This window comes from Miniopterus schreibersii, assembly GCF_964146895.1.
Source record: "Miniopterus schreibersii genome assembly, chromosome: 7".
Classification (NCBI taxonomy): Eukaryota; Metazoa; Chordata; class Mammalia; order Chiroptera; family Miniopteridae; genus Miniopterus; species Miniopterus schreibersii.
Window position 1 is genome coordinate 76208660 of NC_138108.1, and position 140953 is coordinate 76349612.

The 140953-nt window shown below is 47.1% G+C and overlaps 2 protein-coding genes across 4 annotated transcripts; both read left to right on the top strand.

Annotated features, from left to right (window-relative positions):
• The first annotated feature begins 13956 nt into the window (after nt 1-13956).
• Nucleotides 13957-102364, top strand: CFAP221 (cilia and flagella associated protein 221). 3 transcript variants are annotated; one of them, XM_081142297.1, is made up of 25 exons: nt 13957-14034; nt 15896-16080; nt 18268-18368; nt 26492-26578; nt 26736-26834; nt 28232-28332; nt 48398-48501; nt 60198-60357; nt 62547-62667; nt 62750-62861; nt 63058-63166; nt 68428-68515; nt 72420-72509; nt 73797-73895; nt 78716-78821; nt 79904-80037; nt 82314-82394; nt 83055-83162; nt 83252-83386; nt 86933-87091; nt 88447-88538; nt 91140-91232; nt 93637-93732; nt 98204-98321; nt 101955-102363. In XM_081142297.1, the coding sequence occupies exons 2-24, from the start codon at nt 15942-15944 to the stop codon at nt 98310-98312; spliced, it is 2523 nt and encodes an 840-aa protein (XP_080998423.1). In that variant the 5' UTR covers nt 13957-14034; nt 15896-15941; the 3' UTR covers nt 98313-98321; nt 101955-102363. The 3 variants fall into 3 exon arrangements, with proteins under 3 accessions (XP_080998423.1, XP_080998422.1, XP_080998424.1); XM_081142296.1 differs by having other exon boundaries at nt 14027-14149; nt 101955-102364; XM_081142298.1 differs by lacking the exons at nt 13957-14034; nt 18268-18368 and adding an exon at nt 14048-14149.
• A 14509-nt stretch (nt 102365-116873) lies between these two features.
• On the top strand, nt 116874-120087 carry TMEM177 (transmembrane protein 177). The gene is made up of 2 exons (XM_081142193.1): nt 116874-116911; nt 118665-120087. Exon 2 carries the CDS (start codon nt 118687-118689, stop codon nt 119620-119622), a length of 936 nt encoding a protein of 311 aa, XP_080998319.1. The 5' UTR covers nt 116874-116911; nt 118665-118686; the 3' UTR covers nt 119623-120087.
• The last annotated feature ends 20866 nt before the right edge of the window (nt 120088-140953 follow it).

Here is a 140953-nt window from a genome sequence, read left to right on the forward strand (position 1 = left end):
AACCCACACTACTTCCTCAGAAAGTCAGTGATTTTTCAGGTATACAAAAACCCCAGTGGCCCTGCCTGAAGAGTTATCAATAGCCGGCTCTCAGGTGGCCTTTAGGCCTCCCTAAAATGCTGCTCACAGAGCCCCACAGACCTGCCAGCCTCCGGGTCCAGGTGCACCTCAGGCAGGGGCAGGGACCACCATGCACTGGACGCTTCTGTGTGCCAGACCCCAGCCTTGGAGTTTCTATGTTTCTGAGCCATCAGCTGAGGAGGGGTAGATAGAGTTGGAGGAAAGTGGGAAGGGAAGGTGTAAAAAAATCAAAGAAGCCTTTTTACCTGGTTTGGAAATGGATTTCATCAGATTCTCCTGCTTCAGTCCCTGTCACCAACCCCATTGCCCGAGTCCAACATTCAATTAACACCTATTATTAGCCCTGTAAATGCATCTCCCCTGAAACCTGACAACCTTTAAGGAAGTGATTCTCAGCCAGGGGCAGTTTTGCCCTCCCTGTCTCCAGGGGACATTAGGAAATGTCTGAAGACATTTCTGTTGTCACAACTTGGAGAGATGTTTTCAGTGGGTAGAGGCCAGGGATGCTGCTAGACAGACACCACACAATGCACAGGACACACAACAAAGCATTATCCAACACCCTTCCCTGTACCCTGTCCCCACCCCATTATTTCCGCCCATGCCAAGGGAGGGCATAGCTCTGTTCCTGGCATCCCTTGCTGAAAGCCCAGATTTAAGATCCAAGATTACAGTGCCGAAGTTAAGGAACTGTGATTGAAGGAAAAGGAGCCCCACACACCCACTTAACTCACTAAGATTATCACCTTGGCAGTTTGTCAGATGCCCTGGATAAAAACTCTACCTTGAATGACTAATTCTCCTTCACTTGACACATTATGCACAATTTTGGAAGCAGTGGTTGCCTTCAAGATGTCATTCTTCATTATTTGTTGGTATACAAAACTGCCACAGCTTAAGACAGTCCCTATGGATGTCATCATCATTTCCTTCCCTCCCCCACTCATTCATTCAATACATGATCGCTGATCTCCCTCTTACACTGTGGCAGGGCCTAGGGATAAAAGACTAAGAAAAGCAAGTCTCAGCGCTCAAGTTCAAAGTGTGTGTACTGGGGACGAGGGGAAGACAGATGTGCCAGTGAAGAAGTACAACACTGTCCCAGGAGGAAGTCCTCATGAGAGAGATCCACCGGAGTGGGGACAGCGAAGGGAGGTGTGGTCAGGGTTCCCTAAGGCAATCTCAGAAAAGTGCCCCCATGCTCCCTCTTTGGTTTCCGCTTCCAAGGCTCCTTCCTGGCACCTCCCTGTCTGGAAAGGCAAGGGGGGGGGGCTTAGTAACAAGCAATTTGGCCTTAATGACTTCCCATTAGGAAGGTGCCTATGCTCTTATTTAAGGGAGAGACCCAAATGAAAAAATAATTGTTTGAATACTCTTAAATTTCTAAATCAAGTGTCTCACTGCTCAGCCATACAGAAGAAAAACAGGATTTCATAGGCTGGGAAATAAGCCAGTCAATGTAGGTGGATTCCACACCTATTTATTAAAGGAGTTCTTCACCAAGAAGTGTGAGACCTTAGATCTGATTAAGCCAATAAGATAACCAGAGGACCAAGACTTACAGGACACTATCGGTAATAATACAAGGCAGTGCTGGTGAGTGTAGGAAAGTGACATGTAAGGACAAGGGATGTAATTGGCAGAGCCCTGGGTGGTTGGAAATCAAGAGATCTGGGTTCTAGTCCCAGCTCTACCACTAACTTGCAGATTTGGGCAGGTCTCTTCTCTCTGTGGCCTCAGTTTGCTCATCTGTAAAATGAGGGAACTGGGCCAGGGCATAATGAAGCATCCTTCCAAGGCACGCGGGGTACTAGAACCAAGTGAAAGCTCTCATTCCCCCCGCCCCCTGCTTATTCTTGAGATAACATGGGGTCCCCTTGAGATTAAAATGTAGACTGAACCTCAGACCTGTTGGTTTTTATGGACAACCTCAACGTCCCTGCAAATACTTAAGAAAGCGGCTGGGAGGGTCACAAAAGGGAAACTAGAGGCCTCTCCCAGCCCAGGGCACTGAAGAACAACTCACCTCTAGGCTGTATTTGGTGCTGAATTGTCCTCAGTAACCCAAGTGACTTTTCCCCAAATTCAGAGTTCAGAGTAATGAGCGGGTGCTGTTGCACTAGCGCCTCCCAGCACCAGCAGTGAGGAGAAGAGGCTCCAAGGTTGCCCGGGAGGTGGGGACAAGATCCCCAAATTCTACTCTTCCAAACTGCCACTGCTGGGGTGTCATGGACCTGCCAGAAAGGTGGGCATCTACTGTTTGTCAACACTCCCGTCAGCTCAGGGAGCTGAGGCTTTTCTTAGGATCAAGCAGGAGAGGACTGCAGGAGGGTAAGATCGTTGGACACCAGGAAGGACTTGCCAGGACAGAGCCTGCAGACTCAACACTGGGTCCCCAAGTGCTTTCCCTGGGGAAGCTGTTGGGACAGAGGCCTTGGAGGCCAGTGTGGAATGTTGGAAAGAAATAGTTTGAAACCTGCATCCCTCACCCCACCCGCCGGCTTCCCCATTCCTTCCACTCAGCCAGCCTGGGTGCAGCCACTGGCTCAGTCACAAGTCCCAGGGGAGAGGCCTGCGATTCCCAGGAGTTGCTGTGGGAAAGAAAAACCAGCTACCCACTCTGCTGCTTTCTCTTTTCCCTTCCAGCTCCTCCCAGGACCTGGTTTGTGCAGACCAGCTGCTCCCACGAGCCCCCCAGGCGCCCAGACATTAGGGAGCCGAACCCCACAGGAGAGGGAGGTCAGGGAGCTGTGGACGCCCCATCGCACCCCGAAAGCTGCGGGCTGGGCTCCCCGAGGTTTTCCCATCTGCAGCCCGGTGTGTGTGGAAATGTCAAGGCTTTGGGCTGACGGATGTGGGTTCCAGTTGTCTTCTCTTGGGGCAATATTTTTGGTCCTTCCAAGTCTCCGTTCCTTGTCTGTAAAGTGAGGCTGATAATATCAACCTCGCAAGGAGGTTATGAGATTCCAATAAAATAATGGGAGCCGAGCGCCCAGCACACTACAGGCACCGCCAGGGACAGCTTCAGAATCTCCGTCTAGGGGGGCCTGAGGCGCAGTCCAGGGGGTCTGGGGGGCTGGTGAGGAGCGGGGCGGGGGTTCCTCTGAGAGGGGCCTTCTCCTGGCGAACGCATTTTTATTTTGAGGGGAGGGGGCCCTCCGGGGGGAAGCTGGTCGAGATTATTGACGCGGAGAACGGGGGAAGGGTTTCTGCACCTCAGTGGAAGATATGGGGGTCCCCGCTACCCCCCCCCCCCAGCCCGCGGAGGGGCGCGGTACTCACGGTGTGCGCGGCGCCCGCGAGCAGCAGCAGCAGCAGCCGCAGCGACGGCGGCCGCGCGCGGGGGTGCATGGCGCTCCGAGCGCTCCCCACGAGCGCCCCGACGGCCGCCCGCCCGAGCTCGCCGCGCGCTCCGGGGCTCAGCGACCCCCGCGGGGTCCCGGGTCCGGGCCGGCCGCTGCGCCCGGGGGAGCCATGGCGGGGCCCCGCAACCCTCCGAGGCCCCAGGGCTGCGCCTTCTCGGACGAGGCGGCCGCGCGCTCAGCCTCCGGCCCGTCGACAGGACGCGCGCCGCCTGCGCTCCTGCTCCCAGCCCGGCTGGCGGGGCCGGCGCGCGGGCGGGGCGGAGGCGGCGGGAGCGCGCGGGGGCCCGCAGCCGGCTCCCGCAGGCTCGGCCGGGGGCCGCAGGGGCCGGGGAGCGCGCCGGCCCAGCCACCCCCCAACTCCCGAGGGCGCGCTCAGCCCAGCCAGCCTGCTGCGCCAGAACCCGCCGCCTGCGCCGCCCGCTTCGACCTGGTGCTCTCACCCCCGCGACACATCCAACCACGCCCGCCCTGGGGATGGAAGGAGGTGCGCTAGCGCCCTGGGGCCAGTGCCTGCCGCATCTAGTCCGTGGGGCAGGGGCCTTGCAATTAGCTTCTGGTTCTCACTTTATTTTTCTTCACTATTAAAGTTGGACTGGCTCATTTTGGGAAGTTTCACCACCATGAACACCATCACCCGAAGAAGCCTCTGATGATCGGGTGGACCACGGAGGTCCGTCTGTCCACCTGGGCGTTGGGGGCTGCGCTGAAGATGAAGCGCGGGAGCCGGGTGCGTCCTGGCCTCGCTGAGGCTGTTTAAACGTCAGGCAGGTATTCCCAGCGGCCGGCCCAGCCTGGGTCTGAGCGCGCAGAGCCTTCAGAGGGTGGGGTGGCGTGTGGCCTCTCAGTACAAGGTGCCCTCAAATGGCTCTTGGACACCCAGCTTTTACTTCCTCTGCACAGTGTCCACTCCCTTTCCTCTTGTGTCTCTTTCTATCTTGACCTTTCCCCAGGTCAAGATAGAATACTTGAGTTCATTGAATTCCCCCCAAAACCCTTAGGTGACATTATGGTACTGGTTTGACAGAGGAGGGCACAGAAGGTGGAGTGTCAGGTCCAGGTACATGCAGCTCGGAAGGTCAGGTGCGAGAGCCTGGACCTGCTGACCGGATTCTCTGTGACTGACCTCTGGTCAGATTGCTAAACCGCTGCTAAAGTAAGATGCTGTCCATGAAGATGCTACGTGAAGAGATGGCTGATGAGGGGGGTTGGTAATCCACAGCGGAAATAAAGGGGGGGAAAATGCTTTCCGCTCCCAGGTCCACAGTCAGTGCTCAGTACGAGCCAATGTAAAGTTTACATAACTCACTTTGAGGAACTTTCACTGTAGAAATGCTCACCCAAGGCCCCGGTGAGAGCTGTGCGAGGATGTTTGTGGAAGCAGCAGCGCAGGAGCAGAAAACGGGAGGCAGGGCATGTGGAGGGGACACTCAGCCCCACCCTTGGTGTTTCCTCCCTCCTGGAGAGCCGTGAGTATAATCCTCCTGGCATCTCTCTACCCATCCCATTAATCGCCCATCCCAGTGTGCACGTGAGCACACACACGCGCACACATGCACACATGCACACACGCGGGTGCGGTCCCCTTTACCTGATTGATACATCTGGGATAAGGATTGGCATGAGGTTCTGCCCACCCCCCCCAACTCTCCACCTCCTTTGACAGCACTCCCACCTGCAGAGAGCCTGTGACTGGGTTGCCCGGGCCAGGCTGTCACTGGTGGCCGAGGCTCTGACTGTGTTGATCCAGTAACACCAGTGACAGGGTGGTGATCTATCTGATCCTGGGTTCACTGCTAGAAAAGTCACTTGCCCACAAGTATAAACTACATTCTTCAAGACCAATGTTATCACTAATAAAAGTGACATTTGGCCCCGTCTGTCTTCATCTTATTTCTCCACTGGTTCGAGATTTAGACTGGAAAGAAAAATGTTACTCCAACACCCTACACGTGCATCAGAAAGTGCATGAGGTAAGGACCTGCAATTTTTACTCTATAAAATTTTTACTCTATAAAAGACTTCTCTGTTGCTTGAGTATTTCCTGTAACCACTGCATGTATTGTTTTGTGTGTTTTTCTAATGGAAGGAAATAAAAAGAAAACAATACAAAAATGCAATTTGTGTTCTATACCAGAACTTCATGACCTTCACAGAAAGAGCAAAACAACATTTGTTCTGGACAATTCAATAAATCCTGGCCTGTGGCAAGCCACTCATTCTTCATACGGGAGGCTGTCTCTCAGAGCCCTGGGAAAGGGGTCGGAAGTGCTCTGTGAGGAGCCCTTTTAGAAGCCTTGGGTGCATCCATGGCTTTGTAAATCCCACCTGAGAAAACAACTGGACAGTAGGGGTGGGGAGAAGAGGTAGGGAGCTAACAAGATATTTAATGCCTGTCATGTGTGAAGGACGCTTGTAGGAATTTAGGGTGTGTTGTCATGTCGGATCCTCCAAGACTACAATAGAGAGAAGTCCTTTCCTTGACTAGCAGGGTGAAAACTTAAGGCTTGGGGGAGATAAGCACTCGCCTCCAACAGCACAGCTAAGAAGGGGCGAGGCCAGGATGGGCCCCCAGGACGGAGCCCAAAGCCCATGTCCTGTGGGCTGTACTAGGATTCCTCTCAACCACGAAGATGACCTCCTTAAGCCTGGGCTTCCGTGGCTTTTGCACACGTCACCTCATTGATCCTGAGAACAAGTCTGTGGGTTAGGGAGGACCAGCAGTCAGCGGCTGGCAGGAGCGGGAGCAACCGTTGCTCGCAGGGTTTCATTGAAGGGAGCTGGGCAGTAGGACCATGTGCAGGGGAGCGGGCAGGGCCGCGAGAACCAACAAGGGGGAGTGAGGAGCCGGGGGTTAGCAACAATGGGCCGGAAGGGTGACAAAGACCCTCTCCTGACCAGACTTCGCGCAGGCTCCTCGGAGTCCTCTCCTGACTGGGTCTCCACCTCGGCCCGTCTGTCTCTCGCCCGCCTAGCGCAGCCTCAGTGAGAGCCCTGCCAGCGGTTTCGTGAGGATCCTCCCACCCCTGATGTCTGGTCACCCTTCACATCTGGTCAAGTTCCTCGCCGCTCGCCTTTGAGGTCTAAATCCCTCCAGCTTAGTAAGAACCCCCTGCCCTTGGTGTCTCCCCTTGGCCGCCCCCCACCCACCGACCCCCCACCTGCTTCTTGTCTGTACATCCCCCCTGGTCCTTCCCTGTATTCCAAGTTGAGCTCAGGCCTTCACCCCCACTGCAGCAGTATTGAATAAAGTCTTTCTCTTTAAAATTAAATAAAATCTTACGTTTTAACAAGTGTCAGAATAATTTTTTCTTTAATAAAGGGCAGGGCCATATGAACTTACCCAGGGAGGAATGTAGCCACTGTCAAAGCTGTGACCTGGCAAGGGCATCAGGCGGTGGGATAAATACCTTGGCCTCTCCCTTCTCCTGTCCGCTGGTCTCCCGGCAGTGTCTTCCTTTGGCTGAGCCAACCCAAAGCCAGAGACAAGGCAGGCAGGCGGGCAGCGAGGCGGCAGGAAGAAACTGGCCCTAGAGTTGAATCTCCCATGTGGAGAAGATTGAAAATGGACTGGGGAGGGATGAGGCAGAAGGGTAATAAGCCAACTTGGAAATATTGTGCCCATTTAATAGATGAAGAAACTGAGATCTGATGAAACTGTAACTCAAGATTACACAGCCGAGAGGTCGAGTTGCTGGTACTGAAACTCTGGTCTTTTGATTCCCAGCCCTAAGTTGTTTCCATCACTCTGACACCCATTTACCCGAAATCTAGCAATGAAAAAGCAGCAATTCTTATTATCATTTCACAGTTCTGGGGATTGACTGCGCTCGGTCAGGTAGTTCCCATTTGGGGTCTCTCACACGGTTGAGTAGACAGTGGCTGGGACTGGAGTCACCCCGAGATGCGGTTGCTCAAATGTCTGGAACTGGGCAGAAAGACACATGTCTGGGGCTGGAGCAGCTGGGGGCTCCTCAGCCCCCCTTCCCCCTCCCACCATTGAGCTGAGGAGGGCAGGGGCGGGGGAGATTTTCCCTTCTCTGTGATACAAATCCCCTCAAAAATTAAGTTTAACATTTTCCTTGGTGCCAAAAGGGGAAGAGATCGTTTTTCCTCTCCCTTTTCTTTCAGCATTTCCTTTAGAAAACTGACCATCAGAAATCCTTTAGTTTTCTGTTTTAGATTCATGTGTCTTTTTAAAATCTAATTAAGCCTCTTGCCAGTTTTGCATCCCAGGAAGGTCTTTCTTGAGGGCCTTGTCACCTCTTTGAAATGTGAACATCAGGGAAGATGGTGCTCTGTCCCCGTGGCTCCAAGCTGTAATTTCCCGCTTGTGGAAAAGCTACGAGATGTACTTTTTTCCTTTACACAGACGATTAGCGTCATGTGTCATGGATTGCATCTGCCCGGCGTATAAAAGGGTAAGGTTTTTATTGTCTTTGCAGCCTCTCTTTGATTGCTGTTGATGTGCATCACAGCCTAGCTTAATGCTTATTTAATAATAAAACTAGTTCATTCTTTTCTTTATTTTTGTGGAGAGGATTCATCTGGTTGGCAGGAGATTTTATTTTTAATTATTTTTCCAACAAGAAATCATGTCATTTTTATTTTTCCTTTCTTTGCATATTTCCAACAGTAATAAGCAGTGTTAGAAAACCAATTAAGCAATTCATTCAATGAATATTTATGGAGTGCCTACTCGGATCCAGGTGCCAGGATGTTTAGAGGCCTGGGGAAGTTGCCCTTGGTAACCTCAGCCTCATGCACAAGGCTGGAGGTGCTATGATTGCTTCGCCTCCCGGGAGCAATGACAGGCTGGCAGTCGAAACTTCGGAGGCTTCCATGGCCATGCATTTAACAAATCTATTGGCTGGGTGGAGTAAGCAACTGCAGAGTGTATGGTGGCGATACTGCAAACTGATAAATTCCCTGCGAGCATGTACTGAGCATATACCAGACCAAGCCCTGTGGGCTAATGTCTTAGGTTGGGTCATATCAGTCACCATTTTTATAGGTTAAAATACATTTGAATATTAACAATTTTATAAGGTTCAACCTGATAGACGTCTGTGGGTTGTGTCAGGCCAGACCTGATTCCCTTTCCTTCTGATACAAGGCCCCTCTCCCCGCCCCCACTCTCAGGCCATGGAAGCCTGGGTGGGTCTGGCACCAACAGCAGCCCAGGGGTCAGCAGGGACCCAGGCTTGGAGGCAAAGAGTCACCCAGCAACTAACCGCAGTGACTGGTTCGGGAATGGGCACATGACTCCAGCTGAGCAACAGGAATGGCACCACAAAAAACCCTATGTGGTGGCACTACCTCAAGTTAGGAGCAAGTTGGCAGCCTTTCCACAGCATGGAGAGACTCTGGCCGAGAATGAAGCCAACACGGAGTGGAGGGAACCAGGGAACAAAGACAAAATCTTGACCTCCTCACCTGTCGCCTAGATGCAGCTGTGACTGAAGCCCCTCTCCATAGATGATAGATGGACAGATGAGAGATAATTTTTAAACTTTTTCTTCACTTTTGAATCTATTCTGTCACTGGTAACAGAAAGAGCCCCGACATACACTTAGGAAGGCTTCCAGGGAAAGAGATATTTGAGCTGAAAGGGTTGGTTTCGAGGTGCGAGGTGAGGAGAGCGCTGGGGAAGGAGTGAGGAGTTGGCGATCCTTGGGTGCCCTGGTTTCAGGCCTTTGCCAAATGACTCTACCAATGAAATGAACTTTCTCTGCCCCTTCAGTTGCTTAATAAACCAAACAAAAAGGTCTGTCCTCTCCCGAATGTGAGCTTTACTGGGAGCTGAGCTAATGTATTATTGATGAGCCATAAATAATGGGGCAAGCATGATTTCCTATTCAGTGCTAAGTACAAAGATGTAACACTGACATTTTAATGAGATTTTTATGGTGCAGGTTCACTGTTTACACTTTGGAAATGTGGGCTGGCTTTCTCTGGAAAGCAGTTTTTCCTTTACTTTTATTATTTACCTCCTCCATTTGTCTGCATCTTTTTCAATATTTATATGAAATATCATGGTTAAAACTGACCAAAAGAGAGCAAATAAAACCATACATGAAAGACAATGTTGCTATTGCTCCCAAGGCCTTACCTCCCGGCCTTCCAGGGGCTCCCCACACTTCTGCTGGGTAAGGCAGTTTGGCTTGGCATACAGAAAAGAGTATTCACAACAGACACAAGTGGGCTCAAATCCTGACCTAGTCATTGATTAGCTATGTGGCCTTGGACAAATTACTTTGGCCCTCTAAGCCTCAATTTCTTCATCTGTATAATGGGGAAAGTAATACCCATATTTCAGCATTGCCATGAGGTTGAAAATAATTCAGTGCAATTAAATTGTTTAGATATGTAAATTAAGATGCACCTGGCTGCAGAAAATAGACAAGGCAACTCACACTGGCTGAAACAGCAATAAGGACAAGTGCCAGCTCACATAACAGAGCCAGAGGTAGAGCAGGCTTCAGCGGGGGTCTAGCGCAAGGCTCAGGCTCTGTTGGCTGTGCTTCTCTTGGCTCTGCCCTCCTCTCAGTGGGATAACCTCAGGCTAATCTTGCTATAGGCAAAATGTCTACAAATGACAATTTAGGGGAAAATTTTATGACACATCACAAACAAAACACTAATGATCCTAATATATAAAGAGCTCCAACAACTCAATAAGAAAAAGACCAGAACCTCAATGGAAAAATGAGTAGGGGACACGGATTTACAGAAAAAGAAACACAAATGTCCCCTAAACATATAAAAACATGCTTACCTTTACTTACCATTAGAGAAATAAAAAATAAAAGCATATTGAAGTACTATTTTTTACCCATCAGATCGGTAAAAATGTAAAAGTTTTATAATATATTCTGTTAGTGAGGCTGTAAGGAAACAAGTGCTCTCATGCATTACTAGCAGGAGTAAATAATTAACACAAAGCCCATGAAGGGAAACTTGACAATAGTTATCAGTATTACAAATGCACAGATCCTCTGACCTAGCACACTTCGGGGACTTTTCTTACAGATACACTCAGGTGTATATGGATGGATGGATGTACATGTTTGTAGAAAAGATGTATTCTTTTTTTAAAAAATCATTACAACATAGTTTATCAGAGCAAAAGATCAGGAACAACCTATATATCTAACAATAGGGGCCTGATTACATAAATCGTGGAGTACGTATAGCCCTAAGAGAATGAGGGCCTACTTCATGTATGGAATGATGATATGGTGATATGGAATGATCACCCACATTTATTTTTAAGTAAGAAAAGCAGAGTCAGGAGAGTAAGCTACTTGGGCTTTTAAAAGGGGTGAACTGTCCACACATGCAAGCATACATGTTTCTGGTTATTTATTGCTGCAAGTACATCTATCCTCAAACTTACAGGATTAAAACAACCATTTTATTCTCACTAATTTGGGGGTCAGAAATCCAGGCAGGACTGGACTTGGAAGTTAAAGCAATCATAGACCCACCTAGGTTCTAGGAGAGGGCACAAGGACCCACCTGTCCATGGGAGGAGTGTCAAGGAATGTTCATCCAGCTTTAACCCCCCACACCAGGCAATGGGGGTGTCAGAGGAGCACAGTGGAGTGGGGTGAGGAGAAGGTGGAAAGGGGGGCCAGCAGTCAGGTCCCGCAGAGCCCTAAAACTTGTGTCGAGAATTTAGAATTTTATTTTCTGTACAATGTGAAGCCACTGAGGGGTTTTAAGCAAGATTAATTGCTCCCCCCATGCTACTGAAATGTATAGCTTGCAGCTCCTGTGCCTGTTACCACACTCATCTCATTGCTTTAGTTTGCAGGAGGCCTGGATACCTTTGTATTCTGTTCACTGCAAACACTAAGCAAAATAAATGTGAAATACATAAATGAATTGATTAAATAATTTATTATCTAAAACAGCTGTAATTGTAGGGCATCAACGATTCTCAAACTTCAATGTGTCCACGAATCTCCTGGGGGAGATCTTCTTAAGACGCAGACTCTGATTCCTTAGGTCTGGGCTGACCTGGGATTCTGCATTTCTAACAGGCTCCTGTGTTGCAGTTCACACTTTGAGCAGTGAGTGTTTAGAAATCATTGTATGTCAGAATGTTTTCAGCTGAAAGAAAGAGATACAGGATGCAGGTACCAAACATTCAAAGGTGAAATGATGTCATCCAGGCCCAGAGCCTTCTTCCTGTATCCTGCTTCACCTTAATGCTGGGTCCCCTCGTGGCCTCTGATGGCTGCTGCAATTCCAAGGAACCACTTCTGGACACTACAATGTCCAGAAAGAGAAAGATACTGTATCTATTCGTGCCTCTTTCTTAGGAGAGAGGAAGCCTTTTCCAGAGGTCTCCCAGAAGCCTTCTCCTAATGTCTCTGTGTCCAGAATTGGGTCACATACTCAATTCTAAATCAACCATGGGCAGAAGCCTCAGGAATTCAGTGATTGACCTAAAGTAATCAGGATCTACTGCTGGAATTGGGGAAGTAAGGAGAAACCTAAGCAAAGCTATTTCTGTTGGTAAGTGCAAGTAGGCAACCAGCAGTGTCCACTACACTATAATACGCAATTTAGCTAATTGATTGTACAGAGACCTACTTATTATAGCACATCTATGTATAAAACAGGGAATTTGGCAATTTTTCTAAGAAAAAAATTAAGTACAAATCAGAAAGGGTTACCCAATACCCATTAAAAAATGTATGGAAACAAGCATTTGATCATTTCAGCTGGGTGTAAAATTCTGGGACTATTGGAAACATAGTACCTGTCCTGGAATCTACAACCTTGTTGGGGCAACAAAACAGAAAGAACTAAAGTAACCTACTACATACGCAAATGAATTTTTTACCCACTTGGCCAACGGTTACTGGGTAATCACTATGAACAAAGAATTTTGTCAGGGGCTGTGGGAGAATCCAAAGATAAAGCACAGGCCCCTCCCCCTAGGAATTCTGCAGTTTCAGACAGACACATACACAAATAATGGTGGGTCCACATATAAAAAGATGTGTCAGAAAAGATGGTGGAGCCCGGCCAGCGTGGCTCAGCGGTTGAACATCAACCTACGATCCTGGAGATCGAGGTTCGATTCCAGGTCAGGGCACATGCCTGGGTTTCGGGCTCAATCCCGGGTGGGGGGCGTGCAGGAGGCAGCCGGTCAGTGACTCTCATCATTGATGTTTCTCTCTCTCTCTCTCTCTCTCTCCCCGCCTCTCTCTGAAATCAATAAAACCATATTTTTAAAAAAGAAAAAGATGGTGGAACAAAGCCTATGGAAGCCCAGAGGAGGGAAACAGCCCTTCTGACCTGTAAGGTTATGGGAAGGACAGGGGATATACCATCTCTGGTCCTAGCCTTGAAGGTGGGGAGATTTTTGATCAGTGGTGACAGGAGCCGGGAGGGGGCACTGGAGAATGGGAAGCTAGAAGAAATAAACAGTCCGGGGAGCGGGGCGTAGAAAACAAAACCACAAATAGCACAAGTGATGTGGGTGTGAGAGAGGCAGGTTCTTCATTGAATTCCTACTATAATCTCTTATCAACAAGAGGCCATAAATGACATCAAACAAGTGTCAGGTCGTAGAGGGACGGAGCAAGCCCGTGGCAGCGCCGGGACTGGGGAGGCCGGGCCCTGCGCAGGGAATGCCCTGGGGGGCAGGGCGGTGCAGCGGGGCGGGTTGGCGGGGCGGACCCAGTTTCGTGGCTTATAACCCTTAGGTACCTGCATCAAGGACAGAAACAGTTTCTTTAGTGAATGCATCGCAACAACAACGAAACGATAGGGAGGGAGAGTGCACGGATTAAAGGAGACCCACAGACATGTCAGCCTGTCGAAATGTGTGGATTTTATTGGCATTCTGATTCAAACCCGCAACCCCTAAGAAAACATGACATTTATGAGACAATTGAGTCAAGAATACTTGAAGATGTTAAAAGTGACTGTGGTGTTTTAGGTACTGCTATTGTGGTTCTGTTTTTAAAAAGAGTTCTTATCTTTCGGATTTATATTCCGAAATATTTATGGGGGAAAGATGCCTGGGATTTTCTTGAAATAATGCAGCGAGTAGAGGAAAGGTACAAGGTCGGATTGGCCCTGATTTGACCGTGGTTGCCGGCGAGCGCTGAAGGGCCCCCCACTATTCTTCCTGCCGTAGCACATACTTGAAATCTGTGATAACAGCAGACGCAGAGCCCGCGCGCGGTACTAAGGAAGAGCGCCCGGAGCGCACGGCCGTCGGGGAAGCTCCGCCCACGGCGCTCGGAGGCCCCGCCCCTCCCGCCACCTGCTCTCCGGGGGGCCCAGGCTACAGCCTGTCCGACTCTCTCATTTCCCCTCGGGAACCCCTTGGCTTCGCACCTCCTACGTCTCTGTCTCTGCCCTCCCCAGTCCCCACAGGCTGCTCAGGGTCCCCAGACGACACGCACGGCCTCCGCGCCTCTCGCGGCGACAACACGGCTCCCCCCACGTTCCTGGGGAATTTGGTCCCGCCCGCCGCCCGCCGTGGGAGCGCGTCCCGCGTCGTCATGGCGACACTGCGGCCGGCGCCTGCGCTCTGGGAACCCGACCGGGGTCCACCCGCAGTGTGAGTGGCCCTGGGACCCGGAGCGGGGGTGGCCCCTGGGCGCCGCCGAGCTGCTTGGGCCGCCTGAGCCCCGGGCGGTCCCGCCGCCGGCAGCCTGGGCTGGGTCGCAGGAGAGGTTGGACCTAAAGGAGTCATGGGAACGGGGGGCGCGCGGGTTTGGGGCCCGCCCCTCCCTACCCCTCGCCGGCTGGAGTTTAGCGGAGCTGGCACCTGAAAGGAGGGGGGCCTGCGGGTAGAGGGGGGGAGCGGGGACCCAGGATGCGGGGGTGCGGAGGGAAACAGGTCCACCCCGCGGTGAGCGAAGGGGAGAACGGTTTCGCCCTTGTACCCGCCTGAAGAGAGCCGGGAATCCGAGGGACCCCGCGGCGGGCTGGAGACTGAGCCCGCGGGAGGCGTTAGGGCAGGGCGGGGAGTGAGGCAGGCGGGGAGCGAGGCCGGCGGGGAGCAAGGCAGGCGGGGAGCGAGGCCGGCGGGGAGCGAGGCCGGCGGGGAGCGAGGCGGGCGGGGAGCGAGGCAGGGGGGGAGCGAGGCCGGCGGGGAGCGAGGCGGGCGGGGAGCGAGGCGGGCGGGGAGCGAGGCAGGGGGGGAGCGAGGCCGGCGGGGAGCGAGGCCGGCGAGGCAGGGGGGGAGCGAGGCAGGGGGGGAGCGAGGCAGGCGGGGAGCGAGGCCGGCGGGGAGCGAGGCGGGCGGGGAGCGAGGCCGGCGGGGAGCGAGGCCGGCGGGGAGCGAGGCCGGCGGGGAGCGAGGCGGGCGGGGAGCGAGGCAGGGGGGGAGCGAGGCCGGCGGGGAGCGAGGCAGGGGGGGAGCGAGGCCGGCGGGGAGGCCGCCCGAGGTGTGGGAATCCTCAGCGACGCCAGGGCGAGGGATGGGGAGTGAGGGAGAGGAGAAACTTCTTTCAGAAAGTGATTATTAAGCACCTTCAGTGCAGTCAACCACATTATGCTCAGTGCCAGAGACTTTGGGGCATCTAAAGCTGTGAACCTTCTCAACAAACAAACAACAAGAGCATAAAGATCCACACATGATTTTTCATGGCATTTCAGGGGCTTCACGGAGCAGTCCCCAGTCTGTACCAGGGCCCCACATTAAGACACTTAGCTGGGAAAATATAAAGACGTGTGGGATTTGTAAGGTGTCGTTACAGGGCAATAAACTGTTAATGCCAAATGAGTCGTAGAGCCTGTAATTGCTAAAGAATGTGAAAGTGTTGGGATCAGTGTGGCCTCTGTAAAGAGGGTGGAACTCTAAATGTGTGACAGGAAGGCAAGTCTGACAAAGGGCATGGCTTGGATCCCGACCCCAGGTCCTCAGACAGCTTCCAGGAAGGACCCAGGGGGGATGGAGGGGTCTTATGGTGTCTGCAGGGCCTCATTGTCCAGAGAGGGGCCCAGGAAGGTGGCTCATAAATGCCAGTGTCCTGGACAGTGTCTCCAAATGTTGAAGGGTTTCATGGTCACATCTAAGAATCTGATTTGGAGAAACCTCAGAAAGAAGAGGCCTGTTTAACTGTTTACTTCAACATTTTCCAAACTTACTCTACTATGAGAGCCTTTAATTTTTCCTTCACGTGGCTGTACTAATAGCTCAAGAAGCATGCCAGGACTACATTTAGGAAAAGCTCTTGAGAATTAGGACCATGAAAGGGCTTTGAGCAATGGCACGCTACTGGGTGTGATATGTGATGCAGGGAGATTAATGGGACAGCGTGTGTGGGAATGGAGTGGCCCGGGGACAGACTAGAGGCCGGGAGGGCCTGAACCCACAGTAAACCGCAGAGACCAGAGGTACATTTGTCAAGGACTGAGAAAAAAATGTGTGTGGTTTCTCATGGATGACTGTACTGCTACTGTTTTCTTCCCAGGAAATGACCTTGGCTCTAAAAAGAACACTCCACTCTTCATGATAAAATGGCAGCAGTGAAGACCCCCAGCAGAGAAGTGAAGAAAGCCCAGGAACCATTTAATAATGTATCGCCCCTCCTTTTGAAGAGCCTAGTGGAGGAGCCCAAGAAAAGAAGGGAAGTGCCCAATCACCTCCTAGAATCAAGTGAGTGGTAGGAACAGACTTGCTTTACGACTCACGACTTCGCAGAGGCTCCAAAGTCCAGAAAGCAGAGTGGAATTTTTGGCGCTGATGTGTCTATATCGTTTTATAGGCTCATAATAGCTTTTATTAAGAACAATGGTTCTATTTAGATCCACTTAACTGATAGATTTTTGAGGTGTGAATTAGTCACCAAGTTCTGCCGCTTCCACTTCCTCAAATATCTTTCCTCTCTGTCCCCACTGCATTGTTCCTCGCCCTCAGCAGGTCCCCAGGGCTATGGTAGTGCTTCCTAACCTGGCCTACTCTCTCCCAGACCCCCCTTCACACCCCAGTTAGTTTCCTTGGTAGAATCCTGGCTGGCTTCTGCCCCCCTCCTGCTGAATACTCTGAGAGGTTCCCCTGCCCACAGAATGAAGTTGCAACTCCTTCGACTGGCATTCAGCCCTCTTTGCTGTTGATCTGAACCAGCCTGCCCAGCATCATCCCTGTGCCATGCCCCTCTCATCCAGCTCCGGCCTCTTGTTACTCCTGCTCCCTCAGCACCTTACACCTTCTTGCCTTTTTCCATGCACATCCTGGGAAGCCTGGTAAATCCTATTGCTATTATGTAGAAGGCGAAGCATTTTGCCTCTATTCTTTTCACTTAATTCGCATGGCATCAACATTCTGTTTCCGCAATACCTTTGGGGAAGCCAAGACTCAGGGAGGTCAAGTGAATTCCCCAGAGCGGCACAGCTAAGTGGAGAGTTCATGTTCAGCTGTTGCAGCCCCGTGTCCAGCTCTCAACATCACTCCATGTTGCTTCCCCCTCATCTTTCAAGGCCCATTGCAAATGGAAATGTAGTATTTGGTGAGGCTTTTTTTTCATTGTGGAACTTGAGTGCAAATTAGTATACTTGACTCTTTCTGGGCAGTAAGAGAAAAATGCTCATTTACATATATTTTATGGCCCTAAAAACAAAACCTTCACCATTAAAAATATCAACTAATGTTAATTTCAATACTTAAAAAATTACCAGATGACCTGCAGAGATAGTTAGCCTCCCGGAAACACCATCCTAACTCCATCCCAGCCTTTCAGTTTGGCCCAGAGCTGACGACAGCAGCAGCTCACCTGGTGAGGAGCAGAAACACCAAATGTATCGCCACCCCCCGCAGATGCATACTGGAGTCACAGTGGGCTCCGGGATGGGTCAGGGTGTCTGTGGCTCCCAGGACAGGGATACAGCCAAAGCTGAAAGGTGATCATTATAAGAAACTGGACTATTCGTTCACATTGAGGGAGGCAGTTTCACTGGAATAACACAGACCTGGGCTTAATTTTTAACTACCAGCTGTGGGCAAGTTGCTTAGTCTTGCTGGGTCTCGCTCAGCTCTCTTATCTGCAAAATGGAGATAATGCCTGCCTCAGAGAGTTGGAGTGAGCATTACAAACTCTTGCTTGGCTTAAGGCCTGGAGGCATGGAAATGACCATGGAGTGGGGTCTCCGAGCCTTCTCCACCGTCTCAGCTTGTGCCTGCAAGAAGAGCTGGGGAAAGTTCTGTAGACCTGGGCACTTTTGTGAGCTGTTTTAACCTTGTTCTCAAAACTGAAAGAAAAAAAAAGACATTTATATTACAATAACAGTTTGAGACTTTACTGTCCAGAGTGATAATTATTCAGAGCTTTAAGATTACTCCGTATCAAATAATAGGTATTATGTAATATCCATTTTAAAAAGATTTCTCTATATCACGTGTAATTCTATTCAGAGGAAATAAATAATAACAGTTAAATATCCAGTAATACAATTAAACACTTAGTGTTTAGATTCTTTGAACTGGGCACTTGTTACGCAATACGCAGGCACAGTGTTACAGAACAAAGACAGGCTTGTGCGCTTTGTGAGCCTATGTTCTGCTGCAGAGACTGTACAAAACGTGAAGAGCAAATTACTAGGTAATGAATAGTACACGTGAGTTTGAATGTGATGATGGTGCCTCCCAAGTGATTTGTAAGATCAGAGGGAGAGGCACTGCTGCTCATTTAGAACAGATCACCCGTCTCGTTGACAGCTATGTCCTCTCTCTGAGGCTTTCACATGTTGAAATACCCTAAATTAAGAAGAGCCCAGGTTAATGGGACCTTCTTTCCTTTAATGTTTTCTGTCTCAGCTCATGATGTACTTGTCTACATTGTCTTTGCAGAGGTTTATGCAAAACTTCTGAATAATAAGGTTGTACAAGCAAAGCCTGGCATACTGCACTTTGGAGGCTATCACGTAGGAAAACAACACCAGCAGATTCTGGTAGGTGCTTTGAAAGTGGAATCATTGATCATAATAACAAAAGATGTGAATCTCCTGCATCTGTATTACTCATTCACCTAATGAGCAGCTGAAGTGCAGGTATAAACTGGGCCAGAAAGGTCATTCAAGGGTGAGAAATGTTGAAGTTGCATCAGTGTCCTTGGACAAGTTACTTCCCAGTGCCAGAGGCTCCTCCCGGCACTCTATACCTGTAGTTGTCATTGCTGAGTGACTCTTAGAGGCAGGGAGCTTGCTTTGCATCCCACATAATTCAATTCAGTCCTTATACTAGCTCTGTGGACATTGTAATGTTACTCCAATTGCACAGATGCAGAAACCGAGATTCCAAAAGCTTAAATAGTTGGCTCAAAAGCACAGAGCTACTAAGTGGTGGAGACAGACTGACTTTTAGGCTGCCTTCCTCCAAGCCAGTTCCCTCCCAATCCATGCCTACACCACCAGGGAAAGACAGGTTCCTTTCCTAAGAGGCCCCAGCAAGGGCCCATGCCTATGTCAGTCATTCTGGCCAAAGAGATTCTGGCCAGACCTGGGATGGCAGGGGCTAGCTCCATTGAACAGGCTTCAGAAGGGACAGATAAAGCCGACAGTGACTGCAGTCCACCTCAGAGCCACACTGAGGGCCAGTTCTTGCTGGGCCCCTTCCATTGAACTGGAAGTTCAGACTGGAGCGGGTTATGGGTGACTACAGCATTCCTAACTCCCATGCCCAAGAGACCTGGACATTTAAATTTGCTCTATAAACTTAAGTGACATCAACACAATACCCTAAAGTCGCACTGAGCAGGACCTCATAATTACTCCATCTGGGCCTTAGAGCTGAGCCATATGGCCTCTGAGCATGTGTTGGAGTGGGCAGAGGTGGGCTCTCCACGTAGGCCCTGAGACACTGGCTCTGTATGTGATATCACCCTCTGGACTGGTCCCCAGCCACAAGTCTCTACTTTTAAATGTAGTGCATTCTTAAAAGCCATGTCTTAAAGTGGATCATTTTAAAATAGAATTCTGACTGCTGTGTTAGATGCGCAGAGTGAGGAGAGTCACTGAGAGAAACTGGCAAATGGCAAAGCTCCTCAGGAAGTGAGGGAGGTTTTATCAAGCAGCCCCAATGAGCAGAGATGCAGTTTCGGTGAATCTTTACGCATTGAAGTGGGGAGAGAAGATAGATCAGGAGAGGAACCTGTTAGGTGCCAAGTGTCCCCTTTCAGGAAAAGGGTTAGGATTTGAAACTGTGACTAGGAGCTTCACCCATCAACCTACATGGACACATTTCTTAGAACATGGCATCAAAGACCAAGGTCAGTAATACATTCTGGAGCTTACTTTTCCTGGTTTCTAAGTTTGCTGTCTAGATTATGGTGGGATAGATCTAAAATAATTATCGTTCATAAATATTCATTGTTTATAATGAGTAAACAATTCACCACCTGTCTCTAGGCCCCTTGCTCTCCTCACACCCCCACTCCACCCCCACCCTTGGCAACTACAGTCTACTTTCTGTTGGTATAGATTTGCCTGTTGTGAATGTTTCATATAAATGGGATCATAGGACATGTGGCCTTTCGTAACTAGCTTTTTTCACTTAGTATATTTTCCAGGCTCACTCAGTTTGTAGCATATATCAATACTTCTTTTCTTTTTATGGCTGAATAATATTCCATTGTATGGATGTACAACATTGTGTTTATGCAGTCATCCATCCATTGATGAAAATTTGGGTTTGTGCTTTGGGGCCATTATGAGTAATGAATGATGTTAGGAATAATCGTGTACATGTTTTGGATGGACATATTCTCTTGGCTACATATCGAGGAGTGGAATGTTAGTTTTCTGTGGCTGCTATAACAGATTACCTCAATTTTAGGGGTTTAAAGAACAGACAATTATTCTGGATACCAGAGTCCAAAACCAAGGAGTCAGCTCTTGAGGAGAATTGTTCTTTGCTTCCAGTTTGTCTTGTGGCTGCAGAACTCTAGCCTCTATTTTTATTTCCACATGGCTTTCTCCTCGGATTCCCTGTGTCTTCTCCTCTCTTATCACTAAAAAGACTCTTTCTGTTGGACTTAGGGCCCATCTGGGTAGTGGACGATGATCTTATCTCCAGGTCCCTAAGTTAATAACATCTGCAATGAGCCTTTTCCCAAATAAGGTCACTTTCATAGGTGCCAGGTATTAGGGTGTGCACATATTTTTGGGCCACCATTCAACTCACTGTTGTTTTATTTGCACTTCCTTAATGGCTAATGATGTCGAACATCTTTTCATTACCTTACTGCCCATGATGTGGAAAAGGCTTGTAGATGAGAAGCCATTTGGGATAGTCCAAAAGCAAAGTGCGAGGGAGGGAGAAGACACTCTGGGAATGGAGGAAATCATGAGGAGGGGTTCAGGGTAAGCAAGCGTGCAGCTATTTGGAGACCAGGATGCAATCTGGTTTACCTGGGTTGTAGGGCTTTTGATGGGAGGTAAAGCTTCATTTTGCTAAGGAACAGAGGTCATTTTTGTCCTTTGTATAGCACAGTGCCTGACACACAGAAGGCACTCAATAAACACTTGTGAAGGTACTGAACTCACTTTATTGTGTCAACTAATGGTCATTGGCACCAATTCAACAGGAATCCCCAGTTTGGGGTGTGGTGAAGAAGGAAGCTTTATTCAGTGCAAACAGCTCAGTGGCAACACAGCTCAGCTGTGAGGTGGCAGGACGGCCCTAGGGTGAGGCAGCTCTGCCCTGCTCTGGTATGCTCCGCCTGCCCACACTGCCCTGCTCCTTTCCCCACCAGCCTGCACCGCCCCTCTGCTCTGCCCTGGTTCATGAGCCTTCCATTTGTCGGCTCCAGCTCAGGAAACACACTCTTCTGTCTTCCAGAGGAAGAGCAAGTGATATCTCCGAGCCCCCAGGGTGCTGACTTATATAGAGAGGAGGCCCTGACCCTCCTCCCTGATTGGTCCATACTCATGCAAATGAAGACTCCAAATCCTCACAGTTTCACTGGTCCAAAAGGCACCATCCTGATTGGTCAAAATGGAGTCACTCTGATTGGTTGGTGAAGGCGCTGATGGGGTTATAGCTGTGCAGCCCCAGGTGGAGAGGGAAAGCTTCAGTCCTGCTGGTTGAAATACAATTCCAGGAACTGCTTTGTAAAGGCTCAGATAGCAGGAACACAGTCCAGGCAGGCAGTTCAGTGCAGAGGCAGGTGGTTCAGGGCAGGCTTCTCCCTGAAGTGTGGTTTGCGTTCCTGTTTAGAAATGACTGCTATATTCTGTTTTTAAAGTTAAGTCCCATTAGCCACCAGGAGCCCTTCTTGGTAGGTATCTTCTTTCTCAGGATCCACAATTAGAAGTCACTTGGCAGGGACTCAGTAATTCCAAATAAATACAGGGTAAAATCTAAATAATCATACTGCTTCTATCAGACATTAAAACAAACAGAAATAGATAAAAGTACAAAATTATTTCATCTTAATAACATTCTGGAGCTCTTAGGAGAGCCAGCCTCCTGTTTCCATCAGCAAAGTTAAGCGGAAGCTTAAGGCAATTACCTTGAGATTCTTGCCAAACAAGGGAAAATCCAACTCTGCTTTTATCTTGGTTTTGCTACAGGAAACTATGCAAATTGCCCAAGAATGGAATGATTGAACATGGCTTTAAAACCATGATAAATTGTTCATTCACATTTGAGCTTGATCCAGATCTGGTTAAAGAAGCAATCACATTTTGCTTGGATTCATATTGAAATCGATGTTTCTATTTACTTTAAAATTTGAAATAATGATGTCTAGTTTTTGCAAAGCCAAGATCTCTCAAATTCTTTTTCCCCATGTGTTATGGTTTTGTCTGGGTAACTATATTTATTAATTAAATAATCAGTTTCCCCATGAGACAACGAGTGGTGATGTTGCCAGCCTAAAACAAAGTTGTTAGCCTCTGCCGCCTTATCTTAGTTAACTTCACAGCCCTTTGATCTTCCTGAAACAATAGTGTTAGTCTTCAGTTTCCTAGTGCAGCATTAGAGACCCCCAGCCTCTCCTGTCTGTGAGGGTGCAGAGAGGTGAAGCCCCAGTGTAAACACGGTGCATCTTCCTGATGCATCAGTTTCTCTCTTGCTTTAGAGAAATGCATTACAGAGCAAAATTTTAGAGGAAATGCATGGCCAACATGCATTTCAAGATAAAAAACACTATAAAGAACTAATAGGCTGCTTGAATTTTGTTCCAGATCCCTGGGGTCGAGTATTAACCTTCTCTGACTGAGAAGCTGTGCCACTGAGGGGAGGTGTTAAAAGACCCAACTTCGAGTCTGAAATGTAGTATTTGGGAAAACACTATGATAAGTGCCTGGGGTTAAAGGTTAGCCCCCATCTACCCCAAGCCAACACTTCACTGCGGGGTGGGCCTTGCTCTGCCCTGTGGAATCTCCTGAGCGGAGAGAGGAGGGGGCCTGTGAGGAGCAGAGATGGGAGGGGGAGTGGAGAGAGCTGTGTGCAGTACTTAGAGAACCCCTGTAAATCTGAGTAAAAGCTGTTAAACCCATAGTTTGAGTGGGGTTGGTTTGTTTGTTGTGGGAATCAGTTCTGAAAAGCTGAAGCAGAAGCTGAATTCCATGTGGTGCCCCATGGAGGCAGCCTCAAGGTCATGAGGGCCAGGAGAAGGTCAGCCCCCAGTGGACTGGAGATTCTGGAGGGTTTGGGGATATCTACTGACCCCCAAAATGGAAAGACAGGGTAGGATCTTACACGGTCCTCAAGGGTAACACTGAATTATTCATGTTTTCAAATAAACTTTCATTATTCATTTAAAATACACTTTCTAAATACTTTCTTCGCCTTCGCAAGGCCTTTTCCCCCTTGAATGATTATTATTTTTCCCCCAGTTTTACTTACAAATAGAAAGGCAGGAATGCAATTGTAGTCCTGAAAGGATATTTTTAACAATTAAAATATAAAAGTGACCTGCTGATAAAGTACAAAAAGAAATAGGAAGTGCAGTTTGGGCTCTGAGCTATGCTGAGCCAGGGGACAGTGGGATGTAGCAGAAGGAACCCTGGTCCGGAGCTGGAGACAGGGTTCTAGACCCAACTCTGCCACGGAACCCTGTGTGCTGTGGGCGGGACCCAGCCGCTGTGTCTTCACGCACTAAATGTCCTCTGGGGCTCAGACAGCAGTCCTCAGTAGCACTAAGATGTGATCGTTAGAGCGTGCAATGGGTATTTGTAACCGAAAATTGAGACTTGCAAAATTAACAGAATCTCCAGTGTTCCCAGTATATTTTGGAAGTCAGTCTGGATGTTGACTTTGTTTTCTAAAATGTAGAGAGCAAGTTGTTCATTTCTTGCTTTAATTTGTTCAGTTTTGTTATCGTTTTAAGTTTTTTTAAAAACTCATTGGCAAACATGTCCCCAGGAGTTGTGTTAGGAACACTGGTTTGAATGTCCTTGTGAGAAGGATTCAGCCCCTCCCCACCCACCCCCACCCGAGGGTCCTTGGCTGCCATCGTGGCCCCTGCTGTCTACCATGTGGGATGGGGCCCCAGCCTTCAGTCTCAGCGAGCCTCCGTTTCCCGTCAGATGTCAAGTGAAGGCTGAACATTTTCTTCCTGTTTACACCCCCTGTCTAGGTAAACCTAAATGTCTACATTTTGGTATGAGTCTGTTATTTCTTCTTTTACTGATCCAAATGCATAATTCCAGATCAACAATCTTTTGAAGGTGAACATGGGAAACGGTAGCCAAATAATAGATCTTGTGTTCTCATCACAGAGTGTTATACCACAGAGTGGGACCTGTGTTGTTTCACTCTAAGGAAGTCACTCAGCATGTTCTGAGTGCTGATTGTTCCTCCTGTGACAACACAGACGTCGTTGCCTGACTGCTACGTGCAGCTCTCACGTGCAGATGGGTAGTGGGTGTGGTGGGTTTGCCCTGCCACACTCCGGTTGGAGGAGGCGTCCTGTTTCTTTATTTTTAAAATAAAAATCCGGCTCAGCCCCTGACCCGCAGGTGCTGGCTGGATCTCCAGTCTCCGGGCTCCAGCGCCTGTCCCTTGGGACCAGTCGGGAGCCCTGGGACACCTGGGCCAGCCCCGCGGCTCTGAGGACCCGCCTCTGGTCTTAGCCTGCAGTGCTGCTGGTTGCAAACTGACTACGCCAATGAAGTTGTTTCTCACTGATCATCTGACCCTGGTGGGAGGTGGGAAGCACAGGTCCCCTCCCCACAGCCTGCTCCCAGGCAGCCTGCTACTCTGCAAACGGCTCCGAGAAGAATTCTGCCGTGCGTGGAAGCACTGATTGGCAAACGGGCAAGGGGCCGTCACACTCAGGATGTCCAAGAAGCCTGACCGCAGCGCCTCGCAGGGAGGCCTCGCAGGCAGCAGCCCTGCACGTGGGCTGGCCGACCTTCCAACAGCTGACAGAATTTTTTTTAAATTTAATTTAATGTAATTTTATTGTCGACAATATTAGAGATACCCCCAAGCTGACGCAATTTTTTGTGAAGTGAAAAACATGGGACCTGTGGGGGTCCTGGGCCTTTGAATGTCCTTCCAAAGGATAATGGGCTCTGGGCTCACCACAGTTTCACAGAAATGCCACAAGATATTTCTATACATGTGTCCTGAGCATCCCTCATGCTAACAAGGAGACTCTCTTAAGTGTCAGTGCAGGAGAGCATTGCTGCAGCCCTCCTGGTGGCCACCCCTGGGGTGTGGGCTCAAGTGGAGGGCCCCCAGCGCCCCCCAAGCTCTCCTGGAGTGCGGGTCACTGATTCCTCCGAGGTCAACCTCCCCAGGGTGCACGTTGAAACCAGTTCATGCACCCTTATTTGTTGCACTGTCCTTACTGACTTATTTTAAAGTACATGACAGACAGTGTAACCACTCTTCCCGGTTCTTCCTGAACTCCAACTCGAGGCCATCACAGTCCTCCCCCTGTGACAAATATGGGGACAGAGGTCTCTGTGAAGACTTCCAGAACCTGGAGTTGAGTGGCGACCTCTCCGTCTCCAGGCAGGTGCCACCACCCCAGACTCCAGCTCCAGGGGTCCTGGGTCCCAGCACACCTGTCCTCAGCCTCTCCTGGAAGACCGGTGTCCTGGGCGGGGCCCAGGCGCCCACACCTTCACCAAGACTGCCCCTCCGCAGTGCCCCTTGGAAGGCAAGACATGTCTTGGCAACTTTTTTTCATTTTTTAGGCTTTTAACATATTAAAGAGAAGATGTGCCAAAACATGGTCACGAAGATTGTGGGGCTTTGAGAATGTTCACAGGTGACAAATGAGAACTTTTAACAAATGCAAACACTAGTGTAACCTCGCCAAGAAATAATGTCTGAAGTCTAATTGGGGCTTTGATCAATGTGAGGCCTTGGGCAATGGACTCGGTGACAGGACCAGCCTCTGGCCTAGACTTTGGAAACCAAAGGACTCTTAACTGTCCCTTGGCCCAGGTGAAGCCCAAATCCCCAGAGACCAAAGTTCTTGCTCCCCTCTCAAGCAGAGGAAGGAAAAGACCTCTACTCAGAGGCCCAATAAATTTACCTGGCAGGTGGTCCTGTGTCACAGGGTTGGCCTCCCTTCACCATCAAAGACTCTGACCTTGAAGTCCTTTCAGTTTGCCCAGGGGTGGCTGGAGGCTGTGCCAGCCACACTGTTTTTTCTGAAATCTTGACTGCCTATATGGGGGGGAGGGGGGCGGGCGGCAGGACCAGTGGCATGAATTAGAGAAACTGTGAGAGTCGGTGGGTGGCTGGCTTCTTGGCTCAGTTGAATCACAGGGCACGTGGAGCTCAACAGGAAGACAGATACACACTGTAACCTGTCAGGACTGGGAAGGATATGTGCCTGGGGGACCCTGGGAGGGGGTGCAGCCTCTGGTCAAGTCCTTAAGCTGGGTGGCACTTGGGCGTATTTTATTATTCGTTAAATGGTGTTTGTTGTGTTTATTTTATTACTCTTTAAATAGCATATGATGGGTTTAGAAGCTTTTAAAAATTTAAAGAATACATTGTATCTTGTAGAATCCTTCTAGGAGTAAGACAAAGGGTAAGTAATTGGGGAGATGAATGTGCACATGGAGAAAGCAGTGCATTTACTCTGATTGCTTTTTCTTCCCAGCACCTGGTCAATGTCTCCGATGAGGACATACATGTTCATATTTTACCCCCGCAAACCAAATACTTTCAGATCAAGTATGTGAAAAAGGTAAGCCTGTTGGATGGCCCACTCTCTGTGGTGGCCTTTGTTGGGCTGTGGCTTTCTGTGTCACAGGTCACCTTGGGACTGTGTGTGGTGTTGTCACCAGAGTCCTGCTCTCTGAGTGCTCTGGGGCTTGTCCCAACAAGAGCCCCTTTTCTTCTAGGAGCATCGCCTTGTCCCTGGCTTGTCCCTCACAGTCACCGTCACGTTTTCTCCAGATGAGTGGCGATACTATTACGATTGCATCCGTGTTCACTGTAAGGTGAGTCTCTTGAAATCAGGCTTTTGAGGGTGGGGTGGTGCCAAAACTAACATCCTCAAGGGAAGCAGAGAGGTGGAATGGTGGGCGTGAAGTTTCCCAGCCCAGCCCCTGGGGTTCCTTGTTTCGCCAGCCTGAGTGGCATGAGGGCCCTTGTCTAGCGGGTCCCTGTTGGAAAAGCATTAGGCTGCAGAGAACTGGGTCAGAGCCACAAGACACAGTTCGATGCAGGTTTCCCACCTGCCCTGGCCTGAAAACCTCATTTATCGTGGTGCTGGGAGCTGATGAAGGCTTTTTCAAATAACTTAGCCACACTCTTTAAGTGCTAGATAAAAAAATTAGCAAGAACCTTGAGCTGTGTTTATAAACTCTGGGGACAGGATCATATCCTGTATGGGACTGTCCTCAGAGGCAGCCCTGGGGTCTGCGGAGATGTGGGAGCCTGCATGGCCCGACCTCAGGTGGCTGGCCGTGCTATGACTTCGTATGAGCCTTTTCTAAGTCCCCTAAGTCATCCTTTGGCCTCCAGCCAGAGCCAGCTCCCATGCCCTGGATCCGTATCTTAAAACGGTCATTGCACACTCGCTCTGCTCTGTTCCAGCCCTAGCTCTTGTAAGTCAAGAAGTCTTAAGGTTAAGTAAATTTAAGTTTTCAAAACTAAAATGGAAGAGTATGCTTTAGTAACAAATGAGCTTCAATTTTTTAAAAGGAAAAAAAACCTAAAACTGAAAATAGAATATTGCTTTCTGGAGGAATATTCTGTACCAAGAACACAAATCCCCACCCCGGGCATCATGAGAGCCCCAGCACGGTTCTGGCTCTCAGTGGTAATGCTAAAAATACCTCGAATTTATGCAGTACTTTCTCCCTTTTCAGGCCATTCTCAAAAATGCCTCAGGGAAAGGCAGAATATCCCCATTCTGCAAAGGAAGAAGCAAGGCCTGCAGAGGTTAAAGGTCATGCCTAAGGTCGTACTCCATGTAGGACTAGAGCAGGCCTCTGCTCGCTTCCAGTTCTGTTTCCCATCTGCTCTGGAGCAGCCGGTTCTGCTGGTTCCTCTTTCTCTCAGGCCACCGAACACTGTGCTTCCCTGTAACTTCCTGAAATAGAAACAGACAGCTACTGTCTTCATACCTATGTGAAGGCATTGTTATCATCAGCTTTCCTGCATAATAGTGAATATTATTTTAATGAAATGTATTTAAAATTATTTATACTTTGTTTATAGCTAAGAGAAACCACTATTTTAAATGTTGTATTTAAATACTCAGGTTTCTTAAAAAATACTTTTTCTAGAAATATTTCTAATGATAGAAAACAAAATAAATTAAGTATCTACAAGTTGGTCTTTAAAAAATTCTAGTCTTCTATAAACTTGACTTTTTTCCCTTTAATTTTAGGGTGATGACACGTTGCTGATCCCCATCCATGCCTATCCTGTCATGAACACACTGGACTTTCCCTCATTTATAAATCTATCCAATGTCCTACTTGGTGAGAGGTGAGTTACTGAAATGAACTACCTAATGTCACAGGGTGTGAAAAGTTAAAAGATAGTCACATACATAAAAACTTAGATTGTATTTTTCCCAGTAGAAGGTTAGTTTTCTAGCCGAGTTAGACCAGAACTGTAATTACAAAGGGAAAACAAGCAAACAAACAGTCAGAATACTATAAGGAAAGGGGATTAATTTGGTCATTTAGCTGCCGGGTGCCGGGTGAGTGTTCAGGCAGGGCGGGGCTGGGAGTTTAAGTCAGGTGGCGGGAGCCTGGTGCCCGTCATCCCTGTCGTGGTCGCTGGGCCTTCTTTCTCAGCTGGCTGCTCTGCATGGGGCAGGGCAGCTGCCAGAAGCTCCAGACACTGTTAGCAGCAAGGGTGGTGGGAGGGGCTGCAGGAGTTGGGGGTATTTAAGCAAAAGTCTCAGGACTGCGTCTTATTGGACCAACTTGGAGCTCGTGCCCATCCATTAACCAATCTTTTTAAATGAAGCGGGAAATGAATGCAGAGATAACAGAGACAAAACGTCACTATAGAAGCCAATTTTCAAATTCCTTCTTGTTGAGAGAATAGTTGATGATTCCAATTGTGATTTAAGATCTGTCTTGTGTTTTCAGTAAATATGTATTAAATATCTACTCCCAGCGATAGTGCTGTCTGTCCCTACGGATATAAAGAAGATATATATTGAGCTGTTAGATACCGAGATTTAATGGCCATGCCATTATACGAAATACTTTTCCACTGGTTGGGAAATATATGCTGTCCCGAGCCCTGCCTCCAATCCCTCCACCCCAGCTTCCTGGCCCCTGTCTCCTGCCATCCCCTCACCTCCCAGCGAGTCAGCAACTAAGTTGTTAATACCTAGCAGTTTGGGGGGTGGGGAGGCACCCGCAGGACCTGGCTCCAGCCTCAACTTTCCATTCTAATTGAGTCCTGCCTGTGAAGTCCCAATGGAATAACCAAAGGTTCTGATTCTGAACGAGTCCAGAGGGGCTAGACCCATGCCACCAGTTAATTACGCTAATTACTAAGTGCTGTAATAGAGGCACATATAGGGTCTTGTGCAGCCCAGAAGAGGGAGCACAAAACTGGAGAGATGGGGAAAGTCCTCACTCATGTGAGGGTGACATGGTTATCCTGGAAGGACACCGTGGGGTGGGGAGTGAGGATGACATTCCTGGCAGGGAAGTAGCATGTACAAAGGTGTGTAGCTGCAGAGAGCATGGCTACACCTTGTAGGTGCTGAAGGGCCACTGAAGGATTTTAACCTGCCCAATAGCTGGCAAGCACTAGATGCCTCTTGATGTAGGCCCAGATGGTGAGCAGAGATTTTGGGCCTCTGCAGGCAGAGACCAATTCAAGTCCCTGCGGGCAGCACTGAGCAGGGGAGTGGGTTACAAGTCGCTAGAGTTAGAGGCAGGGGCAGCTGAAGCCCTTTGGAGGTGGTGGGAGGACTGGTATATATGAGTTTCAGGACCTTTCCTTCTTAGTACCATCTGTTGTCCCTGAGAGAAACCCCCAAGTTTAGCTCTGGAGCAGTGGCCTTGGTTCAGCTGTTGCGTGCCCCTCTTCTCACCCCCACACCTTCCCATGAGCCTCTGACTACCATCTCTGTGTGCTCTATGCACAAAAGAATATATAATAATCTGTAGAAATTCAAGAATAATAAAAATAATATAATGAACAATAGTTTTAAGACATAAAACATTACCAGTAACTTTGCAATCACTATTCTGAATTTTGTGGTAATTATTTCTTTGATTTATTTGAAGAGTTTTGACACATACGTATGTACCTCTAAATAACACATTGTTTAGCTTTGCCAGTGTTTGATCTTTATATAAATGGAATCATACTGTATGTAAGTTCTATTGTAACTTGCTTTTTTTCATTCAGTATTATGTTTTGGTGGGTCAGCCATGTTCATCTATATAACCGTAGTTCACGGCTGTAGTGTCTTGCTGTATGGATTTACCACAGATTTTCTCTGTTCTGCTAATGGGCCTATGGGCTGTTTTCACTGTTTTTTTCTTTGCCCAACACTGCTTTTGTATATCTTTGTATATGGCCTGGGGCACATGTCCTAGAGTTTCGTGTGGCTATATGCATGCAAATGAAATTGCAGGTTCAGCACAGATCGGTTGTTACTGTCTAATGTCAAATTATTTTCCAAAATGGTTGTACATATTCACACACATACCTGCAGCATATGAAAATGTGTTTTCCTACATCATCGCCACCAGTGGGTGTTCAGACTTTTACATTTTGGGTGACGTCTATTCTTGGCTCCTCGTTCTTCCATTTTCTGTTTATTTGCCCCAAAACATTCTGCCGGAGCTCTATCCCAGCCCTTCCTTACTTCACCTGGTCCTTCTCAGTACTAAATGCTCTGTACAGGAACCCCAAGTTTCACCTAACAAAGGCCAAGCCCTCCTGGTGGGGCCCACACACTCTATGCATTTTAGGGCCAAACATAGCCATTTCCCTTAAATGGGTGAATATAGAAACTTTTACCAAAATTGAAGTGGCAGGAAACAACTTTCTAGTTCATTCTTTTCTCCTTCCTCCCCTCCCCTGCCCTCCCCTCCTCTCTCCTATACATTGCCCTCTTTCCTTTCCTTCCTTCTTTCCCTCCCCCTTCCTTCCTTCCTTCCTTCCTTCCTTCCTTCCTTCCTTCCTTCCTTCCTTCCTTCCTTCCTTCCTTCCTTCCTTCCTTCCTTCCTCCCTCCCTCCCTCCCTCCCTCCCTCCCTCCCCTCCCCTCCCCTCCCCTCCCCTCCCCTCCCCTCCCCTCCCCCTTCCCTTCCCCTTCCCTTTCCTTTCTCCTTTCCTTCTGTCTCTCTCTCTTTCTTTCCCTCCACAAATTACTTTTTGTTTGCTCCATAAACCAGGCTTATGAAAACAATGCTTTAATATGCTGGCGAAAATGATATGCCCTAAAATGCAGACATCAGTCTTGGTTCTTAAAACACAAATCTATCAACCTCCCTAGAGGCCTTTCTGGAGCTATTTTGAATAGAATTTTCTTCATTTGTAATCCAAAAGAACATTTCAGCTAAACAGTTTATTAAACTGAGTTATTGTGTATAATGATATAATATATATTTTTAAATCTTTCAAACAGTAAGCATGCTACTTTTTCCCTGCCGACCTTCTGGCAGCAAGCAGTGCCTTCCCAAGACTTTATGCACTTTACATAATGGGTTTTTACCAACTTGTAACTACCCCAGCCATCTTAGGCTGCATTCAATCCAGAATGCCTGGTAGCCCGGTGAATACATGAATGAGTTTCACATGAAACGTTCCCTCCTGATCCTAGGCTGCCTTGGGGATTGAATGTATCATTTGGGTAGATTCTTTATTCAGCATTTACTCACTCAAGAAATCTTTATTGAATGCCTACTATGTGTCAGACACAATGTTAGGTACTGAGGTTTCGGAGATGATTAAGACCTGATATCATGATTAAACGGACCATTGTGATTTCTAATTCAGTGTATTCTGAGGAAGGACACCTAACCCAGCTCAGTGTGAGGGGAGTTAGGGGTAGGTGGGCTGAGGCAGCTCAGACAAGACCTGGGCTCAGACAATTGGGCGGGATATCTTGGCTTCTAGAGGAGAACCTATCTGAGTGAGTTGTGAAGGATGACTAGAAATCAGTCAGCAGAAGGAAGTGAGGTCGGGGAGAACAAGGGTATCTCAGGTAGTGCTGTCGCTTGGACAGTCAGAGGTGCAAAAAGGCACAGGTGTTTGGGCCTGTCTAGAATATTTGTGTGACTGGACATGGGGCAGGGGAAATAGAAAAACAGCTGAGCAAGATAGGCTTTGCTGGGATGTGTAGATTTTACTGAGGCTATCACTGAAAGATTTAAGCAGAGAAATGGCACAGTCATGTCTGCCTTTTAGAAAGAAACCTCACTGTGGTGCCCCAGGCAGAGAAGTGGAGGGTGATGGGCAGGACTGCTGTGGTGAGCCAGGCACAGGACAGCAGAGCACTTGGAGCACCTGGACACTTCAAAAATAAGCAGTGAGGAGGGTTCTGGTCAAGATGATGGTGTAAGTAATGCGGTACTCAAATCCTCCCACAACCACATCAAAATTACAACTAAACTACGGAACAACCCTCATTCAGAACTGCCTAAAATCTAGATGAACAGAAGTCCTACAACTAAAGATATACAGAAGAAGCCACATTGAGACTAGTTGGAAGGGCAGAGATGGGCAGGTCCCACACCCACATGTGGCGGATAAAAATTGGGAGGGATATCTTGGCTGCAGAGATCCCCTCTGAGGAGTAAAGGATACCAGCCCCACATCAGGTCCCCTAGCCCAGGGTTCTAGTGCCAGGAAAAGAAGTCCCCATAACATCTGGCTGTGAAAACCAGCAGGGATTGAGGCTAAGTGAGGCTGAGACTTCTGAAGTCCCAGGCAGTTCCTCTTAAACGGCCAACACATGGACTTAGACTCACTGGCTCTGAACTCCAGGTCTAGGTCAGCAGCTCAAAGGCACCAGGGATATACAGGGAGGAATTGAATTGTCTGGCATCAGGGTAAAGGCCAAAGGGGCAGCTTTCTCCCAGCCATAAGTCCTGGCAGAGGCCATTGTTCCTTTGATGAGCCCTCCCCGCACAGAGCCAGCAGATAGGCACCGTGTCTGAATCTCCATCAACCTAACATTGTTTGCCTTTCCCTGGTGATTCCCTGAGACCCTGCCCCTCCTAGCCTGTGGAGCCACTTCAAGCTGTTTCCAGTGGCTTTTCCATACAAATGGCCTGTCTTGGCTCAAGCTTCAGACTTTCCTAAAATCTCTCAAACAAGTAACATCTGGCCTCAGCATGCCCCATAACTCTCGATAAGTGGCCTCGGGACCAGCACTAGGGGCAGCCAGCCTTGGTTCATAGCTTGGCCTCTCCTGGGCACCTCCAAGCGCAGCACAAGCAGCCATCTGTGGATAGCTCTGTATCTCATACCAGGTGGCCATGGGCAAGGCACAGGTGGCAGCTAACCTGGCCTGCACCTCCTAGGAGGCCTCAGAGCCAGCACACCTGGTGTACAGCTTTAAACCACATCAAAGCACCACCCAAACACTTCCACTGAGGGACACACTCGGGGATGGACTCAGCAGGCACCCGAGCCCTGTTGAAAAGTCCTGCTTTATGGGGTTGGCCCCTGGACAGCTGATCCTCAAAGATGATCACAGCCAGTCTTTGCAGCCAGTCTGCCTGGGGGTAAAACCCTCCCATTGAGGTGCCAACAGCAATCAAGGCTCAACTACAATAAGAGGGTATACACAGCTCACATGGAGGGCACACCTGGAGTGACCAGGGAGGCTGTACCACTGGGCCCTACAGGATACCTACTACATAAGGCCAATCTACCAAGCCCAGGAGGCATAGCAGCTCTACCTAATATATAGAAACAAACACAGGGAGGCAGCCAAAATGAGGAGACAAAGAAACATGTCCCAAAAGAAAAAAGAGAATAAAACTCCAGAAAAAAATAAAATGGAGACAAGCCATCTACTAGATGCAGAGTTCAAAACACTGGTTATAAGGATGTTCAATGAATTTAATGAGAACTTCAACATTGATATAAGAAACATAAAAATGGAGATAGAAAATAAAAAAAGAATCAGTTAGAAATGAAGAACACACTAACTGAAATGAAGAATACATCACAGGGAATCAGCAGTGGAATAGATGAAGCAGAGGATCAAATAAGAGATTTGGAAAATAGGAAGCAGAAATACCCAATCAGAACAGTAAAAATAATGAAGAATTTTTAAAAATGAAAATAGTATAAGGAGTCTCTGGGACAACTTTAAGTGTACCAATATTCACCTCATGAGGGTAACAGAAGGAGAAGAGACAGAGCAAGAAATCAAAAACCTATGTGAAAAACAATGATGGAAAACTTCAGTAACCTGGTGAAGGAAATAGACATACAAGTCCAGGAAGCACAGAGAATCCCAAACAAGATGAACCCAAAGAGGCCCACACCAAGACACATCATAATTAAAATGCCAAAGGTTAAAGACAAAGAGAGAATCTGAAATCAGCAAGAAAAAAGCAAGTTAGTTAACCTACAAGGGAGCTCCCATAAGACTGTCAGCTGATTTCTCAACAGAAACATTTCAGGCCAGAAGGGACTGGCAAGAAATATTCAAAGTGATGAAAAGCAAGGACCTACAACCAAGATTACTTTACCCAGCAATGCTATTATTTAGAATTGAAGAGCTTCCCAGACAAGAAAAAGCTAAACGAGTTCATCACCACCAAACCAGTATTATAAGAAATGTTAAAGGGACTTCTTTAAGAAGAAGGAAAAAAAGATTAAAAATATGAATACATATGATACATATCTATCAACAATTACTTTAAATGCAAATGATTTAAATGCTCCAATCAAAAGATATATGGTGGCTGAATGGATAACAAAGTAAGATCCTTACATATGCTGTTTACAAAAGACTCCCTTCAGATTGAAAGACACACACAGAATGAAAGTAAAGGGATGGAAAAATATATTTCATGAAAATGGAAGCAAACAAACAAAAAAGCCTGGGATAGCAATACTTATACCAGACAAAATAGATTTAAAAAAAACAAGCAGAACAGAAACAGACTCATAGATACAGAGAACATTTTGATGGTTGCCGGATAGGAGAGGCATCAGCGGGGGTGGGTAAATAAGGTGAAGGGATTAAGAAGTATAAATCTATAGTTACAGAATAGTCACAGGGATGAAGTATAGCATAAGGAATATAGTCAATGATATTGTAATAAATATAACTATGTATGGTGTCAGATGGGTACTAGATTTATTGCGGTGATAACTTAGTAAGTTATATAATGTCTAATGACTAGGTTGTACACATGAAACTAGTATAATATTGTATGTCAACTGTAATTGAAAATAAAATTATTATTTAGAAAATTTTTTAAAAGCAGTGATTACAAATATTTAAATGTAGTCATAGGGCCTTAGGTCAGGTTTCTTAGAAGCAGAAACAATGTTCATTGCACATGATTTATTAGGACATAACCCATAAAGCAGTGAAGGATAGGGATGGGGTGACCAGCCTCCATCCAAGGGCACTTCTTTGGAGAAGGTCAAGGTGAGAGTCATCAGCCATAACACTCCTAGACCTGCTGATGGGTGCACCAGCTGGTGAAGGAGAGTGCCAACAGCATTCACTACAAATCTACAGCAAGAAACCTGGTCTTGGATTTACACACCCACTTGTCAGCACTCCATCAGGCTTTATCTGGCTCTGGAATTGTACTTACATGGAGTGATGGTATGGTTTCCATGAATAGTTGAGCTGATATAAGCTGTCACCTGGCAGAGATGATAATTTCCTGGTGGGTTTTATCAGGATTGGGTAGTTCAGGGCTGATATACAGTAGGTGAACCATCACCAGGATGCCTTCCCTCACCAGGACAGGAAAGGAGGCCTGGGCAGCCTCCAGGATTCCTATTGGGTCACACCAAGAAGTGGGTGGTGGGAGTGGTCCTGCCCACATGAGAGCAATAATGAGAGTTCATTGTCTGTAGAAAAAATTTAAAAGACAACAAAACCTACTAGAAGTCATTCTGCTTTTGAATATTGCCATGCACCAACAATTCTAAATATTATCAGTGATAAAATACGTCTCCCTACAAGCCACTGCTCAGCAGCATAAGAAGGCGCGACCACCTGGTTTGTGATACCCGTGTCTCACTGTGGTCTCCAAGCTTGCTGCTCTCATGTTCATTCCTACCAGCATTTTGTCACCCGCATGGCCCATTGGGCCTTCTTCCTTGGTGCTGATGTGCAGTCAGCTCCTGCTCTTTCTCTGCCTCAGCGCGAGGCCCCTACCCCCATATGCACAGGAATGCCTTCTTCAGAGGCTGCTTGGGAGTTCAGGCTGTGGGACCAGAGCCAGATGTGCCTCTGAACACTGCTTCTCTAAGGTTGTCCCAGCTTCTTGGCAGCTTCTGAGCCCAACCTCACCCATTTCTCCTACCCGCCCCACCAGACAAGAGGGCAGCTCCAGTCAGCACCTCCTCAGCTCCACCATCCACCTGTCATTGTCTTCAATAGATGGGACGCCTGGCTGCTTCCAGCTTTGCCCCGGGCTGGTTCTACTCCCCTCTTAGCCCCGCAACCTCAGTCTTTCCCTTTGTACCTCCTCAACGGAAAGCTGAATGCCTGGGATGATTTCCTAAGGAATTTTTAGATTGTTGGAAGGGAACCAAGATGTGGTCCCTCAATCCTCATTCTTGTCTGTTGAAAGCTACTTTATAATTCTCACTTGTCATTGCTCCATGATTCACTCACTCACTCACTCACTCATTCAATCATCCATCCATTCTGATTTTGGCCTGTTGGCTTCCAATTTATGGCTTCTGATTTAATTAAACTATGACCTACTTGATTTGATCCACATGGATGTGGCCCCTACATTTCATTTTTTAAAAAACATTTGAATTAGCCGCCAACATTTAAAAATCAAAAGATTTCACATAAAAATTTCAGTTTTCTGTATACAAAAGAGGAAAATCCAGCAGTACTGGACCCACATTCTTGGATGATCACAGTGAGTTCAGCTGGGATGGAATAGAAGCATCTCTTTAGGGGGAAATGCCTTGGCCAGCTCACCACAGTCCCCACCACTCCCTATCACCTCATGCTAAGCCCTCTTCACTCATTTTTGTTACCTGCCTGGCCCTTAAGGACTTTCAATAAAGAAACTGAAAAGGAGACAAGGAAATATAATGTTGTGTTTAACAGCACAGACCACTGAGGCTCTGGAGCCATTCTGCCTGGATTCCAGTTGAGGCTCCACTTCATGATGGCTGTGTGACCCTGCAACATGACGACTTCTTTGTGCCTCTCAGAATCCTCACCTGTAAAATGAAGTTCATAAGCTTACCTACCTTGTAGAATTGTTCTGAGAATTAAATGAGTTAAAATGGAACTTATTGTTAGCAATAATAGTTAAAAGTTTTTAATATTTAGTAGTAAAAACAGTGCTTAGCATATAGTTAGTGATTTATATTAGCTATCATCACTGTCGTCATCATTGTCATCATCACCACCAAAGAGACTTTTGCCTAAAGAATGCACAAATGAGACCCAGCCAGTTTGGTTCACGCATTAACAAAGGTCGACAACATATAGACTAGCTGCAATGAGAGGCTTGGTGTGGGAAGACTAGCAGCCAAGTTGAAGGTGGTCTTCCAACACTGAGTGACTGGGCTGATGGCAGAGGGGGACGTGAGGCCCCCGAAACAGCCTGCCAGAAACTGCACAAGCTTATGGCCCAGTGGCAGTTCCACAGAGGAACAGAGCAGGGATTGAGAGGGGTATTGCCTGTGGCTGCAGGTCTAGGATGAAGAGCTGCTTTGTCCCGCTATTTACATTTTTAAAAAAGTTTTGAGATATCCACATCTTATCACAAAATTTACTAATTTAAAATGTACAATACTAGTTTTAGTATATGCAACAGTCACCATCATCAATTTTAGAACCTTTTATCACCCTCGAGAGAAACCCCACACCCACTCCTTATTTTCCCTCCAAATTTCTCAGCCTCAGGCAAATTCTAATTTACTTTCTATCTCTTTAAGTTTGTCTACTCTGGACATTTCATCACGTGGTCTTTTGTGACTGACTTCTTTCACTTAGCATAATGTTTTCAAGGTTTATCCCACTTATAATGTGTATTGGTGCTTCATTCCTTTTTATTGCTGAGTAATATCCCATTGTGTGGGTGGACCACATTTTACTTTTCCACGCATCAGTGGATGGACATTGGGTTGTTACTGCTTTGGGCTATTTTAAATAATGCTGTTATGAACATTTATGTATATATTTTTTCAATTACAGTTTACATTAAATACTATTTTGTATTAGTTTCAGCTGTACAGCATAGTGTTTAGACAATCATGTGCTTTACAAAGTGTTCCTCTCAATGTTTCCAGTACCCGCCTGGCATCGTACCTAGTTATTAAAATATTATTGACTATATTTCCTGTGCTGTATTTTACACCCCCATGACTATTCTATAGCTACCAATCTATACTTCTCAATCCCTTCCCCTTTTCACCCAGTCTCCCAAACACCCTTCCCTCTGGCAGCCATCAGCCTGTTCTCTGTATCTATGAGTGTGTTTTGTTTAATTTGTATTATTCTTCAAATTCTACAAGTATGTGAAATCATATGGCATATGCCTTTCTCTGACTGACTTACTTCACTTATCATAATACCCTCTAGGTCCACCCATGCTGTCACAAATGGTAAGATTTCATTATTTTTTCTGGCCAAGGAATAGTCCATTGTAGTATATGTATACCACTATGTTTTTATACAATCATTTATTGTTGGAAACTTGGGTTGCTTCCATATCTTGGCTATTGTAAATAACACTGCAGTGAACACAGGGGTGCATATAATTCTTTCAAATTATTGTTTTGGGTATATATTTATATATATATATGCATATGGTCTCTAAAAGTAGAATCGTTAGGTCATAAGGCAGCTCCATTTTTAATTTTTTGAGGAACCTCCGTACCGTTTTCCACAGTGGCTGCACCAGTCTGCATTCCCACCAGCAGTGCACAAGGGCTCCCTTTTCTCCACACCCTCACAGCGTGTGGTGTTTGTTGATTTATTGATGGTGTGCTATAGACGAGCTGGCATGAAAGTCACCTGGGTCCTCCGCTGAGTTCCCCTTCCCTTCCCCTCCCCGTTTCTACTTTGCACCTGATCCCATGGGCAGGGCAGCCACGTTGCTCTCACTGCAAATGGAACCATGTGCTCATCTCAGGGCTGCAGATGCCTGGTAGACCACAGGCCACAGTAACAATGCTAACAGGAAAGGTCCCGGTGACTCCATTGAAAGCCAGAGTATTTTAGTCTCTGGAACTTCAGCATCATTAGTTTAAGAATTTACCAAAGGATGCTTTTCCTTAAGCAGTGAACCTCGTGGCTGATTTTAGAGAGAGTGGGAATACCCAAGGTTAGAATGGGACGTCCAAGTGAAGCCAGATTCCCTCACTGCCCCTGGAGTTAAAAGCATCCAGGCCATGGGAGAATGGAAACTCTTACACTTGCCCCAAGAGGGGAGATTGGTGGTAACTCTTGGCCCAGCATGAACAGCCAGGTCCTGTCTGTATTGTGCCAGCATGGAGCCTCTGTGTGAGGGGCCCAAGAGTCAGCTGTGACTGGCTTAGAATGGGGGGGTCAGGATAAGACTGAAATTGATCTTCAGAAGGATATTTCAAAGCCCTCGCAGAGAATAAATTCACATTTTTCAGCTCATCGAGGGAAACACGCTCCTTACTCATACTAGGGCCTCATTTTATGTGTCCCAAGCTCAAAGTCTGTTTGAAGGAACAGCAGCATTTCATAAGAACATTCTGACAAGGGCGACTTGAACTTGTCAAAAAACTTGTTTTTTACTTCAGCCCCTCCTTGAGTTATCAAGCAGTAGTGAACTTGTATTTTAAAACTGCTTTGAAATTTATATTCAAATAAAACATTACTGTTGCCTGGCTGGTGTGGCTTAGCGGTTGAGCATCAACCTATGATCCGAGAGATCGAGGTTCGATTCCCTGTTGAGGCACATGCTCAGGTTGTGGGCTTGATCCCCAGCAGGGGATGTGCAGGAGGCAGCCGATCAGTGACTCTTTCATCATTGATGTTTCTCTCTCTCTCTCCCTCTCCCTTCCTCGCTCTGAAATCAATAAAGCTATATACATATATTTTAAATCACTGTCAATTAACAATAGCCTGAATTTTTACTGCATTTAAAATTCTCCCACATTTTGTAGTTAAAATGTCTTTGATTTAACATCCCTTTGTTGACCTACTATTGATCTAGCTGCTCCTCTGGATGCCGTCTCTTTTTATAAATTTTGGCAGGAAAAGAAAATCATCCGACCCCTAAACCGCAGGGATGGAACTCAGTAGTAACGAAAGGGCTTCTGCGCGTCCCTCTTCATTCAGTAGAGGTGGCTACTGGCTTGAGACGGTCAGCAAAGGGACTCTCAGCAGAAGACCTAAGTTAGTTTTTGTTTTCTTTTTAAATTTTTTTCTCACAAAATGTTGAATTCTAAACTTTCAACTTTGGGAGAAAGAAATCGAAACGCTAAAACACCTAAAACCAGAACAGCCAATATTGACCTTGATAACTGTCATACTCTGCTCTCCTTCATTAAACACCGTGCAAGTGTGACTGGAAAATCGCGCAGTTGGTTGGATGGGGCTAAGGGGTGAGAAACTCAGATTCACGACCAGCATCTAGAGCAAATGAAAGTGTGTCCGGGTAGTAATTACATGTGGGGTGTTTTTCTTGTCTTGGGCATTCTAGTCTTTTGTATAAATTCTTGGAATGATTCATTAAATTCAAAAGCATATACATTTTGTGGCTTCTATGAAACTAAGTATTATGGACTAAGCAGTAAGAAACTTTAAAATACTGTTATGAGTAGTAGCTGTGGATTAATTCTCAATTCTAATATTTAAGACTATAACAAGGAATTTCAGTGTTTACCCAAAGCACACGCCTAGAAGCAAAAGCAGAAATTGTGGGTGTGTTCGGTCTCGGAGAGAGACTCTAAACTGACAGTGTTTTCTGGGCACACCTGCTCCTTGCTTGGTTTATATGCTCTTGGATCTTCTGCCAAGTACTGTACAGGCGGCCACATCTGGTCACTGCTGCTGCTGCTCTGATGCCCAGTATCACAGGCTTGTGATGCCTACACACACACACTCACACACACTCACACACATACCACACATTCACAAACGCTCACACACACACACACACACACGCTCACACCACACACACACCACACACACACTCACACCACACACACACGCACACATACACTCACACACACATATACACACATACACACACTCATACCACACACATACACACATACACACACATGCTCACATACACACACACATACTCATACCACAAACACACATACACACACATATACACATACACACTCATACATATATACACACCCACTCAGACAGACACACAGACACACACATATACACTCACACACACACATACACACAGACACACGCTCACATACATACACACACACATACACACTCACACACATACACATACATTCTCACACCACGCACACATACACACACACACCTACACTCACACACACACATATACACACACACACAAACATTCACACACATACACACACACACACATACTCACATGCACTGCTAATATGATTTCTGGAATGTGATTATTTAATGCTTATCAAAATATTTAAAATAGAGTAGCAACCATTCAACTGCATGGTGAGTTTTTTATTAAATAGTTGCCCTTTTTTGCATATCCCCCAAATTTCTCACTAAAAAGTCTTATATATTACAATTTTAAGCCCCAAGTATTTGAATTTAAGTTGCTTTGCTTTAAAAATGTGTTTCTTATTCCACTGCCAAGCGACCTTTTAGTTCTAGTAACTGCTGGTGGGTGAGCCAGGAGGCCTTGGAGGCTGGCAGCTGGTGCCCTGCTGGCTGTTTCAGGCCAAACATCATTACAGGGCATTTAGCTCCAAGGAAGTCTGAGTGAATGCAGTTAGCATGTGGGTCCTTCTACCATCTGTTTTAAAAGAGGCAAAAGCCATCGGCAGTTTTAGTGTATTCTTATCTTCTCTGAATAAATGCTGTCTTTTCCTCACCAAAATGAAATCAGCTGCAGGAGGCCCTTCCATCTCCTTTCCCTCTAATGGGCCTCCTTCCTGATGCCAGACCTCGCTGCTCTCTGGTCCCTACCCGCGGGCCCTGCTTTGTTTCCCCTGGGCCTCCCCTGAATTTCATTCCTTACCCCGTAGTATCTGCAACTCCGGTGAGTTGTAAGGTGTTATTTTCCATTAAATGTATTATTTATATTAATACTTTTTAAGTGAAGCTAAGTTTAAAAGGTACTTTATACCGTATAATTCCACTTATGTGAGCTACCTAGAGTAGTCGGATTGGAGACAGAAGTGGAGGGGTGGCTGCCAGGGCCTGGGGGGAGGGGATGGAAAGTTACTGTTTAATGGGGACGGAGTTTCCGTTTCACAAGGTGAAAAAGTCCTGTGCGTAGATGGTGCTGATGGTTGCAGAACAGTGTGAATATACTTAATGCCACTAAAGTTACACTTAAAAATGGTTAAAATGATAAGCTTTGTTATGTACATTTTACCACAATTTTAAAGCATGTTTTTGAAATATAAATAGGGTACATATTATCTATGCGAGTGACAGAGTGTGTCACCTGGTCACTTGTAACTTTTCCTGAGTTCAGTTCCTTTCCAGTCCCCGGAGAAATGCCTTCACTTCTTTCACCAAGCAGGCAGGGGTGACCTCCTTTAATCCCGCTGGTTCCCAGGTGTGTTCACCAGAATCCCGCCTTTCCTAAGCTGCTGGGGCGTGGCGAGGGTGGGAGGGGTGGTTTTACCAATGGGGAGGACCGGTAAGGTTTGGGAAGGAAATAACCAAGGGCAAGAAAGGAGTCAGGGGCCAGGCTCTCTCTCTCTCTCTAAAATAAAATAAAAAAATTTAGAGAAGCAGCAAATGAAAATTCATAAGAACATAAATGATCTTAGATGAAAGGGCACACATTGAATTTTGAAACATAATTTATCCTCAGTTCTATATCTTTTCAAATTGTTTCTCGTTTGTTTGGGGTTTGGGGTCTGGCTTATCAGGTAACTAATCATTATGTCTGAATTCTTTCTGGATTTTTTGGTCACATCTTGAATACAGCAATTTACACCTAAAGCTTAAGGGAAAGTAACTGGCCAGGCCCAGGTTTCCTCCTTTCCCGGTGCAGGTCAGCACTGCAGGGAGCTTGGGAACATTTGAGGAAAGGTCTTGAGATTTTATAGACCTTTCTTGCTGATGGCCTAATTAAAGGAAATATCTTCTAGAAGCTCGACAAATAAAGCACAGAGGGATGGGTTTCACAGAGGATGTCCACAGAGACAAAGACTGCAGTGCAAGCACTGAAGTGTCATGAGCTAGTCCCCAATATTAGAGACCTGGGAGAGCCGATATTACAGCAGTGAAAAGTTCAGATTCTGGAGCCCGGGCTTTAATTTTTTTTTTTTTTAAATATATCTTTATTGATTTCAGAGAGAGGAAAGGAGAGGGAGAGAGAGACAAAAACATCAATGATGAGAGAGCCATTGATCGAGCCCACAACCTGGGCATGTACCCTGACCAGGAATCGAACCCCGATCACCTGGATCCTAGGGCGACGCTCAACCGCTGAGCCACGCCCGGCCGGGCTGGAGCCCGGGCTTTAACTTCCACCTCACCTCTGATCAACTGTGTGGCCTTGGACCTCCCCATAGGTCAGGTTATTTATCCATAAAATAGGCATAGCACTAGTCCTCTTAACCCCTAGTGTTGTTAAGAGGGTTAACTGACATACAAGCACATTAACAGGTATATGTTAAAGGCTAGAAGAACAACAAAAGACTTAAAAATTGCCAAATCAAGATTACAACCAGAAATGAGGTAAGGTAATCACTCATTAAAACAGAAATGAGGTGAGAAAGAGAATGCTGTTTGAGGTTTTGATTTTGTTTCTGTTCTTGTATTGCTGTGTAACAAGACACCCTAGAAATAGTGGCTTAAAATAACAGCAACCATTTCTTTTGCTGGTGGGTCCACAGCTTGGCCGTGGCCCCACGGAGGAGACCCGGCTTCGCTCCGCGTGCAGCCAGCGGGCTCTGCTCCCGAGACGGCCGTTGGCCTGCTGCGCTGAGGGCCGGGCTCTCTCCGCGCGCCCTCCCAGGCGCCTGGGCTTTCTTACAGCCCCGCGACTCAGCTCCAGAGGGGGCTCCCCAGGGGAAGTGGGGGATGACCGTTTCCCAGTCTTGCCTTAGGAACAGTGCGGCATCGCGTCCACTGATTCTAGTTAAGGGGTCAGAGGGCCGCGTTCCGCAGGCGGAGACAGGCTTCTTCTCTCCATGGGAGGAGTGTCCAAGGGTTTATGGGCTGGTTTCAAAACGGCCGCAGTGTGCAGTCGCCACGCTTTCCCAGGCTGATTCTTCTCATGAGTCCTGTGTGCATTTGGGAGGGAAAGAATGGCACACAGATGCCTCACTGCCGTCCACTCTTTCCATCTGTCAGTGATTCCTCTGCCAGTGAGCAGTTGACTAAAGAGAACTCCTACTCCACTGACGTGGTATAGTCTGTGTCATAGTTTAAATTATCAGGCGTCTCTGTGGGGAGGCTTCCCTTTATCTGCATGGTGTTTCCCTCTCATTTTACACACTCATAACAGCTAATGGCTAATTTATTGTACTGTCTGAATCCAGCATCTTGTCATAAATTAAAATTTGTCATACTCACTGTCAGTTAACCTGCATTCTCCAAAAAGGACTTAGACCCGACTCATGATAAGATGTCCTGCTCATTTACCCTCTAGACATTGAGATCTTTTAATCGGGGAGGAAATGTAAGGTTTATCATCTACAGTAATTCACGAGATCACTCAGCCTCTCAAAAAATCCTTAATTACTCCTCTGACAAACACAATGTTAAATTTTAGGGTAAATGAGAAAATAATATCAGAGTAAGGTAAAAACAAGTGCTACATAATTAACAAGGAACTAAAGTGATGTCTGGCCTCAGCTAGCATTTATTTGGAGAAGGGACAAGAAAGATATTTTAATTTATATTAAATTATTTTATAATATTTACTTACTGTAAGGCAAATATATGCTCTCTTCTAATAGGCACAAAATTTGTACATGATTGTAATATAAGTCTAGGTGTTTTTTTGTTGTTTTTTAAAATCCTCACCTGAGGATATGTTTACTGATTTTAGAGAGAGAGAGAGAGAAACATTGATCAGTTACCCGCCCCCCCCCCCGTATGTGCCTTGACCGGGGGCCGAACCCACAACCTTTTGGTGTGTGGGACGACACTCCAACTGACTGAGCCACTGGGCAAGGGCTATAAGCCTAGTATTTTAAAAGTTGGGTTGGGTTTTATTCAAAATAGGGAATCATTCTGTTAAAGTACTTAATATATGTTTACACGTAGCCTCAGCCTAATTGATAGGATGTTTAATCAGTAACGCAGCAAGGTCAAAGCGGGGTTGCCTCCGAAGCACTAACTCCGTGGGCTTCAGGGTTTAGTGGCGCTTTCTGTACATTAGAGATGAACTCTGCCCGAGGCTCCCGCTTGCTTCTGAGGGGAACAGGCATCAGGCGAGGATTTTTATCCCACCTTCTTCCTTGGAGATCGGTTTTAATGGTATTTCACAATGGGAATTTAGATTAGAATTTTTTAAAATCCTACCTGAGGATATATTTTTTTCCTTGGTTTTCAGAGAGAGTGGAAGGGAGGAGGGAGGGGGAGAGAGAGAGAAACGTCCATGTGAGAGAGACACATCGACTGGTTGCCTCCTGCAGGAGCCACGACCGGGCCGGGGATCAAACCTGCAGCCCAGGTACATGCCCTTCACTGGGAAATGAACCTGCGACCCTTCAGTGCGCGGCCGACGCTCCAGCCACGGAGCACGCTGGCCAGAGCAGTGACCTTGAAAATGTGATGACAGGTACCCAGTGTTTCAGAATTAGGAAGCATCTCAGAGCGTTAAGACGGACTGGATCCTTGTGGTAGAGCCCGAGTTAGGACAGGGTTTATGAGTTTGCTTAAAAGCTGGTGGAGTGTTCATCTCACTGTTGGCTGAAGAGAATACTCTAGAATTTATATCAGTGGATATAATTGACCAAGTTAATACCCAGAATTTACAAATTAATAAGAGAACAAAACAACCGAATAGAAAAATGGGCAAAGGGTATGCACAGGCAATTCAGAGATGAGGAAATATAAATGGGTACATACGCGTAGAAGCTCAACCTCAAGGAAATGAAGTGAAAATAAAATGAGATGCCATTTCACCCCATCAGGCCGGGAGAGGTTAAAACGCCGGAAGATCCTGTGTGGTAAGAACAGGAGCTCTTGGGTGCTGGTGGAAGCACAAACTGGTAGAAGGGCTTGGAGAGCGTTCTGGCCACATCTAGTTTGGTTGACAGTTTTACCTGACGGCTGACCATCAATTCCACTTCTCAGTGTTCCCCAGAGTGGCTCTGGGACGGGTGCGTAAGGAGTCACGCACAAGGCTTGTCGCTGCCATGTTGCAGTAGTGAGAGGGCGCAGACCTAAGCGCCACGCTCCCCTGCTGTGGCCACAGCCTAAACGCCCCGTAGCGGGGCGTAGATAGGTACGTGTGAGATGGGACCCTCGTCACTGGTTAAAACGAACGAGCAGAGCCTCGCGCACCATCATGGGCGAATGTCAAAAGCCAAGTGTCATGCAAAATTAGCACGTTTTTGAACAATTTTGTTGAAAACAAACAATATAATACATATTTCATGGGTACATACATGTGTTGTGATATTATAAAAATGCATGAGCATGGTAGTGAATACAGGGTGGGTTCCCCTGGGGAGGGGGGACCCAGGAGAGGACAGGGGAGGGGTCTATAGGGGTACAACTGTCCTGCAGATGGTTTCTATGAACATAAAACACTGATTCCCAAAGTGAAGGTTTGCTAGAGCCTGGTCGTGGAATAAGGTGTCTTTATTTTGTTATTCTCTGTATTTGGAATATTTCAGAAATGTTTAAAAAGTAATCAATTTAAAGCCAAATGAAAATGCTCATGCATAATCTTCAAAATCACATTTGGACTGTACTGTGCCCCCAAAATTGCTCCCAAAAGAGTGATTTCACTTTGCTCAGCAGGCAGTAGTTGAATGCTTAGACTCTGGGACTTTGCCCATGTTACCCCGAAGCAGCAAGTGGACTCAGCTCTGCCTTCATAAGACTCGTCTCCCACATAGGCTGGCGCTGGGCAGGCAAGGAAGCGGGCCACGTGGGAGAATCCCCACGCACACAGCCTGGATGGGCACCCCCGGAAGGCAGTGTGGGACCTGGCCCTGCAGCTCGGCCAGGCTGATGGGGTCCGGCCTCCCAGGAGTAGGAACTGGGAGGTGTGAGGGGCGGGCAGCTGGCTGGGGGCCTCAGCCAGCAGGCTACGGGGTAGGGGCCAGCACTGGGCAGGGGGCGCGATGGGCCGCGAGCACAGGAGTTCTGAGGTGGAGAAGGCAGGAGCTGCAAGGAAGCCAGGGCGGAGGGCCTTGCTGGGTCACCCAAAGGAGGAGCTCAGCAGGCTGCTGCTTAAGGTGCCGGATAACCTGCGCCAGCTCCGAGCAGGATGCAGTGCCCTGCAGCACTCCAGGCCGCGCTCCAGGCCGTGCTCCTTCCCCAGACCCGCGCCCCCCTGGCAGGGGCCCACCAGGAGGGGACTGGGGAAGCTCAGGGCTCTCTGAGAAAGGCCTGCCCTGCGGCAGCTCCCTGGTGCTGTGAGCGACAGCCCCAGGCGTCCCCAGCAGCTGACCTCGTCTTGTGTGAGAGAGCGGTTCTGAATGCACGGACCCTCCCCAGGTCCTACCCTGTACTATCCTGGTTGCTGGCCCTCTAACCGAACAGAGCCTCCAGCATGTGTCCACAAACAACCCCCCGTGTTGTTTCTTCCACGCGGCCTAGGTCCAAGCTGTGTAAGGCGGGGGCTTCCCAGCTTCTGTGAGGCCTGATTGCTCAGTGGCTCCCAGGTTCCCCGGGGCCTGGTGTGTGGCAGAGACGCCCCTCCCCTGTGACTGTACCAGATAAACCTGCAGTACTTGAGGCCACAAGGACACTGGTATTTGAAGTGTGGGCACTTGGGACAGTTGGCAACCATTCGGTTCCAGTTCTGCCACTAACTAGCCATGTCACCATGGCAGGACACTTACTCTCTCTTGTGCCTCAGTTTCCTCTTCTGTAAGTGGGGAGATCATAGTGCTACCACATAGGGTTAGAATCGTTACTATCTGGGGGGTGTAGGAGAGCTGGCACCCAGGAATTATTGTGTTGGTGTTGACGGTTGTTATTGTTGTAATTGTTTATTACATAGCTGGAGTCTCTAATCTTTAATAGCAAAAGAGCTAGTTATAAAGAAAAATGATATTTTCTATTTTTCTTTCTTGCAGCAAAAAATACGTTATTCCTTTGCAGTGCAGCTGCCCTGTAGATTTCGAGTTCCATATTGCTCTGATCCAGCCTCACCAAGCCTTTACCATCAAGCCACTATCAGGTAAGGAGAGTCAAGATTCCAAGTTTCCAGTTTCCTTAGAGCTCTTAGATCAAAGAGGATTTGGAGGGGTAGCTCTCAAGTTACAAAAGAGAATAAATTAACCACATTTGAATGTTATTTTCAGATGTGTAGCAGTAACAGATTTTACGTATGTGGCATAGTGTAAAATTGGAATCGGACATTTGGGGAAAAGGACACTTGGGGTCATTTGTGTCATGCAGATCATTTCTATTAATGTCCAGGTAAATTCTTCCAAGATCAGACCTTGAAATCAGAAGTTAATTTACTCTAATTTTGGCTCTTGGAACCTCCTTGGTTTGTATTCACATTTTAATTAAGGTCAAATAAAAGGGGGTATTTTGTTTCCCAAGCTTTCAGAATCCTAGTGAGGTTTCTCGTGAATTGCTGGCAGCCTGTTTTTCATGCCTCGGAGGACATGAGTCCCAGTGCTGCTCAGGCCTTTGGATGGGAAACCTCCACCTGAAGTGATGTCTGCTCCCAGCTTCTGTCTCCTGATGTTTAGGTTTGGGATTTAAATGTCTGCCCACAGTGGTCTGCTGTGAGCATTAACGTTTTGTTTTTAAGTGTCGGGAGTTAGCCACTTATTTCCTGATCTTTCATCATTGCTAGTGCATATTTGGTCCACAGTGAGGGTTCAGAGCATGAACTTGAATCACTTGTAAATTATAAAATGTACATAATTTCCTAGAGAAGCAGGAGCCATTCTGAGATTTTTGAAATACAATGTAGCTACTATTTATATTGCAAAAAACAGAACTTGCTTCTCTTTCCAGAGAGAAGAATTTTATTATTTTTAGGCTTTAAAAAGGAGAAAAATAAATGGTTACCAAAATTATGCTAAATATGATATTTCTGCTTTCAGTAGAGTTGATCTTCTCAAAATAGGCCTTTTGGTAGAATATAATAGTAACACTTAGCAAGGCACTATTCTATTCTGAGCTATATATATATATATATATACACACACACACACACACACACACACACACACATATGTTTAATCTGCACCATGACGTATTATATACATATATATATTTACACACATATATATGTTTAATCTGCACCACAACCATGCAAGACCTACGATATCATTTCTATTTTATAGACATAGAAATGAGGCACAGAGGGGGTAAATAACTTGTCCAAGGACACTCAGTAGTAAGTGGCAGAGGTGAGATTTGGACCTCTCAGCCTGGGTACAAGTCTGTGTATTCACTGCCTCATAATGGCAAATTGCTTTCACCTTAACTCTGGAGAGCTAATAAAAATTTGACCTACACAGTGTGTGGGTAAAATAAGCTGGCTCCTGTGATCTTAGTGTGGACTCATTAGAGAAGTAGAGTTTGTAGCAAGGAGGAAGGAGTAGGGGATCCTGCCCACCGTAGGCCATCGGACCACACTGGACCTCTGGGGCTGTCCCTGGGAGCCACATTCTAGGGCAGATCAGGTAAGTCCCTTATCTGTTGGGGTCAATGAAGGAATGGGGGTAGCAGGCCTCAAAAAGAGAGAAAGGCGCTGGAGGCGGGTTAGCTGCGTCAATAGTGAGAGTCACTGTGGAGTGGAAAGGAACGGGCTTGTACCCTGTGCCTCCAAAGGGCAGAACCAGAACCCGTGCATCACAGAGACACCCGAAGATGGTTTCACTGCTTATCACGTCACTAGTTCACCATCACTGGGACTGGTGGGAATGTTACAGAGGGCAGTCAAACATCAGCGCCCCAAAATGTTGGACACTGCAATGCCCAGGGATCCATCCCTGGTGGTTTGTGTTTAGCAGCTCTGGGAAGGGTCTGCTTTCCTATACTTGTAGCAAGCACCTCGAGATCATTCTGATACAGGCACTCCTCAGAGTGGAGTGTGGAGACCGCTGGACCAGCCTACCCCACCTGATGGTCTGTAATTCTATTAAGTCCCACAGGCAGGAGGGAACCACTAAGATTTCTGAGCAGCTGTGATGGGAACCATTGTGAGGAAGGTCAGTGTAGCTGCAGTGTGTAGGCGTGACCAAAGTGGGGACAGGCAGGAGAGCAGGAAGTCACTGTGCTGGGAATGAAATACTTTAGGCCTTGAGAGCTCTAACTAAGCTGGTGTCAGCGGCAGCGAAGAGGAAGGTAGGATTTGGGAGAAAGCTAGAGATGATTATGGCCAAGCTTCTTCTCTGTAAAAAGCTATATCCCAAGACACAGAATGTTAACTTACCAAAAGGGTTTTGAAACACAGCCTATTAAAAACCTGGGGACCACGTCCATAAACAGATACAGTGTTGAGCATATATGAATGGCAACTATACGTGAAGCACTTTAAAAAATCATGCAGATCTTTCCATGAGCGCTCAGGTTGTGAATTGCACAGCCACACAATTCAGACAAGTGGGTGATCCCTGAGCACGTTTTCTGCTCAAGTCTGATGTGCTTTTCTGATTGTTCTGGTGCTTTGTCTATTGCTTGTCTTTTAAATTCCTCCTTTAAGTGAAATCAAATTGCATATACCAGTTTGGAGTCAAGAGAGAGGTAAGAGATAGGGACATAAATTTAGGCATCACCTCAATATTGATGGACCATAGAGCCGTGGGACTGGCAAACAGGTCACCCAGGGATTGAGTGCAGTCGGAGAAAACAGTGGACTGAGGACCGAGCCCTGGACACAGGCACTCAGAGGACAGCAAGGGGAAGTGGGTCCAGGACAGAGACCAAGGAGGAAAATCAGGAGAGTGGGGAGCAGGAGAAGACGTGAGTGAATGAACGGGTGGATGAAGGAACAGGGCAAGCCAGGGCCCTTGGACTCTGGGAACCCCACCTCCGTGATTTTGAATGATCTGCGTCATGTGGACGGTGTAGCTGGGCTGGCTTCCCAACTGGCTCCCTGGGCCGACCGCTCAGCCTCCTCAGTAGCTATTTGATGAGGCTTCATCCATCCCCTGCTCCCCTGGTTTCTCGGGCATTTCCTTGCTTTGGTTTCCCGCCGTGTTGAGATAGCAGTACACCTTGGCTGCTGTTCTTCTGAGGCCATGGAACTTAGTGATGACTTTCATTCACCTGCAGTAAAACCCCTTGGCTGCGTGGGCAGTGAATGCAGTTTGGGTGGCATGTAGCCCAGGCGAGCTTTGGGCTTTCCTGGCTTGTCAGGCATCTAGCTTGACTCAGAGACCTTACAGTTGGACAGTCATGGGTCACTTATTTGGCCAGTAAGTCATTTTGCCTCCATTTCACAGGTAGGCTAAGCACCATAGGCTACTTTTACAGTTGGCACGTGTATTTTGTAGATGCCGTTTCGGACGCATCTTCAGTAACTGTCTAAAGTCTAGTGGAACTACTCATTGGTCCATTAGGTTATGAAGCAACATTTTCTCTAGGAACTGGAAGCAGCATTCATCCGTGCCTTCTGGGCATTTTCTGCTCAGGATTGCCAAGTAACAACATTTGAAAAAAACTATTTCCATTTACAAGGTATGAACCCGACACAGAGCCCTCAACTTCAACCCAACTGGCCATGTGGCCACTGGGCATCCTCAAGATGCAAGATGACTGTAGCTGTCAGGAGCTGGGTCTAATGATGGCGCTGAGATTTCCCTGAGATGGGGGGAAAGGAGTAAAGGACTTGTGACCTGCCTGGTACTGTTGACAAGAAATCATACACAGTTAAAACATCAGGACACTGTTGATAATTTTGGAAGAGCCAGCAATACATGATTTTGGCCAGATCTTATTAGTGTTGGAGACCAGACAAATTCCACAAAAAATTGTTGCACTTGTTTACGTTTGTCTACTCTGAGATCCTGGGCATTCGCTTGATGTCACACACTCAGGAAGAATGCATCCAATTCATGTAAATGGTAACCTGTAGCATAAAATGGCTGGTTAAGCAAGAGTTCCTTTTCTTTTTGAACTATGGTGAATATATCAGACATTTACAAATAATTTTTATTTTCTTCCAAAATGTACATTTTTACAACTTTATATTGATTCAGGCGCCTCCGCCCTTGCTTTGACCTCAGGCTACCTTTTGGTTATAGGCGTTACCCATAAGCCCAGGGCCTCCAACCCAGCAGGCAGCACATCCCACAAAGAGCAGATTCCCTGCCCTGGGATGAGCACTCGGACGCATGAATACTGCACCGTGCTGTAGAGATCCCAGGTCCCCCGTGGGCCACCTGACCTGGGTGGCCTGTCCAGACTCAGCCCCTAGTCCAGTCACGTCCTCTCTGTCGAACTCATTCTTGCTCCTACAACATCTGCCGTTGTAGGGCCCACACCGCAGCATTTAGATTTCAAAAGGAAGGAGTGTTAAGCCCTATATGCCTCTTTTTTTTCTCCAAAGATCCCTTGACTAAGGTATTTTTTCGCATAACAAGCCTCACCTGCAGGGTCCAGAGCTGTTGGGAGTCCACGGGCAGAGCGGTTCCTTCCAGACAGGAATGTGAGCAGGAAGGTCAGCCCTGCATCTCCTCCCTGCCTCCCCATACACCTGCGATGGCTGACCCCAGCCTCCTGTACGAACTGCAGGGGACAGATCAGGATTGTCAAGGGGATGGTAAGACCTGTGGATCGCCAGCACACAAAAGGAGGCCCCCTAAAGTGTTTCTGTGAGGCCCCGTGAAGTGGTTAGGACGATCGTGAATAGACTCATCCCAAGAAACATGCCGATTCTACGGCAGTACAGAGACAGAGACATACAGGCCTGTCTTTGGCAAGTGACAGAAATGAGTGAGATACACCAGCACAGCGCTTCTGACATCTTCCAGTCCAGCAAATGAAAGACTAGCCAGCGGCCACGCGAGGTTGGGACAGAATGCTCAGGAGAAGTAGAATCAAGAGACCAGACTTTCTCGGGACTTTCTAGAGCACCAAGCCTAATGGTGAGGGGACACTTAGGGACAGTCAATGTGTCAAATGCAAATGAGCTCCCCAGGTCCCTAATTGATGGTGGCATCCTGGAGAGAGCAGAAAAAGCCAGATAAGCAAGTGGTACTTCAGGCATGGACCCTGGAGCAGCTCTGTCCCGTGAGTGGTGATGCCACATTTCACTGGCACGCGATATATCCTCAGTGGGTGGCAGTGCCTGCACGCCGCTGATTGGCATGATGCTAACAGTAGCTCCCACTCACTAACTGCTAACCGCATGCCAGGTACCATGCCAAGCACACAACATGCACGGCCCCATTTCATCCCACAGCCCTGGGAGGAGGGACTGTTATCACTTTCAGGCCTAGGAAAGGGAGGCTCAGGGAGGCCAGCTGGCTTAACTCCAGACTCAAGCCTTCGGCGACCACCCCGAGCTGGAAGAGTAATGACACCAGGATGCCCTGGAGTAGGAGAGGGGGCAAATAGAATTGCATCACAGACTAGAGTTTAGGAAAATTCTATTTTGTAAGAAAAAAGTTAGGGAAATTAATAATAGCTCTCAACCAAGTCTTATATATTCTGCTTGCCTTCAAGGGCCCATGGTGTCACCTGTTCAAGATGACATGTCAGTTTGGGCTGGGTGCGCTCAGTTCACCACAGCAGCGCTCAGTGAACTTCACCCAGACAGCAGTGCCTGTGCCCTGACCAAACTCTGTGCTTCTCCTCGCCATTCAGAAGGGCCGGTGCCACTGAGGCTCGGGAGGAGGCTCGGCTTGGCTTGGCCCAGCCCCGTGTCCTGCCAGGAGAGCCTGTCCTCCACCAGGGAGCAGCTCTTCTGTGGGTCCCTCAGGGCTGCGCTGGAGAAGGTGCTTGGCCAAGCACAGGCCACAGTAACAGCAGAGGAAAGAAGAAAAGCTCTGGGTGTAAATGAGTGTGGGGGATGTTGCTTAAACAGACATGAATATGTTTCCGTCCAAAGTGGCCTTATAAAAATGAAATACGTTTGTTATAAAAAATTCCAACACTGCAAAAGTTCAAAATCTAATTTGAAAAATATTACCCAGAATATTGCCACCCCAGAAAAAGCCATCATCACCATTGTTGAGCATTGTCACAGACACCTCCCCATGCTCATGTAGAGAGAAGGGGTGAGGGGAGCTGGGTACACACAGTGATACGGAGACGGGAAAATATCTGGGAAATGGGAGCTATCGTACATAAAAATACTGGCTTTATGATTTGATAGTGATTAAAGAAAAACAGATGAAGCTAAAGGAATTGGTGAACTTCCCTGGTATAAGTGATTCCTAAAATTTATGACTAAAATTAAGAAAGATTATAAAATATTAAGAGGTCAGAGCCACTTTCTTTTTCAGCTGCCGGCTTCAGCTTCAGCCAGTACCTCGGCTGTGGAAGAAGGGGGAGTTAGCACACGTACTTCCCCTCCCTCCTCACAACTCCCAGTTCTATCATTTTATGTCATCGGATTTATAGCATTTATATTTGGTCTTATGAACATAAATGCCACAGTTGTTTAGTTTCTGTTTAAATAGAACTAGGAGCCCTGGCTGAGTGGCTCAGTTGGTTGGAGTGTCTTCCACACACCAAAAGGCCGCAGGTTGAATCCCAGGGCACGTATGGGAGTCAACCGATCAATGTTTCTCTCATATCGATGTTTCTCGCTTTCTCTCTCTCCCTCTCTCCCTTCCTCTGTCTAAAAATCCATAGAAATATATTGATCCTCTGGTGGGGATAAAATAAATGGAACTAGGGTTTCACCTCCATTCCTTGCTCCATGTTTTCTCCATCTCTGTATTTCAGTTCTTTTTCTGGCACCTGGATTGTGTCGTCTAGTGGCTGTTAACATAGGTTCCTGGGGTCAGCATACCTGGAGTGTTTGCATGTTTAAGAAAGTCTCTCTGCTGCCTGACATCTTGAAGGACAACTTTACTGGGTATAAAAGTCAGAGGAATAACGTGGGAGAAGGGATGATGCTGATAATAACAGTAATAATAACAGTAGCAATAGTTAATGTCTGCATCGTGCTTACCATGTGGCAGACACCTTCTGGAGTGGGCCCTGGGTCTAAGACCCATGGAAATAACATGGCAGCAAGTGGCTCCATCGGCTCCCCTCCCGGCTGTTCTGTGATGTTGGGGTTGGGTCTCTTTGTCACAATCCCCACTTTTCCAGGGCCCAGCCACACTCCCGCATTTCATCACGTTAATCAAAGGGTAGTTGGGTGTGTTTTCAGGGCTGTGACTCTTACCTGAGGGGAAATCTGCTGCCCCCAGGTATCAGATGCCACATGCCTCGGGCACGCTGCTCATCTGTGCTTTGCGGTTGTAGTCATTCCCTCTTCCATTGGGCATGGTCTTTCCCGCTTATTTTGGTGAGTTTTGCAGGAGGGTAGTCAGGTTAAAAATAGCTTTATTTCAACCTCTTTCGCCAGAAACGCTGCCGGGGTTGCTTGTGCAGGGTTTGTGTCCTCCCACTTCCACCCAGGCATTCGCTCTAGAACTAAGTGCTCAGCACCTAAGTGCCTGTCCCAGGCACTGAGTTAGGGACCGAGGTGCCAAGGGAACAAGACAGACACACTCCTGCTCCGCTGGGGCTGACACGCTGCTGGGGGAGAGACAAGCACACCAAGAAGGCCATTGCCCAGGGTAGAAATGGTAGTGAAGAAAAATAAAGCTGGGTGATGTGGCAGCTCACGGCTCCAGCTAGGTGGTCGGGAAAGGTGTCCCTGAGGAGAAGCGCTGGCAGCTCAGACCTGATGGATAGAGGTCCAGGTCTGGTCAGAGCCGGGAAAGGGACTTCCAGCGGAGGGAGCCATCGGCGCAGAGCCGTAAGCTTGGAAGAGGCTTGGCCTGGTCGTGTGTGAGGAAGTAAGGAAGCCCAGCGTGTCTGGAGGGCGTGGGCAAGGGGAGCAGGTTGCAAGGCCCAACGGGGGACTCGAGTGGATGGGAGTGAGGGTTTGGTTATGAGCTGGATGTGAGTCCATTGGAGGTTTCTAAGCAGGGTGGCGGCTTGACCTCATTTAGGTTTTCAAAGGTCTCTTAGGCTCCGAGGGGAGAGAATATTGGAGTAGCACCGGAGGGGAGCAGTCAGCCCCTGAGGAACAGAGCTGAGGTTGGCCTGGATGCTGCCGTGGGGATGGTCAGGGGTGGGTGGTGAGTGGACAGGCCTTGCTGAAGGGTAGGCGAGGCTGGGGTCAGGAGGTGGCTCCTGATTTTAGTTGAGCCGTGGGCGGATGGGGGCTCTACACTACACTGCCGGCAGCTCCCAGAGCTCAGCAGTAAGCCCTCCTGCACGGTCACTGTGCCCTCCCAGGATCTGGTGGTGCTGGGCACAGTGCCCGGTACTGTGGGCAGGCAGGACCCGTGCGCTGCACGCCCTGCTCCCAGCCCGCGGTCGTAGGCCTGGCAGACAGTGAGCTTCTTGACCTGCCTGTTTTCCCGGCACCCTTCTCAGACTGCTTCTCGGCCTTCCACCCACACAGGCAGAGCCCCGGGGTGCTCTCAGCCTGCTCCCACATCTGCATTTTGGGAGTTTGATGGGCAGGAAGGAAAAGGAAGATTCCAATACTACTTATTTCTGGTTCCAGTGGCAAACGCTTGCTGGAGGGAGAAGGGGTTAAAGATTAAAATAAAGACCAAGGACTATTAAGAACTCAAAATGGGTCAAGTATAAGTTTTTCCAAGAAACATTTCCTCCTCTTGACATTAAAATGATAATTTCATAACAAGAAAATGTAACTTGCTTATTTGCCTCGGACTTTGGGAAGGACACATTTACAGGACACACACTACGGGCCAGGTGTTACTCCAGACCCTGGACGTTACTCTCTCCTCGCCCCATTTTACCGATGAGGAAATGAGGCTCAGGTAGAGTAACCAGGCCACAGAGCTCGTGGGAGGCCAAAGGGCGTGAGTCGGGGTCTGTGTGGCCTCTGGGGCCCTTCCTTGTCCACGTGCAGTGACAGCCTGGGATTGTCCCTGTGGGTGGCATGTGACTCGCGTGGTGAGTCAGATGGAAGGAGCACCTTGAAGCCCTCCCTTCTGTAATCCAGTGAGTCAGAGAACTGTTGGAGTCTGTCAACAGCTTGTTCATGGACAACTTTTAAACTACGTAACTATTAAAGTCTCAACTGAGGCGTGGAGAGATTAAGGAGTTTACCCAAAAATCACAGCTAGAGAAACCCTAAATTTGGAAGATCAAGGTCAATACTTACTAACACTTCAAGCCTGTGGGAGAATGGTCTGTACTGTCTGAGATTCTTAAAGAAAAAGCTACTTAAAAATTATAACAACATTGTAATAACACTGTATGCACATGTAAGAAGAGAAATCTTTAAAAATTATCCCCATCCTGGGCCTTATGCCCTAACAAATAATGTACTTTTTAATTTTCTTCTTTCAGTAACTGCCATATTTGTGCACATTTTACGAGATTGTAATCTAGGCAGAGTATCGTGGTATTTTCTGGTGATTTCATTTACAATTATAGCAGTTCTAAGTGTTGTTACATTTTCTTCCTAATACTCATTTTATTGATAAACTGGGGTTTCTTCACCTTTAGTTTATTTGTTTGGTCCTTGCTTCCCCCTCTCTCTCCCTCCTCACCCTCCCCGCCCTGTGATTTAACATTACCCCTGGTTGTGTTACGGGTAATAATCTGAAATTGAATTGAAGCCATAAAACCATAGTTTGGGTTTTCTTAATGAAGTAGTAAATTTGGGTGTGCTCTTCTCACTTCTGAAACATGAAACATGCTCTCATTCACCCCACCGTTAATATTTGCCAAGCAATAAGCTATGACTGTAACTTTCGAGAATCGTCTGCGGCCAAGTTCTGTTAACAGAGCTGTGTTAACCGGTCCCTGTTAATGGAAAAGGCGACGTGCTCCGGTTGCCTCGGCCACAGCTCCAGTGTGCTTTATGTATTGGAGCTGGGCTGGGAGCACTTAAAAATAAATCAGCCAGGTCAAGGCAAACATTAATCCTTGCTCCAGAGCTTGTTCTTATTTTTTAAGTTAATGAGCTGAAGCAGAAGCACTAGAATGTTCTTAGTCTAAAGCCCCCAGTGATTTGCAGGTCAAACGGGGGTATTTTCTGATCAAGCGGGTGGTCGAGGTACTGAACTGCAGGGCATCAGGGCGTTTCTGTTCTGCTGAGTGGAGGGCACCTGCTGGTTACCCCTTCCCTGCAGCAGTCTCTTGAATCACTGGCGGGTGTTATTTAAAGATTTTCATTCTGCTCTCAGGAAATTGACAAATAGCTATTTCTGAAGCACTGGGCTGGGGATCCACGAAGATGAAAGAGCTTCGGGCCTGCTGTCTCGCTGAGGGGCTTGCAATCTAGTTAGGAGCTTGTTAACGTTGAAAGGCAACAATTCAGGCAGTGCCTGAGTCCTGCAGGGCTGACGAGTTTAGAGGGGTTTCCGTCCCTATGGATGGAGAGTCAGGAGGAGTTTCATGTAATGCGTAGCATGACATAGGCTTAAAGTTTAGATTCATTCACTCATTCAACAAGTATTTATTGGGGTGGGAACACAATTATGAGGAGGCTCCTGCTTCTGTAAAATTTATATTCAAATCCAGGAACAGGCAGACGGTAAATAGGTAATTTCAGAGAGTAGGATGAAAAACCAAAAGATCTAGAGAAAGGGCTTCCCAGGCTAAGGAAACAGCAAGAGCCAAGGCCCTGAGGCAGCAGGAGCCCGACCTCCGGGGGTTAGAGCAGAGGCCCTCCCCTCCTTCCCGTCTCAGGGGCAGCCTCTCCTCCCCGAGAGGCCTGTCTGCGCGTCCTGTCTCAGAGAGCACGTCGCCCTTTGCCTGTTGGTACTCATGACTTTATATTTTACATTCGTATATTTATTTCTGTTTGCTATCCCCAGTTAGAATGTAAACTCTGAGATCCGTGACTGTTTTGTTTATTGCTGTTTCTCAAGTGCCTACAGCAGTGCCTGGCACCCAGCTAGGGCCCCATGAAAGCCTAGCTGGCTGAGGGCGCGTCCGCGTGGCGAGCGCAGAGCGTGGCCGTACACGGTTCAGAGGAGGGTTAATCGGGATGGTGTGTGAGGACTTTAGGAGGGCGTGTGCAAGGCCTCCGCAGGGACGGGAGAGAGCAAATGCACAGGGGCACAGGGAGCCATTTAGGAAGCAAGCCCGAGGGCCTTCAGCGGCGCCAGCACAGCAGCCCTTCTCACACTTGGCCCCTTGGCCTGCCTCCTCTCCCCTCTCCCTTCCTCCCTCTTTCTTTTCTTTCCACGTGTATTGGGCACCTACTGTGTTCCAGCCCTGATGGCAACAGAGGTACAAGGGAGGATTGGGACATGGTGGGGTATTTGACTTTGAAGAGAACAGTTGTCCATCCTGAAAATGTTAGAGCAAAGAATCAAATTATACAAAAATATAGGGAACTGCATTATTTGGACAAAAACTTTAATGTATGTTCCTAGCTTTACCTGGTTGCTCACAGCATTGACACTGACATCTGGTAATTAGTTTAAAGATCACAGTTCTGGGAGTTCATCTGTGACTTACTAATACTGATTGATATGTATGTATTTAGGCAACTGACACAATCCAATAATTATTATAAAGGATTATTGTAGTAATTGGTAAATAAAAATCAATGTAAACCCCAGAAGGTGTTTCATGTGTATTTAATGAAAAGGCTACATAAAGAGGATAGAAATGCTTGTGCTTATCCTGGGAAGAATGTGTGTGCATGTGTGTGCATGCATGTGTGTGTGCACACATGTACACGTGCCTCTTTGGCTGGACTTTGCGGAAGAGAAAGTACCATTTTTTTCTCATTTCTCTCCTCAGGGATAATCCCAGCTAACGGGAAGATGAACGTGACTGTCAAGTTCACGCCCTGTCAGTACGGGACGGCCCAAGTAAGAATGCAGCTGTGGATTTCCCAGTTCAACTCTCAGCCCTACGAGTGCGCCTTCACCGGCACGTGCTGCCCCAACATGGCGTTAAGGTACGGCGGCTTTGCAGTGCTTTTGTTTGTTCCTAAAATCTTTTCAAGAATCCAAGTCTTCCTTCTATTCTGGTTTTCTGTCTTGTAACAGAATGTCATAAAAAACTGACTTTAAATGCACTTTAAAATATAAGGTAATGCACGGAATACCTCTGCTTGTAGCAGCCGTTGCTTCTGCCAGGAGGGGAAGTGCTGACTGAGGAAAAGGGGTTTTCAAGGGATACATTCTCTCACTGATGATTACTGGTGAGCTGTTTGAATTTTTGACCGTATGTATGTATGACTGTTTACTCAAAAATTTAAATCATAAGGCCAGAGCAACATAACTTTTCAAAGTTTCAATATAATATTATAATTTATTGAGTATCTGCTCTGGGTAGTGTCCACTGCAAAGCCCCACACCCTGAAGATACCCACAGCAGAGGAGCCGAAACGCGTCGCGTATAACAAGTGACTTCGACATAAGGCAGAAAGGGAAATGGCCACACAGGAGGGGTTTTTAAAAATACTATCAGCGTTCAAGTCAGTGTAAAGATGTGAAATGGGGTTGTTTTACTTCATAACAACTTTTCTTCTGAAGTTCTATTTTCATTTGAATGTGAGCTTGTATTTTTATATCCCAATCTAGCTAGTTAATATTATGTTTTATTTTAATATGCATGATTTTTATAAAAGTTAAAAGGAAAATTTGTCACAGTATAAATATTAATTTTGGAAAATCCTTATAAATATTTTGAAAATGATAAAGAAATAGCTTGATTTTCTTCCTTTTGTGATGCATAGAAATGTTTTACATATTTACATCATAAGGCATATTAAAAGTGTGATTTCATGATTTATTATATATTTATATCATGATTTTCTTCCTAAAGACATCACTTGAGTGGGAGTTTTACTTATATATCTTTCTGTAGACATGCACAAAAGCATTGTATGGAAATGCCAATATACACTATTTCTTAACTAGTATGTTTTGGTTTCCCAACTAGTTTAATATCTTATTTAGCACACTCTTGACATTTTTAAGAGTCAAGACCTTCCTATCTCCCCAAACTGCAAATAGTCTTATAATAAATTTCACCATGAAGGAACAAATTATCCTGCATTCAGTGTTCTCTGGAAGTTTCATGGGTTGCTTTTTGTTTCAGAATTGGGTGTGTGATGGACTTACCCATGTCCTAAACTTGGCATGACCAAATTCCAGGTGCAACTCTTCAGTTTCTCACTGTCTTAGACCCCTTCATTTTTATTGTCAGTACCAGCAATGAGATTTCTTAAGGAGACTGTTTTAACACCCTCAGTTTTCATTGTTGTTTCCTAATATTACGGCAGAATTGATGTCAGAGCTCTATTGAGATGTGGATGCTGAGCACAGCTCACTCCCTGACCAAGCACCTCACTCCCGCACATCACGGCATGCCCCTCAGTGTGCCTCTCAGCACAGGGCTCCCAGCCATGGGCCCTCCAGGCGCCCTTACTTAGGCAGCGTCAAACGTGAGGCTGCTGGCACGCCGCTCTTGCTGTGCAGTGGGGCCTGTTGCACGGGTGCTCGGAGAATGCATGCTTAGCATATTCTCATCTCCTGTGTGTAATTTCATGGAAATCAGTAATGCTGTAAAACAAACGTTCAGGCATTTTGCCTAAAGAAATGCTTCATAGGAAGCACTTCTGAACATGACGCAGTTATTTATTATGTTCAAATAGCTTCCGCAGGCATGTTAGCAGCACTGTCCATACCTACATGTGTCCAAAGGCAGTTTGCAGTTATAGAAAAGATCTCAAACATTTGTCTGAATCACCTTTTGAAAGATCTTACTGCAAACAGTGGATATAATCATTCTTTTGCTAGGAAGATAAATCAACGGAAGATTTTTTTAGCTGTTGAAAACCAATAGCCTGGAAATGAATTATGCTAGACTGTGAGAGCAATTTTCAGCATAGCATGCTTTCTGCTGGTTATGTTCTCTGAGAACATGAGGAGATGCAGCCATTGGGAGCTATTTTGGTTTAAACAGTTACCTTCTGGTATACTTACATTGCATTTATTGTAGCAGACCCATGCTTTAGCACAACTGATTTTCAATTACTAATTAATGGACTATCAGTCATAGTATTATCAGAAGGCACATAAAAATAGGAACCTTGAGTTGATTGATTATATACTAATGTTAAATCTGTTTAAACTATAGATTAGAAGAATTTGAAAGATTAAATATTCTTTCTAAGAAAGTAGACATTCCTGCAGAAAAGTCAATGACACAGATAAATTTTCACCGACTGCCAGCAAAGTTAAAACCTCCAAAGATTAAGGTAAGTGGTCATCATGTTAACCGTGATGGGAGGAATGAGAGAGAAGCAAAATAATGACTTTTTCCTCCTGATTTGGTCGCAGGAAATTGAATATCAGAACTTGAGATTTCCAGTAAATTTATCAAATCCATTTGCTGTGGCAACTGTTTTAAACCAAGAACCAGGAAAATTGAAGATTAAAGAATTAAGAGAAGGTAACCAGCTGAGCCACTGTAAATCAGCACCTGGGCAGAGCAGGAAAGACTTATTGCTTGTGGCATTTACTATTTATGAACGATAACAACAAAACTCACTTAGATCTCTGAGTTTTGCCATTAGAAATGTGTTTTTCCCGCAGCAAATGACTCTGATTTGATTACTGGTATAATCATTGTCTGCTCCTGCCCTCAGTTTTGGACCAAGGCAATGAGGTTTCAAAAACAAGGCAGATGAAGGAAGCACTGTTTGAACAGAAAGTCAGACAGGACACTGTGGAAGAGATTGAAAATCACCTGAAATGGTAAATATTGAGCACTTTTTTGTATCAAGTGACAGTAGTTTGTTTTTGATAATGGCTTTTTTATATGAGACAATGAAATGTCGTAACTCTTGAAAACTCTGATTATTGTTTCCCTCCACTGGACCGTCCATTTCAGAATGAAGTCACTTATAGGAATAAATCAGTGACCAGCCTTTGCCCTTCCCTAAGTGTGCCCAGGCAGCGGGAGGCCCGAGCACACAGGCGAGAAGCGGGCCGCTGCTCCCGGCCGCCCTTTGCTGCCCAGCCGCCCTAGTCTCACCCGCCAGGAGCGCCGGGGCCTCTGCCAGCCCGCAGTGCGGGCTGTGGGGGCGGCTTCTGATGGAGGCTTTAAAACTCAGATTCGAGACTTCTGCCTGTCTCCTGCGGTCACAATGGAGCCCTTTTCACAATTTTTTACCAGGTCATACCTGGCATTTCCATGTGTATGGATTCAGCTAAAGCAAACTTCAGAAACTCTTAAGCAAAAAATAAAGATTCCTGTAAAGGGTCTTTAAGAGGCTGTCTTGTCTACCCAGGCGTTCCCCACCCAGCCACCCTGCTTGCATTGGGGGGGGTGCTCTTTGTTTTCATGGAAATACCTTCTACTTCAGCATAAGTTTGTATTCAGGGTCTGATCTCAGCTAAATAGGAAGAATGTCAAGTAATTGAAGAGCATTTTTAACAATTTTTTATTTTCCAATTACAGTTGACATACAACATTACATTAGTTTCAAGTGACTAACCCAGTGATTGGACATTATATTACTTACTAAGTGATCATCCTTATCAATCTAGTCCCCATCTGACGTCATACATAGTTATTACAATATTATTGACTATATTCCCATTGCTGTAGTTTACATCCCCATGGCTTTTCCGTAACTACCAATTTGTACTTCTTAATCCCTTCATCTTTTTCACTCAACACACTATCCCACTGGCAACTGTCAAAATGTTCTCTGTATCTATGAGTCTGTTTTTGTTCTGCTTGTTTGTTTATTTGTTTTTTAGATTCAATTGTTTATAGATATATGTTTATTGCCATTTTATTATTCATATTTTTAATCTTTTTTCCTTCTTCTTCTTAAACAAGTCCCTTTAACATTTCTTGTAATACTGATTTGGTGAATGTGAACTCCTTTAGCTTTTTCTTATCTGGGAAGCTTTTTATCTGACCTTCAATTCCTAATGACAGCTTTGCTGGGTAGACTAATCTTGGTTATAGGTCTCTGCTTTTCATCACTTTGAATATTTCTTGCCACTCCCTTCTGGCCTGCAAAGTTTCTGTTGAGAAATCATCTGACAGTCTTAAGGGAGCTCCCTTGTAGGTGAGTAACTGCTTTTTTCTTACTGCTTTTAAGATTCTCTCTTTGTCTTTAACCTTTGGCATTTTAATTATGATGTGTCTTGCTGTGGGCCTCTTTGGGTTCCTCTTGTTTGGGACTCTCTGATCTTCCTGGACTTGTATGTCTATTTCCTTCACCAGGTTAGGGAAGTTTTCCATCATTATTTTTTCACATAGATTTTCAATTCCTTGTCCTCTCTCTTCTCCTTCCGGCACCGCCATGATGTGAATGTTGATATGCTTGAAGTTGTCCCAGAGGCTCCTAATACTATCCTCACTTTTTAGACTCTTTTTCCCATTTGCTGTTCTGACTGGGTGTTTTCTGCTTCCTTACCTTCCAAATCTCTGATTTGATTCTCTGCTTCATCTCTTCCACTGTTGATTCCCTGTAATGTATTCTTCATTTCAGTTAGTGATTCTTCATTTCTGACTTTTAAAAAATGTTTTCTGGTTCTGTTTTTATGTTTTCTATCTCTTTGTTGAAGTTCTCACTAAGTTCATTTATTCTTCCCCTAAGTTCATTGAGCATCTTCATACCCAGTGTTTAAACTCTGCGTCTAGTAGATTGCTTGTCTCCATTTTGTTTAGCCCTTTTTCTGGAGTTTTATTCTGTTCTTTCATTTGGGACATGTTTTTTATTGTTGTTGTTTTGACTCCTCATTTTGATAGCCTCCCTGTATTTGTTTCTGTGTATTAGGTAGAGCTGCTACATCTCCCAGGCTTGGTAGATTGGTCTTATGTAGTAGGTGTCCTGTAGGGCCCAGTTGCACAGCCTTCCTGATCACCCGAGCTGGACATTCCAGATGGGCCCCCCGTGTAGGCTGTGTGTACTCTCTTGCTATAACTGAGCCTTGATTGCTGGTGCCATGTCAATGGAAGGATTTACTCACAGGTGGATCAGCTGCACAGACCAGTTGCAGCCACCTTGTAGGATCAGCTGTTCAAGGACCCACCCCTCGGATCAAGATTTACTTCAGTGGGGCTCTGGTTTCCATTGATTCTTCCCCTTGAGTATGTCCCTTGTGGAGGTGATTAGGTGTGCTTTGAAGTGGTCAGAAGCTGTTTACCAGTTGTGCTGGCTCTGGAGCCTCCTGGAAAAGGTAGGCCAAGGTCAGCTACCACCTGTGTTCTGCCGGGGACCACCTGGCATGAGCTACAATCAGTCTGTGGATGGCTGCTACATGTGCTAGGCTTGGAGGTGCCAGAAGAGGCCAAGCTGCTGACTGCCACTGGGCTTGAGGCCACTTAGGGAGAGGTACATGGCAATCCAAGGTCAGATGCTGCTTATCTGAGAGGTTTTAGGAAAGTCAGAAGCATGATCCAATACAAGCCACTCATATGGAAAAGCCACTGGAAACAGCTTGGGTGGGCCCACAAGTTAGTTGTGGTGGAGTCTCAGGGAATCACCAGGGTAGCGTTAATGGTGTCAGCTAGGTTGATGGAGATTCGGATATGGTGCCCACCTGCCAGCTCTGTGGGGAAGGGCTCACCAAAGGAACTATGGTCTCTGCCAACACTTCTGTCGGAAAGAAAGCTGCCCCTCCAGCTCTCACCCTGATGCCAGACACTTCAGTTCTTCCTGGTATGTCTCTGGTGCCCTTCCAGCAGCTGTCCCAGCGCTGGAACTCAGAGGGAGTGAGTCCAAGTAAGTCCGTGTGTGGGGCCTATAAGAGGAACACCTGGGACTCCAGCTGCCCTCCATCTCACTCAGCCACAATCCCCAATGGTTTTTACATCAAGAAGTTATGGGGTCTTTTCTTCCTGGCACTGGAACCTAGGGTTGGGGGGGCCTGGTATGGGACTGGGACCCCTCATGTCTTAGGGCAGACCTCTGGAGTCTGGATATCCCTCCCAATTTTTATCTAGCACCCATGAGTATGGGACCAGCCTGTTCCATGTCTCCACCCCTCCTACAAGACTCAATGTGGGTTATTCTTTGTTTCCTTAGTTGTAGGACTTTCATTTAGCTAGATAGAATTCAAGTGGTTCTGAATGATGGTTTTTCTGTAGTTTAGTTTTAATTTTGATGTGGTTGTGGAAGATTCACATACCATATTTGCCTATACACCATCTTCAGAGAGCATTTCTAAAAATATTCTTTCTCTGTTATAAAAATGAACACATTGTCATGGTAGAAAACCTGAAAAATATTATTTATAAAGTATTGGGAGGGAAAAATCATCACTATGTTTTTGTATTTAAATGTTTTATTATGAGCATATATTCTTTTCAAAATAATAAAGAAATTTAAAGATAAAAAATAACCAGTATGATGCAATGACCATGTCCTTCCTTCTATGCTTGAAATCACATCCTAAATTCAATTTTGAATGCCATGTTGTTCACTTAATATTTTCTCCCAACTTTTTTTGTTGAAAGATTTTAAACCTTCCAGTAACACCCATATACACTTGATGTAGGTTCACCAGTTGTTAAAATTATGTAACATACACTTCCCCTTACTTTCTACACACACACACACACACACACCCCTTAATTTTCCTGAGCCATTTGAAAGTAAATTGCAGACATCATGAAGCTTCACTCCTAAAGACTTTAGCATGTAATTCCTAAAAACAAAGATATCTCCAACATTACCATAATTGCTTCTGAGAAAGTTAACATTATTACAATCAGATTGTAATAATCAACCCTCACACAAATTTACCCAGTTGTCCCATTCATGTCCTTTATACCTGGGTTTTTGTTTTTGGAGAGGATGAATCCAGGGTCCAATCAAAGATCATACAATTTGTATTTAGTTTTCATGTCTCTTTTGTCTCCTTTAAGCTAAAACAGTTCTCCAGACACCCCCTTTCTTTTTTAAAGCCATAGCTACTGCTTATTTTGAACATGTATCAGGTTTCACGATAAATACATTACATACCAGAGATTTTTAAATGGTGAATAAATGCATAAAACATAACATTCACCATTTTAATAATTTTAAAGTGTACAATGCAGAGGTTTTAGGTATATTCATAATATTGTGTAACTCTTACCATTAATTAATTCCAGGACATTTGCATCACTCCAAAAATAAACCCCTTACCCATGAAGCAGTGATTCTCATTCCCCTCCCCGCCAAGCCCTGGCAACCACCATAGATTTGCTTATTCTGGACATTTTATATAAATGGAATCATACAATATATGGCCTTTTGTAACTGGCTTCTTTTCATTTAACATGTTTTCAAGGTTCATCCATGTCATAGCCTCTATCAAGACTCCATTCCTTTTTATGAATAATGTTCCATTATATGGACATTCTACATTTTGTTTGTCCATTCATCAGTTGATGAGTTGGTGGTCTCCATTTTTGGGCAATTGTGAATAATGCTGCTATGAGCATTTATATACAAGTTTTTGTATGAACATATCTTTTCTGTTCTTATGGGCATATAGCAAGGAATGGATTTGCTTGGTCATGTGGTAATTCTATGTTTAACTTTTTGCAAAGCTGCCAAAGTTTTCCATCATGGCCAAACCATTTTATATTCCCATCAGAAATGTTTGAGTGTTCCAATTTTGCTATATCCTTGGCAATACCTCTTCTTTTTCTTGTTATTATTATTATTATTATCATTATCGTTATCATCATCATCATCGCCATCTTAGTGGGTGTGAAGTGGTACATCATCGGAGTTGATTTGCATTTCCTTAATGACTTATAATGAACATCCAGATTTTTTTGTTCATAAACATTTCAGCATGTGTCACTAGAAGAAAAGCTTAATTTTACAGAACCCATTATTCATCTTAACTATGCCGCCAATGGCTACACCTCCTCTTCCCTGTGGTGTCTCCTCCAGTATCTCAGCATCCCTTTTCAATTGTAGAGTATGGTTAAGACTCTGCATTCTAAAATTGGCTATTGCATTCTGATGGTTTCTGGAAGTTGTGTTTTTTCTCCCCAGGCGGGTGCACCTTGGTAAAGATCATATGTCTTTTAAATTTATAAAAGATCTTGCCGATGAGCAGCAAAGAATAAACGACAAATACAAGGTCAGAATCACTGCTAACTGTATATCACGTAGTTCACTAACTAGTTTGAATTCCTGCTGTAGGCAAGATGCCGTATCAGGGGAAAGAAAACTTACAGCGAAGTTGGGAGGAGAAGAAGCTGATAACAAGCTGGCTGTTAACTGTAATTAAGGCTGGCTGTAAATATCACAAGAGACCGCTACTAAGTATTAGGGGGATTCAGAAGCTAGAGGGGAGAGAGAACTCATCTAACTGGAAACCTTCCTTTAAGACATGGTATAATTTTGAGAAATTGTCAAGGGGACAATTGAGAGGAAGGGGATGCTTCAAGTTTGGGCTGGAATTCCAGGTGCGAATTGCAACTATCCTATGATCTGCAGGTCATGAAGATAAGAAAGACCCAAAGACAATAACCAGGAGCCACACAAAATCCAGATTCAAACGAAAGTTCCAAGTCAAAGACATTCAAAGGGGCTGAGCAGAGAGTGGAAACCTGGTTAGGGGAGGAAGCCACACCTGAGTCACCAAGGCAGCACCTGCAGGTTCAGGGATGGGAGAGTAGAGACGGAAACTGTGGGACTGTGCAACACCCCTGGGCTTACTGTGTTTCATAAGGCATTGTTAGTTGCAGGGCAGGTGCAGAGAACAGTAGACAGGTCCATAGTGGCTGAAGCACAGGACACACAGGGACGAGAGGTGATAGGACTTGGCTGGGGCTCCGTGGTGCAGGGGCTTGGACTTGACTGGTAGGGCTTATGGAATCATCACTTACTGTATTAGTCAGCTAGGGCTGCTGTAACAAAATACAACAGACTGTGTGGCTTAAACAACAGAAATCTATTTCCTCACAGTTCTGGAGGCTAGATGACCAAGATTAAGGTGTTAGCAGGGTTGGTTCCTCCTGAGGTCTCTCTTTGGCTTGTAAGTGGCTGTCTTTTCCCTGTGTCTTCACATTGTCTTCCTTTTGTGTCCAAATTACTTCCAACCCTAATCACCTCATTTTAACTTGATTGCCTCTTGAACTATCATATCTCCTGACTAGGAGTTAGAATTGGAATTTTGGAGGGACACAATTCAACCATAAAACATATATGTAATCTTGGGAGTGCGACTTCCCACAATCAGTGCTACGCATAGTGATAGTACTGAGCAAGAGGGGCCTGGGAAAAAACATGTATCTTGTCAGATATGAATATATATCTCAGATAGAATATGTTTTCTTCCTAGATTTGGAGTAGAAATCAGATATTTGAATAAATTTGTTCTTTTTTAATTTTTAAAAAAATGTAAAATCATTACATTGGTAAATCTTAGCATTTAGGAAAGGCACATGTTTGACTGGCATTTAAATTTGGTTTGGTATGTTGTTCAGATCCTTTGCACATGATTTTAAAAACAAAATGTCAAGTGTTTTCTGTTTTAATGACGAAGGTGATAGACATGCCACAGCTGCGTCAATGTGAGAGTTAAGGCTGTAACTGCCAGCCTTTGGTTGACAGACAAACCCAACTGTTTATTCACTAGGCAAGTGTACTGAATGCCCACTGCATGTAAGGTTCTGTGCTAGTGAGCAAGCCAATGGCCCCTGCCCTAGAGATCAGTCCAGACGGGGCACAGAAACATTAAGAGATGGTACAAAATGTGCTGAGTGCAGTGACAAAGCTAGAACTTGTAGAAAAATTGGAGTTGAGGAGTAAGGAAAAGGAAGACGGTTCCTAGGTTCCCAGCTTGTGTGCGTGTTTGTGGTTTTAAAGGAGATCGCAAATTTGGAGAAACCCTGGCTTAGTGGAAGATGAGAAGTTTAATGTAGGATCTGTTACATCTGGGGCAACTAGAGGGTGTCCAGGTGGCAGCTGAAGGGACAGGCCTGCACTGGAGACAGAGACTTGGGAGTGATCAGCACTGAGTAGAGATTGATACCACAGAACAAGTGTGGTGACCTGGGGAAAGTAAGTATCTTGAGAAAAAAGTAGCTCAAGGCAGGAATTGTGGAGGACTTCATGGCTTAAGAGGAGACCAGCAGACAACTAAGGAGGTAGAGGAGAAATGGCTGGGAGGTCAGCGGGCCTGGGGAACACAGAGAAAGCAGACTCGGGGGGATCAGTCAAGTGCAAAGAGGATTCCAGGAGAAGGCCTGAAGAGCACATATTGGATGCAGCCACTTGGAGGTCCTTGTGTGCAACTCCAGTAGACCTGAGGAGGGGAAAGCCATATGGTGATTCTCGAGGAATGTGTAGAAGCGCGTGGTTTCTTGAGAAGTTGAGGTGAGCAGGGTCAGTGAAGAGTAATGGATGGACCCTTATTGGGGCTGAGAGGTCAGGGAAGGGGTTTCTAATTGGAAGAACTTGAACATGTTTATGGCTGAGGGCAAAGAGCCATTACAAAGGAAAATGTTGAAGAAACTCAGGAAGAGGCCCAGGTCAGACAGAAAGCGCGTCTTTGAGCAGGAGGACGGCCTGGAGAAGGCCGCGGAAGGCGAGGCTGCGGCTGTAGTCAGCTTTGCAGCAGACGGGGCCATTGAAGAGCGCCCGTGGCCTGGCCTTCCTGATGACCCAGGAAGCAGGCCACTGCGGAGACTGGGGGACAGGGGCCGGAAAGAGGCTTCCCAAAGCTACTGTGGGGAGCAGGAAAGGAGCTGTCGCATCCTTACTGTCAACCACCAGGACAAGCAGAAGGAAGAGCAGGCCACCTGAGAGCCCAGGGTCGTGGGAGAGCGAGTGTGCGGGGACTCTGTTCTTTGTGTCCAGACTTCATCTGGCAGCTGAGTCCTGACTGGTCACCTAGTGGCAAGGGACACCTGGAGGCCCAAGGCATGTGGCAAAAATCGAGAGGGAGAGGGGGGAGCATTTGGAGGGAGCAGCATTCTAGCTGACGGCACAAACCCTCAATGGTGGTGAGCTCCGGGAGATCAGTGAGACGAAATTCCGAGATGTTCACCACAAGTGAGTAGGATGTAAGAAATCTCCCTCCGTTCTTCCAGCAGACAACCTACTTGCCATCCCTTCCTTAAGCTGCCTGTTTCATTTTACTTTTAGTGGTTGAGAGGGTCAGGGTCTCTCCCCACAAAAATCTGTACTTTGAACCTAAGGTTCACAATCTCAAACTCAGCTTCCCAACATGGAGATTAGGGCTCAACAGCTCACGCCCCTGGAGACAGTACTATGGCTCTCTTACCTCTGAATAGATGTTAATGTGGTGATCAGAATAGATTTCTTCCAATTCAGTCTTTAAAAATCATTATGAGCAGTGTGCCTAAGCGCCAAGCTAGTTTTGGAAGTTACCTAACAAACAGATAATAAAAACCACAAACAGGCAGAAACGTTTGCAGCGTGCGCGGCCCTCTTTCCCGTGGAGGCGGCGATGCAGACACCCAGCCAGCCAGCGCCCCCGGGAGGGACCCACGGCTCCTGGGGAATAGGGAAGGAAGCTCAGGGGCCACCAGGGAAATAGATGGGGAGGGTACAGCCTGGGGACACTCACTCCAGGGAAGGGGCAGAGCCCATTGGCCTCCGACACTCAGAGAAGGGAAGGAATCATTTGCCTTTGTTAAAACCTGATGCTTGGATAATCAGCTCTGAGGAGCTTAAAACTTCACTGGGACATTGCATTTTTTTTAAATGAAATCTCTGTACTCCCGTGGTTACACGGGTACCTAAAATCCTGTCTGTGACTTTTAAATGCCTCAGAAACAACAGACAGTCTCCTCTAGTTACAAAAAGAAGGTATTGGGCTTGTGCTTCTATTAAAACTCCCTATGTTTAAACAGTGAGTATAATTATAATGATCATTTTAACCTAATTGTGTCACTGCCCCTCCCAACAGAACTTCTTGGGTGGAACTTCTTGGGTTTCTAGCACTTTTAAAGAGAAATAAAGTTGTGTGGTTTGTATTAAACTTGAATGTTTTCAATGATTACAAAACCCAGCTAGATAGAGGAGACCCTGTCTTGGATGAGGAATTTCAGCAGCTGAAGACAGAAGTTAACGACAAACGGGTTGTTCACAATCTAGAAGAGGTGGGTACCTTTCCTTCATTTGCAGTCTAATTCTCCGCGGCTCTTTGTATGCTTACTTTTAAAGCACTAAACAATTTTAAATAAACCTTTTAGCAGGAGATATTTCATAGTTTTTAACATGCTTATGTTTTCAGGGTGTTTTTCACAACATATTCACAGTAAAGCATCAAAACTCATAATTAATCTTTTCCTTGAAGTTAACAGGGTTACATATGTAGGCTCCTCCTTGCCACCCTCTGCTTTTTCCTTCATGGTCTCCATTTGTTTCCTTCGCCCTCCACAACCCCGCCTGAAGGTCATCAGCGTGGGCCCCTGGGCCTCCGTTCACTGACACCCCCCCTTGGTGGGAAGGGTACAGACAGGAAGCCAGAAGCCGGAGTTCTGGTCCCAGCTCTACTAAGATTTGGGACCTGGAAAAGCCCTCTGGGCCTTGGTGCCTTTGTTCCCTCAAACATCAAATGGGACCAGCAACCCCTTCACCTGGGGATCCACTGTCATGTGATAGTTTCTGGTTGAACCCCAATTTTTTAACAATGAAAAAATTCTTCCTAATCTCCCCACCTCCATTGTTCTCACTTTCTTTTTCTGGGTTTGCCGCATTGGAATTATTTTAACCTCTTTGCTTCTCCCCCACATTTAACCTGGCCACCAAGTCTTTCCAGTAGCTCTTCTACAAGGCCATACCCAAGCCCAGCCTTCAGGTGTCACCCCAACTAACCCAGCAGATTGTCCACATATCTGCCCCTCTTGCCTCTCCTCTTCAGCCCACTGCATGTGCAATGTGAGACTAACTTCTGATGCCTTTTTCTTATATTATTTCCCTGTTCAAGAATCTATAGTGCCTGAGGCTCTGGCTGGCCTCAGCCCACCCCCAGGCACCCTTTCCTGTGCATTCATTTACCCACCTCACACTGTGCCCCCGATATGCAGGCTCTGTGCTGGTGCTGAGGACAGGGCTGAGCACAGTAGTCCTCCGCCTCCACTGGGCATCACACAGGCTGCTCCTCTCCTGGGTGCAGTTCTCTGTGACTGTTGTTCCTCAGGGTTGAATGTGTTTGCTGGAGCTTCCTGAACTAGACTGTAAATTTTTTAAAGCCCAAAGCTTCCACTTTGGGCCCCCAACCCAAGAAGTATTGCCTATGATGCTGTGTATATTCAAAGTACTTAATAAATACTTATTATATGGAAAACAAACAAAAAAATAACTAGATTTGGGATCAAACTTTAAATGCTTATGCCAGAGGTTAAAATTTAAATCTTAGATGTGCCTATATTTTATGTTCACAGAAAATCAGGGAATTTCATCCGAATTTTGATCCACTTACGAATAACACTTGGGTCAGCAGGTTCAGGACGCAAAGACGGATTCAACAAGCAGCCCGCAAGGTAAGTCTCAGCACCGGGCTGGGATGTTCATTTTAGTCATCAGCACAAGGAAATCAAACACTGAGTTTTTTATAACAGCTTTATTGAGATATAATTCATACACCACATAAAATTCACTCTCATAAAGTGTACAGTTCAGTAGTTCTTACTATATTCGCAGAGCTCTACAACTATCACCATTATCTAATTTTAGAACATTTTTGTCACCACATAAAAGAAACTGGTTCCCATCAGCAATCCCCTTCCATCTCCCAGGTGGCCCTGGCAACCACTAATCCACTTTCTGTCTCTGTGGATTTGCCTCTTCTGGACATTTCATATAAGTGGAATTATACAATACATGGCCTTTCGTAACTGGCTTCTTTTCCTTATCATGTTTTCAAGGTTCATCCATGTTGTAGCATATAGCAATACTTCATTCCTTCTTATGGAGGACTGCTTTTCTATTATATGGATAGTCCACATTTTGTTTATCATTCACCAACTGAAACATTTGGGTTCTCACTTTTTATGAATAATAATGCTGTGAACATCTGTGTACAGTTTTGTGGACATATGGTAACTCTGGAACAGTAGAATGTTGATCAGCACTTCTAGACAGAACAGTGGAGAATTTCTGTGGGATCTTGTCTCTACAATTCAGGCTTATGTCTTCCCTTTCACAGCAGTCATCTCCCAACAATCAAAAGTCCTGGTCTGGACGGCTTCACAGGTGAAATTTACCAAACATTCAAAGAAGAACTAATACCTGTCCTTCTCAAACTATTTCAAAAAATTCAAGAGGAAGGAAGACTCCCAAGCTCTTTTTATGAGACCAGCATTATCCCAATTCCAAAACCAGATAAAGACACTACAAAGAAAGAAAATTACAGGCCAATATCCCTGATGAACATAGATGCTAAAATCCTTGACAAAATATTAGCAAACCAGATCCAGCAATACATTGAAAAGATCATATGCCATGACCAAGTGGGATTTATCCTGGGGATGCAAGGTTGGTGCAATATTTGCAAATCAATAAACGTGATGCATCATATAAACAAAATGAAGTGTAAAAATCACATGATCAAATCAATAGATGCAGAAAAAGCATTTGATAAAATTCAGTGTCTGTTTATGATAAAACCTCTCAGCAAAGTGGGAATAGAGGGATCATATCTAAACATAATAAAGGCCATATATGACAAACCCACAGTCAACATCATACTCAATGGGCAAAAACTAAAAGCATTTCCCTTAAGATCAGGAACAAAACAGGGATGCCTGCTTTCACCACTCTTATTCAACATGGTACTGGAAGTCCTAGCCACAGCCATCAGACAGGAAGAGGTAAAAGGCATCCAAATTGGGAAGGAGGAAGTAAAACTGTCATTATTTGCAGATGACATGATACTGTATATAGAAAACCCTAAAGACCCCACAAAAAACTACAAAAGCTAATAAATGAATTTGGCAAAGTAGCAGAATAGAAATTAATATTCAGAAATTGGTGGCATCTTTGTACACCAACAATGAGCTATCAGAACGAGAAATTAAGAAAACAATCCCATTTACTATTACAAAAAATAATAATAATAAGGTACTTAAGAATAAATTTAACTTTGGAGGTAAAAGGCCTGTATTCAGAAAATTATAAGATGGTGAAGAAAGAAAATGAGGAAGATACAAACAAGTGGAAGCATATACCATGTTCATGGATAGGAAGAATTAACATCATTAAAATGTCCATATTACCCAAAGCAATCTATAGATTCAGTGCAATTCTTATTAAAATACCAATGGCATATCTCATAGATCTAGAACAAATATTCCAAAAATTTATATTGTACCTTAAAAGACCCCTAATAGCCTCATCAATCTTGAAAAAAAAGAACAAAGTTAGAGATATCACACTACTTGATATCAAATTATACAATGAGGCCATAGTAATCAAGATGGCATGGTACTGGCATAAAAACAGACGTATAGATCAATGGAGCAGAATAGAGGGCACAGAAATAAACCCACGTCTTTATGATCAATTAATATTTGACAAAGGAGGCAAGAGCATACAATGGGATAAAGATAGTCTAGTCAATAAATGGTATTGGGAAAATTGGACAGATACATGCAAAAAATGAAACTAGATCACCAACTTAACACCATACACAAGAATAAATTCAAAATGGACTAAAGGTTTAAATATAAGTGGTGAAACCATAAAAATCCTAGAAGAAAACATAGGCAGTAAAATCTCAGACATTTCTCATAGCAAATTTTTTTCTGATATATCTCCTCAGGCAAGGGAAACAAAGGAAAAAATAAACAAATGGGACTACATTAAACTAAAATGCTTTAGCACAGTAAAAGAAAACCATCAACAAAATAAAAAGGGAGCCCACTGAATAGGAGAACATATTTGCTAATGATACATCTGAAAAGGGGTTCATTGCCAACATATATAAAGAATTTAAACAACTCAACACAAAGAAGACAATGCAATTAAGAAGTGGGGAGAGGCCCTGGCTGGTTTGGCTCAGTGGATAGAGCATCAGCCTGTGGACTGAAGGGCCCTGGGTTTGATTCCAGCCGAGGGCACGTACCTCAGTTGCAGGCTTGATCCCTGGCCCCACTTGGGGCCCGTGCAGGAGGCAGCCAATCAATGTCTCTCTCTCTCTTTCTGAAAAGCATTGGGGAGAAAAAAGAAGAAGAAATGGACAAAGGACCTTTAATAGACACTTCTCCAAAGAGGACATACAGATGGCCAAGAGACATATGAAAACATGCTCACCGTCACTAATCATCAGAGAGATGCAAATTAAAACTACAATGAAGTATCACCTCACACCTGTCAGAATGGCTCCATCAACACATCATCAAACGACATGTGCTGGCGAAGGTGTGGAGAAAGGGGAACCCTGGCACACTGCTGGTGGGAATGCTGACTGGTGCAGCCACTGTGGAAAACAATATGGAGTTTTCTCAAAAAAATTAAAAATGGCTAGCCCTGGCCAGATAGCTCAGTTGGTTAGAACATCATCTCAATATGCCAAGGTTGCAAGTTCCGTCTCTGGTCGGGGCACATATAAGAAGCAACCAACAAATCCTCTCTCTCCCTGTCCCCGCTTCTTTCTCTCTAAAATCAATAAATAAAAAATTTAAGAAATAAAGTAAAAAGGGGAAAGAATTAGAAATGGAACTGCTTTTTGACTCAGCGATCCTACTTCTGGGAATATGTTCTAAGAAACCCAGAATTCTAAATTAAAAGAACATATGCACCCCTGTGTTCATAGCAGCATTATTTACAACAGCCAGGATCTGGAAACAACCCAAGTGCCCACCAGTAAATGAGTGGATTTAAGAAGCTGTGGTACATTTGTACAATGCAATACTACTTGGCCATAAAAAAGAAGGAAACCTTACCATTTGCTACATCATGGATGGACCTGGAGAGCATTATGCTGAGTGAAATAAGCCAGAGAAAGACAAATACCATATGATCTCACTTACAAGTGGAATCTAATTAACAAAATAAACTGACAAACAAAATAGAAACAGAGGCATGGATACGTGGAAAAAACTGACAGCTGTCAGAGGGTAGGGGCGTGGGGGACTGGATGAAAGAAGGTAACGGGATCAAGCCAAATAAAACACATTTATATGTGTATCAAACGCACAGACGACAATGTGGTATGGCCAGGGGAAGGGGTGCTGGGGGCGGGTGGAGGTGGGCAAAGGAGGGGGAAATGGGGACAGAAAGAGACTTTGCTTTGGGCGTTGGGTGCACGATGCAGTGTGCAGATGATATTTTGTTGAGTTGTGCACTTGAAACTGTATGGTTTTGTGAACCAGTGTCACCCCAATAAATTCAATTATAAAATAAAAGAATCCATTGCACAATTATTATCAAGGCTACATGGTCATACTGGATTTCTCTTTACCCCTTCAACATGTCTCCTTTGTTCCTGAATCGGGATCTTTGCACTTGCTGGTTCCTCGGCTCGGAACTCTCTTCCCAAGATCTCAGTCTCCTTACCATTCAAGGCTGAGATCGACCTCACCCCCCTGGAGTGGCTTTCCCCAGTTATCCCTGCATAAGTGGGCAGGCCACTCCCTTCCCAGCCTTCAGTTGTGTTTTCATGCATCTACTCTCTTTTCTTTTCCTCAGGGTGTTTATGTTGTTTGTTTAAGTGTTTACCACACCTCCCCCCGTGTACACACACTTGGACCGTCACCTCTGTGCCGACTGACAGTTCCCACCGTATCTCCAGTACCTTGCACAGAACAGGCCACAGAGTAGCCACTTCATAATAGCTGTTAACGAAAGAGCCTCTTCCTGATGGAAGGAGCGTTCGCTGAGGAATGAACGGTCTCTTGGCGGCAGATCTGTGCACGGGAGCACTCGCCTGCCGCAGCATCTGCTCTGAAGTCAGCGCCCGGCGGTGTGCAGTTAGCGTTGCCCATAATCCACAGCCCCGTTTCTACAGAATTGTCCATTTCCTTTGTCCTTCAGCTCTGAAAACAACACAGTGGGAGCATTACTATTCATATATACTGAAAAAAAGGAATGTAGAAATAGGCACTGTTTCCACTGTGGAAATATTTGAAAACCAGGTCTCATAAACTGGGTAAGACAAGGCTAGATGACAACCTGGTCTCTCTTGTATTCAGGGAAGCCAACATCACCCTGACCTTGAAGTCCCTGTGGCCTCAGTCTCGGCAGCAGCTTGCCACTCTCCTTGTGAATTCTGGCCTTAGCCCTTAGATGTGGTTGGGAAAAATAATTAAATTAAATGACAAAATGATTAAGCATTCAAAATCATTATTCTTTCTAATTTTAGATCATGGTTCATCGGCGATTACTTAAAATGCTGGACGCTATTCGTTCCATGGACAAAGAGGTCATATTGAAAAGGCTCCAGCTTGAAAGACAATCGCTAATACAAGGTGAGGTACAGCTGGCAAGTGCAGCGATACTTTGAGCAGCAGTCCTTAGAGCATGAGGCTTCTTTATGATGAAGCTAGCTGTGTAGAAATACAATATTTTCATAAATCACAGGGATGTTTTCTGTGGCTGCTGTAACAAATCACCACCAACTTGTGGCTTAAGACAACACACATTTATTATCACACAATTCTGGAGGTCAGAAATCTGACATTAGGATGTCAGCAGGGCTGGGTCCTTCCAGAGGCTCCAGGGGAGAATGTGTCCCTGCTTCTTCCAGTTTCTAGAGGCCGCCTGCCTTCCTTGGCTCGTGGCCACTTCCTCAAGTCACTCTGACCTCCCACTTCTGTCATGACTTCTCCTTCTCTGACTAACCCTCTTGCCTCCCTTTTATGGATCCTGTGATTACTTTAGGTCCACCCAGACCACCCAGGACAATCTCCCCATCTCATTTAAGATCTTTAATTTCATCATACCTGCAAAGTCCCTTTACCATGTAAGGTCACAAGAGACTAGGACAGTCGGCACTTACACTTGTTGATTGATTGGCTGGGTCTGGTTTTATCTCAATCTAGCATTTACACATAAAGCTTTTTATCTCATATTATCTTTGCTATTTTAAAAAAATTCCAATCCACAGGTGGACTGGGACTGTTGGAGGCCCATTCTCAGTAGTTCTGGGAGCCCAAAAGCCACATCACTATCTCCTCCCAAAATATGTATTTCCAACCTGTGGCTCATGTGCAGGTACACAGGCAGGCCCTGATCTTTCCAGAACCTTCCTCCCTTCCCAAGCCCAAGTCCCTGAATCTGACTCAGGTTTCCCTGGCCTCCCCCAAAAGCAACTTTTTGGAAGTAAAAATAAAATTAAAATTTTTTTAATTGGAGAAGGGGTTGAGGTAAAGAACAAAGGAGGCACTAAAAATGGGACTATATCCATCCATACGTAGATACTGTTTTTGAAATGCATGTATCAGGTACCCACTAATGGTATGTGACAAATACGCAACCAGAGATGGTGGTGGATTCACATAAAAATACCTTAAGAAGTCCCCAAGAATGCTATTTTGTTTTTCCCTCATAGACAAGAATCCCTCCAAATACCTTCTGCTGCGGACCAGTCAAGATGATTATTCCGGCCGGTTCTCTGTGTCACCCAAGCAAGTGCTGCCCTTCGCCTTCCCATCCCACAGTCCTCCCCAGGGCTCCGATGAGTTGGTGGGTGTTGTTGGGCTGGGGTGGGGGCCGGGCATGATCACATGGTTGTTAGGCAGATACCCAGGCAGGCCCTGCCTCAGTCTCAGTCTCTTTGCTTCCTCCTGAGAGGCTCCCAAGGGAGACCTGTGCCCAGGGAATTGTGACCAATGGGAAACCGGGAATCGTCTATGGCCACCTGCCTGGCATCTGACATACCTGTGCAGAGCTTCTGAGAGCCTGGGCTGGTCTTTTCCAGCCTGGCTTGTCAGCCCAGGAACCAGGCCTCTGAGCAGAAGGAAAGACAGAGAAACTCAGAGGACCTGGCCTGGCCCGGGGAGGCAGGCCCTACTCAGCTGAGCCCTTCGGCTGTGTGAGCAAATGGAGAGGCCAGAGAGGGATGGCCCAGTATCCACCAATCTAACCCATAGGACTCACAATTCCCTCTCTCTCCCTCTCTCCGTCCCTTCTCTCCCCCTCCCTCCCTCCCTCCCTCCCCTTCCCTCTCTCCCTCCCTCCCTCCCTCTCTCTCGATCTCTCTCTCTGGCAAGAGGCCTGACAGTTCATCCTCTTGCCCAGCGGGCACAGTGGTGCATTAGAATAAGAATGACAGACCTACACTGCATCCCCCATGAGTGAGGCAGTGTCTTAGGTGCTTTAGTGTATCAATTCTTCAACCTTCAGCAAATCTCTGTGCTGCACTGTGTATCATTATGAGGAGGAAACTGAGGCACAGGGACATAGCCAGCAATAAATGTTGCCCATGTTCACATAGTTGGCAATAAAAAGTGTGTTTAAGTTGATATGGAGAGTGCATATGCAAACAATGTTTTTAGTTTCAAAGAATAAACTTGCCATTCACATCCTATAATGTGTGTTAAGCATTGCAGGTTGATTTACTCAAGAAGTGCAGGGCTGACTTTAGAAATGCCACTTGTTTTCTGCATTAGATCATTAAATGACTTAAAAGATCAGAATATTTCAGCCCTGGCCAGTGCGACTCAGTGGTTAGAGCACCAGCCCACACATTGAAGGGTCGCAGGTTCAAGTCCCAGTCAAGGGCACCTACCTGGGTTTCAGGTTCGATCATGGCCCCAGTTGGGGCACTTGCAGGAGGCAACTAATCAATTTGTCTCTCTCGAATTGATGTTTCTCTCTCTCTCTCTCCCCCCCCCCCTTTCCAATCTCTCTAAAAAATCAATGTAAAAAATATCCTCGGGTGAAGATTAACAAACAAACTAACAAAAAGATCAGAATACTTTGGAAATAAAAAAATCTGTGATTTTCCAGCAACGGTAAATATCTGACACCCAATAACTGATGGAAGGGATCGTCACTGCGCTGTGGAGCCCGGCTCGTTCTTTGTGGGTAGTTCAAAGCTTAGGCATTTCACTTGGTACTTTAGTTAGTTCTGCAAAGGCTTCTCTGCTGCTCAGAGTTGATGAAAAGTAGACTGCTCAGCATTCCTGCCTTCAAAGAATGTTCTGATTCATTCCATGAATAGTGTATTTTATCAATTATATGATCACTTTTTAAAATATTTAGCATCTTTGAAATTGGGAAGTGCCTTATGATTGATGGCATATTAACAATGCATCATACTAATTGAATTATTGTGTCTTAGATTTGGTGAAATGCAGTGTTTACTGAGTGCCCATAATACGGTAGATGCTGTTCCAGGTTCTCCAGGTGTCCGAGGCAGACAGGCCTGCAGGAAGTTTATTAGGTGGTGCTTTGGGGGTAGCAGCTATAGAAGTGAGGTGGCGGGAGCAGGAGTGGACAGAGAGAAAAGCTGGACTGCAGGCCTTCTTGTCAAAGTCCTCAGCTGATTCATGAGGAGCTCCGATGCTGGGATAGGGTGAGAGGACCCGGCATTTATACCTGCTTCAACCTGTCATTGGAGGTGGGCTGCCCTTGGAGGGGCACATGGAGGGGCCGAGCCAGCTCCCTCAGCCAGGGCATCCCCTAGAGAGGGCTGACCCCTGAGAATTGTTTGTATGAACGGGACTCCTAGCAGCTGGGGGACTGAAACCTTCAAACCTGAAGGGGATTCTGGGTGGCACACTGCAGCATCCACCATGGTAGGAAATGAAAACGAAGAATCGCATCCACTAAGAGACAAGGAGGGGGTGGCCAACGCCATCTCCGGGCCCCACACATCCTGCAGCAACTGTGGTTGCGGGAAGGCTGCTCTAAGGACAGAGCTGTTCACTTAATGTTCAAAGTGTATGGAAAAGGAAGCAAACCCACTTTTGCTCAGCGTTGGTTATGTATCAATTCCTTGAATTTTCACATTTTAGGCTCCTGATGGCCTTGGACCCGTCCCAATTAAATCTTCAGACGTTCACATCAAGCACAGCCACTCCTTCTTCAATCTGCAGGTCAGGCCTGTCGTGAGGCATTAGTTCACTGGGTTGCCCACGAAGTGAACAAAATGGTCTTGCATTTGAATTGCTGGTTTTATTAGTTTGTTCTACAGTGGGTTATACTGTGTAGCATACTGTATGTATTTTTCTGCTGTTAATTCTATGGTATGTGTGAGTATAATGGACTCTGTTTTCCTAATGTGGCTTATGGGATCCAGGGTCCTTACTTGTTCTGTGGAAATAGCATATATTATGCATACTTGAAGCCACCTGAACTGCATAGGTTAGAAACTTTTAAGAAAAAAACACACAATGAAGTCAACAAAGTCAGTCAGTCCTTTTTGAGTATATATGAATATTGATAATATGAAATTCGAAACTTGAATATTTTAACTTGACCAAGTAGTATTGGGGGTATTTCTGCAGTTAAAGCACGTGGTACTAGAGAGGACTTGTGAGTGTTCCTGTGTGCTGGCACCCAGGACAGGGCCCAGGACTGGCATCAGGCCTCTCCAGCTCTGGCCAAACGAACAATTGCCACAATCTGGTGGCGATAATGTGGAGCTTGTTTTTCTTTTACCATCAGGCAGCTCAGAAGCGCTATTGTTGAGATCAGACCCCACTAAATGGTCCCTCTTTAAGGATATTCAGTCAATCCTCGTGTTTCACCCCCAGGTTCCTCAAAAGTACAAACTTAAGGGGTATCAGCCATTCTCTGTCCAGAGGTCTTCAACAACTTATAGACCCCAGAAACTTGCTCGAGCCCTGAAACAAGGAGCTGAGGTACCACATCCCACCCTCGGGAATTGCCCTCACCTTGCCCCTCTGGTCCGGGCATCAGGACTAACACACTGCTCTTGGTCCTCGCACAGGATGAAGCCACCACCGTGATAACCCTACCAAAGCAGGACGACACCCCTCAGTTCCCGGGCAAGACCTCAATCTTGAACATGAAACCACCTGAGGCCTTAGCCGTGTCTCCAGACTATGACCCACTGTATATCTTTGTAAGTGACCATTGGCACAAGTCTGTGTTCTGTGTTCCTTTATTTTAGCAGTTACTTCATAAGAAAACAGATGCATTAATTGGGAATAATTTTACCTCTTTGGAATTTCAGGGTTTAAACAATATGTCATCTTTTAAATTGCTTGCTTGGAGAATATCAATGCTTCTGTCTTTTAATAATTCCAGCATTTATCTTTATGACAATAGCTTTGTGATATTTTCTAATTATATGTAATATATTATATGTATATACATGCACACACACACAATATTTAAAAAAAGAGAAAGGAAAAGACACAACAGAAGAAGAGAGTAAATTACCCCAAATCGCATCACTCGGAGCTGTCGGGTCCTTATGCCCTTGGGCAGTGGTGGCTTCCGTGCCCAGCCTCTGCTCCCAGGTCCCTGATGAACTTCGCTTCTGTAGCCGCCCAGGATTCCCGCAGGAAGCACCCTGACCGCGCCACGTCCTGCTCAGCATCTTCACGGGGCCGTCTTCTACCAAATTAAGCCTACGCTCCTGAAGATGTGAGGCCAGTCATAATCCCCAACCGCATTTGTCCCCGTGCCCCTGTGTCCCTGAGCCCCTGCGAGTCCCTCCCATCACCGGGCCTTCACGCACTCTGATCTGCCCTCACGGGGTTTCCCTCTTCTCGACATTTCCAGCTACCCGGGTCCCAGGCGACTGGAACCCACGCAGGAAATCTCATGAGGTTCTATGTAATGATGGAATCATCGGTGAAATGCCACAGTAGTTGCCCAAGTTATGGTCCATTTTTTAAAAAATATGTTTTTATTGATTTTGGAGAGAGAGAGGAAGGGAAAGAGGTAGAAACATCGATGAGAGAGAACATGGGTCGGCTGCCTCCTACACTCTCCTCACTGGGAATGGAGCCCGCAACTCAGGCGTGTGCCCTGGCCAGGAACTGAACCTGTGACCTCTCGGTGCATGGGCCAACACTCAACCACTGAGCCACACCAGCTGGGCCGTTTTTTTTAAAGACAGACACATACACACACAGAACGAAGGGACCTCAGACACTACTTGAGGAAGTCTCCTTTGTGAGAATCTCCAAGTGCAAACCTGTCTCATGTGGGCAGAGTGCTAAGGGCCACACCAAGGTCACCCAGCCAGTTAGCGGAGAGCGGGAGCAGCAGCCTGCCTGTCTCCTGACGGCCTCAGGCTCTTCCTTGGAATTACGCTGCTTTTCTGTGCAGAGCTGTGATGCCTGTGTTTTGGCCATAATGTGGCATTTTCTTATTGTCTCGTCAGTTGAGAAGAATGCTCCTCAGAGACGTAGAATCCTAGAACTGGAATGACCTCGCAGGACATTTAACCCAGTGACCTTCAGACTTCCTTTAGCACCAGAACCCTCTCAACAGCTGAAACTTTACAGAGAAAGGCAAAATGTAAAATAGATAAAGTTCTGGTTGCTGGGATGGCAGTGGGGTAGGGGTTCTCCTGAAGGGGTGCCCCTACAAAACTCTGGGGGTCCCCACAGCAAGGTTTGAAAACCATTTCCTGGCCATTTTATTTTATTTTTTTAAATCCTCACCCGAGGATATTTTCCCATTGCTTTTCAGAGAGAGTGGAAGGGACAGAGAGAGAGAGGAACATCGATGTGAAAGAGACGCATCGATTGGTTGCCTCCCCCACATGCCCCAACCAGAGCTGGGGATCGAGCCTGCAACTGAGGTACTTGCCCTTGGCTGGAATCAAACCTGGGACCCTTCAGTTCCTGGGCCAACGCCAAACCGGCTAGGGCGTCCTTGCCATTTTAAAAGTGAGAAAACTGGTCTAGAGAAGTTAAGGGAATTTTCCAGTCACACTCATACTTCCTTAGAAAATATCAGTAGTTTTCTATTAACTCATTAATTCCACAGATACTTAGAGCATGCCTGCTATGTGTAGCATAGGAACCCTAAGTGTAGGGACAGCTCATCCAAGAGACACAGCAACCCTAATATTGATCCACCTAAGACCAGAGCTTCAGGATGCATGAAACAAAAGCTGATTGAACGGCAAAGGAAAAAAATAGACAAATCCCCATAGCGGGAGTGCTCGCCCTGTCTCTGTCCTTGGTTCTCCGTCCACAACTCTCTCACGCTCTGGATTACTTAAGGTGGCGTGCACTGACACGGGAGATGCTCCCACGTGTCCACCCACCACCCTCCTTGCTCTCCTTCCTCTCCACCCCCCTTCTGAGCTCTCAGGCCTCCCCTGCTCTGCCTCACCAGGGCCCCCGCCTCTCACCTTGCTCCCTTCCAACCCTCCAGCCCTTATCTGGGTAGAGGATCTTTCCTTGAGCCCCAGGGGGTGAAGCCCAGTGTCCCCATTCTCTTCGGTCTCTGCCACCACCCCATGCAGCGCTTTGAGGAACTGGAAGAGAACCTGCTGCTGTAAAAATATATCTGTACCAACCCTAACTCTGCCCCCAACTGCTGGTGGAAGTGTCTGTTGCTTCTGCGTCCCTGCGGCCACTGCAGACTCCGCGGCGCGCACCGTCTCCTCGCTGCGTCCTCCCTTGCACCCTGGAGCTGAGGCGAGAGCCTTCTTCGGCCTCCCTGCCTGGCCCCAGCAGCAAGGCAGCCTCTGCACCTACAGCTTGCGGCCCTCCCCGCGCTCCCGCCTGCACCCCGACCGACCGCGCGCCGCTCTGGGCTCTCCCGCCCGGCTCTGTGCCACCCTGGTCCGCTGCAGTTCCCTTAAGTTGTGGGAGACATTCGCTTCTTGGCAACGAGACTGGGTTCCTATAAGCCATGTGGAGTTTTGTTGTTTTTTCAAAAAAATTGTTTTAAAAATTATACAGACAGACAAATAGAACAAAATCTCAACTTGCTAGCTATGAAATATCTGAAATTAAACAACTATAAAGGGGCAAAAGCTTCATTGTTGTTTGGGACAAGAATGGGGTTTTTGTTGGACAAATCCTGGAAGGATCATTAAAAGGCTCTATATTCTCATATTTTGATGTAATTGCTCTGTGCCTCCATTAGTTCTGCTGGAAAACTAATAAAGAACAGGATCTTCCTTAAAACCAGATTCGACATCCAAATGGAGCCTTCCTCAATTAGAAACATCTTCAAAACAATGTTAAATGTTGACATTTCCTGATATAGCAAATGTCACCCTCTTCTTTGTCCCCTTTTTGAAATAGTTTTTGAAAAGCTACCTTTGTTTTCAAAGCCAGAAGCTTACTTGCTTTTTAAAACCAGTTTGCTTACTTAATAAATCCCCTAATTCATCAAATTAAGAAACAAATACTTTAAACCATTTTAAGCTGTTATTTCAGTTGTTACTTGTTTCCATGTGAGCTTAGTAAATCCATGTGGTATGAAATGAAGCCCTTAAGCTGGAAAAGTGACATTTATGGACGGCTGTGACATTTAGGACTGCCAATCTGAGGGCGCCTCTGCTCTCCTGCTTCCCTCCAGAGGCGCTGACGTGGAGCCGCTGTTAGTGCCACTGGGAGCCGTTAGCGGACGCCTCTCCTCTGCCTGACTTAGAAACCAGTAACCAAACAAGTCTTTTTCTCTCTTTCTGCAGAATCCTAACCCAGGATTATTTGCTGTGATGCCCTCTCTGACCTACGCAGAAACCGTGATAGACTACCATCTGTGCTCTCACCCCAAGTACAAGTTCACCAAGGAGTCCCACGTCGGGTCCAGCATCCCTCTCACCCAAAAGCAGTTTCTCCATCACACGGTAATGCCATCCCCGGGCTCACTGGCAGAGCTGACCCTGGGCTACGGGAAAGGGCGGGGAACACGGATGGAGGGGCACAGCTGGAATTGAGACAAAGAAGCTTTGCAGCCACAGCTGCAGATCAAGAATAGTACCAAAGGTGGCTGTGCGCACTCGCACCCCAGCCCTAGAGAGGTACCCGTGGGAGACTCAGCACCACCCTCGTCTGGTCCACCCACCTCCCAGGCTACAGGCTGCCCCTTTTCAACATGCTCATTCCCTTTTTCCCTTGAAGATGACGCCCCATATTCATTTCTGTTCCTGTTTCAGCCATGTGAAAACACACAGCAGGCACGACCCCATGTCTCACCTCCTCTTTCTTTGTGCCCAACAAGTGTAGAAACATCAGAATGGACAGGGTGGTGAGATGACAAATGCATGTTAAGGAAGAGGTCCCAAGAATTTCTTCTCCTAGATAACCAGCCTGAATATCCTGTGGCATCTCTGGAGTTGCCCTCAGGACCTTCACACTCAATAAATCCCTAACCCGGGTCATAATCTCTGCCCTCCTGCTGCCAGCCTCACCTCGGAGTGCTCCCCCTCCGCTCACCTTCTTGTTCTGTGATTTGTGCAGTGACCCGTGTGACCCTTGGTCCCTGCCCCTCCCTCAGTCCCGTATCTAACCATCACCGGATTCCTCCAGTCTGCCTCAAACAGCTTGCGAATGTCCCTCTCCTCCCCCACGGCCACCACTGTGCCGTCGGCCCTCTCTAGAAACCCTTCGGTAGGCATCCAGCCGATCGTGTTGTTTTCCAGTCTGAAAACTCCCGGTGGCCCTGCTGCCTGTGGGAGCAGCTCCACGCTCATTCGCTTGGCCCACAGGCCGTCACGACCAGCCTGTCTCTTCAGACTCATTTCCCGCGGCCCGTCACTCACCCTGCACTCAGCCCAGCGGGTGCCCTCCTGAGAGCACCCTCCCTGCATCTCCACGTGCCTGCCGGCGCCCCCCCTGCCTGGGTGTGCGATGAACCCGCAGCCTCTTTGAGTGTGGCCTTAGCCCCACGTTCATAAGAATCAAACAGACCGAAGGCCGAATCTGCCCTCCCTCGCCAGGGCCCGTTGGACCGTGATGTGCCCGATGAATCGGGCAGGGAAATGGCCCCTTTGGCCCTACTTTAATTCTGTGCTCCATTGTTTAATGCCCTTTGCTGGAGCAGTTGTCTTTTAGCTTCTTAAAAATGCTAACTGAATGAAATTATAAATTTTGAAGCTAACTTTTAACAATAGTCATTTGAATGAATGGAAGCCCCTCCTAGACTTCAGCTCTCCCGGCAGTTGCCTTACACACAGTAGCCATGGGCCGGCTTTCCTTCCAGGACATTATACCCGGAATAATGCACTGGAAGAGGTTCCAGCCCCTGGCGCTCTCATCTCTGCCCGAGACCTCCAGGACAGAGACAACACAGAGGTAAGCAGGGCTCGCCCCGCCGCCTGCCCCCGCGCCCCGGGACCTGCCCGCCTGCGGCACGGGCGGCCGGGCGCCCTCAGCCCGCGGTCCTGAGGGTGAAAGCGAGAGACGACGCCCTTCCAGCCCCGCACGCGCCCGGGACCTTGCGGGGGCCGCCGCCACCAGGCGGCCTCGCTCTGCCGCGTGGGGCCGGCACGTGTGACCCGTCATCCGTAAACAGCTGGGCGCGGGCACCATCGGGACACAGCAAAGTGAGGAACGGCAAGGGTGGGGACCCCTGTCCGCCGGCCTCCCCACGCACAGGCGTCCAGGATTAAGGGGGAGAATCCTTTTTTCCCCAAAGCGATGTCCTTGAAAAAATCTCCTAAGGCTGTTCTTTCAAAAAGCAGTCAGGGGGCTGTTACCTTGGGCTTGAATCGACCGTGAGTGACACATGCATTCTACATGCACTAAAGAAAACTCCTCCACTCCGCCTCGTCACTTCAGCTCCTGTGTCGGAGCGCTCTGCTGGGCCAGTTTGTTTCCAAATAAACCGTAATCATATAACAGATTGTAAAGGCAATAAACCATAATTGTATTACAGATCATAAAAGCAAGAAGGAGTCCATATTTCTTCATCATGGATTTTCATGATGTAAGATTCTAGGCCATGTTTTTATTTCTAAAAGGAGTTACAAAATAATAATGGCTTTTTTTTTAAGTTCCTACACATCCATTAATGATACTTGAACTTTGCAATCATTTTGTTTGAATGAATAAATCACCTATTACTCATGAGGTGTTTCCCTCGTGTCTTTCTCCATTGAGAGTTACCCATGTTAAACCATGTGATAGTTATTTAGTGTTTGTCCCAAGTGATTTTTGTATTTGTAATAATCAAAAGAGCTCACTTGGTTTCTTTACTCTTTAATAAATTTAGAGAGAATTTGTTGAATCTCCAGGACCTTTATGAAACCTGAGAGTCGAGACCGACTAAAGAGGTTATCTAATCCAGTGCCCAGGCTTCTGGGTTTTATAGACGAGTGAAATGCCAGGGGGATTTGGGACTGACTTAGCACTGTCAGAGTTTACTTTGCCAAGTAAGACATTAAAACAAAGCAAAACAAAACACCCAGCGCTATCTATTGTTGCCACTATTTCAGTTTCAGAAGAACATATTAACACGAAAAGTAAGAGGAACATGGTCTCAGAACTTTAAAACTGGGTGAGTTTTGTCTCAGGAAAAGCCCTCGGTGTTGCCATTCCATCTCCCCAAACCGCCTGTTTCTGGGAAGGAGTCCAGGCTTTCTGCTCCTGGGCCCCACTTCGGGGCAGGACTCCCCTCTGACAGCGCACCCCCCCCTCGGCAGCGTCGGTGTGGTTGTCGGTTAGGACCTGCACTCTGCCAGGAAGTCAGTCAGCAGACAATCTCCGGATGGTGGGGCCCAGGTTCCTTTTAGTGAGGGGTGACTTTTAAGACCAAAATCCCCGCACTCTGTGTACTCATGGCCATGGGGGGGGGGGGGGGCGGGGGGGTTGTTTCTTGGCCTCCTCAGCAGATAAGCCAGGGTGTGTATGTAATGAAATATATATGCAGGCACAAACATATACACACACATACATATATACATGAACATACCAAAACACATGCACGTGTACATGTAATATGCACATGTGTACATATACATGAACACATGCACACATATACAGTACATGTTTCAGAAGTCATGAACTCACACCAAGGCTTATAATTCCGGCCCACAGCCACAGTGTTATTGCCCACCCCCCCAGTCCGTGCTTGTGTGCTCCTCCCGCTGGGAGAGCCCTGGCTCCTCACACGTTTATTCTCCCAATCCTGTAGCACATCGAGAACAGTTCCAGAGTCACTGCGCTTACAACCACTTCATGAGCAAGCGCATACAGTTCAGGTTTAGTTGTAGTTGGCCCCCTACCCTCATCTCATTCAAAACAGGAAATATATAGTCAAGTGCTATATTTATAAATTACTTATATTACTTTCCCTCCCTCCCTCCCTCCTCCCTCCCTCCCTCCCTTCCTTCCTTCCCTCTTTCTCTCCCGCTCTTCCCCTTTCTTTCCCTCCAGTGTGATTTTGGAATTCATGTGAAACATTATTTGTTTCAGTTTGCTTTCTTTTGGGGGATTTTCCTTTCCTTCTGATTGATTCAATGTTATTTTTTTGACGTGTAGGACATTGACGTGCTTTCCAAACTCAAAACTCCCTGAGGGGCATTCAGAGCAGGGCCGCTCCCTCCCACCCTTCGCGGTAACCAGCTTGGTCTCTAAGCCACCTGTCCTTTGCTTCTCTTTATAACACTGAGCAGAATATATGTATTTTTCTTACTTTCCCATCTTTCTTATACAAAAATTCTGTTTCTGAACCCTGGGAGATGTCTTGTTTGGCAACATTCTGGATTTGACTGGTACCTGTCACACCCCAGCCTTTGCCTCTAGGAAAATGTAAGTGGATTTCAGAAGTGAAGGTGGACAGAATGGCAAAGCCTCAGCAGGGGTTCAATAAAAGTGCTTTAGAAAATGATGCAAAGCCCCCAGGACTGCAAATGTGATCATTTATCTTCGGCTGCTTGTGTGATTTTTCCACAGCTGTGACTCCCTCAACTCAGTTATGCTTCCTATAGATGTCCCTGCTGTTCTGAAAGCCTTACCAGAAGAAGACAGATTGGAAACAGTCGAACGGTACAGTTTTTACCTTCGGTCTCTAATGTAGTCTGTTTTCCAAAAATATGCTGGATGCTGTGCCTGAGCTTGCAACCCAAATGGGACAAGGCCAACACCTAGCCGTACCCCTAAGTGGATATGATGCTAAATTCGTCGCAGGGAGTACACAGTCTCTCAGGTCTCAGACTTGCTGATCTTTAGGTGTCTGGGAGCTCAAGGGAGGAAGAGCAGAGGCAGTGCTAGGTCAGTTTTCCAAACCCACCTAGGCTTCAGTGGTCATGTGGACTTGGGTAGGTAACTGAAGGATAGGCAGGACTTGGAGAGGCATGAAGAAATATAGGCCCAAAACCAAGGCACTTAAATTTCATTTTACTGATGAGCGTCCAACATCCAGTAAAAATATGTCCTTGAATCTCCTATCACAGTGCCCACTTAAATGTTTTTACATATAAATAATCAATTAGTGAAATCCCAGATATCTGAGACGTATAGCCAGTTCTTCTAAGACCTCCCCACGAGCAGTGATTCTTGGCAATACCCTGAGCATTTAAAGCAGGAATCCAAATCCGAACAGGAAGGCTGGAGTGTCTTCTGTTCATCCCACCGCAAGGGGGCATTCCTGAGGCGGCTGCAGCCAGGGCCCAGAGGAGCAAGTCCTGTCTGCCAGGGCCTCTGGGGAGCCGCTCAGCAAACCAAAACATAGCTAACCTCTCCTTCATTCACCGCTAATGTTAAGACTATTGTGACTCAGTTTCCTCATCTTTGAAATGAGAACAATAGTGCCTGCTTCATAAGGGGGGGTTAGAGTTGAAGGAGATGACGATGCTAGTGATGCGGTTGGTTACTATAGTAACGCATATTTGCGGAACTCTCAGTGTGGACCAGGCGCAGTGCTTGGCAAGCAGTCTCATTTCATCTCCAGGATGGGCTCTTGTCATCACCCCACAGGGTGAGGAAACTGCTAATGGGAAGATCATGTTTGTGGAGCCGGCAGCGTAGTGGTTCACATATAGCCGCTGCTTAGTAATTGTTAGCTCTCAATCTTGTGGGACTAGAACAACTTTTGCAGCTTTCACAGGTACTTTCCTTAACAGAAGCTTGCAAGGCCCACTCCATTCATGTACCACTGCTGAAGAGGGTTCCTGTTTGTGATTCCAAACTTTGAGGCCCTTGTTGCCTTTGGTGATCTTGGAAGCATTTCTCTTTGAGCGTGGTGGAGACAACTGCTATCAAAAAACACATTCTCCTCTTCTCCTAAAGTAATAGACCTGTTAAAACTAGGGGCTGGCCCTAGCCAGTTTTGCACAGTGATTAGAGCGTCTGCTTGTGCAGACTGAGGGGTCCCAGGTTTGATTCCAGCCAAGGGTACATACCTCTGGCCAGCAGATGTGTCTGTCTCACATGGATGTTTCTCCCCCCCCCCCCCCTTTGAAAAGCAATGGAAAAAATATCCTTGGGTGAAGAAATAATAAATAAACAAACAAATAAATAAATAAATCAAGGGGCTATACTTTCCAGTCTCCCTTGCAGCTAAGTCACCCATTTGACTAAGCCTTTGCCAAAACAGTGTGAGCAGGCCTGAGCTTTCCTACTTCTGAGGTCAGGACCCTTTGAGGAGTGAGTGTGTCTCCTCCATACTCTCTCCCTCCCCTGCTCCAGCTCCTCTGTGCAGTGACCCAGCTTTACGTAACCATCAAGCAGCAGAGCTCCAGCCCAGGGGTCAGCAAACTGGCCCACGGCCAAATCTGGCCTGCCACCTGTTTTTACAAATAAAGTTTTATTGTAGCATAACCACAGCCATTTATTTGTGTATTTCCTATGATCCCTTTCATGCTACAATAGCAGAGTTGAGTAGTTAGTCACATAAGAGACCGTGCAGCCTGCAAACCCTTTACAGAAAAAGCTTGCTGACTCCCGGCCTACCAGATAGCAGACGACAAGATATAGCTAACCTCGGTCTGTTAATTTGTTCTTTCACCCATCGATTATTTAGCAACATATTGTTTAATTTTTCAAACAGTTGTGGGTTTTTTTAGTTACCTTCTTTGCAGCTGATTTCTATTTGAACTCCTTTGTGGCCAGAGAATGTACTCTGAATGATTTCAGTCAGGCTTCCTTTATAGGCCAGGGTATGGTCAATATTGATAAGTGTTCCATGTGCACTTGAAAAGAACCTGAATTCTGTAACCCCGTTTTAAAACTTCCTTTTTATTCCCTGGTTATAAATAACTACTCCTATTGTTGTTCGCTGGTGGAAAGCAATTTATCAGCCTTATGCTCTCTCAGCACGGACTCAGCACAAGTAGGTGGAACTAACGCTGAAGGCCACAAGGGCTGTGTAACTCTTAAATGACTACAGTATTTCTCTGTTCTATTTTGGGAAGGAAACACTGTTCCAGCTAAACATCTTACTCCTTTTCAGTGAGCTCTATGAACAAAATACAGAAGTTATGCTGACCCCAGAAATGATCGAAGTGGAATTCCCTATGTTGGACCACAAGGACACCAAAAAGGAGAAGTAAGCGGATGCTCTTATGCCTAGTAAGAGGTGGCCTTGGGTAAAATTTGTCTGGCAGAAAACAGAACTGTCATGTTGCCTGAATCTAAATTTTGCAGGTTTTGAGAGAGAGGTTTTCAATGATTTCGATATTTAGATGCGTATTTTATCTTAGGCACAGTTGCATCCCCTTAGATGTTGCTGGCCAGTAGCCTTTAAAAACTGAATCCAATTTTTCTAGGTGCTTATCACTTAACTTCAGAGATGTATTTGTTTCTTACTGCTAGCTGAGGGAGTTTCATTCCGCGCGCGGAGCCCAGGCTCTGGGGCCAAATGAGACCTATGGCTGAATCCCAACTCCACAGTTTATTACATGCGAAAGCTCCAGCCAGGTTACTTATCTCCAGGAACTGGGCCTCAGTTTCCTCATTTGTACATGCAGAAAAGGAACTCTTTCCCAGGTGGTTGTGAAGGGTAAATGAGACTCAAATGTGAAGACACCGGACTAGTTGCTGGGTGTGAACTAGATGCTCGGCAGATGTTGATTCGTCCCTTTGCTGTACGCCAGGGGCCAGCCAGCTAAGCAAACATCATCACCCTTAAAGAAACTGGTATTGCCCTGGCCGGGTTGGCTCAGTGGTTAGAGTGTTGTCCCGTGTACTGAAGGGTCCTGGGTTTGAGTCCGGCAAAGGGCACATACCTCGGCTGCAGGCTCGATCCCCGGCCCCAGTCAGGGTGTGTGTGGGAGGCAACCAGTCAATGTGTCTCTCTCACATCAATGTTTCTCTCTCTCTCTGTCTCTCTTCCTTCCACTCTGAAAAGCAATGGAAAAACACCCTCTTGCGAGGATTAAAAACAAAACAAAATGTGCTGATGAGTACTTTTGTAATAGAAATAACCACATGTACTTCACATGGTTCATAAGTTTGAAATTCCAGGTATACTTTTAAAGATTCTTTTTATTTTATTTTATTTATTTATTTATTTATTTATTTATTTATTTATTTATTTTTTAATATATCTTTATTGATTTCAGAGAGAGGAAAGGAGAGGGAGAGAGAGAGATAGAAACATCAATGATGAGAGAGTCATTGATCAGCTGCAGCCCGCAACCTGGGCATGTGCCCTGACTGGGAATCGAACCCCGATCTCCTGGATCCTAGGTCGACGTTCAACCGCTGAGCCATGTCCGGCCGGGCAGATTCTTTTTATTTTAAAAAATGCTTTTTACTATTAAAAGTTTTTTAAATAAAACAAAAATATAAAGAATAAAATAAAAACATAATCCTACCACCCAGAGGCAGTAACTTGTACATTTTGATGTATGGTCCTCCAAATATTTCTTTATTTAAGTAAATAAATGTACATATATATGTATTAACAAAATTCAATCATATTATTCATATTATTTTGTCTTATACACTTTTATTTAGCAATATATCATAAACATGTATTTATAAATACAGATATACATCATGCTATTTCACTGGTAGATGTACCATAATTTAGTTAACCAACCCTCTTCTGATGATCATGTAAATTCTTTTCATTGTTTTGCTGTTACCAGTAGTACTTCAGGAAACATCCTTTTGCTATAATTTCTTGAAAACTTATCAGACTGTTTTCTTAGGATAAATCTCTGGAAATGCAAATGCTAGATCAATATGCCTTGTAAAGTTTTAATCTATATCGTTCAATTGCCATCCAGGGGTTGCATCTGCATACCTCCCACCAGCAGAGGTCAGGGCTGCCCACATTCAAGTGTCCTGAACAAAGCACTATCATTTTTCTCTTTCTTTAACAAGATGATAGATTTTTATTTATTTATTTATTTATTTTAATATATCTTTATTGATTTCAGAGAGAGAGAAGGAGAGGGAGAGAGAGAGATAGAAACACCAATGATGAGAGTGTCACTGATCGAGCCCACAACCCGGGCATGTGCCCTGACCGGGAATCGAACCCCGATCGCCTAGATCCTAGGTCAATGCTCAACCGCTGAGCCACGCCCGGCCGGGCACCAATATGATAGATTTTTAAATGTCCATCTTATTGTTTTCATTTTAACTTTTTTGTTTTCAAATGATATTAAAATGTTCCTTCCCTGGCTGGGTGGCTCAGTTGTTGGAACATCATCCCACACACCAAAAGGTTGCAAGTTCGATCCCCGTCAGGGCACATGCCTAGGTTTTGGGTTTGCTCTCCAGTCAGGGTGCATATGGGAGGCAACCAACAGATGTTTCTCTCTCTCTTTCCCCCTCTCTCCTTCTCTCTCTAAAATCAATAAAAAAAATATTTCCCTTTAGCTCAGCAACTATTTTTTCTTCTTTATAAGAGGCTTGTTTCACCTATTTTATAGGAAATGTTTATCTTTTTCTTATTTATTTGTAAGAGTCCTTTATATATTAAGGATAATTGCCCTTTCTTATATGTGCTGTAGGTTTCTCAGTTCAGAGTCTATCTTTGGGGTGTTCCTTTTTTTAAAGGAATGCCTACATGTCTTAGAGCACCTGGGAGTCCCTTTGGTGTGTCTGTGGTAGTTTCAGAGGCCCACAGCAACCAGCACTTCTCAAAAGTAGTATGGCAGTGTCTGGTAAAAGAAAATTTAGGAAATAAAAAATTTTAAAGGAATTTCAGTGAGGATCTGTTTTGATCAGTTAATTACCAGTAAAATATCACATTACACTACATAGCTCATAAACCTCCTATACCTCAGCAAATATATGCCCTTTGCATTGCATTTTGTTTCAGGTTCCAAACAGTTGACAAGGAGTTTTAAATTAAAACTTCTTTTTCCTATTTCAGAAATTCCCCTGGACATAGAATGGGTCATCCCATGAGTGAGGGGATCTCCAATACCCCTCTGCTCACTGCTCTTTAATGTGATTTTCATCCTGCCGAGCTAATGTTGAATGCCACTGGATTGTCAAAGTATTATTAAATGAAATAGAAGTTCCTATCTTATATATTCACCCAAAGTGGTATCTTTTTTCCCTTTTTAAATGTATTTCAGCTACTTTACCAAACAAAATAAACTAACAGTAAACTCTAAACATTTTTTGCACACCAACTTAGTTTCCAATTCTTTCAAAATACACATACATTTCACACATTTTTAGTGAATGTAGCCATGCATTTTGAATTCACATATTTTGCAGTTTAAATTATTTTATGTACATTTTTTTCATGTGTCAAAATTGCCACCATAATTGTCACTTTATTGGTTGACTAGTATTCCAACAGGTTGATATCCCATAGACGATTTTCAAAAGTTCTTTTGGTTCAGAAATTCCCTTCGGTCCTATGACTCTGACCCTCTGCCCAGTCCCGTGTCCTCTGTCCTTGCTCCTTTCTCACGCCCTTCGGCCTCAACCAGGAGCTGGCAGGCACAGAGCGGCAGGAGCGCACCAGTGCTGTTTGCTTTCCCCACGGAGACTGCTGTCTATTTGGTTTCTGGCAAATACTATTTTCATGGATGCAGTGAACCCTCTGCTCTCCCTTGATGGCTGTGATTAACCCGAAAGATTCTTCGCCGCCCTGAAGGTGACCTCCGCTCTCTCAGGACCATTAAGGGAACCATGTAAAGCGTCCAGGAAATTGCGAGACTGGCTATAGCTGCTGACACTTCATTCAGCACTCCAAGGTCTTCACAGTGTCACTCAGTCATCAATATCTTCAAAGGGAGACATGCCCTATATACTTCCAAATGATTCCATAAAGTGGTCTAATTAATTTTTAAGTATATGTATTAGGGACCATTTTAATTCTCCATTTTCAGATATCTCTGTTTTTCAAAACTACCAGGCATTTGCAGAACTTTACATTTCACCCTCTTTAGAAAATGCTTCCGAATCACTGGATTTTATAATGTATTCTTCTGTCTGGGCAGAGCATATGGCTGAGCCCACAGTCTTTAGGCATCTGTCCTTTGAACCAAACGCACTCATCGTTTCCTCCCAGATGTTGGGAAAGCTCTACCCAGCACCCCCTTGCCACACCCAGCACACATCCAGGCGCTTCACCCTTCCTGACTCCCCCCTGCTGGAGCCTTCATCAGAGTCAGAGATACTGTGTGTCTACTTTATTTACACACATGAAGAATCAACTATAGCCAGCTGAGCATTTAGAAGACATCGCACTAAAATGTCTGTAAATAATTTCTCATTTCACCTTCGCAACAGCACTGGGAGATGGGAATCTTCACCACTTCTGCATCTGGAAAGGGAGACAAAGTTTAGGTAACTGTGCACGCTAAGCAGCTGGCGCAGTGAGATTGGAAGCCAGGTTTGAATCACTTAGCCAAGTGTTTTCACTGGCAACTAAATTACCACTAATATACACATATATATGTATATATGTGTGTGTGTGTGTGTGTATATATATATATGTAAAACGGCTCCTTAAACCTTCACTGAGGGCACTGGTGGGTGACTCGAGTGTCCTAGAATATCAAGTGCCCTGATGCATCCTTGTCTGGTTCTTTGATATTTAGAGAGGTGAAAGACCAGGCACAACCAATGGAGAAGGCCGGAGAAAAGGTGCTGGAGGAAATGAAGAATCTGCGGGCCAAGGCTCTCAACTCATACCTGATTCTAGAATAAAACCAGTAGGTCAGTTCCTCTCATTTGCTTTCTGCAGTCACTGCAGTCCTTTTATATTCCAGCCATTTGAGGAATTAAAGTTTATAGAGGAAAATAATTGAAATGTGGATGATGTATATATTTTTAAGTTACAATTTTTCTTTTTAAAAATAAAAGTCATTAGAATGATGGCAATGTTTAAAGGGTCTTGGTGGGAGATTTCGTGCTGGTCAAAGAGCTCCCGAGCAAGGCGTGGCCTCTGTGAGGAAAACTAGGAGCCAGGTTCTGAGAGCCCTTTGGAGGGTGGCGCCCAGGGCCAGAGGGAGCAGGGTGCAGGGAGGGGGCACTCTCCCACCTCTGCCTGGAACCAGCCCCTCAACCCCTGAGCATCGCTGACTTTGGCTTTGGCAGCCATTCCTGGAGAAATCAGCCTTGGTGAGGACACTAGCTCCCCCAATAGCTATGTGATGACAGACACTTGCGAGGGGGGATTAGAAATGGAGGGGACATTATGGGGCAAATAGAGCTTGTAGACTAGTTTGGGAGCAACTGGAAAACCACCCCTCTGGGAACTCTCAGAAGCACCTGGGACAGGAGATCATTGCCAAGGGTCCACGAGTCCCTGTAACCATGTCAGTAGAAACCAGGCTTTTAATTGTGTTTGTCAACATGGTTTCATTCACCTGCATGAGCTGGTAAGGCTGATAGCATTTGGGCTATATTATAATAACCCATAATTATCCAAATATATTTGGGTGTATTTCCTCCATTATTTTTCATGCATATATTTAAATAGCTGATATCAACTAATAGTTGATATCAATTGTATATTCAATTTTGAAAGGACTCTTCATTAACTCATTGATTCTGACATTTTTCTGGGATTTGGTTTCCATCATGAAACCAAAATCAAGACCAAGACCATCCATGTACAAAATAGAAGTTTTTATCACTCAGCCATGCACCAAGTCCCTGTGGGAAATGCCCTGGGAGGGATAGGGAGACGCCAGCAATGGGAGGCAAAGCCCAGTTGCCACTCCTCAAAGCTGAGTTCACCAGATACAACAGTGCCCAGTTAAAATTGAATTTCAGATATACAACAAATAGTTTTAGTATAAGTATGTCCCTATAGCGTATGTACTATTTGGGACGTATTACACTTAGAAAGTAATTCATTGTTTATCTGAAACTCATATTTAACTGGTGTTCTATATTTGTATTTGCTGAGTCTGGCAACCCTGCTTAACAGATCATGTATGAGTGGATATTGAATGAATGAGACAGAGGCAGTAATTAACGAGGGAGTTGTGTGAGGCATGAGGCCGGCTTGCCATCCAACTAGAACAGTCGTTTTCCATGAGGCCTAACGTGTGCCAGGCCCCCTGCTGACCCATAAGATGACTGCTCCTTCAGTCCTCACGCCCTTCCCGGAAAGAGTCTGTGTTACTTCTCCCCAGGAGAGACACCCAAGGGCCCCAGAAGCCAGGTGATTCCCCGAGCTGGTGGAGACCCAGAAGCCTGTGTGGCTTTGAGGCCTGAGCAGATTCAGGAAGGGATTTTTTTAGGCACCCAGAACTCAGAGCCAGTTGGCCTGCTGGGCGAGAGGGGCGGTTGGAGACAGGGACACTGCCTGCGGCTGCCCGAGGACCCCAGTCTTCATTCAGGGGTCACGCAGGCCCTGTGTGTTCTCTCTCTCTCCTCCTCCTTGCCACTCTCCTCCTCTTTTTTAAGCCACAAATTTCTCCCACATTATCAGCTTAAGGTAGCGCTTTGCAGCCGTTTTTATCTTATGGCTCACTAAACCAATTACTAAAATTCTGCAGCGCAACAAAAAATATATTTTTTGCCCATCTGACAAAAAATAGGTATAATTTTGGTTCATTCACACTGGATGGCTATGGTTGTGTTGTCTCTTGTCTTTTTTTATTGGGCAATCTGGGAAAAGAGGTCCGTGCCCCTGGCTAAATAGTCAGGTATTGGGTGTTTTAAAAATTCTTGCGGCTCACTGGTTGAAAATCGCTGCCTTAAGGGATAAAGTGAGGTCACATTACTTTTACTACTCGAAGTCCAAAATTCCTATCTCCCATCCCATCTATAACAAAAAATGGTGCACTTGCCTTTTAGAGGCGAATTTCTTTCCCAGGATAGGTCCATGCACCCGAGGGGGCCACACGCTGCCCACCAGACAGGTACTGACGATCACGAAGGCCTGGGCCACCCCAGCATGGGGCATCTGCAGTCTGACGGGTCCCTGTCTGCTGTGGGACAAGGCTCAAGCCGCGCTGCTGGCCAGGCGCAAAGGGACGAGCAGGCACTGGGCGCCACCAGGCCTGGGAGACACAGGGCGCGCACGTGCAGCCTGCGGGGACCTTTTCCCGGGCCCAGAGCCCAGAGGAAGACACTGACGTTCTGTCATCACATGAAGAGTGTGGGTTTTTTAAAATATATCTTTATTGATTTCAGAGAGAGGAAAGGAGAAGGAGAGGGAGAGAGAGAGAGAGAAACATCAATGATGAGAGTCATTGATCGGCTGCCTCCTGCACGCCCCTGACCGGGGATCAAGCCTGCAACCCGGGCATGTGCCCTGACTGGGAATCGAACCACTATCTCTTGGATCCTAGGTCGATGCTCAACCGCTGAGCCACGCCCGGCCAGGCATGAAGGGTGTATTAAGGGCCCCAGTAAAGTCAATAAAAATGTTTTTTAAAAATGTAACATGTACCACAAAAGAGCACAAAATAGAAGAGTGCACTCTCAATAAATGTTCACGCTGCGAGCATACTTTTATAACCAAAAAAAAAAAAAGAGCTTATTAAGGGAACTTCCATACGAGGCGCATCCCAGGCTGCACTGGATGCCACGGACACCCTCTGCACCGTGCAGCAACCGCTAAGGGGTTGGTTATGTAGGACAGGGAGGAGGGGTAGGGTACTGGGGCCTGACCCCCCCGGGCAAGGGGAAACCACCCATCATGTTTCCCTGGGATGGGCCATCTGCCTGTCCCAGGAACCAGCACAAACCCGGACGCTGTGGGGCACAGGGCCGGAGTCAGACAGTCAGGGTATTTATAGGGAATGATCTGTCCTATCTGGATCTCGCTGGCAGGTGGGGCTACATCCCAGCAGTGACGGTCACAGCATGAAATAGTCTGTCCTCTACAGCAGATGCACACATGTGTACAAAAAATGTACACTCACTCACACAAAATCCAGAGGGGTTGCTGAGTGCTGTCCAGGAGCCAGGCACCAGTTACTGCAAACCTGCCCCGGGGCAAAGGCCAGACTCTACACTTGTATGCTGGCAGGTGTGAGAAGTGCTACAGAGGAAGACTGAAGTATGGAAGGGGAGAGGGAGTGGCCACCCAAAGCCTGTCAGAGGTGTTGCAGAGCAGAGACCTGAGGGAAGGGGACAGAGCTTTCCAGACAGAGGCCCGCAGAGGCTGTGCCTGGCCTACCAGAGGACCAGTAAGAAGGCTCGGTGGCCGGTGGCCGAGCACAGTGACCTGAGGGGCAGGTGGGGCATGAACACAGAGGTGAGGGAGCAGGTCAGGTGGGATCTTGGGGCCAGGACACAACTTTGCCTTCGGATTTCATTCTAAGTGAGATGCGAGCCCTTGGGGAGTTTTGCAAGGGAGTAACATGAGCTGTTTTCTGTTTTGAACAGACTTTATGGGCCTCAGTGGAGAACTGACCATATGGAGCAGTGGTGCAAAAAAGGAGGCCACGAAGGAACCTGGCACCAGAATGTTCCAGTCAGAACTTGGGCTGTCTGGCACCAGGGTCAGGCTCATCTCAGGGTCAAGTATCTTGTGACACCAACAAAGGGAAATGTGGGTGCTCTGGACTGGAGCATGGGGGCAAGGTGGAGAGAAGAGGCCCTGAGACACTTGTCACCTGCCCACCACCCTTAGCCAGTAATTTTTATTTTTTTTATTTTGAAATAATTTTAGACTGAAGGGAAATTTGTAAAACTAATACAGAGTGCTCCCATGCATATGTTTCCCAGCTTCTCCTAACGTTAACATCTACTATGGCACAAATCAAAAACAGGAAATTAAAGTTGGCACAATGCTATCGACTGTGTCCTTTTATTTTCCCAGGATGCCACACCGCATTTAGCCACTGAGTCTCCTTGTCTCTTCTAATCTGGGATAGCCCTCGGGGGTCTCTCCTTACCGCCATGACCTTGACACTTTAGGTGGTAGTTTTCTAGAATCTCCTGCAGTGTGGGTTTGTCTAATGTTTTCTCATGACTGGGATGAGATTATGCATTTTTGCAAGAAGTCCACAGAAGAGACGTGTTGCGCCGGGTGCATCCTATCAAGGGGCACGTGCTGCCGATGGGTCTGGTTCCTCGTGATGTTCACCTTGCTCACTGGGTCAAAGTGCTGTCTGTCTGCTGAGTTTCTCCACTGAAAAATTTTCACTTTTCCCTCAGTAATTAATATCTTAGAGGGGATGATCTGAGATTATGCAAACATCCCATTTCTCCTCAGCTTGGGAGATCTTGTTTACAACAGTTATTACCACGGTGTTTGCTTTTTGATGGTTTCCGTGACCTGCCCCCTCTCCCCTCGGTCGTTCACCCATTATTTATTTGTGTCAGGATGGAATAATGGACATTTGTTTTATTATATGGGTATAATTCAACACCATCATTATTTATTTTGTTGCTCGAGCTGTCTCAGCTTTGGCAGCCGGCGCTCCTCAGGCCGACTCAGCCCAGCCCCCGAGGCCGTTTCGCTCCCCTGCCCGTTGGCAGCGTCTCTCCCGCAGCCAGGCCCGCCCTCGTCCCCCGCAGGCTGCCCGCCCTGCTCGGTTTACCGCTCCCCTGAAGCGGTGTCGGCATCGCTAACCCAGGCCCTGTGAGAAACGTGTGCCGGCCACATCACGGCCTCCACGTTCTTTTTGACTTTGACGCTATAGGATCCAGTTCAAATCGTTGTCCAAGGTCACTTAGGCCAGTTCCTTTCTCTTTCTCTCCTCCGTCAGTGCGGCTATGTCACTCTCTGGATGCAGCCAGGCCCACTGATCGTTTGTACCCCACCTTGGGTTCCCCCACATGCTCAGCGGTTTTAGTGATGTTTATATCTGGGCATGAGAAGGGCATGCAGAGCGTTACTGTGGTTGAAAGAGCCAGAGCCCTGCAGACAGACAGGCTCAGGAGGTGTCCCGCCCTCCTCCCTGCTCCCAGGTCCCTTTCGGACCCACCCCCGAAGGAACCAAGCTCTGCAGTGTCCGGTTTATCTTTCTCACTGGTGATCCCTCTAAAGCCCCCAGGCCTGAGCACCTGCTCCTCCCTGCCTTCCTCGGTGTTCAAGGCCTCCGCAGTCTCCTAAATCTGTCCGCTCACACAGGCCTGCTGTTCCCAAGACTCCACCTCTGGCCTCAAGTCCTCCCAGCTCGGGCTTCCCCAGGCCTCTGGCCTCTGGGCCCTGAACTGCTTCTGAGGTAGGAACTAAGTCACCTCCGGTGTCTAGCCCACTGAGGAAGGAGGGGCCCCGTCAGGCTCCCAGGGGGCTGCTTCCCTGGACACCCGGCTTCAGCACCACTGTCCGCTGCACTCAGCACCTCCAGCGGGCAGCTACTGAGCCCTGCCAGCGCCACCTCCCCCAGCCCCTTTCCTCCTGGGCGGCCAGCGCTGCATTATTTGTGTGAACTTTCTTGCTTGTTACATTGACTTTGAACCTGTTCTCATGTCAATGCATGTATCTGTATCCCTCTCAGTTTCCCCACCGATAAACCAGAACCAGTTTCTCTCCCTGTCTTCCAAGGGACCTCTCAGGGCTGTGGCCGGTTGGAATGGTTGTGTGAGTGTGTTGGGGATCTGGTGCCACCTGGTGGGTGCCACAAGAAAGGCCTCTTCTGCATTCAAGTTGTAGCCTCGGATTCCCACCACAGAGCAAAGCAACTTCCAAACATGAACGATCATTTGTGCTTTTCTTTCCTTTTTCAGGTCACCATTAGGTGGAAAAAGGCAAGGAGACCTTATATGTATTGTCTTCTGTGGTCAGCCCCATAGAAAAATGTCCTTCAGTGAAATCACCGGCCACATGAAGTTTGGGGGCTCCCTCGGTAATCAATTACCAGGTTTCCTAGACATCACAGATATAATCAAGGTCTGGCTTAGCGAAAGAGGAGCTCAGGGTTGAACGGCCGTTTTGGAAGACCTGCTCTGAACAGCTCGCTCTCTCTCTCTCTTGCATTACTCAGATTATCACATCATTTTCTCTCTAAAGCCCAAACTATATAAAACCAAAGAACCTCAGGGTAATTCACTACAGTTGCTTGATTTTATAAGTAATTATAATCGCTTCCTTTCAGTGTGTGAAGTGTTTTCTCAATGATCCTCACAACATTCTGAGACACACAGAGTACTGTTAGGATGATGATTTATATATAGGGAAACTGAGGCCCAGAGAGGCTCATGGACTTGCCCAGTGAACAAAAGGGCCTGGTTTGGGCAAAACCCAGGCTTCCTGATTCCTAGCCCACTCTTTACCACATTAAAATCACTGAAAATATTATAGGTTTGCATTTCTTTACTTTTATTTAAACTTTCAAATTTTGAATCTCTAAGTGTAAAGATATTACATAATGATATTTATATTTTACTTAATTATTTTTTCTTTAAAATAGATCATATAGAAAAAATATCAATCAGTAAACATCTTGGTGCTCAAAGCAATTGGTTTGGATCTAAAGAATTCAGGTGGTAAGTTTGTCCCACAAGGGCAGTGGCCTCCTCTTACTCATTTCTGCACCCCTAACACAGCGAAATGTTTGGCACAAGGTAGGCTCTCAATAAATGTGTTGAATCAAAGAATGTAAAAGAAATATGAAAACTATGTGTCTAATATCTGTTTACCTTTCCATGGACATATATGTTCATAGAGTATATTTGCTATAGGGAAAAACAGGAGTTAAACCCAGTGGATGAATTTAAAATCCAGAACATCAGAGATGGAAGGACATATTAGGTACTCTAATCCCACCCTGGTAAATATGGGTGTAGTCTCTACAAATTCAGCAAGTTCATGCAATTTCCTTGCCTTTTTTTAAATAGGGGGAAATAACAGTACTGGCTATATGGGATTGTTATAGGGTTAAGTGAGATGTTACTCGCAGCACAGTACATACTAAATATTAGCTTCTATTAGGATCTCAATATTTACTTGTTGAGGGAGTGAAGCTGAGTCTTACCCACCACCTCCTCTTCCTCCCCACCCTCCACCATCCATCTCCCATTCTTCAATAGATAAGCTGAGATCTGGGCATGAAAGAACTTTCCAATGGTGAGGGGATGAAACATTGCACTTAACACTAGAGCTGTCTCTTCCAGCAGGGGTTGGCGATAATGCTTAAAGGATGGGGAAGCTGGCTGTGAGCCTTCCTGAAGGGGAGTGAACTGGCTGGCTCAATGCCCTCTCGACCCTTCCAGGGATGCAGAGGAGTTGGTCTCAGGTCTCCGGGCAGACTCTGCAGCCTTCCCCTTCTCTGCCAGCCCATGGGCCATTTACCCTTCCCCACTATATGGAGCCACAGAGAGAGGTTTCCTTTTTTGAAGGCAGGAGGCCTGCCTCTCCTAGAGGGCAGCTCACAGAAGGCCGCCTTATGCAGGAGCACCAAGGAGAGGGCGCCACTTACCTCTCAGGCGAAGAGCCGTGACCCCTCCCTTCCTCCTCACAGAGAACCCAGTCAGGGCCAGCTAGCACTTTACCCAAGGCTGCTGACCAGCAGGCAAGCTGGGAACAACGGGCAGGCCTGGCGTTAAAGGATAGGCTGGGCCCTTTTCTCAGGGACTTGGACCAGGGCGTAGAGAGACTGAGCAAGTTACCAACAGGGACAGAAGCTGAACAGCTGTGAAGCAGAGAAGTTGGGTGGAGCAGCCGTAACGGGCCCCGAGCAACTGAGGTTAGCAGGCAGTGAGGAGGTGGGTTTCTAGCGTTTGGAAAACACAGGAAATAAAGCAGATGCACCAAGAGACAATAAAAGGCAGATCAAGGTGGCGCCCAAGCATCCCATCCCCGAGCTGCCTGCTCCCAGCCTTCCTAACCCTCCTTTCCTTGAGGATGCTTAAAGGAGTCTGCGCTCCTTGCCACCAAAGAGCCTAAATCAGATCCCAGACCTTTGCAAAGGCCCGGACACAGGGTAGGGACACAGGGTATGGGCACAGCGCATGGGCACAGGGTATGGGCACAGGGCATGGACACAGGGCTCTGGTGACACATTCTCCAATGGTGGTATCTTCAAATAAGTGTTTTGTTTCAGATACTTCATTTGCAGGAAGTTTGTTAAAGCCATTGAGAAAAGACTTTAGAGAAAACAATGCAGAAAAAAAAAGACTTTGAGATATATATAGAAGGCTGTCAGACAATGCTTACTCCCCCGGTAACCAACAGCTGAAGTCCTTACACACACACACACACACACACACACACACACACACACACACACACACACGCCCTGCCCCAGGTCCAGCTGACAATCTCTCAGTAGCTGGTGGCCCACAAAAGGTGGGGCCCTTCTTGATGTGCTTACTCTCCCAGATAGCAGAAGTTGACCTGACTTGAGGCTGAACCTAGGGACAGGCTACTCTGAAGATGAGATTGCCTGGAGGGCCAAGCTGGCCACCCTGGGACACCAATGGTTCTGCTCCCCCTCCCACCCTGGCCTTCCAGAACCTCTCACCTCTGCTTGGGCTGATACATTCACCTCTAATTACAAGTCTGACCAGATGCCCAGGGCCTCTTCTGTGACTTCCAGCTAACTGCTGTGGGCCTTAACTAAACTTTACCCACCTCCCCCTAGATTCTAAGTCTAGAGTACTTACCAAAACTAATCGCCTCTGGTCGCAGAGTGCTATTTACTTCCACCACCAAAAATCAAGCTGGATTAGCAGAAAGGCCAGCAGGAGACAGAAACGTGGTTACCACCAACATCCGTTGTTTATGACCCACAAGTAGGAGCGCCAATGAGCAGTCACGTAGGAAGAGTGAAGGGAGGAGAACAGACCACACCCCCCGCTGCAAGCCACTGTAGCCACAAGTCTGGTCTGCACTGGGGTGGGTGCTAATGTGGCAGGGACAGGAGTGAAGTTTGAAAAGAGACAATGAGCCTGAGCCTTAACCAAAATGACACTGTCTCAGCAACTGACACCGATGGACAAGTGGTGGATTCGAACTGGGCCTCACTGAGGGAGCCTGCTAAGAAGCAGGGGATCGGATGGTTTGAAGCGACAGTAGGCAGCAATTCTTGGAAAAATAAAGTCATTTCACTGACACCCAGTGAGCTGGTATTACTTAATCCAGCTATTCACACTATCCTTATCACCAGCTCTGATGATGTATTTTGGAAACTTTCCCCATCAGGGAGAGTAAGCACATTCGTCCCAGCTTCTGATGGCCAAAGATAGTTTCACGGAAAAAACAGAGTCAAGAAAGCAAAGGGGGAGTGTGCGGGGCAGCCGAGACAGGGGCTCCAGGACCTAATCCGGCCAGTGTTACGATCACAGCATGGCATGTTACAGGTAGTGAAAGGATGTTGTATGTTGTGGCGATAAGGGAAGCTGGTATCTCAGAAAAGACAAGAGAAAAAGAAATCATTTTATATTAGAACAGGATTTGTTTACAAACTCAGATTGAAGTTAACCTGAAAATAATTGTATGATTCCATGACATTTTAAAAACAGATATTTTCTGAGTCAGTCTCTAAAGTGGTCTGCTGTGCTGTCACCCCCAGGATCAAGCAGAGTGATCAACATGTGCCCAACGCACATAGATTTTGGTCCCAAATACAATTCCACAGCTACGATTCCACAGCAAAAGGAACTAGGAAGCCTTGGAAAGTATCTGATTCTATATCTTGGAGCAAAGATAATTTAGATGGGCCTGTAGCATCAATGCTTTGCCAGGAAGAAAATATGCTTCCAAAATGATCCAGAGCAATTTCAAAGGAGAAAATTGGAAGGGGCTCCCACTGAGCAAACTGTGACAATTTTGGCATTAGAAAGAAAGCAACAGTCTCTTGCAGAGCTGTATGAAGCATGCAAAAAAAAAAAAAAAAGACATGCACAATTTTGTTACTGATGTTTACAGTGTGTTGACAAAGCCAAACTCTGCATACTGTACACTGTACTCAAGTTTTGGCCAATATCAGAACGTCACCATTGCCAGTCTAGCAGCTAAAAGATTAATCACAATCCTGCTGGTAAAAGGTGCAGAATCTCATCAGCTCAACTCAGGCAACAAAAATTTTAGAATTTGCTCTTAAAAAAAAAAGCCATAGGCTTGGAAAGTCCAATTATCTCCCCAGCAACTCAGCCTAATAAGCACCAAATCGTGATGACTCGTCCTGGAAAGCCGGACCCTGTCCTTGGGCAGGAAAGGGCAGGAACATCTCACCAAGAGTGCCCCCCACAGAGCCTCGGGGCAGCGTGGCCCGAGACGATGGTCCTGCGCCCCTGAGCTGGGAGAGCACATTTCTATATCAGGATGGATAAAGGAACCAACCTGATTTGATGCTTTGGTGCTGGTCAAGTTATCTGTAATAACAAGTTTCATTCCACTGTTTCATAGGTACTTTGATTTAAGATGTTTGAAACAGTTGAGAGAATTGATTACATTTTTATAACTGTTTTATTAGATTTACAAGTTAAAAGTTTAGGAAGATTTTGCTTATTAGAGTTGAAAGACCCCTTGGGGGTGTATTTATTTATTTATTATTTTAAAATATATCTTTATTGATTTCAGAGAGTGGAAGAGAGAGAGCTGAAATATCAATGATGAGAGAGTCGTCATCAACAGGTTGTCCCCCACACACCCCCAACCAGGGATCGAGCCTACAACCTAGACATGTGCCCTGACCGGGAATCAAACCTCGATCTCCTGGATCCTAAGTCAATGCCCAACCACTGAGCCACGCCTGGCCAGGCCTCGGGGGTGTATTTAAAAAATCAGGTAAATTAAATCTGAAAGTACAGTTTGAAATGTCTAAGGGAATTTGATCCATTAAGCACAGAAGTAGTGTGGTCTAATTAAGGAAGAGTCCATCTGTAAAACCCACGGTTAATTGAAAATTAATCAAAGTACAGGTAGAAAAATTCTTATTTTCATACAAAAATTACTGGATTTCTAATAAGACAGCAATATTTTTAAACTGACGTTTTAGGCTTAGGAGATGGGATATTTAAACTCACTGCCTTAGCCCTGACCGGTGTGGCGCAGTTGGTTGGAGCGTCATCTGTACATCAAAAAGGTGGCAGGTTCGAGTCCCAGTCATGGCACATATTGAGGTTGCCGGTTTCTCTCACTCTCCCTTCCTCTCTCTAAAATCAATAATAAATAAGTAAATAAAAAAATAAAAAAAAAATAGCTTTCTTTTTAAAAAAATAAACTTGCTGCTTTAATCAACTGAATAGTAATTAAAACACAGTAACTCTTAAATTCTCTTGTAGGCCCAGAAGCCCCCTCAGAATTTTTTTATGAAGAAAGAGAAAATCTGAATAGACCCATAATAAGGAAGACAACTGAAGTAGTAATAAAAAAATCTCCCAACAAAGAAATCTCTGAATTTTACCAAATATTTAAAAAACTAATAATACCAGTCCTTCTCAAACTTTTCCCAAAAACTGTAGAAGAGGGGATATTTTCTAATTCATTCTATGGGCCAGTATTGCCTTGCTATCAAATATGAACATTGTTGCAAAAATCCTCAACAAAATACTAGCAAACCAAATTCAGCAGCACATTACAGGATCATACACCCTGGGATTTATTACTGCAATGGAAGGATGGTACAAAAGTCAATCACTATGATACGTCACATTAACAGATTGAAGGGGAAAAATCCACATGATCGTCTCAATCGATGCAGCAAAATCATTTGACAAAATTCAATACTCTTTCATGAAAAAAGCACTCCACAAACTAGGAAGAGAAGGAATCTGCCTCAAAATAATAAGAGCCATATATGAAAAACCCACCCTAAACATCACACTCAAAGGTGAAAGACTGAAAAGCTTGTCCTTTATGATCAGGAACAAGACAATGCTGACCTTCGCCAGTTCTGTTTAACGTAATACTAGAAGTTCTTGCCAGAGCAACTGGGTGGGAAAAGTAAATTGGAAAGGAAGAAGTAAAAGTAAAATGACTTCTGTTCACAGATGATATGATCTTATATGTAGAAACCCCTAAAAATTCCACACACAAAAATCTGTCAGAGCTAATAAATGAATTCAGCAAAGCAGCAGGATGCAAAGTCAACACACAAAAATCAGTTGTTATACTCCAACAATAAATAATCTGAAAAGGAAATTATGAAAACAATTTTATTTACAATAGCAACAAAAAGAATAAAACACATAGGAATTAGCCAAAGAGGTGAGAGACTTGCATAATGAAAACTCTAAAACATTGCTGAAAGAAATTAAAGAAGGCAGAGTAAATGGAAACACATCCATACTTGTGGATTGTGTGTGTTCAGTACCATTGAGTCAGCTCTGACTCTGTAAATGAATGACATCCCCAATGTCCCATCCTCAAAACCCTACTCAGCTCCTATAGACTCATGCCTATGGCTTCTTATATGGAGTCAAACCGTCTCATATTTGGTTTTCCTCTTTTCCTGCTGCCTTTTATTCATGAATTGGAGACTTAATATATATTTTTTAAATTTATCTTTATTGTTGAAAGTATTACAGGTGTCCTATTTTCCCCCCCCCCCAGTTGGCCCCCTCCACGTCACTCCCACCCCCTCCCCAGGCCTTCACCTCGTTATTGACTGTGTCCATGGGTTATGCATATAAACATATAACTTCTTTGGTTAATCCCGTCCCACCCTCCACCTCCCTTCCCTCTTTCCTCTGAAATATGATCGTCTGTTGCATGTGCCAATGTCTCTGGATCTATTTAGTTCATCAGATTTTGTTCATTAGCTTCTTCCTAAAGAAGACCCTTCAAATTTTCCTGTAGTGCTGGTCTGGTGGTGATGAACTTCTTCAGCTTTTTCTTATCTGCGAAGATCTTTATCTGACCTTCAGTTCTAAATGATAGCTTTCCTGGGTAGAGTAACCTTGGTTGTAGTTCCATGTTTTTCATCATTTTGAATATTTCTTGCCACTCCCTTCTGGCCTGCAAGTTTCTGTTGAGAAATCAGCTGACAGTTGTATGGGTGCTCCCTTGTAGATAACGAATTGCTTTTCTCTTGCTGCTTTTAAGATTCTCTCATTGTCTTTAACTTTTGGCATTTTCATTATGATGTGTCTTGCTGTGGGCCTCTTTGGGTTCCTCTTGTTTGGGACCCTCTGTGCTGCCTGGACTTGTAAGTCTATTTCTTTCCCCAGGTGGGGGAAGTTTTCTGTAATTATCTTTTCAAATAGGTTTTCAATTTCCTGCTCTCTTTCTCCTTCTGGCACCCCAATAATATGAATGTTGGGCCTCTTGAAGTTGTCCCAGAGGCTCCTTATACTATCTTCATATTTCTGGATTCGTTTTTCTTTTTGCTCTTCTGGTTGGGTGTTTTTTGTTTCCTCATGTTCCACATTGCTGATTTGATTCTCAGCATCCTCTACTCTACTGTTGATTCCCTGTAAATTATTCTTCATTTTAGTTCATGTAGCTTTCATTTCAAATTGGTACTTTATTATGTCATCGATTTTCTCAGTTGTTTTCGTAATACTCCTACTAATATGATTGAGCATCCTTATAAACAAAATTCTGAACTCTGTATCTGTTAGCTTGCTTGGATCTATTTCATTTAGTTCCTCTTCTAGAGATTTCTTCTGTTCTTTCCTTTGTGACATGTTTCTTTGCCTCCACATTTTGGCTGCTTCCAGGTGTTTGTTTCTATGTATTAGGTAGAGCTGCTATGTCTCCTGGAATTGGCAGGGTGGCTTTGTGTAGTAGGTGTCCTGTAGGTCCAGTGGCTCAGCCTCCCCAGTCACCTGAGCTGGGCCTTCTAGGTGCTCCCCTGTGTGTGCTGTGTGCACTGTCCTGTTGTAGTTGAGCTCTGGTTGCTGTTGGCGACACTGGGAGGAATTGACCCCCAGGCCAGCCAGCTGTGAGGACCAGCTGCAACTACAGCCAAAGAGCTGCTGTGCTGGAGATACCCCCAAGGAGCACGATTTACTTCAGTGGAGCTTTGGTGTTCAAGTGTACCCCTTGAGTGTGTCACTCGTGGATGTGGTAGGGTTGTAGTCCAGCATGGTCGAGGCTGATCACCAAGTGCACTATCTCTGGGCCCTCCCGGGAGGTGCAAAGTCAGCCTGTGCCAGTGCCTTACCTAGGCCCCCCCCAGCATGAGCTACACAGCAAACCGTAGTTGGCTGCTACTTGGGCTGGGCTTGGGGGAGCCCAGGAGAGGCCAAGCTATAAGCCAATGCAACTGCAGCTAGTGCCAGGCCTGGGGCCGCTTATCAAGCTGTATGGGGCCTGCTGCTGCTTTGAGATATTTTGGGAAAGTCCTAAGCATGAGGCTCAAGAGGCCACTTGCACAGAAAAGCCCCTGGAAATGGCCTGGATGAGCTGCAGGTGGGGAGGGGCAGGACTTCCGGGGATCACGGGGCGGGGCCGAAGGTGTGAGTCAGGTGCTGGCGATTCACATATGGCACCTGCCTGCCCGCTGTGTGCAGGGAGGATTCGCCAAAGGAGCCATGGCCTCTGCCAACCCTTCTGCCGGGGAGGAAGCCGCCCCTCCGCCTCTCGCCGGGATTCCAGGCAGGTTAGTTCCTCCCCGAGTGTCCCGGGTCCCTTCAGGCTGCTGCCCGGCGCTGGGCTCAGAGGGAGCGCGTCCGAGTGAGTCCGTGCGCGGGCCCTTTAGGAGGAGCTGCTGGGGCTCCTGCAGCCTCGGCGACCCTCAGGGACAGTCCCCTCTGGGTTCACAGCCTGGAGTTGTGGGGATGTCTCTTCCCGGCCCTGGAGCCCTGGGCTGGGGGCCTGCTGTGGGGCTGGGACCCCTCCCTCCTCCCTCCCCTGGGAAACCTCCACCCCTGAGATTCCCTCCCGGGTTTAACCCGCAGCACCAGGCCACTGCCTCGTCTCCACGATTCAGCCCCGATCCACCCGCATCTCCGCCCCTCCTACTAGTCTCGATGCTTCTTCAGTTCCCTGTTTATAGGGCTTCTGTGCAGCCAGATTTCGGAAGGCTCTGAGTGATGGTTGTTCTATATTTTAGTTGTAATTTTGATGCGGTTGCGGGAGGGGGCGGGTACAGCTGCTACCTACGCCATCTTGTTTTCTGCTCGGGACTTAATATATATATATTTTTTAAATATATCTTTATTGATTTCAGAGAGAAGAAAGGAGGGGGAGAGAGAGAGATAGAAACATCAACGAGAGAGTCACTGATCGAGCCCGCAACCCGGGCACGTGCCCCGACCGGGAATCGAACCGCGATCGCCTGGATCCTAGGTCGACGCTCAACCGCTGAGCCATGCCCGGCCGGGCAGGACTTAATACTTTTAAGATGTCAATACAACCCCAACCAACCTACAGATTCAATGCAATCCCTATCAAAATTCCAATGACATCTTTTCAGAAATACAAAAATCCATCTTACAATTCATATGGAATCTTAAAACGATCTTGAAAAAGAACAAAGTTGGAGGTCTCACACTTCCTGATTTCAAAATTTATTACAAAGCTACAGTAAACAAAACGGTGTGGTACTGGAATAATGAGAGATCAGTGGAACAGACTAGAGAGTCCAGCAGTAAACCCTTCAAAATATGGTCAAATGATTTTTGGCAAGGATAACAGGACCATTCAATGAGGAAGGACAATCTTTTCAACAAATGGTGCTGGGGAAACTGGATATCCACATACCAAAAAAAACAAAACACAAACCTACAAAGTTTGACCCTTGCCTAACACCATATATAAAAATTAACTGAACCTGAATCAAACACCAAAATGTAATATATAAAACTTAGAAAAAAACACAGGGCAAAAGCTTCATAAAACTGGATGTGGCAAATACATTTTGTATATAACATCAAAAGCACAGGCAATAAGAGAAATTGGACTTCATGAAAATGTTGTGCATCAAAAGACAATACCCACAGAATAAAAAGGAAACTCACAGGATGGGAGAAAATATTTGCAAATCACATATCTAAGTGATTAATATCCAGGGTATATTAAGACCTCCTAAAACTCAACAACAGGAGAACAAACTTGATTCAAAAATGGGCAAAGGGGCCCTGGCCAGTGTGGTTCAATTGGTTAGACATTGTCTTGTGCACAGAAAGAGTTCTGGGTTCAATTCCCTCTCAGGGCTTATGCCCAGTTGCAAGTTCAATCCCTGGTACAGGGTGTGCAGGAGACAGCTGATCATGTTTTGCTTTCGCATTGATGTTTCCCTCTCCCTTCCTCTCTCTAAAGATCAATAAAAAATCTTTTTTAAAAAATGGGCAAAGGACTTGAGTAGACATTTCTCCAAAGAAGATATACAAATGTAAGTAAGCACATGAATGAAAAGATGTCCAACATTTCTAGTCATTAGGAATCAAATGATTCAAATGGAAATCAAACGGAAATCAAAACCACAAGCTACCACCTCACACCCATTAGGGTGGCTACTATTAAAAACAAAACAAAACAAAAATACCAAAAAAACAACAACAAAAACAAACAGAAAATAAGTGTTGGCAAGGATGTGGAGAAATTGAAACACTTGTGCCCTGTGAAAAACAGTATGCTGGATCTTCAAAAAATTAAAAATGGAATTACCATGTGATCCAGGCATTCTACTTCTGGGTATACACCCAGAAGAATGAAAGCAGGGTCTTGAAGAGAGATTTGTATACCCATGTTCATAGCAGCATTCTTCACAATTGCTAAAATGTGAAAGGAACCCAAGTGTCCATCAGTGGATGAGTGAATAAGTAAAATATGCTATACACATACAACGGAATATTGTTCAGCTTAAAAAGGAAGGAAATGCTACAATATGAATAAACCTGGAGGACATTATGCTAAGTGAAATAAGCCAGTTACAAAACAGACAAAAACTGTATGGTTCCACATATATGAGATAGTCAAAATTACAGAGACAGAAACTAGAATGGTGGTTGCCAGGGACTGTGCAGCAGGGAAATAAAAAGTTAGTGTATAATGGATACATAGAGCTTTTATTTTACAAGATGAAAAGAGTTACAGGGATGGTGGTGATGGTTGCACAATGCTATGAATGTATTTAATACCACTGAAATGTACATTTAAATATATTCAAGATGGTAAATATTATGTGTATTTTTTCATTTACAATGGGGGAGAAAAAAACAGATGTCCTGGAATTCATGTCCATGGTGCTTATCCCTGTATTTATTTCCTGTTTATCCCCTAATCTTGTTCCAATCACCCACACTTTACAGGCTTCCCAAACTTCACTGTAACCTTTAGAATTCTTGGTCCATCATCAGCAAATTCCTCCTCTGAACGTTCACCTTCACCTCCTTCTTTGAACATTCATTTCTCTTGCTTGTTTTCACCAAAACTTAGCTGTCTTGCCTGAGGACACCATAGCCTTAAGTGAAACCATTTTATTCCTCATGTTCCATGAAAATCAGGGTAGAATAGGTGTTCTCTTTACTCCCCATGACCATTTTCTTCTCCACAAACCTTGGTCCTTTGAAATGCATTCCATCAGACCAGTCCAGTACACCACCGTCCTTGCTGCTATTAGCCGCCCACCTCCTGGTCTCTCTCTCATTCTTGAATTATTTTAGCATCTGGATTCCTGTATTGTCCACCCTTTTCGCAATTCTTGCCAACTTCAACATTGGCAGAGACACAGAGGCCAGACGCACTTAGGAAAATCAGCAAGACCCACTGGGTTGAATTTGTAGGAAGGCAGAAGCCGTAATGGGAAATGCCCAGGGAGAGGAGTCCCCTTCTGACCTGGTGCACGCGAGCTAGGCACCCTGCTCAAGCTTAATGCCTCAGTTTCTTCATCTATAAAATGGGAATAATGGGGTGCAAGGCTGCAGAGACTTTTTCTGGACCGGATTGGTTAGTAAATATTGTAGTTTTTTCTGGGCCAGGCTTTCTCTGCCCTCCCAGGGAAAGCAGCCCTAGACAACCTGTGAAAGGAACGGTCGTGGCTATATTCCAATAAACCTTTATTTACAAAAACAGGTGAGAGCTGGGCCTGGCGCACAGGCAAGCCCGCCCCTGACCTACTGAGAGAGCTGCAGGAAGGCGAGGTGACCGACGGGGCGCTGCTCTGTGGACTGCACAGCGCGAACCACTTGCGAGGAACTGGGGTGCTGGGCAGAGGACGTGGTATGAGAGCCCGGAGCGCCCCGCGGCGGAGCGCGCTTCCACCCAGCAAAGCCCGCGGCCCTGGCAGTCAGGCGGGCACGGCTCCGACGCAGGCGCGGCCTTGAACCGCCTCCTAACCTGCGGAGCCGCGTGTCCCAGAGTTAAACCGAGGGACCGGCGCGGGGCCGGGACGCCGCAGGTCGCAGACCAGCCCCAAGGCGCTCCCTCGGGTCGGAACCCCCGCGCTGGCCCAGCGTGCTCTGCGCCAGGCCACGCCCCGGCCACGCCCCCGCCTGCGCGCCCTGCGCCGGCCACGCCCCCCGCGCACGTTGCGGCGACTGCGGCGGCTGCGGCGGAGCAGGTGAGCGCGCGGGGTTGGGGCTGGTGCGGACCCAGGGCCCCAAACCCCTCCCCTGGTTCCTTGCGGGTGGCGAGTTCGAGTTCAAGGTCCCGGCATCGCCTACGGGCGCGGGTGGAGCGGCGGAAAGGCCTTCTCCCAGCTTCCTGAGGGATGCCTGCCGAGCTGGAGCGCGGCCTTGGCGCTGGTGGTCCCGGGCATCGCGGCCTCGGCCGGGCCCCTTCCTGGCCTAGCCTCAGTTTCCTCTTTGGAAAAGGGGGCCAGGTTTTGTGACTTTAGGAATTTTTTATTGAAATAAGTACCCTACGTTCTTATTTGCAGCAACTTACTTGCTAATTAAACACACACCCCCCCCCCACACACACACACAAACACTTTTCACAGACAGAAAGATAGTAAGCTTCAACCAAAGTTAAATGATTGTAAATTTTTCTGAAATATTTATGGATGAAATAATGGAATGCCCAGGACGTGTTTCAAAATAAACCAGTTGGAGGGGGAATATGAGTGGGAGTAGAGATGAAACAAGATTGGCCATGAGTTGATGATTGAAGCTGATGGAATATTTTGTCTACTTTTGTATATGTTTGCAATTTGGCATTAAAAGAAATTAATTTAAATCCTCACATGAGGATTTTTTTTTTTTAATGATTCTAGAAAAAGAGAAGAAGGGAGAGAGATATCCAGTGATTGCCTCCCATACGCACCCGGACGGGATCAAACCTGCAGCCTTTTGGTGTATGGGGTGACGCTCCAACTAACTGAGCCACCCAGCCAGGGCTAACATTTTTTCTGAAATGAAGTTTGGTGTGAATGCCTGACAACCTGTGTTCAAATACTGTGCCTGTATTAGTCGCTAGGGCTGCCGTGACAAGTACTGGGTTGCTGAAGTTTATTTTTCTCATGATTCTGGAGGTTGGAAGTCTAAGATCAAGGTGTCAGCAGAGCTGGTTTCTCCTGAGGTTTCTCTCGTTGGCTTGTAGGTGATCATTTTCTGGCTTGTCACCTCTCATGATCTTTCCTTTTTGTGTCTGTGTCCTAATCTCCTGTTCTCATAAGGACACCATATTAGATTAGGGCCTACCCTAATGACCTCATTTTAACTTAATCACCTCTTTAGAGGCCCCATCTCTAAATAGTCACATCCTGAAGTTCTGAGGGTTAAAACTTAAGCATATGAATTTGGGTGGACACAACTCAGCCCTTAACTGCCACTTTACTAGTTTGTAATTTTGACCAATTTACTTAACCTGTGTGTGCCTCAGTTTTCACTGCTTTAAATAGGGGCAAAGTAGTAATTAGGTCATGGAGTTGTGAGCATTTAGTTGTGAGATAATGTAAAGCTGTCAGAACTGTCTAGCATACAGTAGTACTCAGTAAGTTGACATATGCTCCATCTGTAAATTAGTGCTCATAGCACTTCACTGTGGAGTGAGGCAGTTGAGTACTTAGTGCTATGGGAATAAAAGTAATAATCACAGATATTATCACGGGGGTGTCCACTGCTGTGCCAGACACTAATTGTTTTATGTGTGTTCATTCATTTACTCATCACAGTTACCCCAGCAGTGGGCCATTGTCACGTGCCTGTTTCACAAATGGAGAGGCTGATGCACAGAGATGGAACTGAGATTTGAACTCAGGCTCTACCACTGTGTTGAATTGACCTAGTTAGAAAGGATGTGCCCTGGGAGGGTGGTCAGTCAGCAGGTAGACCCAGGAAACTGTTGACTGACTTCTGTTTTTCTTGGCCCAGGTTTGTAGCAATAGCAGCATTCATGGCAGGTCCCCTGTGGCGGGCCGCAGCGTTTGTGCAGAGACACAGGACAGGCCTATTGGTGGGTTCCTGTGTAGGCCTCTTTGGGGCCCAAATCTTGTACCACCTCTTCCCAAATCCCGTGGTTCGATGGCTATACCAGTACTGGCCTCAGGGCCAGCCAGCCCTGCTCTCCCCAAAGCTACAGAGACTCTTCCAAGAGGTGCTGCACGACATGGGCATCCCATCAGACCATTGCTACGAGGCCTTCACCACCTTCACCTTCCATCCGGTGAGTGCTGGCTTCCCAAGACTCCCTGCTGGAGCCGTGGTGGGCATCCCTGCTAGCTTCCTGGGTGACCCAGTGACCAACACTGACCGCTCTGTGGTTGTACATGGGCAAAGAGTGAACTGGAAGAGCCCAGAAGGTGCCCGGCTGAGAGATGCCCTGACCCTGTCCCATAATGCCCAGAAGTTTGCCTTGGCCAGGGAGGTGGTGTACCTGGAGAGTGGTACAGCTGCCCTGCAGGCCCTGCCAGCCCCAGCTTGCGTGGCAGGAACTTGGGCATTGAGTGTGGGTGCCAAGCATGCGCTGGGTCTCTATGGAGGCCCCATGAACTTACGGGCTGCCTTCAACCTGGTGGCAGCAGTGGCGGGCTTTGTGGCTTACGCCTTCTCCACGGACTCTCTCACTCATGCCCTGGAAGCGTGGCTGGACCGCCGCACAGCCTCCCTGTCTGCAGCCTATTCCCAGGGTGGAGTAGAGTTCTACGAGAAGGTTCTCTCTGGCAACCTGGCCCTGCGCAGTCTCTTGGGCCCGCCTGGAGAGAAGCTGTATACGCCCAGTGGGAATGTCATTCCCAGACATTGGTTCCGCATCAAACATTTACCCTACACGACCCGCCGGGACTCTGTGCTGCAGATGTGGAGGGCGACACTCAACCCAGGCCGCTCCTGAGGCCTGCATCTCACAGACATTTCCAGCTTGTGCAGGCACCATGCTGCCATTGACCCTGGGGGCTCTCTTGGTGCCTCCACACCCACAACCCAATGTCAGAAAAATCATAGGCTTTGGAATGAAACAGCCTAGATTCTACCTCAACCCACCTCTTACCCAGTGATCTTGGGCATGTCCTTTTATGAATCTGAGCCTTGGTTTTCTCCACTGTAAAATGGAGGTGATGTAAACTTCTAGCAGGATTGTGGGGTTCCCTGGTAGAAAGGGTGTGCCATAAATAAACAGATGTCCCTCCTTGGTCATTGAATACCTGTGGGCTGTGAGGGTTAGGATACGTCTCACCAACAGGCGCTTGCAGGATGTGAACATGCTTACAGCGAAGAGCCACCCCCTGGTTTGCCTGTTGGTCAGATCCCAGTTTCCTTCTACTGTGGTGGAGATTAAAAGCTATGAGAGGCCAAGATGAGAAGCTGCTGTGTGCCTCAGTGGCTGGGAAATATGAGCTTGCAGTGGGGCTTTAAGGGTGGTGTGTCCAGTGCAGCTGGCGTGCTCAGAGAGGGCTGGGCAGCCAATGGAGTGTGGTGGGTCCCAGGAGAGCCTCTGGGCCTGAAGGGGAGAGGTGTTGCTACAACCTGGCAAGACCTGTGGCAAGGGAGTCTTGGCTGGAGCTCTGGCTAAAGGAAGGGGAAGGAGCAAGCCATTGCTGAACTGTGGCCCTGGGATGGAGCCATCTCATGCAGTCCAGAACATGCTCAGGGCTTGGAGAGGGGAGGGAGTGAGGTGGGGGTGAGGGGGAAATGGAGATGGGATCAACTTGGCTCATAGGGGACAGTGATGGGAGCAGAGGGGTGGAGATGAATGGAGAGAGCAGGATGGGGAAACATGCCTTCCTGCTGGGTCCTTCACTGCGCACTGGCACTCAGTGCTCTAGCTCCATTCTTTGCCAGCCCCTGGGTCCCCATATCACTCCTAGGCGGACTCTTACTGTGGGAAGAGCACCCCGTCTCAGGTCTCTGGAACAGTGTTGTCACAGACTTGATGGATGCATAGAAGAGTGGATGAGTTAGTGAATGGATGAACAAGCCCCCACTCAAAAATACCACCTTCAGGGGCCCCCCAGCATGTCATCCAGTTGCTGTTGCTGCTGCCACATGGGATCGCCTAATCTTGGCTGGAGAAGTATTCTCTGAATTTGATGCGTTCCACTTTGTCACCACACCCCACCTGCACCCCAACTACTGTCAGTGCTGCAGGAACCAAGATGGTGGCATCAGGCATTCCTGCCCAGATGGTAAATAATGGAACCCCATTGTATGTGGTGAGGGATCCCTAAAATGGCCGCTCACTTGGCTTCCTCTATTCCATGTCAAATTTTGTCTCTACTCAAGGATTGTTCCCAGTCCCCACATATGCTTTACGTGGCCCTACCTCCAAACCTTGGCTCACAGAGCCTCCCCACACACATCCCCAAGCCTGGCTCAAGCCTCACAACATGAACATCAAACCCCCTCACTGCAGCCCCTCCCCTGGCATCTCCTTGCTTTCAGGCTAAAGTCTCATCTCCGAGCCTTGGCCTGCTGGCCTCCCCAATTGTCCTGCGCCCCACTTCCCCCAGCTCTGTGGATGGTGGCCTCATAAGTACTGTGGTTCCTTAAGCACTTCCCTTCCTTCCCCACACAGGCCTTTACTGTGGCCATGGCCCTGTCCACCTGAGGCTCTCCTACAGGATGACTCTGGCCTGACTCCAGTAATCATGCCCATTCATGCCCTGTTGCACAACTGTACCTCTCCCTGGCCCTAACTGCTAACTGTAATTAAATAAGTTGCCCTCGAGTTAGTGGCTTAGCATCTCCTGCTGAAATATGCTATCTGCAAGGGCAGGGTTGTGTCTTGTTTGCAGCTCTGCACTGAGGTTCTCCATGACATTTTTAAATTCTTGAATGAGGCTCTTAGACTACATCACAGTCCTGGTTCCTTAGAGTCCCTGAGCAATTACAGTAAGGCTGGCTGGACATATGAATGGTACGTGACCCCAGTCCTGTCTTCCCAACTTGGGACTTTGCAAGGATGGGGCCTGTCCCTGATCTCCCATGATTGCTGATTTCAATGGGGAAACCAAGATGCTTCAGGATCACTTCCTACACGCTCAGATGACTATTCAGGGAAACAGGGATACCAAGAGGCTTTAGGGGAAGGTGACCTCCAAAATTCTGTGATATGTTGGGCCCCTCACACAGTTGGGGTTGATCCCAGAAAGATTAAAAAACATGCTCTAGGGCAGGGGTGGGGAACCTTTTTTCTGCCAAGATATTTATAACATCATTCACAGGCCATACAAAATTATCAATTTAAAAATTAGCTATGAAAAAAGCTAGATTTAATTGAATTTCAAGTCCCGCCTACAGTTGCCTTGGCAGGGCAAGACCAAATGATTTTGCGGGCAAGACCAAATGATTTTGCGGGCCAGACGTTCCCCACGCCTGCTCTAGGGCTTCACAGATGGGCCAGGTGACAGGAGGTTACCCTATGAACGTTGCCCTACATCTTCCTTTTCAGATGTCTGTTGTGTGCCTCAGTCATCAGCAATCTGCCCTGGATCCCTAGGGGACATTGTTCTATTGAGTCATGCCCCCCACATGTTCACAGTCCAAAGAACTACATCAATACACAACTACAACACCTACCACTCACAGGCATATCTGAACATAGCCAGAACACAGAGCGACGGTGCTGGCGCTGGCTCTGCCCATCTCTGATCCTACTCTACTGTTTCCGTCCCCACCAGCCAGTGTCTTCAGTGCAGGGCCCCATGCGCCGATGCCTGGAGCTGAGCACGTGCGTGTGGAACCCAGTCCCCACGTGTGCATCATCGGGCTGGGACCCAAATGGATGTGTAGGTCCTCAACCAATGAGGCCGCCTTCCTACTACACCCCTCTAGTGATGTTTATGGGGCCTTTACTGTGCCCCAGATGCTGCGGGGTTCTTAAAGGCATTTTAAAAAACATATCCCCAAATCAGAACATGTAGTTGGTAAGATTATTTCAATTTTACAGGCAAGCAAACAGCACAGAAAGGTGAAGAAATTTGCCCCAAATCATAAAGTTTTCTAAGTGGTAGAAACAAAATTTGAAGCTAGCAGTCTGGCTCCAGATCTGATTCTTGAAACCCTACGTTTATATTGCCCTAATTATCCCTAGGGTTTCATGGCACAAACATACTGTGGCCTCTACAGTGTTTCTCTCCATGCTGGTTAGAGGTGACTTTCCAGCCTCACCTCTTATCGGGGAGAAAAAAAAAAAGGTCACTGAGCAGAGCCTTCTGGAACTTCCAGGGAGACCCTTTCAGCTAACTGAAGAGGAAGGGCCACCAGATATATTTAGTGCTAAGGTGGGAATGGGGTAGAAGAGCAGTGTTATGGAGCCCTAGGAGGCCCCAGTTGAGGATAAGAGCAGAGAGAGCACAGACTGGGCAGCCAGCTATGGGTTCAGATCCTGGTCCTGCCACTTGAGCAGAACGACCTTGAACAAGTGATTTCACATCTCTGACCTTGAGTTTCCAATCTACAAAATTGGGATATTAATATGTATCTTACAGCATTTTGTTGACAATAATAGTGAAATAAAATTTGCAAAATGGGAGAGTATATAGTAAGCTTTAAAAGAGGTTTGGTTTCCTAAATTTTAGTATTTTTAAGTGATACAAGTACCAAGATGTTCAGGTCTTGGAGTTGCTACCCAAATATCAGCAGTTCCTTGAGACTAGGAGCTCACTGCTGCCTAATACAAGTCTGTGCTTACAGCTTTTCAAGTCCCAGTTAGGGCAGTTCCAGTTACTACCAATTGACACCTTTTGGGAAATTACTTGGCAGCAGCTGAGAGCAAAGGATCCAGGTGGCCCTAGGGGGAGATACCAGACTGGAGAAGGGGGCATTAAGATGGGAAATAGTCCTTTACACCTACTATACTGGTAATTTTTGAGTACTAGAACATTTGGTATAAGTAAGGTTTTGGTGCAGTTGGCACAAGCATATGCTCTTATTGCAATTTTTAAATTGACTTTATTGGGGTGACGTTGGTTAATAAAACTAAATAGGTTTCAGGTACACAATCCTACAGCACATCACCTGTAGTGTGTGTTCACCACCCCAAGTCAAGCCACCTTCCATCACCATTTATGACTTTACCCTCTCCTACATCCATCCCCTCCCCTTCCCTCTGGCAGTCACCATACTGTTGTGTGCAAGCTTCTTTTTTCCTGTTTGCTTAATCCCTTCACCCTTCTTACCCAGCTCCCCACCCCTGCCCCTCTGACAGCTGTCAGTCTGATTTCTGTATCCATGAGTCCATCTCCACTTTGTTTATTTTGTTCATTAGATTTCACATGTAAGTGAGATCATATGGGCCAATAGCAATCTGGCACAGTATCCTTGATCATCTGAGCTGGGCACTCTAGGAATGTCCCTTGTGTGCCATAAATGGACCCTCCTGTTGTAATTGAGTCTTGATTGCTATTGGCCCATTTGTGTGTGGGATCAGCCATCAGGCTGGCTGACTGTGAGGCTTAACCCCGACCATGGCGTGCAAGCTGCTGTGCAGGTGCTGACCACACAAAGCAGAATTCGCCCCAGCAGGGTTTGGTTCCTCCAATATCTCCCTTTGGACATGTTGTTTGTGAAGCTTATTGGATCCTGCTCTGATATTGTCTGAAGATGGCCACTGGGTGTGTTGTTTCTGGGACTCTTGTGTGAGACTCTGGTGCAAGCCAGTGTCAGACACTGTCTGTGCCCAGCCCTCAGCAACCTGTTTGGAGCTCAAGTGATCCACAGTTTGCTGCTAGCTCTGCCGGGCTTGGGTGCATATGGGAAGGACAAAGCTGCACACCAAGGCTGGCTTTATCCAGAACTGGGTCTGGAGGCAGGTCAGCAAATTCTCAAGGCACCCCAACAAGATCACCTCCCCCTCCCTCTGCCTCCCAACTGTCTGTTAGGCTCAATCACTGAAAGAACCTGTGGTGGAGTCAGGAGGATGGGGCTGGTGGATCACTTATGAGGGGCAGGTGTCAGTCAGGCTTCAGGGAAGGTGGTAGACATGGTTCCTGCTTCAGAGCCACAGGACTCAGCCTGTTCCAGATTTTTCCACCACCTCAGCAAGGTGGAACCACTAGGAATTGGGTGGGTGGGGCCTCCAGAGCCCAGAGGTTGGATCTGCTGGAAGCTGGGAGAGTGGTTTTATTGGACCTCCCATGAGAGGGAAATAGAAATCCAGTTAATGGGAAAGTGGGGGTAATGGCCCCACCCCAAAGCCAGACAACTCAATCACTGACACCCCCTGAGTCTGCCCAGATGTCTACACTCCAGCCCGGGCAGAGGACTTTTCAGCAGCGTCTAAGCTCTGCAGGGTGGGGTGAGTGGGAGTGCAGAGGGTGGCACAGTTGAATTCCCCCAGGCTGATGCCACACTGAGGGGGTTGCTCCACCCAGGAAAGGTGGCTACTGTGGTATCGGAGAATGACTAGCACAGGGATCCTGGGGGCTGTCCCTTCAGCTCTCTCCCCAGAGCCACAAATCCCAAACTCTCCTTGTCAACTCTAGTCTGCTCCGCCCTCCCTCTGCCTGAGTGCAGGGTGAGTGACTGTGAACAAAATTTTGTGCATTGGCCCTTTAAGAGGGTGCCTGTGTCTACAGCAGATCTCATCTCTCCCTGATGGACAGAAACCCTACTGCTTTCCACAAATGGATGTTATGTGGGCACCTCTTTCAAGCTCTGGTGCTGTGGGCTGGGGAGCCCGGCTTGGAATTTAGGAGCTACATTTCTCAGGGGAAACCCCCCCGCAGATGAGGTACACCTTTGGAACCTCAGCCACCCTTGGGAATGGAGTCAGCCCTTTTTGCATCTTCACCCTTCCTACCAGGCTTCTGTAAATCCTTGGTTATAAGACTCCTCTTCCGCTAGTCTTCAGTTGGCTAGTTAGGATGATTGTTCTTTAATTTAGTTGTAATTCCAGTTTGGTCCTGGGAGCGGGTGAGTGTAGCTTCCACCTACTCTGCTGCCATCTTGAAATCCCTAAGATCTTGTTGACGTTTGTGTAGGCAGCTTCCAAGGTGGTTCCCAATGACCCCTGCTCCTGTATTCTTGGTCTACTATCATCCTTTCCTTTGCTCCCCTTGTTTTTAAAACAATAAAATACATCAACATTAAGCAGATGTCGCTTCTATAATTAAGTTACAAAGATTTTAGTTTCTGTCTTGCTAGCAGAATATCATCTTCTCGGATGCATGCTTTGATGAAGCAATTTGCCGTGTTGCAGAGGCCCACATGGAAAGGAACAAAGGGTGTCTCTGACCAATAGCTGGCTAAGAACTGAGGTCATCAGTCCAACAGCCCCCAGCAATCATGTAAGCATGAAAGAGAATCCTTCCCCTGTCAGGCTTTCAGATGGTACCCCAGCCTCAGCAGCACCTTCATCTCAGCCTGGGATAGACCCTGAAGCAGAGGACATAGCTAGCCATGTCTGGATCCCTGATCTATAGAAAGAGTGGGAAAATAAATGTGGGGTGTATTAAGCCACTTATGTTTATGGTATTTTTTATGCAGCAATATACAACTAATACACATTATTAATTAACATAATGTTTTTAGGAAGTAATTTGACAAAACTTGATATAATCATAAAATTGCAGTTTTGATCTAAGAACTTCAAACCTTGAAATTTATCCTAAAGCTATAATCCAACAGAAACTAAATAGTATATGTCCAAAGATGTATATAGGAACATTAGCTATAATAGAAAAAAATAGGCATAATGGAAATCTTGAACAGTAACGACTTAGGAAATTGTGGTACATCCACAATATTGAATATTGTTCAGTCACTAAAAAGTATAATTATGAAGATTATGGTAAAAACGTGGAAATGTTAATTATAAATATTAAATATTTTAAAAGTATAAAGTACTGCTATTGTACAATGATTGCAATAATGTAAACATGATAAGACCTGGAAGGAAATTCACACACTGAAAGTAATTCTGTTATGGTTGATTTTGAATGACTTCATTCATTCTATATATATATATATATATATATATATATATATATATGGACTTACTACTACATATATTTATATATACATACAAAAACTTACTTGGAGGGAGGCTATGGGCCCACCCCCTCTCCCTGCATCAAGGTGACAGATTCTGGCATCACTGCTTTTGGCCCTGTGTCCTTGGGGTGTAGCCAACCTTCTGTCTGTCAGTTACTGTGTCAGTCATGAAAATGTGCTGCTCAGACCTGCTGTGGGAGCAGAGCTGACTGACAGCCCCAGCTGTTGTTTCTCTAGATCCACCACCACGTTTTTACTGAGGCCATGCCTCTGTGGGCTGCTTCAGCCGAGGACTGATATTGTGGCAGTGCTACTGCAGGCCCATGTCAGCGAATTGTAGGAATCCTCCAGTGAGGGGCTAAGGCTCAAGGATGTGCCAGTGGCCTGGACAGATCTTTGTTAGAACTACTCTGACATCTGAGACCCTTCTACCCGCCCTGCTTCCTGCCCTACTTCACAGGTGTCAGACCTGCATGGTGGTAAGAAGGCTCTTCCCATCTCTGTTCCTGCCCCCATTGCCCTTCTTAGGCATTTCCCCCAACACATCTCTTACTCATGTAGGCCTGTCTCGGTGTCTGCTTCTCAGAGGACCTGAACTAACAGGTTACCCCTCACTCAGTCAGGTGCAGGGAGGTCCTGAGTACACCCCTGCCCTCATGGAGCTTGCAGTCCTGCAGAAGAGACTGGCAAGTAAACCTGCAGTGACAGCACAGTGAGACCAGTGCAGTGAAGGAGTGTGAGGGGCAGATCTGTGGCAGCACTGGGAGGGGCGCCTGACAGCCTGGGAAGGGAGGCGGGCAGGAAGAGCGGATCCTGGTGCTGAAACCCCTAAGTGTGAGTTAAAGGAAGCTAATGCTAATATTATCAAAGATCTAAGACAGTGATATGCCTGACCCTGTATATATATTGATTTATGTAATCCCCACAGCAATCCTGTTAACCCCATTTTACTGGTGGAGAGGTCAAGGCATAAAGAGAGTAGGAAGTTTCCCACCAGCCAGTGCTAGACTTGGGATCTGAAAAAGGTGGTCTGGCTCTAGTAGTCACGCTTTTAGCCACTATAGAGGGTTAGCCAGGTGAAACAGGCCATGTATGTGCTTAGCCTAAACAAAAGCCAGAAATGAGACAGTCGGTGTGGCTCTGTGTCAGTCAGGGCCCAAACAGGAGACTGATACCACGCAGTAATTTGAACAAGGAAAGTTCAATATGAAGAATTATTATTCAATAAGGAATCATTACTTTTATAACAGGGGACTGGAGTGATGAGGGATTAGCATGTAAGAAATCAAGAAAACTCTAGGAGTACGTGAGGAACAGCCCCCACCCTGCCCAGCTGGAGATGCAGACCTCATTGGACAAGGTGCCAGCCTGGCTTACGGTGCAGGGAAGCTGCTCAGCCAGTGCCACACTGGCAGAACTTGCTATTACCCTTTGGGGTAACAAGGAAGACATCCACAGCAGGCGTCCCACTTGGGACCTTGATACAAAGCCACCTGAGGGAATGCTGGGATCCGTGGGGAAGGGCCTCCTCAGCAGCCCTCTGCTGCAGAGCCACTGAAGGGGTGGGTGGCAGGGCAACTGCAGGGTCCCTACACCCAGGAGGCTGACACCCTGCAGGAGCCCACTGTTGGAGAAACTTCTGGCCCTGCAAGAGCCTGGCAAGAGGAGACACTGGAACCATGAAAAGTCCAGGCCTGCCCAGTGTCCCTCCAGGGCCTGCTCCTAACAAAAGTCAACACTGTGCCTGCTGGGAGAGACGTTTAGCGTGTCCGTCTCCATTTCCTCAGAGCAGGCAGTGAAGAATGGATGTGGAGTTGAGAGGCAATAAATTAATAACTGGTCCAATTGTGGGGACATCTGTAATACTGTCAACAACAACAACAAAAGCGCAGCATGCTGGCATAGAATGCAAGGGAGGGTGTGGGGAGAGAGGAGGCTGAGGGCCTGGCAGGGACAGAGTGTGCAGGGCCCTGTGGGCCACAGTGAGATTCCCAGGGTTTATTGTAAGTGCCTTGGGAGCCTTTGAGAATGTTATAGCAAGAGAAGGCCATGGTCATGCTTGGATTTTAGTAAGTGACTCCAGTGTGGACCAGTGGTTGAGGGAGGGCAGAGTGACCAGTTTGGTGGGGGAGCCATTGTAACACAGGACAGGTGATGGTGGCCTGAACTTGACGGTGGCAATGGAGATGGAAAGAAGCATCATTTAGAAGGCAGTATTGGTGAAAGTTGGTGGTAGACTGGGTCAGGAATGTCTCCCGGGTTCGGGTGCGGTGGCTGGGTGGCTGGGGCGCCCCCTCTGCCCTTTTCTCCCTGCTGCAGAGCTCACAGGCGCTAAGTCCCATCCTCTGTGTCTCCTGGACGTCCCTCCTTCCTTATTGGCGAGGCCTCCTTGGGAACACTGTTGTTCCTCTTACTGATGAAGATGATGAGGGAAGCCCTTCAACCCACCGGGATGCTTGCTAGCTCCCTGACTGAGGCAGAGTAAGAATGAAAATGGTCTGTAAGGCATCCCAAAGATTGCTCAGAACAAAGGCTAATAGAGGTGACAGGGGGCCCAGCCCTTTTCCCACCAGAAGGCCTCCCTCATGCTCCTGGGTCTCCGACTTCACTCCCCTGCTCCTGGAGCTGAGCATGGGAGGCCCCGCAGGTTCCCACTGCTGTGAGAGGTGCTGCAGCCCCATCGACTTGCTGAGGCAGGAAGGAGGGGGAGCCAGGCTCCCAGGAGGCTGGGTCCAACCGAGTGCCGTTGCTAGGGGGCGAATCTGGGCCACTCCAGGCAGCCTTTGGCCTCACACCAGACTCCGGGAGGCTGAGGTTAAGATCCTGGCTCTGGGCATGTTACCCTCACTGTACCTCAGTTTCCTGGTCTGTAAATGGGAATGTGACAATGCCCACTCCTGGGGTGTTTTTTTAAGAATGTTGTAAGTGATGTTTGTAAAGCACTTTGAAGTGTCCTGCACAGTGACAGCTTGAGGAAGTGAGCCGCTTTATTCACCGAGGCGTGGCGGTTGGGAAGTGGACCCCGCGGCACCTTTGGAAATGGCTCAGGAGATTGTGGTGTCAGCCAGGACCTGCCCTCTACAACATCCTCAACCCCCTGGCAAAGTCTTAGTCACATGGCTGACTCCCAGACCAGCCTGGGGCTTCTCCCTGGGCAGCCACAGGGCCACCCCACCCTCCTTCCCGGTACCTGACTGCTGGTGCAAGGCCTCTGAACCCCAGTCTTGTCCCATCTGGAAAGGGTACCTCAAAGGGGGGGCCCCAGCACCTTCTGACATTGCTCCCAGCAGCAGCTAGAGGCTGCCCTCACCCCAGGTCCACATCGGCGTGATAGCACACTCATTGTCCTGTGCTGGTCCCCGGGAAGAGAGGTGACCCAGTCTGAGCTCAGGACTCAGCCCCTGCAGAGGAAGCCTGTGCAGACGTCCTGGCTACAGAGAGGCACGAGCTCTCAGGGACGCCTCGGGAGTTGGTCACAGTGGCCCTACTATGACCCTGGCCCGCCTCCTACTGCAGACCTATAGCTTCCTTCATTTCCTAACTCCCGCTCCATCCATTTTGGATCCCGCACCTAAGGCTCTCTTTGGGGCCAAATGAATGTCAAGAGCCATCTGTTGCGTAAGCCGATGACAGCTGTTGGGAAAATGCTTGCATACATATGAATCAATTTTGTTTTGCCTCATGATAAGATTTTCAGTTGAGCAAGGGGAGATTTGCTAAATTATTCAGATCTAGGAGGGCAGATCTGACAGCCCAGGGGAAGGGCAGGAGCTAGAAGCCTAGAAACAGCGAAGGAGGCCCAGCAGGCAGGATTCCCTGTGCCTCAGGAGGAAGTCGCTGCCCCAACTGGAGCATCTCAGTCCCTAGGTCACTGCTTTGTCATTCTGTCATACAGGGATATGATGCTGGCCTGAGGGCTCTCTTCTGAAAATTGGGTTCTTCCTAAGACTTCCTCTAAGAAGAGAAAGATGGAGAGTGAAACTCCATCAGCTTCCAGAAAAGGAAGCTCTGAGCCACCGGGGTCTCTCGTTACATGCAGATTCCAAGGCCTACCTGAGAACTGAATCAGACGGCATGTGGGCAGGACACAGGAAGCTGCATTGCTCACAGGCTTGTCCCTGAGGTGACCTGTGCCCACCCTAAAATTTGAGAATCACTGCTTTTGGATTAGCCAACATTTAGATTAATATCTTTAAGTACCCAAGGAGTGGGGCCTGTCAAATCCATGCAGCCCCTACTGCGGGAAAAGGCCTCAGCCATTCCTGAAGCAAAGGTCTCCTGCAGGAACCACATGGTCCCTCCATGTGACCTCTGCACACCAGCAGGAGCCTTGAAGAACACACACAGACATGCATGCCACATACCACCCACCCACATGCGCACACACACACGCACACACACACACACACACACGCACACACACACACACACACAATGCCCTAAGCAGCATCTGGAAGTCTAGCCCAAACTAGAGTGATATTAATTCCCTGGCCCCATCCCATTCTCTCAGGGAGTTAAGCCAGAGATGTGGGGAGAGAGTCGGGCATCTGTAGTGGGGCCTGGAAAGCCTTGAGACCCTAGTTGACTGGCAGGGATGGAGCCCATGCTCTTTGCCACCTGTGTGAACGTCGCAGCGGACCAGGTTCTGTTCCAACTACTCCCTACCCCTTTGAAAGTGGGCATGGCCACGGCACCTGCTCTGGCCAGCGGATTTGATAGATTGTAGTGTCGCTGCCACAGGAAAGTTTTCGAGAGCCAGAGTGTCTCCACCCTCCCTCTCCCCAGTGCGCCTCTAGGTGTTGGGTCCCCAGGTGGGAATGGCGGGGAGCAGAGGCTCGCCATGGACAGACATGTAGTGAGAGCAAAAGTAAATCTCTGGTTTTAAGGCACAGATTTGGGGTCATTTGTAACCACTAATTACCCCCTCCTGCAGCAGTATCGCTCTTAAGAGCCGACCCACCACCAGGGTTAAACTCCCTCTGCCTGGACAAGTCACGTCACGTGGGCACTACACTGGGAGTGGGCTGTGGGAGGCTCGCTCACAGGAGGTGACAGTTCCCCCTGGAAGCAGCCCTGCGGGCTCTCCACGCTCTGACGCTGCAAAGCCTTGCTGAAAACGCACCGAGAAGTGACTGCGCCGCGGAGCTGCTGAAATCCTCCTTTACGGGTGGGTGATTGTCTTTGGGCCTTTCTTCTTTTTTCTCATTGATGGAGCTCAGCTGAGGTGACAGCTGTGGAGTGTGAGCAAAACAGGACGGGCCCTGGAAAGCTCCGTTTCTCAGTGTTCTGTCTCCCACCGCCCGCCCCCGCCCTTCACACCCAGTTCTTTGAAAAGCTGAGAGCGACGCGCAGAGGTAGGGGGCTGTGTTCATTCTCGTAGCTGCAGCCCCTCGGTTCCCGTGGCAGCCTGGCACGCTGCGCCTGCACCGTCACTGCATTTCGTCTGCTGCCCTGTCAGTCTCTCCCAACTGGGCCGTGAACGTCCCGCGGGCAGGCGGCCTTCCCCCTGCAGCTCGGCGGCATGGCCGAGCACCTGGTGCTCTAGGTGAGGGCGAAGGGCGCAGCGAGAGCTGGGGGCCAGGAGGAGGCCCCGCAGGACCCCCGTGGGCCTGAGAGCAGCCCAACCCGAAAGCGTTTACCCAGCGCCTGCTGCAGTCACAGGGCGAGGCGCGGGGAAGTCCAGCGGCACTCGGTTCACGAGCACTTTCCTCTGTGTTGTTTTTTGAAACTGACAACACTGTGGTGAGGTAACTTGTGCATAAATCATCCTGTTTTACCCTAGAAGAGAGTGGATATACAGAGTTTACATGAGATGTGGCAAAAGGGCAGTGGCCCCGGGCCACCCACCTTGTTCTGAGTCCTGGCTTTGTCGCCAAGGGAATGTGACTATAGGAAACTGTGGCATCTGATTTATAAAAGGAGAGTCTGGCCCTGCAACTGCCCCCTTCTCACCGCAACCTGGTCTGAAGGCTGGGACTGCCTGATTCCCTGAACCAGAGGTGTGCCGGTGCCATGAGTCTGACGGCAGCCTCAGGCCCGGGGGCAGTGGGACCAGGGAGAGGGGTGGCAGGCCTGGACCACCCCATCTCCAGGTCCGAAGAGCAGGTCCAGGGCCTGGCGGAGGAGGCACACGGTGAATAAATGCAGAGCCGAGGAAGGGCAGCCTAGGTGGGGCAGTGGCCAGAAATGCCAGCTGCTCAAGAGCATGTGGGCAGAGATCAGTGCTCAGAGAACAAATCTGACCCAAAGGGCCATGCCCTTTGGCTGGGCGGACAGCTGTGGAGGTCACCGTTGAGAGCCCTGTATGCCCCAGGAGGACTGTACAGCTAGTGTTGTCCCTGACCTCAGAGTAACCACCATGTTGTGGCGGGGCATCTTGACATAGACCTGCCCACTACCCCAACCCTCTGTTCATCGGCACCCTTACTGAGCTCCTGCTAGGTATCAGGCCCTGGAAACAGCAGAGGAGAAAAACTCTGCCTCTATATTCTAGACAATAAACAAAGAATAAGTAGTTACTGAGCAAATACAATTTTGATAGGAGTTTAAATAGCTTAAATCTTCCTGTGCTTGCAGTGGCCGTGCCGACTCTGGCCAGTGACCTGTTCCCAGGTGTGACTGGCAGACAAGCGCCTTCCCTATTTCATCTAGACTTTACTGGGCATGCGTCAGTCTCCCCCTGTCCAGTCCCTTCAGGTGGCTCCCTGGGGAGCGTTGACCCGCAGCCCGCTGGCAGGTGACATGCCCCTAACATTCGGCCTTCCCTCTGCTCCCTTCCAGTTCAGTAAGAACTCGGTTCATTGCAACGATGTCACTTTCACACTTATTCTCACCCCTCGGCACAGCGCCGCAGTGTGGGAATTCCTTACAGGTGAGGGAGAGGGGAACCGGTTGCCCACGCTCGCACCACCTCGGCTGTTTCCCAGGGCGAGGGCCGCATCAGCTGCAGAGCAGGATTTCTTCTGTCTCCACCCGCTCCCGGACTCAGTGGAAGGAGCCGCCCAGGATAAGGTAGAAGCACCATTTCGACGGTCTCCCGGCTCCTAGCCGTGTGCTCGTTTCTCTGAAGGCCGTTTCTCCTGGCAGATTTCTCTCCCTTTGTTTTCTCTCTGCCTCTCGCTGTCTCTGTCCCTCTCTTTCCGGAGTAGATTACCTCCTCGCTTTTCCTGGCTGTCTTAAGCGCTTTCCTGATGGCCTTCATCGACTGAGGACGTGCTGCAGGCCAGGCCTGTCCTAGGCCTCCGCGACTGCCCCACCCCCCACGCCGGGACAGGAGGGTGAGGACAGGTGAGGCAAGAATGGGTGCAGGGCAGGGTGGTGGCATGACTAGAACATTAGGAGATTTCTCCTCCATTTCCTCACCTCCGTCTTTAAAAAATATATATTGATTGATTGATTTGTTTTTTAGAGAGAGAGGAAGGGAGAGAAGAAACATTGATTTGTTGCTCCACTTATTCCTGCGGTTGGTTCTTATATGTGCCCTGACCTGGGATTGAACCCACGACCTTGGTGTACTGGGACCATGCTCTAAGCGACTGAGCACCCGGCCGGCTCCTCACCTTTTCCCTTCTCCCTTCCTTCTCCCCAGGGAAGCCAGTGTCCTCTCCTCCAGGGAGCCGGGAAGGAGTAGGAGAGCAGGAAGCAGAATGAAAGCAGTCGCTTCCCGGCCTTTGTTTCTCAAAAGCCCTCCCAGATTGTTAGGGAAAGAGTCACTGGGGCAAGGACAAAAGATCTGGGAGGGGAGTGGGAGCACCGTTTCCTGCCCAGGCTGAGATTCCCAGGCCGGCGGAGGGGGCGAGTCAGAGGGGGGAGGTGAAAGGTAGGCCCTGCTTCCAGAGCCGGGCCCCTGGGGTGTGACTGGAGTAGGCCAGGCAATGGGATGTGAGAGCAGAGAGTACCGGGCCCTCATTTCCAGGGAGGCACCAGGTGGAGGGAAGGGAATGGATGAAAAGAGTTCAGGTTTCCCTGTTCCTTGGCTATTCTTTCAGAAAATCCAGTGCCCCTGTGCAATGACAGGGCCACAGAGGGGTTCCCAGGAATCCCAATGTAACCAGTGAAGTAGCTCACAAGCAGGAGCGCAGGCCTCTTGGTGGGGACCCCCTGGCTGCTGCCCAGGAACATCTCAGCAGGTGCCTGAGAGGCCTAGGGGCTGCCCACGTTCCTGGTGTCTTGGCTAGTAAGCGTTCCCTCCACCTCCCTCTAGTGCACAATCCCAGGAAAAGAGCAGAGAAAAACCCTGAAATGACTGAAATCAAGTTACTACAATTTCTTGGCAGAATTGGAGTTCAAAATAGAAATGTTAAACATTAGAGCAAAAAAAGTTACTTTTCTTGTTCACCTGAATCAGAGACAAGGAAAATTCTGCAAGAGCAGGAAAAAATGAACATATAAATTACACTGGAGGTTGGAAGTGTGGCCCTGGCAGGCTTCCTGGGGGAGGTGAGGCTGAATCAAAAATATGAAGGTTTTCAGTAGGTATGCCAGTTTAAACTTCCAGCAGTGTCTGAGAGATCCTGTTCTAACCAGGACAGTTTTCTATCCCAGGGAGGTGAACCCAAGCATCCCTCGGGTGCTCAAAGCTCTGTGGGAACTCTTCAGCAGGCTAGTCCCAGAGTCAGCACTTAGCGGTGACTCTGCTCAGGGTGGCTGATGCACAGGACCGCAGGAGCCAGGCTGGGCGCTGTTTCTTACAGATGCTGTGGCTGGACAGCAGGGGGAGCAAGCTCACCACAGCCAAGGCCCAGGAGCCCCAGGGAGGGGGTGGGTGGAAGCCCAGAATGCCGGCTCCTGGTTTTTAATCTCTTCTAGGGAGTGGGCACCTTTGTGAGCGTCAGACCCACCCTGGGCATCCGTCAGTCCTCCCTCAGCCCTGCGCTCAGCCCTTCATTTTCTGAAGAACTGTTCTTTCAGGTGCCGCCCAGGCCTTTTCCTGACTTGCAGCTGGGCAAAGGAAGGTTAGGTGTTTCCTGGGATGGCTGGGCCTCTGGAATTTCTCACTTACACTCTCCAAGCCTGCGAGCTGTGGCGAGGTCTCCATGAACTGAGTCACTGAAAATGGCAGGTGTAGAAGAAGAATTATAGGCAAAGATGCCCCTTGGGGTAAATGAACAGAGAGCAATGTATGTATCCTCTGATATTACTACTGCTGCTGCTACTGCTACTACTACTACTAAGTTGTAGATCCACCAAATCTGTCTTCAAAGGATATTTAATAGCATGGGATAGTGCTCATAATTTACTGTGCTAATTCTTCTCCATTTGTCCTTCCAAAATTATTTTCTGCGGTGCTCTGCACCCCAGGAAGTTGACCTCAGCAGACTCCCTTGCCTTCTGGCTGCATTGGGTTTAGCCAGCGGGGACATCAGCAGGAGATGGAAGAGTAGGAGGCGGGAGAGGCTGAGATATGTCCTCTCCATTCTCTCCTTGTCTCAGTGCCTCCAGGACTGTAGCTCCCGCTGGACAGCCCACCTCTAAGCCTGCAGCCCTCTCTGGGCTCTGTCACCACCACTCCCCCACCCCTTACCCTTTTGGCAGAGGGTGGTAACAGCTCCCTGCTACGGCCAGCTCTGGGTGCCTCAGCATCCTTGTTGGATCCCTTCAACACCCACATCTCGGTAAATCGTCCTTCACTAAGTGGCTCTTGGTTTGAGCCATCAGAGTGAGTGCTGTTTCCCGCCAGGACTCTGACAGAGAGCATGTTAAGTGAAGAGAACATAAGGCTCTGCAGAGAAGAAAAGGCCAGGTGCTTTATCTGCCCTATTCCACTGAACCCTCACGGCAGCAGCCGACTGCAGAGAGGAGTGCTGACACCAGATGCAAATTTAGAAAGCGTTTGAAGGGATAGTCTGACAGTGTCTTTATCGGAAGGGAAGAGCGTGCCGAGAAAAGAAAGGTAAAAAGGCACACTCGACCTTTATCTCACCTTAAAATTGTCGTACGTTACAGATTGTATTTTTAAATACATAATATTTTAATTCTTTCAGGAATGTGCTTCTGAGAGGAAGAGGCGGCTGCTTGGTAAAGTAGGCCACATGAGCTCAGCTGGCCTGATTTTTCCCTACCCCAAATTCTAACCCAACTTAGGAGGAGGTGACTTAATTTCTTAGACTCCCAGCTCTACCACTGTGTGGCCTCAGTTTTGTTTTATGTTTGTTTGTTTGCAAATATATTTTTATTGATTTTTAGAGAGAGAGAGAAACATGGATCAGCTACCTCCCTCACACACCCTGACCCCGGATCGAACCCACAACCTGGGTATGTTCCCTGACTGGGAATCAAACCAGCAACCTTTCAGTGCAGGGGATGACACTCAGCCAACTGAGCCACACCAGCCAGGGCAGTGACGTCAGTTTTTTAATCTGTAAAATAATCATATTAGTACCAACTGTGACGCTCATTGTGATGATTTATGTAAAGTGTCTGGCCCTGTGCCCAGGTCATCATGGAAACTCTACAACCGTGACTCCCCTTCTATCCCTCCAACCATGTCTAAAGTGGGAAAGTTACTGCTGTGGCTGCTGGCAAAGAGGAAATGAGGTATGAGAGACAAAGGCTGCATATTGTGACCTAGTGCCTGGCACATAATAGTAGCCCTTCATAGGTAGTTGACAAATCAATGAAGGAAGAAATGAATATTTTACCCAGATCTGCCCTCCCCAGGCTGGGTCCCAGGACAACTCTTCGCAACCTCCTCTCTTTCCCCAAGGGATCTTTATTCTCTGTCCTATTATATTAGTTTTTTATTGCTGTGTAAAAAATTTCCACACACTTAGTGGCTTAAAACAACACACATTTATTATCTCAGAGTTTCTCAGTGCAGACTAGCTGGGTCTGCTGCTCAGGTGGCAGGATGCACTCAAGGGGCCGGTGGGGCTGCATTCTAATCTGAAGGCTTGACTGGAGTTGGTCTCAGAGCCAGGTGACTCTCAAGATCACAAAGACTCATTCAGTTTGTTGACAGAATTCATGTCCTTAGATGAAAGTCCGTTTTCTTGCTGGCTGTCGGCAATAGCCCTTGTCAGGCTGGCCACAGTTCCTTGCCAAATGGCCGTCTCACCACAGGCAGCTTCCTTCTTCAAAGTCAGCATGGAAGGAACTCTCACTCCAGTGTGCCCTGTGTGTGTGTGTGTGTTTCTATAACACACACATATATGATCACCTTTGCCATATACAGGCATACCTTGGAGATAATTGCAGGTTTGGTTGTAGACCACTGCAAAAAAGTGAGTATTGCAATACATCTAGTCACATGAATTGTTTTGCTCCCCAGTGCATATAAAAGTTATGTTTGCACTGTATTGTAGTCTGTTAAGTGTATAATAGCATTATGTCTAATAAAACAATGTACATACCTTAATTTAAAAATGCCTTATTTCTAAAAAATGCTAACCATCATCTGAGCCTTCAGCAAGTCCTAATCTTTTCACTGGCGGAGGGTTTTGCCTTCAATTTGTAAAATCTCAGTATCTGCAAAGTGCAATAAAGGGAAGCACAATGAAACAAGGTATGCCTGTAATGTAACCTTATCAAGGGGGTGACAGTCCATCTCCTTCGCCATATTCCGTTGGTTAGAAAAAAGTCCCGGGTTCCTCCCGCACTCAGTAGGAGAGGGTAGGAGTTATACAGGGTGGGACTCATTGGGGGATGCTTGCATTTTTACCAGGACACTCAGGAAATAATATTCTTTATCCCAAGATAACTGTGATAACAGCAGGCATGTGGGCCATGTTCGTTGCTGGTTTCCTATGAGTTGACAATGGGAGAGGTTGTCTCACCACCTGAAGCGTTTATGCCCTTTAGATTCACTACTCTCTTGTCCACATCGATTCACCCATTTGTTGGCATGTATTCCTGAGCATCTGCTGTGTGCTATACATAGAGACCATGCCGCCAGTCTCTTCCATGGTAGCCAACTTATTTCCTTCCGTCTTTTCCTTCTGTTGACTAAAAGCATATTTCTTTGCTTTGAGTCAAGGTATATGTTCAACCACAAATCACACAAGACTCTCCAGTCCCCTCAGTGGCCAAGTAAGTAAGGGATCTATTTTAATCACCTAGTGAGAAGCCCAGAGGCAGGCAGGCCAGGGCTGCTGCAGCTGCTCAGAGATGTCATCATCAGCCCAGACTCCCTCCCGCTCCAGTCTAACTTTAGTCCTGATTGTCACAAGCCTGCCTCTGCATCACCAGGCCTTGCGTCCATATTTTACAGGCAGAAGCGGGGACAGCAAGGAGACCTGCTGTCTTATCCTGAAAGGCTCGCTTCCCCCGAGGACTTCCAGCTACATCTTATTAGCCAAAATGTGACCCGCTGGCCACCAGAAACTCTGAGAGAACCAGGGGAGGACATTTTTAAGCTGGACACAGGTCCTGTCGGTGGGAAGACGGGAACTGGGTTTGGGGTAGGTCACCAGCGGGACTGCTGTGGCATCTTGGGCCTAATCTCCATGGTGTGTCACAGCTGATGGTTCTGCAGTGACCACAGTCGGTTCCTTTTGGGTGCTTGTCAGCAGGTGATGCTGACACAGAGGTTCCTGGTTTATTTGCCAAAAACACAGCATGTGGTGAAAAATGGAGCTAACGCTCTTCCCCCGACAGCCTGCCCTTCCGAGCTGGGTAGGGTGGCAAGGGGCGTCCACAGCCAGCCTCCTCTGGCTGGGATGTCCCAGTGCGAACAACACGTTAGGGTGGAGACCTCTTTTCCTTCCCTTTTTAAAACACACGGACACATGTGTAGAGAATCCCACACAGGCCCTAGATCTGTTGCCCGCAGACCCACTCCACGTGCGCCTCCCCTGCCCTGCACTGCGGCGTGAGAGGCTGACCCCTGATGGCTTCATTTTGACTGTAGGTCACGCTTGGCTGAGAGCGAGCCCTGGAGGAGACCGGAGGGTGGAGGAAGGGAGAAGTAGCTTTTCCCCTCCTTTCTACCTTGTGTAGTCCCCACTGCAGCTGTGGCTCCCGGTGACTCCAGCACCCCTGAACCCCAAAGGCCTGCTGTGGTTTCCACTTTGCTAAGTAACCCCAGGCCCTGGGCTCCAGGGACAGCACCTTCTTGCACTGTCCCTCCAGCCCAGGGCTGGCAGCGGCTGGCACTAATCGCTGGGTTCCCTGTGGGCCCCTCAGTCTCCCATCTCCTGTGTAACCAGTGCTCTGTCTCGAGTCCCTCTGCTCTAAATGTTCCAGTAGCTTTTGCCTCCTCATTGGATCCTGACTCACACAGGGTGCAATGAACACCCAAACACTCATCCCAGATTTAACAATGATTGCCATTCTGCCGTACTTCAGCTATTTTTATTTTTGTGGAGGAAAAATCCCAGACATCACGATGTTGCTAAATGATTTCATATGTATCTCTAAAAAATAAGGACATTTTCTTACATAACCAACATATTTAAATTGTCCCCACCTGTGTTCACACATTCCCGCACCTAACAAAGTGAGCAAAAGTTCCTTATGGCTGTCTAATACCCAATCCATATTCAGATTCTCCCAGTTGTTCCAAAGATATTGATTTTACAGTTGGTTTGTTCAAATCAGGATTTAAACAAGGTCCACTCCACACATTGCATTTGGTAGATGTTTCCTGAGTGGCTTTTCGTCTTGAACAACCCTCCCACCACAAGGTCTCTCTCTCTCTCTCTCCCTCTCTCTCTCCCTCACACACACACTCACACACACAGACACACACTCACACACTCACACTCACACACACTCACACTCAGACACACACTCACACTCACACACACTCACACTCAGACACACACTCACACTCACACACACACACTCACACTCACACTCACACACACACACTCACACACACACTCACACACACACACACTCACACTCACACACACACACTCACACACACACTCACACACACACACACACACTCACACTCACACACACACTCACACACACACTCACACTCACTCACACACACACACACTCACTCACACTCACACACACACTCACACACACACAGACACACACACTCACACTCACACTCACACTCACTCACACACACACACACTCACACTCACACTCACACTCACACACACACACTCACACTCGCGCTCTCAGGATGGGAGCGCAGCCTCACTGCGCCCTGACCCGGCTGCCTGTGCCCGCCTCGCCCAGAGCCCCGCACACTCCCCGCTCCCTCAGCTTGGGCCCAGCCCTTCCCTCACAGGCCAGGGACCCTCTCCTCCCCGCGGACCCCACGGACTGCGAGT

Bases quoted from the DNA above. Each gene is read 5' to 3' on its own strand.
- CFAP221 (XM_081142297.1), top strand. From the start codon at position 15,942: ATGGCAGCAGTGAAGACCCCCAGCAGAGAAGTGAAGAAAGCCCAGGAA. The intron at 72,510-73,796 runs GTGGGTACCTTT...TTATGTTCACAG, and splicing joins TTGTTCACAATCTAGAAGAG to AAAATCAGGGAATTTCATCC. The intron at 91,233-93,636 runs GTACAGTTTTTA...ACTCCTTTTCAG, and splicing joins AGATTGGAAACAGTCGAACG to TGAGCTCTATGAACAAAATA.
- TMEM177 (XM_081142193.1), top strand. From the start codon at position 118,687: ATGGCAGGTCCCCTGTGGCGGGCCGCAGCGTTTGTGCAGAGACACAGG.